This window comes from Bos indicus x Bos taurus, chromosome 15, assembly GCF_003369695.1.
Source record: "Bos indicus x Bos taurus breed Angus x Brahman F1 hybrid chromosome 15, Bos_hybrid_MaternalHap_v2.0, whole genome shotgun sequence".
NCBI classification, from domain to species: domain Eukaryota; kingdom Metazoa; phylum Chordata; class Mammalia; order Artiodactyla; family Bovidae; genus Bos; species Bos indicus x Bos taurus.
In genome coordinates, this window is record NC_040090.1 from 1,951,621 (window position 1) to 2,095,799 (window position 144,179).

At 43.6% G+C, this 144,179-nt stretch overlaps 4 protein-coding genes and 1 pseudogene across 6 annotated transcripts; 3 read left to right on the forward strand and 2 right to left on the reverse strand.

Annotated features, from left to right (window-relative positions):
* Positions 1–4,635: 4,635 nt before the first annotated feature.
* Positions 4,636–8,252, reverse strand: CNTF (ciliary neurotrophic factor). The gene is made up of 2 exons (XM_027562251.1): positions 6,809–8,252; positions 4,636–5,585 (listed from the first exon to the last, which is right to left on the reverse strand). Exons 1-2 carry the CDS (start codon positions 6,920–6,922, stop codon positions 5,100–5,102), a joined length of 600 nt encoding a protein of 199 aa, XP_027418052.1. The 5' UTR covers positions 6,923–8,252; the 3' UTR covers positions 4,636–5,099.
* A 373-nt stretch (positions 8,253–8,625) lies between these two features.
* Positions 8,626–48,175, reverse strand: ZFP91 (ZFP91 zinc finger protein). 2 transcript variants are annotated; one of them, XM_027562250.1, is made up of 11 exons: positions 47,829–48,175; positions 42,415–42,443; positions 18,753–18,962; positions 18,464–18,500; positions 17,971–18,072; positions 17,309–17,443; positions 16,610–16,660; positions 16,098–16,176; positions 15,102–15,216; positions 12,601–12,700; positions 8,626–12,395 (listed from the first exon to the last, which is right to left on the reverse strand). In XM_027562250.1, exons 1-11 carry the CDS (start codon positions 48,158–48,160, stop codon positions 11,885–11,887), a joined length of 1,701 nt encoding a protein of 566 aa, XP_027418051.1. In that variant the 5' UTR covers positions 48,161–48,175; the 3' UTR covers positions 8,626–11,884. The 2 variants fall into 2 exon arrangements, with proteins under 2 accessions (XP_027418051.1, XP_027418050.1); XM_027562249.1 differs by having other exon boundaries at positions 17,971–18,075.
* A 3,354-nt stretch (positions 48,176–51,529) lies between these two features.
* LPXN (leupaxin) lies at positions 51,530–93,220 on the forward strand. Of its 2 annotated transcripts, XM_027562253.1 has the most exons (9): positions 51,571–51,669; positions 58,766–58,923; positions 66,928–66,974; positions 73,588–73,687; positions 78,373–78,540; positions 79,729–79,902; positions 79,986–80,067; positions 91,339–91,487; positions 92,300–93,220. In XM_027562253.1, the coding sequence occupies exons 1-9, from the start codon at positions 51,657–51,659 to the stop codon at positions 92,567–92,569; spliced, it is 1,161 nt and encodes a 386-aa protein (XP_027418054.1). In that variant the 5' UTR covers positions 51,571–51,656; the 3' UTR covers positions 92,570–93,220. The 2 variants fall into 2 exon arrangements, with proteins under 2 accessions (XP_027418053.1, XP_027418054.1); XM_027562252.1 differs by lacking the exon at positions 66,928–66,974 and having other exon boundaries at positions 51,530–51,669.
* Positions 93,221–110,668: 17,448 nt separating this feature from the next.
* LOC113905985 lies at positions 110,669–122,515 on the forward strand (annotated as a pseudogene).
* Positions 122,516–139,936: 17,421 nt separating this feature from the next.
* LOC113905986 (olfactory receptor 5B12-like) lies at positions 139,937–140,890 on the forward strand. The gene has a single exon (XM_027564019.1). It carries the CDS (start codon positions 139,937–139,939, stop codon positions 140,888–140,890), a length of 954 nt encoding a protein of 317 aa, XP_027419820.1.
* Positions 140,891–144,179: the final 3,289 nt, after the last annotated feature.

Consider the following 144,179-nt stretch of genomic DNA (forward strand, 5'->3'; position numbering starts at 1 on the left):
TCAATGACATAAAACGGCGTAGAGGCGTCTAACGTCAGTCAGTGCAGTACCTCCTTTCATATGACTTTGAACATGTGGAGAAAAATGCAGAATCTCATAGGCATGTTTTAATATTTTCCAGCGTGGATTTTCCTCAACTTGGTTTCTGCCTAAGGTTTCTTCTGTTGCATGTAAAGCTGGATAAAAGAAAATCTCCGTCAGCTGCAGGCAAGCTGGTAAATGTAGGGGAAATCTACCTTTTTGAGGCTGCCTGGCCAGCCTTGGGAGCTGTGCCCAGTGGCCTGGCATCATAGAGCTTTACCCAGCACGCTCGAGTGAGCCTGGCCCTGGCCGGAGGGATTACGTTTCATCCCGTGTTGAAATCACTTGAAATTCCCCCTGTTCATCCAGATACAGAAATAAAAGCAGCAACTCGTGGTCTTGCTGAGGCAAAATCTTTATTGTTAGCCGTTACCGGGTCCCTTATTCTTTCACTTGGGCATCCATCTGCCAAAAATAGACTGTTGTCAAAATAGGGTATTTTGAGAACCACACGAGTGTGGATTTTCATACCTCACACCCCACACGTATTTCATCAAAAGATCAAATTATATTTTTATCATTTTTATCTGTAGATCTTAAGAGTTCAATAGAAGCTTCTGAATGAAATGATTACTTTCATTTTTATCATCTTCATTTAAAAAAAAATATTTATTTGGCTGTGCCAGGTGTTAGGTGAGGCACTCGGGGTCTTTGGTCTTCACTGTGGCATGCAGACTCTTTAGTCGCGGCACGCGGGATCTAATTCCAGGACCAGGGGTCAAAGCCAGGCCCCCTGCGTTTGGAGCTTGGACGCTCAGCCACTGGGCCATCAGGGAAGTCCCTTGTTTTCACTTTTTAAATGTACTGTCATTTGGGTGGCCATTTCTTGGGTCTGAGGCTTGAAGCTGAGGCAGGATGAGAGGCAGGAGGCCAAAGCATCCTTTTTTAAATGCCCTGCCTGAACACTCACACAGACACACACACAGATGCATCAATTGGAGTGACATCCACATCTTTCTTTTTCCCCCTTTTTCTCATCACCAATCCCTTTCTCATCCCCCTGCTTCCTGCATTTCTATTTTACCCAAAAGAAAGAGAAGGCGACCCGCTACGTCATGAGCTGAGGGTTCACAGAGAGAAATCCTTCTAAACGACTTTTCAGCTGTTTACCTAAAGGTCCTGTCCCTCTGACCGGCGGTCACAACGATGAGTCACCCGTCGGGCTTGAGTCCACAGCCGCCTGAATCAACTGCAACTCCCGGGCTGTGACCTCACACTTTCCATTTGTATTAAAACTCTCACTTCCCTCGAACCTGACTGTCTTAATGTCAATTTTCTTCCAGGCGTGGACTTTCAGTTTGTGCTAATTTTCGAGTCTTTTTCCAAATTACCTTTGGAAATCAATGCATGAAGAATTTGCCAACTCTCATACATGCAGTTCCTGGACAGGTTCAGGAGTGTGTCCCCACAGAGAGGCCTTCTCCGGCGGTAGTGTTTGTTTCTTTACTTCTGCTGTGCCGGGTCTTCATTGCTGCAAGCAGGCTCTTCGTTTCGGGGAGAAGGCTTCTCTGGCTGTGGAACACGGGCTTAGGTGTCTGGCAGCACGTGGGATCCTAATTCCCTGACCAGGAATTGAACCCATGTCCCCTGCATTGGAAGGTAGATTCTTTACCACCTGACCATCAAGGGAGTCCCAGTTCTCTTTACAAAATAGGAGTTAGGGGCTGTGAACTAAAATTTTACCTTTTCAGACCTTATTAAGCCTGGTGCTCTGTGACAACCTAAAGCAGTGGGCTGGGGGTGGCGGGTGGGAGGGAGGTTCAAGAGGGAGGGGTCGTCTGCACGCCTATGGCTGATTCATGTTGACATATGGCAGAAACCAACTCAACATTGTAGAGCAATTACCCTCCAATTAAAAATAAATTTAAAAGAGGCCTTATTATATGTAGCATTATATATATGTACTGGAGAAGGCAATGGCACCCCACTCCAGTACTCTTGCCGGGAAACTCCCATGGACGGAGGAGCCTGGTAGGCTGCAGTCCATGGGGTCGCTAAGAATCGGCACGACTGAGCAGCTTCACTTTCACTTTTCACTTTCCTGCATTGGAGAAGAAAAAGGCAACCTACTCCAGTGTTCTTGCCTGGAGAATCCCAGGGACGGGGGAGCCTGGTGGGCTGCCGTCTATGGGGTCGCACAGAGTCGGACACGACTGAAGCGACTTAGCAGCAGCAGCAGCATATATGTGTACGAAAGATTGTCAGTCCTTAGTCCGTTGCATCCATTTCAGATAAGCAGGATGCAGCGTCTGCACATTCAGATCCACGCGTTTACGTCTTTGTTATTATGGACAAGTGCCTGTTTCCCCTTTATCCTTTTCTAAGAAGTCTGTCCACGTTTCCTGCAGGAGAAAGCGACACCCAGCTCCTAGCATGCTGCCGGGGAATGCCCTCAGAAGACACACTACTTCTGTGACCTGATCTTTCTACCTCCTCTCATCCAGTAGTCAGTACTTACACCTTTCCTGGACCCGCTGCCACTTCAAATGTGCATCTAGTAGATAAAAAGTCCTTCAGGTGCGACTCGGCAGAGCTGAAGCCACACTCCACGGCGTCTGAAACTCCTGCAGATATGTGCCCTGCCACGTCCACTCAATGTGAACACACAGCAGGGACGTCCCTGGGGGTCCGGTGGCTAAGACGCCAAGCTCCCCATGCAGGGGCCCAGGTTCGATCCCTGGTCGGGGAATGAGATTCTGTAGGCCCCACCTAAAGATCCCGCATGCCACCACGAAGACCGAAGACCCTGGGCACTGCACAAGACCCGAAGAAGCCAGAAAAATAAATACATTTTAAAAATTGCACAGGGACTTCCCTGGCAGTCCGGTCGTTAAAACTTCGCCTTTCAGCGCAGGGAGTGTGGGTTCCATCCCTGGCTGGGGAGCTAAGTAAGAGCCTGCATGCCTCCTGGCCAAAAAACCAAAACTTAAAACAGAAGCAATATTGTAACAAATTCAATTAAGGCTTTAAAAACGCCCTCCCCCTCCACCCTCAACACAAAATCTTTTTCAAAAAATTGTACCCATTGGGGGACTTAAAGGTGTAATCAGTACTTCTCACTAAGAAATGTCAGTCACATCATTCTTCATTAAACCAAAAGAGCCTAATGTACTGTGCAGATAAATCTAAGCATTTCATATCAGTAAGCAAGTGTTTTATCAAAATACTGCTCTTAAGCAGAAGAAACCATTGAAACAAGGAAAAGCTTGAATGAAATGCGCCTTTATGCATTCACTGCAAAGTGACACATTCCACAACCAGCGTTGCAGACACAGCAATGAATTTCTCGTGCTGACTGGACCCAGCTGTGCCTTATTGCCTCATTTGCTTCTGGTAAGGACACTCTTCCCTGGCTCTTCTCATGGTTTCTCTGTTCCTCCCCCTGCCTCTGAGACACACTGGACCCCTGCCTCCTCGGGAAGCGCTTTCTGCGCCCCCGCCGGCCTTCAGCCGCGTGCCCCTTACCCGCCTCTCAGACTCCAGTCCAGTCGGGCACCCCGCCTTCCCTGCGTGCCAGAGCCCTTCCCGAGCGCTGTGCACCCAGAGGTCACAGGGTGCGGGGCACAGACCCACAGGCAGCCAGCCCTCTCTGACTCGCAGTCTTTTAAGAAGAAAAGAAGGTGGTCCTTTAAAGAAGCAAAGAAGGCCCAAGTAAGTAAGCCAGATTGATCTGAGCCCAGCCCTGAGCGTGCAGCCACTGGCGTTGTGAAGGGAGCGACACCCGGGGACTTCTGATGCCCCGCCCCGCTGGCTGTAAGTGGCCTTTCCTGTAACACCCGCGTTCACGAGTCGGTGTCGGCGTTCCTCTCAGGAACAGTACGCGCAGAGCCGGGCCCTTTGCCGAGGCGTAGGCAGGCCGCGCTGCGTGGCCTCAGAAGCTCCGCTGGGAACACAGCGGGCCTCACGCCCTCCGCGTGACTAAGGCCAGAGCGCGGCCGGTGGAGGAGGATTTCCACTTTTTCAGCCGAGCAGCGTCCTACCCGCCGCTCAGGGAGCTCGGGGCTACAGGGCCTGTGTCACTCTGCGGTGCTGACTGCGGCGGCCTGAGGCAGCCTGGGCGACGCTGCGCCCAAGCGCACACCCAAGGGCATCCGCGGTACTCGAGAGCACGCCGCGGGCCTGCACACCGCCAGCCTCCAGAGGCGTGGCGGACCGACCTGAGGGTCTGCACTGCTCTCTTCCGGGCCAAGTGCCGGCAGCAAGTGCTAACGCTGCCTCTAACGCCCCCAGGACACAGCTGGGGGCTGTCTCCTCAGCCCCGGGGACAGAGTACACGGACGCCCTTCCCACCCCTCTGCGGCAAAGAGGAGCCGTGACAGAGGCCCGTAAGCAGGCCTCTGAAGTGAAGGGCACACGGGCTTTGGGACGCGGAACGCCTGGGTCTGCTAGGCGGGTAACCCTGAACAAGCTGTACCCACTCCTGCCAGCCTGTCTTCTCATCTGCCAAACGGAGATGCCACCGCCTCCCTCAGCGGGGTTGTGCGAGGTCGTGATTCCCGTAAAGCCCCTGGCAGGGCGCTTCAATACAGCAGATACTCAACACACGCTAATCACGATCTTTATTATCCGAGAGTCTGAGCTGGTGAGAGTCCATGATTTTTAATTCACTCTTTCAGTCTTCTCAGAAGAGTCATCCACAACTGGAGTTAAAAAATATATTTATCCTGTGAGGCTGTTACACGCCTGCAGAGGTTGTTGAGTGGGTAGGAAAGATGGGAACACTGCGGTGGGGGGATGCTGCCCTGTCCGCGTTCCTTTATGGCACGCGCGTGCACACACATGGACACACACACACGCACGCACCCCAGAATAAACCTGTGTGCCCATCATTCCTTTATGGCACACGCACACACACGTACACACACTCACCCCAGAATAAACCTGTGTGCCCATCTGTCCATGTCTCCAATCCTGTGAAAATGGCTGTGGTTTTAGAGGTTTTCAAAGCTAAGGCTGAGGCCTCAGAGAACACTGTCTATTTCGCCAGGAGAGAAAGCAAGTGAGAGGGAGCATAACCGCTACATTCTCTTGTCCTTGGTGGCACAACGGCTCCCACATGCGGGGACCCCACTTTGTCGAGAGATGGTCCTCAGGTCATGCACGGACCTCACCGTCCACCGAGAAAGCTCCTGCAGCACCTTCAGGCCCCACAGCTTCTTCTCAAAGAGACCAGCGTCCCCAGGGAGGAGGGGCGGCCCGCCGGCCTCCCTGGGGGGCACCCTGTGCTCCAGCAGCACCATCAACTCCTCCAGCTGGTACGTGAAGGCCGCCACCTGGAGGAGGACAGCGTGTATCGCCTGGTGGAAGTCTTCTTCGGCCGGGGTGAAGTGTGCCCGCTGGTCTTCCAACAGCCGGGCCAACATCCCGTGGAAGGCGCGGTAGGCCTGGAGGTTCTCTTGGAGCCGCTCCGCCTCAGTCAGCTCGCTCCACCTGCTGGAGCTGGCCGTCGGCACGCCTTCCAGAGTGTCCAGGTTCATGTTCCCGTTCAGACCCTGATGCTTCATCTGGCCAAGGATACAGAGAAACGTCACCCCTCCTGCACTCACTCCACCGTTCTCACGTCACCTCTAAGTCCCACACGCACGCTACTCACGTCCCTGGTCAAGGGTCCAGATTGTAAAGAAAATAGTCTACAAGAGGAATTCTTCCTTTGGGATCCGTGACTGGCATCCCAGAATTTATACACACCGCTTGGATACCTGTTCACTTTTCTTGGGGGAATCGTAGCTTTTGCTAGGTGCTAAAGGCTGAAAGCCACTGTCTGGTCTAGAATAGCTTTTCCTCCCCACTCGACACTCCCTGCTGGCACCTAGAATATTACCATCATACTGGAGTTTAAGTATTTTAAATATACCTAAAGACACTGGCCATACCTAAGCAGCTCTAAAATACAGCCTTGAAAGAATTGTTCTAACAGCTCTCTCCACTGCCCACTCTCACTGGTGAGGAGAGTCATTTATTAGAGAAGTCAATAGCTATATATATATTTAATCTGTATTTTAAAGTCTGATTTCTGAATGTTGGGGCTTTAGGAAGAGAAACCCACTCTCCGAGAACTTAAATTCAGAGCTCTCCACAGGAGTCTGCAGTTCCCACGGCAGGCCCTAGGTGAAGACTGACGGGAATCTTCCTCTACAGAAAATGTACCTAACCCCATGGTCAGCGCCTTAAGAACTGGACACCCTCCCCAGTTCCCCAGGGTTTCTTCCAGGAGACTTTTTTTTTAATAGGTGACCTTTCTATTTAGACACACAAACACTTCTGATTGTATAGGGCCCTAATACTGTAATAGGAAAAGCTGGTTGGTTTATACTGCTCTTCCCCCAGCTCTATGCACCTCCCTCAGCCTTATGTTTACATAGTTAAAAAGTCAGAACAACATATACATGAAGAACCCACACTTGGGAGGGCTCACGGTTCATCTACTCTGGAAGAATTCAGACAGGTATTCAAATTAGGAACAGCCTCCAAGACATACAGACAAACCTACCTAGAACCCCACGTATACTTCCTTATTTAAAGAGCATGTTTCCTAAATAGCATATAGAAAGAAACGTCTTAAAGGACTTCTCTCCAGGGAAAGGGCCGTGTCAAACGACAGGTGCCCAGTGTTTACAACAACTGCTTGGTTAGGGCTTCTGTAATGGATAACGGGGCGGAAATACGATGCAGGGCGGGGTCAGAAGAGAAGAAGTGAAAACAGCCAACAGCAAAGTCGGCAACTTACGTAAGAGTCCACCAGAGCAGTCAGGTCTGAACGGATCTTCCGTGCTAGCCAGATGGAGCGGCTACACAGGTCCCGGCGGTGAGGGGGGAGCAGCGAATGCTCCGCGAAAGCCATCCCCTAGCTCAACGGCCAGGCCCAGCAAACGAGGGAGCTGGGTCTGTCTACACTGGCCCCAATCAGAAATGTGCCTCGCGGGCCAAATGCACTGGGCATCTCTCTCCTAACGGGACTGTGCACCCCCACCCCCAGCCTGGCTGAGGCGGCAGCGAATTCCTGGCTGTGGACTTTTGCGCCCGTGGAATCAGAGGCCCCTTCTCAATCGGCTTTTTGTCCTGCAGCGTCTGCCTCCATCCCTCTCCTCCTCAGCGCCTCGTGTACTTGTCCTCACGGCACTGTTTTGCTTTCGCACTTAGCAACAAGGTCGCTGTCACACTACCTCTCAGGATGCCCTGCCTGATGTGACCTATTTCATACACACGTTCAATCAGTCCATCTTTTTACCACCCGCCCTGTGCCCCCCAGGTCCCTCTCTCTCTTCTTTGGCCTAGTATACAATAATATTGTTACTATTACTGATACAGCTGCCATTCATTAAGCATCTACCCTGGGCCAAACATGGTTACCTGCTTTAAAGCCTTTATTTGATCTTTAGAATAGTTCTACAAGATAAAGTTTTCTTATTTTACATATGAAATGCAGGCTTAAAGAAGTTAATTCATGTGCACAAAATCCAGTACCTAGGTTCAAAATTTAAATATAGGTCTTTGATTCTACAGCTGTTTCTCCCACTGACTTTCCAATTTCATTCTTTGGGTGGTTCATATTTTTCGAGACACAAAGTTTACATGAAATAGACCCTGTAAAAACACAGCACTTTCCCCACTCCCACCCTTTTGCTCTGTTTAAAACTGAATTTTCACTTGATTACAAGTCAGCTAAGGGAGCATCACTATCATCTCAATCATGGTGCCTCCCTTTCCAGGATGAGGCAGGCACTGTTTAGGCCTGTTCTCTTCCAAAAGACAGGAAACACCCAACCCTGACTTGGTAACATTTCTGAGGCAGTCTCACTCAAGTGACAACACGCTTTTCTTCTTCTTCCTTATCCCAGTCATACCACATTGCTTCTTAATAAAATGAAAATTCTTAACAAAATTCATAACAGAATAAACGGGACTGAGAAGCGAAGGCAGAGTTTAAGTGCTCACAGCATCACTTTATCCCATGTAGCTGTAGGTTCCAGGGTGATGCCAACTGGGTTGAGTCACATGTTTCATCCCCAAATGAATCAAGCAGTTCTATTTTATCACAGACACTACCTGTGAATCGAAACAAATGCCTTCTCAGGGGAAAAGTCCCACAAACAACGATCGAGGGACACAGAGGGAAAGAAATGGGCCGGGGGACTGTCACAACAGGCCTTTAAGGAAGGCAGCAGGAGTCTTTTTAACTCTGTACTTTTATGGACATTGAGTTTTGTGAAGGAGCACTGATATTAAATGCTATCAGAGTATTGTCATCATCAGAGTGAAATTAACCCCACAGCTTCCTTTACTACATTAAAATGGCCACCTTTTCCAGATTGTCAAAACACGGAAAGGATTTTCAATTTTGCCAAATGATCAGAATGGCATGTCAGTATTAGAAATCAAGAACTAAACAGAGTCAAAAGCTAACTACCTGATTCGCAAGAAGGGCAAACAACAGTGTCTGCCACATCAACCTGTTCTGAGGGCACTTGGTTTTCTCATTGAGCAGCATCAATTATTTCACCCCAGCGTAACTATAACTCAGTACAACCAAGGAAGACCAGTTGCTTCCATGAAGACAATTTTTATTTTTCTTCTTTACATTTTATTTTGGATATGCCTTAGCTAGATTAAGAGAAAACAAGGATTTGAAAAGCAGAGTATCCCTTTTATTATAGTTTCTTTTTACATAACCTTTTCGACCTAGATTCAGGTCTCTCTCCCATCAAAGGAGAAGGGTCCTGCACATTACAACAGGCAAAAAAGGCTTTTAGGAAATAAAATATTTTAAATTGATTCATTACAATTTTTCAATTTTCTTGAGTACATTGGAAGGTGGGAAAAAGGCAGGAGGGAAAGATGGTGCTTCAAACAGCCTGACCGTAATAACCTTAGTGAGGTTTAGTACACTCTATATTTTTCTCCAAACAGGTTCTAAGGAGGTTCAAGTGCTCTATGTGGGTGCTTTTCCATACCTTAATGTAGCTGTTTTTACTCCCAGTCATCCTGGCCAGTGTTTATCTAAATTCTCTGCAACATATTAAGTCTCAATTATGCAAAATAACCCCAGGCAACCACAAACAAGGGGGAAGCACACCCTGGAGAAACAACGCCTGTTTCAAGTACGTTTCCAGAATTCAGAACTGCCAATTAAAGATGGAGAATACGCTGCGGGGAGAAGGTATTAAAAATGTACCAGAATTTGATTAAGAGTAGGAAACGGAGAATTTTAAGACCGAGTTCCTTAGAAAGATGGTGACGTAAACATCTGAGGAGCAGAAAGTTAAAGGGAAGAGAAACTGGTGACAGTCACTTAAAGCAACTCTTTCCTTTGCTGGCATCCCTTTCTCAAAAGGAAAAAAAACAAACTAAACCCGTGAAAAATACCTGAAAATTCACCTCAATCTGCTACAATAATTTATTGAAGCAAATTACAGGCAAACGGTAGCTATGAAGAGTGAGAAGGGGAGTTTCAAATCATGAGAACTGATGAGCTGCTTTTGGTGGGGAGGAGTGTGATAAAGGGAAGAAAACATTTTCCCTCTGTCTCCAAGTTTTCTTTTAAAAATGCAGTTTGCTTTTGTGTAAGCGGCTAAAACATTCGATGGCTAACCGCTGCAAGTGTAATTCACGGAGACCAAGGATAAGACAAATGTGACCGTGACAAGTGTCGGCTACAGACGCCTGCTAGGACTTCTACGGGGAAAGAACTTCGTTGTAGACCCGTCCAATTAATCTTATAGTAGTTTTACATCTACTCCACACACCAAAGTCAACTCCAAGTCCTCACTGCAGCCAGGAAAGCACATTCCATATTCCTTCCATCCACTCCACTCTCTGCCCAGCCCTGGAGGCGATGGCAAAGCCTCCACAGGGAACACAAACAGCACATGTCTAAGACTCTCACTGCAGACGTGTCCCTCCCTACCCCCTGGCATCCAACACTCACACCCAGTGGGTGTAGAGCAAGCCTCTTTCAGAGATGGCGTTTCGTTACCCTTTTTTTTAGGAGGGGGAAAAATCAGAGAGAAAACTGACAAACTTTGTAGTTTTAGTGTTTGTGAAAAACAAGCTGTTCCTTATTCTGTTCTCAGCAAAGCTTCATTCTTTCCAACAGCCATTATACATTTCTAACAAACAATGAACAGGGCAAGCCTTTAATTCCAGTTTCTGAGGTATGTAGGATAGAAACTGCCCTTCTGGTTCTCTAAAAATGAGCCAAAATAGGTCTTTAGTCTTCTGGAAGTTATGAAGTTGTACAAAACTGCCTCTCTCCCATGGACAGTAGTAAGCGATACACCCATGAAAATCCCTACCTCAAGGGCAATGGTAATCCCTGGAATCTCAGGTGAAGGCCAAAGCATTGTGTGGACTATCCACTGTGCTGAAGACATCCTTTTTCTGAAGTGTCATTACAAGGGAAACACAACAGAACAAGTTCCCGTGACTTAAAACCGTCTGACTCGGACGATTCCTTCTCTGACAGCAGTGCCCTTCAACAACTGGGAGCTGAGACGAACCCATGATGAAACACAGCAAAGACAGAGGGGCCAGAGCTGGGCTGACGGGGGGTGTGTACAGAGGAATGACGGGCACAGAGAAGCAAATGAAGAACTCTCAGGAGAAAACCTTGCTCTGTAGTTCAGACCCTGAATAACCTTCATCCCCTCAAAATTCCTGAACCTCGATGCTCTGCAAGCTCAAAGAGCACAAGTTACCACACCCCCACTGTCCTTCCCTGAAGAGGCTTCCAGAAAAGCACTGTAGTGATTCTGTTGGTGCTGAGGACCAGCTTTCTGCAAAGGCCACTGGAGCGCTATGATTTCAGGGGCTGGCTGTGCTTCCTCAACCCTCTATCTTGCCTTCTACAAGTACCTCTTATGCAAAGGACCCCACGTCAGAATAATGTAATCTTGCCCAGCCCCACAAAATATAGCAACAAAGACAAAAAAAAAAAAAAAAAAATCAGACTTTCCATTAATAAATAAGGAATCTCAGGTTCCACAACACAAAAACACACATGTTCAAAGTGCAAATTTCTGTCATCAGTCTGGGACTTCTCACCGATAGAGCCCTGTCTATGGTCGGAGACCACGGGGCGGGCGGCCCCTCCTTGCCGGGAGCCTGCTTGCGAGCAAGTGAGCACCATTGAGAACCTTATGGAGGGACTGGGCGGCGGGGGGCAAGGAAGACGGAGAAGGCCAAGAGTAGGGAGGTGGTCCCCACGCAGCCTGCCTTCCTTCCTTCACCTGGAGAGAGTAGAGGGAGAGGGGGTGAGAGATGTGCGCTGTTTTAACAGCTCACCCTGCTCAGGGGCCCTAAAGTGCCAAGTCAAGCTGCCAGCCTCCGGAGATTAGAAGTATATGATACTTGGAAGATACATGTGCTGCAAGGGTAGAAGCCAGGACCACGGGGCAGCGGGAGAGGAGGAGGAGGGGAAGAGAGGGTATCAATATATTATTAAGAGTTAAAAGCTGATCCAGAGCACACTGAAGTTACAGGGTGAAAGGGGGCGTCTGCTGATGAGCAGAAGTCTGCCTGGTTGGAAAAGAGTTTAGAAAGAACCCTTCCTTTAAGAGCTGCTGCAGCGGCTTCTTTGTCGAGCTTTCTGAGAAAGGCAACGTCAATTTTATAAAGGGGACGACAGAGGGAGAAGAAGGGGTGTGTGTGTGTGTATGTGTGTGTGTGTGTGTGCGCTGTGACCCAATGGAAAGAGCAGGCCCTTCAGTTATTTCACTAGATTTTAAATGCTTTAAATTTTTTTTTTTGTCCTTTTTGTCTTTTAAATACAAAGTCTGAGCCGTCCCAGCGCCCGGTCCGCCCCTGGCTATGGCCCCGCCGAGTCCGAGTCTTCGATCAGGACCTCTGCGGTAGCACCGAGGATATCCGAGTTCATGACCAGCCCGTCTGCGCCCGTGCCGCCCCCGCCGCCCACAAAGAGCTTGCCGTCGGTCACCAGGCTCACCCGCTCGGCCCCACCACAGAAGGACTTGGACACACCCTCAGCTTCCAGCAGCAGGCACTCTCCGGGGGCGGGGTTTCCCAGCGGCTCGGGAAGCAGCGGCAGGCCCTGGCCGCCAGCGGGTGGGCTGAGGGCCTCGGGGCTTGTGCCCAGGATGTCTGTGCTGGTGATGAGCGCGCCGGCGTTGGCGGCCAGGGCCTCGGCGATCAGCACCTCGGGGTGGCTCTTCGCTTTGTGCGCCACCACGCTGTCCTTCTTCTCAAACTTTTTGCCGCAGATATTGCAAGAAAATTGGTAGAAGGAGTCTGCATCGTGTTTCTTCATGTGCCAGTTAAGGGATGCCTTTTGCCGACAAGTAAATCCACAGATCTCGCATCTGAGAGAGTGAGAAAGAAAACAGCTTATCAAAAAGAGGAAGGGCCCTCTCATCCAAGGTCAGGGTTGCATGTACAAACGATGAGTCATCGAAACAGGTCCGTAGGCATGACCCCCCAGTCAATGCCCGCTCTCACATGGGGAAAAGCCATGTGCCAGGAGAGGGGCTTCCTCCAGCAGGGCGCACCCCAGGAACGAGTACTCACTGGAGAGGCTTCTCGCCGGTGTGAATCATCCGGTGCACTGCCAGGTTGTGGGAACTCTTGAAGGCTCGAGCACAATACTCACAGATATAATCTCTTTGATCTGAGAAAAACAGTGTGATTAGTTAGTGTTCCATTTGGAATCCCTCTTAACTATTTTTTCCTAGCTTACAAAAAGTAAGCAGATAACCAGGCAGGTGAATTTAGAGTAAAAGCAATGTAGAGTGTAAGCACCCTGGATAAACAAAACGAAAATAAACAGCAGGAGGGAATTCCCTGGCAACCCAGTGGTTTAGCTTCTTGGCCAAGAACAGTTCCTGGTGGGGCAACTGAAATCCCACACAGACTGCACAGCACACTCAGAAAAGTAAAGTATCATTTTCATCTTTTTTTTTTTTTCCAGTCTAGCCATTCATTAACATAAGACTGTGTTTACAGTAACAAAAATAAAAAACACAGCTAGAGAGAAATATGAGAACGTGAATCCTAATCTCAGTTTTACCAGTAAGTCAGATGCAGGATAAATTGCTTAACAAGTAAACAATTTTATTTCTCATAGCTTTTTTCTTAAAACAGCTTTTTCACAGATTGTGAAAGCTGAATGGTTACATACAAAGAAGCTGGCGTTCAACGAACAGCAGCATTAAAAAAAAGAATCTGACATTACCTAAAGAAAACCGATCCATACACAAAGTGGTACTCATAGCTTCTGTTTCAGGTTTAAAAAAAAAAAAAGTTACCCAAGATAAACAATTTAAACTTCTCTCAAAAATCCTATGGGGCAAAGGAGCACTGGACTTCTTTTCTTCTTTATCAACTGGTTGGGGAGAAAGTGGACCAACACATGCTCAATGTCTACTTGTTGAACAAATGGCCACTACACTCTTCGTATGCCTTTCACTTAAAATGACCAGAAACAGTCACAGTGAAAACAAGAGGCAAACAACACCCAATGTAATCCTACCCTCCATCCCCAACAGTTCTAAAAGCAAGTGTAGGAGAAGAGCCACGTCTCTCCCACCTGAACGCACGGAGGCGGCACCTGGGGCTCTAGGAGACACAGAGGCGGACTCAGCAGGTCGAGGCGGGGCCTGAGACACGCCGCCTCTAGCAGGGAGCTCACAACGCCAGGCCCATCCGTCTGCATTCCTCACCAACAGTAGGGTCTGAAACGCACACTCCTACCCCAGGGACAAAGCTTACCGTCTCTCAGGTCTGGGCCACATTCCCAGCTCCACGGGAGCATGACGAACCCATGTGGAGCATTTCACATACTTAAGGAAATTACATTTTCAAAAGAAGCCAATTCACACTCATTTGGAAAAGTAAAACTCTCTTAACACTGACATCATAAAATTGTATCAACTACATACAAATATTTGGAAAGGACTTAATTTCTAAACCAGTGTTTGTCATAGTCGGCTTATAAAATCCAGCTAAAGTAGTCTAAACTGGCTGTCAGAAATTATTTTCTATGGAATGAAACAGTGTAACAGGGAGAAGGGGCAGAGGAATGGCAGCTCCTTTAGAGAAACAGTGGGGGCAGCGTCCTCACTGAAGAGACGCAGCGGGAGGCAAGGACTGCAGCCTGTGGAGCCATGAAGACCTCAGGTACACCCCAGTGCCGGGCCCATCAGGTGCCCGGCTCCGTGCAGCACACAGCACCTTACACGTCGCCCCATTCCATCCTTATAATAACGCAGCGTTACTGGAATCATCACTAACCTTACCCAGCCCAATCTGTTCCTATTTAGCTGCACTTGACCACAACTGTCCAGTGGCTGAAAATGAACGCTGTCTGAACTCCTTCGACAACATGTGTCACACAGGTGTTCAGCTTCTCTTCTCCAGCCACCAGTTCCTGTAGGGGGCTACATGCGCGCACAGTTGCTCAGCAGTGTCCAAGTCTTCAGGCCCACACAGACTGTAGTCTGCCAGGCTCCTCTGTCCATGAGATTTTCCAGCAAGAACACTGGAACGGGTTGCCAATGCCTCCTCCAGGGGATCTTCCTGACCCAGACGTTGAACCCGTGCCTCCTGTGGCTCCTGCACTGGCAGGTGGATTCTGTACCACTGAGCCACTTGGGAAGCCCCACAGGAGGTTACATGTGGATTCAATAGCTAGCCTTTGTGATTCCAATAGTAGCAGAAGTCTTGGGAGATTTTTAGTAGGTAATATAAACTATAAGCAAGCCTCCTCACCATTAAGGCTTTCTCTACATACTCCTCATTTTCAGTCCAGGTAGTTACTACAAGTATCTATCTAACTGAAGCAGAATTAGAAACCACCCCCAAAATTATTATTATTATTTTTTTGCTAAAAACTAGCTGTGTAACCACTGGTTACCTAATGCTGCTCAGCCTCTGGTTTATTAGCTGTAAAACAAAGAGTAGTATAAACAAACTTGGTGATGGATGGATGGATAGGTTAGAAAAAAATATTGTTACCAATCTACACACTTAACAGGGCATTTAGCTACTTGATAAACATTCTAAGAAAGTACCTGTATGATGTTTGGCATGTCGGAGAAGTTGCTTCTGGAGCCTAAAGAGTCGTCCACAGGAGGGATGGGGACATACATATTTCTTCTTCAGCAAATGCTGGTATTTAATGTGGTGCTGAAAAAGTAAAACAAAGTGAAGAGAGAGAAAAATTAGGGCTTCCAGAAAGCTTAGCTCATTCCTTTGCAAAGTCAAAAGTACTGAAAGAAAACCAAGCCCTCTGTACGTGAACAGGGACCACTGCCATGGAGTGCTTCAGCACGTGGCTCTGTTGCTCGCGCGCTCGTGACCCCGGAAGACACACCGCGAGCTCCAGTCCCCATGTGTAGCAGGGAGGTGACGACAACTGCGTCAGCATTGTGGGAACAGACATCGTGTACTGCACAGTGCTTAGTGCAGCGAATGGCACGTGGCCAAGGAGTCATAGCCATCATTATCAGAACAGAACCAGAATCAGGGGGTAAGGCCTTAGTCGTATGTTATACTTGCTGCTAAAGACCAAACACTTCTTAAGCTTTAGTAATTAATATTTCATGTCTTCTGCCAGACCTAAATACAAGCTGTATCCTTACTCATTAAAAAAACTCACTTAAAATAAAAACCTCAAACTAAAAATTTATTCAAAATAGTAATCAAGAAATCTTACGTTTTAGTTTAACCTTATTCTTTAATAATAGACACTAAAAACAAAACCTGTTTAACTGTGTCTTGGTGTGTTATCACACAATCATCTATTATATCAGGCGCATTTGCACCATGAGAAATACTGGAATATCCCAAGATTCCAAGGAACCATTTACATTCAGGTTCTTAACCACTTAAAACAACAACAAAAGCCCAACTCAAGTCATTTGATGTTTAATAAATGACTGTTGTTGACATTACACAGTAATGATGAAGCCTGCACCAGTTCACAAACTAGAAAGTCTCAGTGAGCTCGGGAACTAGTAACGGGAAGCACTCTGCGAGTCCGCCTCCTCTGGAACAGCCCCACTGACCTGCAGGTAGCGCGGGTGAGCAAGGACGGTCCCGCAGCCTTCCATCTCACAGCGGACGTACTGGATGGGGGGCTTCTTTCTAGTAACAACATGGAAGGGAAAAGTCAGCAACAGCAGGGAGGCAATATGCACACTGGCCTTTCACTCCGACTGCACTATAGGGGATAGCTATTCTATAGTATGAAGAATTAAAATCTCTTTTACTAGCTTATAGCTTGCACAGAATTTATGTTAGAAATAATCAGACTGCCAAATGTTTAGTTTTTTAAAAAAAAGCACAAAATAAACCAGTAACTCTCCCAAAGGCAAAGAAGTGTTAAATTTTTCAGAAACTTTAAGATCCTGCAATGGAAGGTAAAACATAGTAGCTGTGCATCAAGGACACCAATGAAGCTGCTTCTGTGAGATTCTTAGCTAGTCGTTCCCACAGGGTAATCCCAAGGCTTAACACACGAGTGAAGGGCCCACAGCCAGCAAGAAGGCACAGCCCTGCAGGACCGTAAATTACTCACCTCCTTTTGGGTAATCGTGGGCTTTTGTCATCTTTTCGCCTTCTTCCTCTCCTGTAATTAAAGAACAGAGTAACTGTCCACATAGTCCAGACTGAAGCTTATACAGTAAAAGATTAACTGAGGACATACACTCAAGACTGAACAGCTGGTGGCAGAAACAACGGATAACCCACAACACATAAACCCAAAAACAAATCCTGCAAAACCAAAGATTTCACTCTGAAGCAACTTTACCTATAAATAAAACCACACCACAAGTTAACTGAAAAAGTAGAAGAAATTAGTCTATTATCTAAAAGCCCTAAGAATATAAAGGATACTCTCCTTGTGAGAGAGAGAAAAGCCTACACGCTTAAAAGCGGCTCTCTCTGCAACAGGAACTAACTGCCAGGCACGCGCTTTCACCTGATCAAAGCCATTACATCACATGCCTTATTTGCCATACTTGTTTTTACTCTCTTTACTCCCTTCTCTGCGTCCCTGCAGCCACTGACCTACTGTACTCAATGGAACATCGTTAAGTACTGCTGTGAATGAAACTTTTCAAGCTTTTGAGAGAAGTCTTTCCAATCAAACTGTCAGCTGCTTGAGACAGCAATATGTACAGGTCAACATCTTTCCTCCCACTCCTACCCTTTTTTCCAACAGTGACCTGAAAATCTGCTAAGCCTCCATTTTCAGGAGTAACTGCCTACTCACTTCCTAGGAGGCTCCTCGTCTTCCCTGATTTCATTCTCTTCTTCTTTCACCTCTACCTCGACTTCCACTTTTATTTCCTTCTTCTCTTTCTCTTCTTTCACCTTCCCTGATTTTCTCCGTGGCTTTGGGGTTTCCCTGAAAATACAAACATATTTCAACATTGGCATCGAGCAAAGGATCCTTTCAAGAACATCTGTGATAGAAGGATAAAGCCTGGAGTTATCGCTGATTTATTATAAAATTATGCTCCTTGGGATACAAAATGTGGTTTCCAGCCACTATTTGTCATATGGACAGTAACCATACATATATTTAAAGCCAATGAGATGACTCCCACCCCCAAGCTAACAAAGCCTTAGAATCAAATCCCACTATAGATGTAAAGAAAAACAAAAGCAAAAAAAATTCTAAGTATTCAGGAAACTCATGACATCTTAAAACAGGCAGATGTCATAATAATTTGAATACGAGCAAAACAAAGTTCTACAGATGCGAGAGTGTGCTGTAGCAGGGAGTAACAGGATAATGCTAGGTTTGTAAAACAGGTGCAAAATTACTCCTTTAAAAATTAAGTCCATATCCATTAGTTTGGCAACAAGGTGAAATAAAAGCATGCAAAAATGCTTTCCTAACTTATTTTTCACCAACAAACCGAGACATGCCTTTCTAAGTGGGGTTTGTAAGTCTCATCTCTTGGATCATCTTTGAACGGTATTTCTTCTTCACTGATCAACATCTCTTCTTCCTCCTCCTCTTCCTCATCACTGCTAAAAAGAAGCCAACAGAGATTAGAAATCCCAGCTGTTGTAAGTCTATCTGACTGATTTTATTCAGCAATTTACTTAGACGCAGCCACAGATTCACAGCATCATCTAGGATTTTCATTCTAATGATCTAGCTGGACTGCCACCTAGCTCTTTCTCCCACAGAATAATAAGTGGAACTAAAAAGACAAAAATCCCAGACATTTCTCATTTCAAAGGCAAGCCAAAGATGGCTCAGTGACACTAACAGTTAAAACACAACTATTATTTAACAGTTAGAAAACATCAATTATTTCAAGTAGAAAACCTCTGAGCCATGTGATCTGACTGACCAGCCTTCATCCCCTTTACGTCCCCAAGGGCTTAAATATGAAATATTGCAGCTTCTTACCTAATGCCACCTGGAGACTGATGCTCTTCTGCAGCATCTAAAAAAGGTACAAACAGAACTTGTGGTATGAAGGTATAGATATTTTCTCTCTGCAGCCAAGAGACTCAAACCAAATTACAGTTTAGGGTTATTACACAAATGGAGAATTCTTTGTAAGCTATCAAAAAAGACCCTTTCTATAACACCACACGTGACCCTAAAAGTCAGGCTGTTCTGATAAATGTTCAACATGACATAAAAATCAACAGGCAACTGGTGATTAAACAATCACACTCTCCTGGCACTGTACCATAATCGAGCTGATCTGTGTTTGGCTCTGACTTGCAGATGAGCTGCAGGGAACCAGTCTTGGACCGAGAGCTGCGGGTGTTCTCTGCGTCGCGATGCCGAGAGACGGATGTGCGGCTGCTGCCACGCCAGCCCCGGCTAGGCCGAGCTGTTGCCGAGGGAGCTTCCTGAGCGAGGGCAGATTCTTCCTCCTCTTTCTCTTCCTTGGGATCTAGAGGAAAACATACACCATTCTTTTAGAGTTTACACTTGGCCAATAATCATCTCTGTGTATCTCTGAAGATAACACTCACCCCCCACCACCTGTGGACAGAATTTTACTGATATAATAGAAGCAAGATGAGGGGGAAATGTGATAAAAACTTATCCTTACTGTCATCAGTCTAAAGAAACTGCTTTGTAGGTTGCAAAGCAGCAATTTTTATTTATAGTTTATATATATACTAAAAAATAAAATGCTAAGAGAAATATACCTAAGATCTAACCTTTTGTTCTATATTTTAATCATTAGATCTAAGACAGAAGAGAGTGGTCCCCAAAAGATGACCAGATCTACAGACACATGAGCAAGAAAGAAGCACAGTTCTAGATGGTTTAACAATCAAACAATGTTGCAAGTAAGTGCAAAAGAGCAGTTCCATCAAAAGGAATTCCTTTGCATCTATTCAATTTTACTCAGTATATTAAAAGTGAGCCTATTTTGACCATGGAAGATCCTTTCAATAATCTCAGAAAGGAAAAGTCCTTTGTAAGAACAGCATAGGATTTTAGGTCTTAAGACTGATACATCCAACTTTATAAACATAAAAAGTTTTCAGCATGTCAAATTCCACTATAATCAAAGTCTAACGGCCCAACAGAAAGATAGCAACTCAGTAAAAATGGTTTTCAAACGTGTGAACAAACCAAAACAATGACCACAAAGCTCAACCCACTCATAACAGGAGACACTCCGATGAAGCCAACAGTGCCATGGCAGTGTTCCCTTAGAATACTGGCAACGATCGAAACGTCTGCCAACACACTGTATCAGCAAGGTTGTAGGAAAATAGGAAGTCTTGACAGAGATCAACATGTAGATATCAGTAAAACCTTTCTATAATGGACAATTTGGCAATATCTATCAAAATTTTAAGTACATATACCTTTCCCATCAAGTTCAACTACTAGGAATTTATCCTACAAAACTAAGATCACACTTATAAAACCCACATCCATAAAATGTCTAAATATTATATATGTATATATATAGATAGTATAAATCTACCTATCTACATATCAATCTATATATATCACAATACTTCTGTACAGATTATAAGAAACATAAATACTCGCCACCTTCCAGGGAAGATCTAAAAACACTTCCAGTAATTCCGCCTCACAGTATCTACCCTATGAAGAGAAACTGGCACATGGAGGCTCACTATAGCATGTTTAAAATAAAAAACGGAAACAATGTAACTTTCCGTATTTAGGGGAAAGTGCTTATTAAAAAAGATACAAAAAATTAGCTTCCTTTACTGCAGAGCAAGGTGGTGACTGGGAGTTGTCTCAGTTTTAACTACACTGGTTTGAAAGCTTTATGAGACCATATTAAAGTAATGAAATAGAATTCACTTGAAATGCAGAGATGAATAGCAGTGGGAACTTCAACTTGTTCAAGATCACAAAATTATCTAAGTAGACCTAAAATTAAAAATCCCGTCTTGGGCTAGTAATCAAGGACTTTTACATGTAGGTCACCACTGCTTTTAAGAAAATTTCTTCAAAGGGAGAAACTCAAAACCCTTTATAAAGTACTGCAACATTAAATAATAAAGAGAAAATTAAAAGTATTTCTTTTACTCAACCTAGCTACACTAATGTGGGCTTGAAACCTATTCCATAACCTCCTATACTCGATAAAGCTCTTCTCTACTTCATGATGAAAGGATATGCCCACATCTTCTCAAACTGTGGGTATTATCCACAGGACAAATGATGGTCATCTGATGAGAACTGCTGATGATGCTGATGAGAACTGATGATAAAGCACAGCAGCCTGTTTTATTGAATAACCCACACATCACCTAAAACTCTATAGTTTTTTAAAAAAACACTGTCAAAGTGACAACAGCAGAACTGTCCCTCATCAGAAATGCACACACATACCACCTGCCACAATCAAGTCTGAGGACTCTGCGATACAGTCAAAGGTTGACAACAACCAAGTAAACACGGAAGCAAGAAACAAGCTACACAAGCCATGTAAGGAAACCTCTGTAGGTCATGAGCTGAGCAAAAGCAAGCAGCCTTCAGACAGACCACATAAGACAAAGAACATGGTTTTTCAAAATATGCTCAAACAGCTAAAGGAAATCTTACGAAACTAAAGGATATCAGAAGAATGATGGCTCAACAAACAGAAAAAATGCCAACAAAAAGATAGCAATTATAAAAAGCAATCAAATTCTGGGGCTAAAAAGTATAATATCTGAAATGAAAAATTCATTAGACGATTTCATTAAACAGCAGATTGAGAAAGGAGACACATTAGCAAACTTAGGTCAACTGAGAGCATCCACTCTGAAGAACAGAAAGAAACAGAGACTAAGAGATCAGTGGGGGACCATTAAAACAAACCAATATACACAGTCCCAGAAGGAGAGTACAGAATGGAGCAGAAGGAATCTCTTCAGTTCAGTCGCTCAACTGTGTCCTACTACTTGCGAGCCCATGGAGCACAACACGCCAGGCCTCCCCGTCCATCACCAACGCCCAGGGTTTACCCAAACCCATGTCCATCAAGTCAGTGACGCCATCCAACCATGTCATCCTCTGCCATCCCCTTCTCCTTCTGCCTTCAATCTTTCCCAGCATCAGAGTCTTTTCAAATGCGTCAGCTCTTCGCATCAGGTGGCCAAAGTATTTAGAGTTTCAGCTTCAACATTAGTCCTTCCAATGAACACCCAGGACTGATCTCCTTGAGGATGGACTGGTTGGATCTCCTTGCAGTCCAAGGGCCTCTCAAGAGTCTTCTCCAACACCACAGTTCAGAAGCATCAATTCTTCAGCATTCAGCTTTCTTTATGGTCCAACTATCACATCCTACATGACTACTGGGAAAACCATAGCTTTTACTGGAAAAACCATAGCTTTGACTAGATGAACCTTTGCTGGAAAAATAATGTTTCTACTTTTTAATATGCTGTCTAGGTTGGTCATAACTTTTCTTCCAAGAAGTAAACATCAAAATTTTAATTTCATGGCTGCAATCACCATCTACAGTGATTTTGGAACCCAAGAAAATAAAGTTGTCACTGTTTCCATTGCTTCCCCATCTATTAACCATGAAGTGATGGGACCTGATGTCATGGTCTTCGATTTTTAAACACTGAGTTTTAAGCCAGCCTTTTCACTCTCCTCTTTCACCAAGAGGCTCTTTAGTTCCTCTTCCCTTTCTACTTTAAGGGCAGTGTCATCTGCGTATCTGAGGTTACTGATATTTCCTGATTATCTTGATTTCCTACAATCTTGACTCCATCTTGTGCTTCCTCCAGCCCTGCATTTCACATGATGCACTCTACATAGAAGTTAAATAAGCAGGGTGACAATATACAGCCTTGAAGTACTCCTTTCCCAATTTGGAACCAGTCTGTTGTTCCACGTCTAGTTCTAACTGTTGCTTCTTGACCTGCATACAGATTTCTCAGGAGGCAGGTAAGGTGGGTTGGGATTCCCATCTCTTTAAGAATTTTCCACAGTTTGTTGTGATCCACATAGTCAGAGGCTTTGGCGTAGTCAATAAAGCAGATTTTTTTCTGGAAGTCTCTTGCTTTTTCTATAATCCAGCAGATGCTGGCAATCTGATCTGTTTCCTCTGTCTTTTCTAAATCCAGCTTGAGCATTTGGAAGTTCTTGGTTCACATACTGCTGAAGCCTCGATGGGAGAATTTTGAGCATTACTTTACTAGCGTGTGAGATGAGTGCAAATGGGCAGTGGTTTGAACATTCTCTGGCACTGCATTGGAATGAAAACTGACCTTTTCCAGTCCTGTGGGCACTGCTGAGTTTTTCCAAATTTTCTGGCATATTGAGTGCAACACTTTAACAGCATCATCTTTTAGGATTTTAAATAACTTAGCTGGGATACCATCACCTCCACTAGCTTTGATGCCCACTTGACTTTGCATTCCAGGATGTCTGGCTCTAGGTGTGTGATCACACTAGGTGTGTTGTCTGGGTCATTAAGATCTTTTTTTGGTATGGTTTTTCTGTGTATTCTTGCCACCTCTTCTTAATATCTTCTGCTTCTGTTAGGTCCATACTGTTTCTGTCCTTTATTGTGCCCAGATTTGCATGAAATGTTCCCTTGGTAACTCCAATTTTATTGAAGAGATCTCTGCTGCTGCTAAGTTGCTTTAGTCGTGTCCGACTCTGTGCAACCCCATAGATAGCAGCCCACCAGGCTCCCCCATCCCTGGGATTCTCCAGGCAAGAGCACTGGAGTGGGGTGCCATCGCCTTCTCCAGAAGAGATCTCTAGTCTTTCCCATTCTGTTGTTTTCCTCAATTCTTTGCATTGGTCACTGAGGAAGGCTTTCTTATCTCTCCTTGCTATTCTCCGGAACTCTGCATTCAGATGGGTACATCTTTCCTTCTCTCCTATGCCTTTTGTTTCTCTTTTTTTCTCAGCTATCTGTAAGGTCTCCTCAGACAACCATTTTGCCTTTTTTGGATTTCTTTTCCTTGGGGATGGTCTTAATCACCGCCTCTTGTAACTTCACAAACCTCCATGCATAGTTGTTCCTCAGGCACTCTATCAGATCTAATCCCTTGAATCTATTTCTCACTTCCACTGTATAATCATGAGGGATTTGATTGAGATCATACCTGAATAGTCTTGTGGTTTTCCCCACTTTCTGCAATTTAAGTCTGAATTTGGCAATAAGGAGTTCATGATCTGAGCCATAGTCAACTCCCAGTCTTGTTTTTGCTGACTATATGGAGGTTCTCCATCTTTAGCTGCAAAGAATATAATCAATCTGATTTCGGTGTTGACCATCTGGTGATGTCCATGTGTAGTCTTCTCTTGTGTTATTGGAAGAGGGTGTTTGCTATGACCAGGGCATTTTCTTGGCAAAACTGTTAGCCTTTGCCCTGCTTCATTTTATAGTCTAAGGCCAAACTTGCCTGTTACTCCAGGGATCTCTTGACTTCCTACTTTTGCATTCCAGTCCCCTATGATGAAAAGGACATCTTTTTTGGTTGTTAGTTCTAGAAGGTCTTGTAGGTCATCACAGAACCATTCAACCTCAGCTTCTTCTGCGTTACTGGTCAGGGCATAGACTTGGATTACTGTGATACTGAATCATTTGCCTTGGAAACAAACAGAGATCATTCTGTGGTTTCTGAGATTGCACCTAAGTACTGCATTTCGGACTCTTTCGTTGTCTATGCTGGCTACTCTATTTCTTCAAAGGTATTCTTGCTCACAGTAGTAGATATAATGGTCATCTGAGTTACACTCACCCATTCCAGTCCACTTTAGTTCACTGATTCCTAAATGTCGATGTTTACTCTTGCCATTTCCTGTTGACCACTTCCAATCTATCTTGATTCATGGACTTCACATTCCAGGCTCCTATGCAATATCATTCTTCACAGCATCAGACTTGACTTCCATCACCAGTCAAATCTGCAGCTGGGTTTTGTTTTCCCTTTGGCTCCGTCTCTTCATTCTTTCTGGAGTTATTTCTCCACTCTTCTCCAGTAGTATATTTGGCACCTACCAACCAGGGGAGTTCATTTTTCAGTGTCATATTTTTTCCCTTTTCATACTGTTCATGGGGTTCTCAAGGTAGGAATGCTGAAGTGATCTGCCATTCCCTTCACCAGTGGACCATGTTTTGTCAGAACTCTCTACCATGACCCGTGCATCTTAGGTGGCCCCACATGGCATGGCTCATAGTTTCATTGACTTAGACTGATCCATGTGATCAGTTTGGTTAGTTTTCAGTAACTGTAGCAGAAACAACACTCAGAGAAATAAAGGACAAAACACCCCCACCAAGTCTAAGACACAAACCCATGCAAACAAGAAGCTCCATGATCCTATCCAAACAATCTTACATTCACAGGTTCTCAACATCTTTTGAGAGCAAACAATCCAATCAACAGAAAATGGCTCTACAAGTATCAAACAAAACAGACTTCAAGTCAAAAACTGCTGTAAGGACACAAAGTTAGACACTGTATATTAAAAGTCAATCAAAACAATGTAAATTATAAATCTATACATATGTAATACATGAAGTAAAAACAACAGATTTGAAGGGGAAAACAGGTGTTACTAAAATAAGTTAGAAACTTCAATATCTTACTTTCAGTAATGGATAAAATGACTACTCAGAAATTCAACTAGGAAATAGAGGACCTGCACAACAGTATTTAAAATAATTAAAACAGGGAAAAAAAAAAAAAACTAACAGATACAAAAACAACAGAATATACAATTTTCTCAAGTACACACAGAAGATTATCCAGAAAAGACCATATATTAGGCCACTTACGATATTTAAAAAGATTGAGTGAATTCCCTGGTGTTCTGGGTTTGCACCTACAGAGGCAACAGCACTCACCCAACAAAGGCCACAACGTATCACAAAACATGGACTGCAGCAAAAGCAGCAGAGTGGCATTAGCGGCTACATTAAAACACAAACAAACAAACAACACATGTCTAATCAATACCTAACTTTATACCAGGTCAGGAAGCAACAGTTAGAACTGGACATGGAACAACAGACTGGTTCCAAATAGGAAAAGGAGCACGTCAAGGCTGTATATTGTCAACCTGCTTACTTAACTTATATGCAGAGTACATCATGAGAAATGCTGGGCTGGAGGAAACACAAGCTGGAATCAAGATTGCTGGGAGAAATATCAATCACCTCAGATATGCAGATGACACCACCCTTATGGCAGAAAGTGAAGAAGAACTAAAGAGCCTCTTGATCAAAGTGGAAGAGGAGAGTGAAAAAGTTGGCTTAAAGCTCAACATTCAGAAAACAAAGATCATGGCATCCGGTCCCATCACGTCATGGGAAATAGATGGGGAAACAGTGGAGACAGTGTCAGACTTTATTTTTGGGGGCTCCAAAATCACTGCAGATGGTGACTGCAGCCATGAAATTAAAAGACACTTACTCCTTGGAAGGAAAGTTATGACCAACCTAGATAGCATATTCAAAAGCAGAGACATTACTTTGCCAACAAAGGTCCGTCTAGTCAAGGCTATGGTTTTTCCTGTGGTCATGTATGGATGTGAGAGTTGGACTGTGAAGAAGGCTGAGCACTGAAGAATTGATGCCTTTGAACTGTGGTGTTGGAGAAGACTCTTGAGAGTCCCTTGGACTGCAAGGAGATCCAACCAGTCCATTCTGAAGGAGATGAGCCCTGGGATTTCTTTGGAAGGAATGATGCTAAAGCTGAAACTCCAGTACTTTGGCCACCTCATGGGAAGAGCTGACTCATTGGAAAAGACTCTGATGCTGGGAGGGATTGGGGGCAAGAGGAGAAGGGGACGCCAGAGGATGAGATGGCTGGATGGCATCACTGACTCGATGGACGTGAGTCTGGGTGAGCTCCAGGAGTTGGTGATGGACTGGGAGGCCTGGCGTGCTGCTATTCATGGGGTTGCAAAGAGTCGGACACGACTGAGCGACTGATCTGATCTGATCTTGACAGTTTGTTGATTTTGTCAAATGCCTTTAAACTACATCAACTGGGATTGATTTTTGTGTGTTGAACCACGCACCTGATCCTGGGATCACTTGGTCATAGTTTTAATGTGCTGCACTGTCTCGATATGCCAAAATAGATTGGGAAACAGTGGCTGACTTTATTTTTGGGGGCTCCAGAATCACAGCAGATGGTGATTGCAGCCATGAAATTAAAAGACGCTTACTCCTTGGAAGCAGTTATGACCAACCTAGACAGCATATTAAAAAGCAGAGACATAACTTTGCCAACAACAGTCTGTTTAGTCAAGGCTATGGTTTTTCCAGTGGTCATGTATGGATGTGAGAGTTGGACTATAAAGAAAGCTGAGCCCGAGAATTGATGCTTTTGAACTGTGGTGTTGGAGAAGACTCTTGAGAGTCTCTTTGGACTGCAAGGAGACCCAACCAGTCTATCCTAAAGGAGATCAGTCCTGAGTGTTCATTGGAAGGCCTGATGCTGAAGCTGAAACTCCAATACTTTGGCCACCTGATTCGAAGAGCTGACTCATTTGAAAAGACCCTGATGCTGGGAACGATTGAAGCCGGGAGGAGAAGGGGCCGACAGAGGATGAGATGGCTGGATGGCATCACCAACTCGATGGACATGGGTTTGTGTAAACTCTAGGAATTGGTGATGGACAGGGAGGCCTGGTATGCTGCAGTCCATGGGGTAGCAAAGAATGGGACATGACTGAGCAACTGAACTGAACTTTACACCTTAAAGAAAAAAGGGGCGGGGAACGCAAACAAAACCCAAAACTAGCAAAACAAAGGAATAAAAAGTAGAGATAAATAAGAAAACAGTAGGACAACAGAGAAAAAGATGAAAGCAAGTTAGTTCTTTGAAAAAATCAACAAAATCAACAAGCCTCTAGTTAGACTGAGGGGAAAAAAAGGAGGCTCGAACTACCAAAAATCTGAACACACTTAATAACAAGTGAAGACACTGAGTTGGTAATCAGAAACCTCCCAGTGATAAAGAAAAAAGCCTAGAAGGAACCTCCCAACTCCCCAACTCATTCCAGAAGGACAGCATAACTGATATCAAAGCCAGACAAAGATACAAGAAAACTACAGATCAATATTCCTGCAAATCAAATTCAGCAGCATATCGAGACAGTGCAGCACATTAAAACTATGACCAGGTGATCCTAGGATCAGGAGGGTGGTTCAACACACAAAAATCAATCCCAATTGATGTAGTTTAAAAGCATCTGACAAAATCAACAAACTTTCAATATAAGAACACACAATAGAAACTTCCTCTGCCTGGTAAAGGACATTTATCAAAACCCCAGAGCTAAGATACTTACTGGCAAAAGCTCCTTTCCTAAAATCAGAAACAAAGTATCGATGCCCTTTTCCTCCTCATGGATTTAACTCTTTACTAGAAGTTCTAGCCAGAGCCTTAGGCCAGAGAAGAAAGGCACACAAACAGGAGAGAGTAAAGCTAAATCTATCTGCAAATAAAATGACCTTATTTCTAAAGAATCTGCAAAGAAGAACTACTAAAGGTAACAAAAATTTAGCAGAGTTTCAGAATATAAGATCAACAGGCAAAAATTAATTTTTTAAACTATACCAGCAATGAGCAATCCAAAAAGGAGAATTAAGAAAATGATTCCACTTACAATTCAATCAAAAAGAAAAACATACTTAAATACTGCTAAAATGGCAATACTCCCCCCAAAGATCTACAGATTAAATAGAATCCCTATCAAAAATTTCAGCTTCCTTTTTTGTAGAAATTGACAATGTGATCCTAAAATTCATATGAAAATGCAAGCAGCCTAGTTTAGTCAAAACAATCTTGAAAGTGAATTTGGAGAATTTGGAGTACTCTGTCCAATCTCAAAACTTACTACAAAGCTATAGTACAGTGTGGGCCTGGAACAGGGTGGAGAGTCACAGCCAGGGAGCCACGCGAACGTCCAGATGTGCGCCCGTGCTCTCTGTGCGCGCCGTCGTGTCTCTCTGTGACCACGTGGACTATCGCCCACCAGGCTCCTCTGTCCACGGGATTGTCCCAGCAAGAACACCCGACTGGGATGCTTTACTTCCTCCAGGGGATCTTCCCAAACAGGGATGGAACTCGCATCTAATGTGGCTCCCACATTGCGGGGGATACTTTACCATCCAACCACTGGGAAAGCCCCCAAAACCCAAACACTTAACGGTCAAATAATTTGACAAGGTTGCCGAGACCGTTTGTGGGGAAAGAATAGCTTCTTCAACAAATGGAGATACATACAGTGAATGAAGCCGGACCCTTACTTTATACCATACACAAAGATTAACTCAAAATGGATCAGAGACCTAAATGTGAAGAGCTAGCACTAAATAAATTAGAAGTGAAGTCTGTAGAATGGAAGAAAATATTTGCAAGTCACATATCTTACAGGAGTCTAATATCCAGAATATTAAAAAACTCAATTTAACAGCAAAAGACAAACCATCCAGTTAAAAAATGGGCAAAGGGAAGGGCTTGAACAGATATTTATCCAAAGACAGACAAATGCTCAAAAATCACACAAAAAGACGCTCACTATAAGTCATCAGTGACATGTAAATCACAACCACAATGAGACGACTACTTCATACACACCACAATGCCTACAACCACAGCAATTTTAAAAATGGAAATAACAAGTATCAGAATGTAGGGAAACTGGAACTCTTTGTACACTGCTAGTGGGAATGTAAAATGATGCAGCCACTGTGGAATATTTCGCAGTTCCTCAAAAAAACAAAAACAAAATTACCATTGGTTGTTGTTCAGCTGCTAAGTCATGCCCGACTTTTTGCGACCCCCAAAACTGCAGCACGCCAGGCTTTCCCGTCCTTCATTATCTCCCTAAGATTGCTCAAATTCATGATCATTGATTGAGTCGATGATGCCATCCAACCATCTCGTCCTCTGTCGCTCCCTTCTCCTCTTGCCCTCAGTCTTTCCCAGCACCAGGGTCTTTTCTAATGAGTCAGCTCTTTGCATCAGGTGGCCAAAGTACCTGTCAACTCCACTCCTACATATATGCCCTCAAAGCTGAAAACAGGTATTCAAATACCTGTGCATGGATGTCTGTAAAGTACAATCCACAAATGTGCAAACAACCAAGACAGCTGTCCAACACCGAATGGACAAACAAAACGCAGTATTTCTCATGAGGAGGAATCAAGCACCTTTGGGACTGACAGATACACACCATTATGTTTAAAATAGATAACGAACAAGGACCTACTGTACAGTACAGGGAACTCTGGTCAGTATTCTGTAACAACCTAAATGCGAATGAGAAGGATACATGTATAACTGAATCCCTTTGCTGTACACCTGAAATGAACATAGTATTGTTAAACAGTACTCCTATATAACAAATAAAACTAAGTTAGTGTTCGTCAGAGGCTGGAAAGGGGCTGGGTGGGAAATGACTCCCTTTAACGGGTACAGGGCCTCTGCAGATCGAGGTGTTGGGAGCACAGCACTGTCAATGGACTAAATGGCACTGAATTCTATGTTTCATGATGGTTCACTCTGTCCCATGAGTACGATACCACCAGCCACTGTGAGTGCCGTGAATACCACACGGTGGGATGAGGAAGAGCGGACAAACCGAGAGCGGGGGATGCTGTGAACTGAGACAAAAAGACACTGGTGCTGCTGGCAGGCATGCGTCTCCCAATTCTTCTAGGTACCAAGATGAAACATAAAGTGAATTTTCTCAATCTGAGAGTAGCTGACAATCCTTTTAAAACAATCTAACATCAAATCCAAAAGGCGACAGCCATTTCATCACGATAAAACACTTCAAGTTCTAAGTTTTACCCTAATATGATCTGGTCCTCCTTCAGACTGGCTCCTCACTTTTCTAATTGAGGCTGAGAGAAATTAAACAACTTATCCAAGATTACACAGTTAACAGGGAATGGCTGGTTAACAGGCTGGAACAAATTAGAGTGTAAGTCTTATCTCTAATTAAATATTTACATTTTTGGAGGAAAACTAACAAACCTTAAATACTTGTTAAGTGCCTAATATTTTCTCCTTTTTTCTAAACTTAGTCCTCATAATCTTGCCAAATAATATTTTTGTTTAATAGTTGAGGAAAACAAGTAACTGACTTTCGCAAGCTCACATATTAAATGGTGGAGCTAAGATTGGAACCCAGGTATATCTAAGTCCAAAGTCCACATTCATTCCACTACACCACACCTATCATATAAAAAAGAAATGGGAAAGTGCCAGTCCAAGAGCTTAATTCAGATTTGAGAGCTGGTTCATTTCCACCAAGTCTCAGGTTCAAGTGCCAAAAAAGCGGCTCATTTATGTAAGATACTAAAAGACCACAAGAAGAAGTATTTCAACAAAGTGAATTCTTAATCTAAAACTGCAGCGAACATTCACACCATCATTATTCACAGTAGCTATTTAAAAAGCAGATCAAGTGATGAACAATCTGTTTAGATCAAATGGAGTATTTTCACACAAAGGAATGAAAATATTTATACATGCTACAACATGGAGTAACCTAAAAAATTTTGTGCTAAGTGAAAGAAGTCAGACTCAAAACAGAAAACCTCACATATTTTAAGTACAAGTCTGTATACAACATGTCAGAAAAGACGTATCTACACAGACAGAATTACACACTTAAAAACATGTGTATTTTAAACTATCGATATGTAAACTGTGCCTCAATAAAACTGTGTTAATAAAATAGGTATTGCAGCACGGAGTCATAAAGGCCAGTAACTCAAACTACCCAAACGCCCGTCAGTAGTAAAAATAGATAAACTGTGATATATTCCCACAATGGAACAGTACATAGCAATGAAAATAAACAGTCCATAACAAATCCAACACAGAAGAACGTCACATAATGGGGAGCAAAAGAGGCCCTACACAGGAGTATAAAACGAATTACTCCACTTACATAAAACTCAAAAATTGGCAAAACTACTTTGTGCTGTTCAAAGTAACAACAGTGGTTACACTCAGGGATGGCTGACTGTGTTGTGTCGAGCTGGGTAATGTTTACGTGACTGGACTTGCTTTGTGGATACACGATGCTGTACACGTCCCTAAGTGTGCTTTTATACATGTATGGTGTATCTTAATAATTTCTTAAAAAAAAAAAACCAATCACCTGTAATCTACCCTCCCTCTCCAGGGGTTGGGGGAGAACCTGAGAAATACCAAATGTCCTTCAATCAAGTAACAGTTAAATAAACACGGAACACCTACGTGTGGCAGTCATAGCTGGAAGCCCATGAAGTCACCCATCTCTTTCTCTTTCTCTTAGAGAATCAATCCCACTGCTAAAAACATGTTGGGATTTGAGTGGAAACTAAGGTTTTCACAGTGTAGTTTGCAAACTCCTATGGGTCCCCAATACTCTTTCAAGAAGTTTTCAAAGTCAAAACTGGTCACCAAAAAACCTGTTGGGATTTTGATTATACTGCACTTACAGATCAATATGGGGAGAAATAAAACCTTAAAAATGAGTCTTCAAACTCATGAACAAGGCACACTGCTCTTTTCACTTCCGTCGCTCAGCCGTGTCTGACTCTTTGCGACCCCATGAATCACAGCACGCCAGGCCTCCCTGTCCATCACCAACTCCTGGAGTTCACCCAGACTCATGTGCATCGAGTCGGTGATGCCACCCGGCCATCTCATCCTCTGTTGTCCCCTTCTCCTCCTGCCTCCAGTCCCTCCCAGCAACTTAGGTTTTATTAATAACTTCCCTCAGCAGTGTTTCGTACTTTTCAGTGTATACTTGACATCTTGTGTCACATTTCTCCCTAGATAATTCATACTTGTGGCACTATCGTAAGCAATGTTTTTACACACAAATACAACTGATTTTGCACGCTGATCTGGTTTCCGTGGGATGACTTCAAGAGGCCCTGCAGCTTCTGGACCGCTGTCCTGAGACCACACGACATGAGGATGTCTGACTGGAAGACCACGAGGAGAATGGCCCAAATGAAAAAGAACAAACTACTGTCTTTTAAACCACCAAGCTTTTGGATGGTTTGTTATACAATATATAACTGACACAGAAGTTTATAGAGAGAGTCACAGTAAAGAAAATGGGGTTTAGAAATTCTCAGAGTTAAAGTTACAAACAGAATCAGTCAATAAGAAGGTAGGATACTGGGAGTCTAGGATTAAACAAGCCAGTCACATTTAAGGAGATATGTAAGCAAAAGACAGACCCTCAGGAATTCTCAGTAGGGAATTAACTGTACTAAAGCAAAAGGGACTACTTGCCTGGGTGTATTAACAGTGAGATCAACCTGGCTAGTTTTAATTCCGAGGAGCTTGATCCTTCTTGGGACTGAAAAGATCAGGGGTCATTAACTCAGAGCTAATTTCTTTGTGTCACAGGATCTTGCCCACCCACAATCTCGGTGTAAGGATAAGATTACGTCCACAGGTCCAGACGAGTATCTCTTAGGGGTTTCCCATTCTTATCTACTGAGTGGAGGTCTGCCCACTCAGGACCCTGGGCCTCTTCTGCCAGTTGCAACTCTCAACTGGTAGTGGAGGAAAAAGGATCTCAATATAACTATTATATATAACTATTATATCTACTACCGTGGGCAGGAATCCCTTAGAAGAAATGGATTAGCCATCATGGTCAACAAAAGAGTCCGAAATGCAGTACTTGGATACAATCTCAAAAATGACAGAATGATCTCTGTTTGTTTCCAAGGCAAACCATTCAGTATCACAGTAATCCAAGTCTATGCCCCAATCAGTAATGCTGAAGAAGCTGATGTTGAACGGTTCTATGAAGACCTACAAGACCTTTTAGAACTAACACCCAAAACAGATGTCTTTTTCATTATAGGGGACTGAAATGCAAAAGTACGAAGTCAAGAAACACCTGGAGTAACAGTCAAATTTGGCCTTGGAATACGGAAGGAAACGGGGCAAAGACTAATAGAGTTTTGCCAAGAAAATACACTGGTCATAACAAACACCCTCTTCCAACAACACAAGAGAAGACTCTATACATGGACATCACCAGATGGTCAACATCGAAATCAGACTGATTATGTTCTTTGCAGCCAAAGATGGAGAAGCTCTATACAGTCAACAAAAACAAGACCAGGAGCTGACTGTGGCTCAGACCATGAACTCCTTATTGCCAAATTCAGACTTAAATTGAAGAAAGTAGGGAAAACCACTAGACCATTCAGGTATGAACAAAATCAAATCCCTTATGATTATACAGTGGAAGTGAGAAATAGATTTAAGGGCCTAAATCTGATAGATAGAGTGCCTGATGAACTATGGAATGAGGTTCGTGACACTGTACAGGAGACAGGGATCAAGACCATCTCCATGGAAAAGAAATGCAAAAAAGCAAAATGGCTGTCTGGGGAGGCCTTACAAATAGCTGTGAAAAGAAGAGAAGCGAAAAGCAAAGGAGAAAAGGAAAGATATAAGCATCTGAATGCAGAGTTCCAAAGAATAGCAAGAAGAGATAAGAAAGCCTTCTTCAGCGATCAATGCAAAGAAATAGAGGAAAACAACAGAACTGGAAAGACTAGAGATCTCTTCAAGAAAATCAGAGATATCAAAGGAACATTTCATGCAAAGATGGGCTCGATAAAGGACAGAAATGGTATGGACCTAACAGAAGCAGAAGATATTAAGAAGAGATGGCAAGAATACACAGAAGAACTGTACAAAAAAGATCTTCACGACCCAGATAATCACGATGATGTGATCACTGACCTAGAGCCAGACATCCCGGAATGTGAAGTCAAGTGGGCCTTAGAAAGCATCACTACAAACAAATCTAGTGGAGGTGATGGAATACCAGTTGAGCTATTTCAAATCCTGAAAGATGATGCTGTGAAAGTGCTGCACTCAATATGCCAGCAAATTTGGAAAACTCAGCAGTGGCCACAGGACTGGAAAAGGTCAGTTTTCATTCCAATCCCAAAGAAAGGCCATGCCAAAGAATGCTCAAACTACCGCACAATTGCACTCATCTCACATACTAGTAAAGTAATGCTCAAAATTCTCCAAGACAGGCTTCAGCAATATGTGAACCGTGAACTTCCTAATGTTCAAGCTGGTTTTAGAAAAGGCAGAGGAACCAGAGATCAAATTGCCAACATATGCTGGATCATCAAAAAAGCAAGAGAGTTCCAGAAAAACATCTATTTCTGCTTTATTGACTATGCCAAAGCCTTTGACTGTGTGGATCACAATAAACTGTGGAAAATTCTGAAAGAGATGGGAATACCAGACCACCTGATCTGCCTCTTGAGAAATCTGTATGCAGGTCAGGAAGCAACAGTTAGAACTGGACATGGAACAACAGACTGGTTCCAAATAGGAAAAGGAGTACGTTAAGGCTGTATATTGTCACCCTGCTTCTTTAATTTATATGCAGAGTATATCATGAGAAACGCTGGACTGGAAGAAACACAAGCTGGAATCAAGATTGCCGGGAGAAATATCAATAACCTCAGATATGCAGATGACACCACCCTTATAACAGGAAGTGAAGAGGAACTAAAAAGCCTCTTGATGAAAGTGAAAGAGGAGAATGAAAAGGTTGGCTTAAAGCTCAACATTCAGAAAACGAAGATCATGGCATCTGGTTCCATCACTTCATGGGAAATAGATGGGCAAACAGTGGAAACAGTGTCAGACTTTATTTTTCTGGGCTCCAAAATCACTGCAGATGGTGACTGCAGCCATGAAATTAAAAGACACTTACTCCTTGGAAGGAAAGTTATGACCAACCTAGATAGCAATTTCAAAAGTAGCGACATTACTTTGCCAACAAAGGTTCATCTAGTCAAGGCTATGGTTTTTCCTGTGGTCATGTATGGATGTGAGAGTTGGACTGTGAAGAAGGCTGAGTGCCGAAGAATTGATGCTTTTGAACTGTGGTGTTGGAGAAGACTCTTGAGAGTCCCTTGGACTGCAAGGAGATCCAACCAGTCCATTCTGAAGGAGATCAGCCCTGGGATTTCTTTGGAAGGAATGATGCTAAAGCTGAAACTCCAGTACTTTGGCCACCTCATGGGAAGAGTTGACTCATTGGAAAAGACTCTGATGCTGGGAGGGATTGGAGGCAAGAGGAGAAGGGGACGACAGAGGATGAGATGGCTGGATGGCATCACTGACTCGATGGACGTGAGTCTGGGTGAACTCTGGGAGTTGGTGATGGATAGGGAGGCCTGGTGTGCTGCGATTCATGGGGTTGCAAAGAGTCGGACACGACTGAGTGAATGATCTGATCTTATTATATATAACAAGATAAACTTATAACTGTGTTAAGATGGTTCTGATATGTTGAATCATAATAGGCAAATTATTATACACCTATCTTCTGTATATGTAAGGGACAGAAAGACTCATTGACCTGATTGAGAAAACATCCTATAACCGAAAGGAACTGATAATCAAGGCTTTCTAAGCCCATGTCACAATCCACACTAATCATGAGGTATGTCTGCACGTCTAGGAAACTAGAACAGAAAGGAAGAACCATCGGAGGCCTGGGTATTTGAAGTAGAAAAAAGTCTGAAGGCTACGGGGCATTCCTAACAAGGAACAAGTTGTTGAGCACATCTTTCTCACCGTGAGAGGAATAATGTGGTTCCTGTCACCTTAAGATAAAGGGCCAGGAAGGAAATAGGATAGATAAAATGTCTATCTAGTGTACTGTCAGCCTCTTGAGACATAAGCATTACAATAGTCAGAACTTGAGTCTCAGAAACCTGATCGTGTGACTCTGTGTATTTCTATAATTAGCTCTACTTTGTTTTCCATAAATAATTAGTAAAGTCCATTTTGAAATATTAATATTAGTCGATTTCAACATATTTGAAGAAGTCAGGGAAAGCAAGTCCTTTGCTTTTTTTAAAAACTGAAAGCAAAACTAGTTATTTAAGCCAACTTTGGAAGAGTATCATTGTGAAGACAATGTTTTTTGTACATCCTTCGTGCAGAAACTCAAATGGTAAAAATTAAGTATTTATATACCACCACAGGAAAAGAGAAATACTCTGATGAAAACAATCTAAATAAATCCCTAGATCTGATTAACTCATTTGGTGATTCTGTCTAGGCAATCTTTTCCAAACATCACTACAACAGGAAGAGTAACTAAAAACAGCAAAATGATATTAAATAAAGGATGAAGCCCACACTTTAATACAATCAAAATTTTAAACAACCAGGATTCCAAACTGTTTCCTCCAAGCTCTAATTTCATTCGATATTCTTTAAGGGAAAAAAAGGAGGGGCTGTCTTACATGCAACTACTGTGTGTCGTGGTATATACACTGCACACCACCCAGAAACAAAGTCTGTGAGATCAGAATTAGCAGGTAAAGCAACACTGGGATTATCAGTAACTACACTGGAGCAAACCATTCCTTAACCTTCACTGTGTCACACTGTTAGAATGTCTTCACCCCACACTTATTTACCGCACAGCCTAGTATCTAGGATGGTGCTGGACACACAGCGAATGCTCAACCATCACCTGCTGAATGAACTATTCGTGAGGCAATTTTCTACTGCATTCTAGACACATCCACCAGGGTTAAATAAACACAGTAGGCACAGGGACCTAATGCACTTCTTTACTACTATTTCAGCTTGAAAAATGACCATGGCACTTTGCAATTCAATAATTTTAAAACAACAGCCAGTTCCTTTTTTGAGTGTACATTATCATTTATTCAAACATGTCCAGAGTTCTCACCTTTAATCAAAGGAGAGCACTTAATTTCCAAGTTGTTTGGAGTAAGAGTAAAAATAATCCTGAAAACATCTTTTTAATACTAATGAAACAAAGAGATATCTTTAGAAAATCGTCTCCATTTCTATATTCCGTGATCTAGTTGTAGAACTATGAGACACTTACATACCTACATATGCAGCTCAGAGTTGAATGACTACTGTAGTAACTGAACTTACACAGAGACTGAGATGGGAGTTGGAGAGGATTTCTTTGAAATTTTATAAGCTAACAACAGTTACTTTTTATTGAGTCTTTACTGGATTCAGTTTACTAGATTATTTGCAATAAAAGGCAGAATTTATCCCATCGAAGTACTAACCAGGCAATAAAAGGCAGAACTTGAATTCAACCCAAGCTGTAACTGCAGATCCAGAGCATTTATCTAGGGGATTAAAGTGGGACTTAAAAACTGACTCACCCATAATGCAGGTGTTTCTCTTTGTTTTCAACTTTAGCGCAGATGACTTACGTCGTCGAGTTAGTGCCAGGTGTGCAAGAAAGGGACTCGTTTTACACACACCTACCCCCACCGTACTTTCTCAGGTTCTCTTCCATCATAACTAGACACTGACTATACTTCCCTGTGCTATACAATAGGTCCTTGCCGGTTATCTATTTTATATATAGTAGTGTGTATCTGTTAATCCCAAAGTCCTGATTCCACCCTCCTTTCCCTTTTGGTAACCATAAATTTAAGTTCATTTGTATCTTTTTTTTTTTTTTCCAGATTCCACACATAAGCGATTATCTGTTATTTATATTTGTCTGACTGACTTTACTTAGTATGATAATTCTAGGTCTATTCATGTTGCTGCGAAAGTCATTATTTCATATGTTTTTATGGCTGAGTAATATTTCAGTGTGTGTGTGTGTGCACCCATGTGTGCACACACTGGAAAATATACATATATATACACACACACACACAATCACAATACACATCTTCTGTATCCATTCATCTGTGGAGGGACACTTGGGTTGCTTTCATCTCTTGGCAACTGTAAACAGTGCTGCGTGACACTGGGCATGTTTATCTTTTTGAATTAGAGTTTTCATCTTTTTCTGATAATACACCCAGGAGAGGGAGTGCTGGATCATGATAGCTCTATTTTTAGCTTTTAAACAAGCATCCATACTACACTCCACAGTGGCTGCACTAAGTCACACTCCCACCAATGGTGTGGAAGGGCCCCCCTTTCTCCACACTCTTCCCAGCATTTACTATTATAGACTTTCAGATGATGGTGATTCTGACCAGTATGAGGCAGTACCTCATTACAGCTTTATTTCCATTTCCCGAATAATTAACACTGATGAGCATCTTTTCATGTGCTCGGTAAGTCATCTGTATGTCTTTTTCAGATAAATGTCTGTTTAGGTCTTCTGCCCATTTTTTGATTGTTTTTTTGATATTGAGCTGCATGAGCTGTCTGTATTTTTTTGGAAATTAAACCCTTGTCAGTTGCAGTGTTTGCAAATATTTTCTCTTAGTCCACACTACTATCATTTACATAGAAGGATGTTTTTTGCCTACCTTCTCTGAGTTTTATGGTGTCATATCTGATATTTACATTTTAAGCCAATTTGAATTTAAGTATAGTGTGAAGCAGAAGATATTAAGAAGAGATGGCAAGAATACACAGAAGAACTGTACAAAAAGATCTTCACGACCCAGATAATCACAATGCTGTAATCACTGACCTAGAGCCAGACATCCTGGAATGTGAAGTCAAGTGGGCCTTAGAAAGCATCACTACGAACAAAGCTAGTGGAGGTGATGGAATTCCAGTTGAGCTTTTCCAAATCCTGAAAGATGATGCTGTGAAAGTGCTGCACTCTATATGCCAGCAAATTTGGAAAACTCAGCAGTGGCCACAGGACTGGAAAAGGTCAGTTTTCATTCCAATCCCAAAGAAAGGCAACGCCAAAGAATGCTCAAACTACTGCACAATTGCACTCATCTCACACACTAGTAAAGTAATGCTCAAAATTCTCCAAGACAGGCTTCAGCAATATGTGAACCGTGAACTTCCTGATGTTCAAGTTGGTTTTAGAAAAGGCAGAGGAACCAGAGATCAAATTGCCAACATCCACTGGATCATCGAAAAAGCAAGAGAGTTCCAGAAAAGTATCTATTTCTGCTTTATTGACTATGCCAAAGCCTTTGACTGTGTGGATCACATAAACTGTGGAAAATTCTGAAAGAGATGGGAATACCAGACCACCTGATCTGCCTCTTGAGAAATCTGTATGCAGGTCAGGAAGCAACAGTTAGAACTGGACATGGAACAACAGACCGGTCCCAAATAGGAAAAGGAGTACGTCAAGGCTGTATATTGTCACCCAGTTTGTTTAACTTATATGCAGAGTACATCATGAGAAACGCTGGACTGGAAGAAACACAAGCTGGAATCAAGATTGCTGGGAGAAATATCAATCACCTCAGATATGCAAATGTCACCACCTTTATGGCAGAAAGTGAAGAGGAACTAAAAAGCCTCTTGATGAAAGTGAAAGTGGAGAGTGAAAAAGTTGGCTTAAAGCTCAGCATTCAGAAAACAAAGATCATGGCATCCGGTCCCATCACTTCATGGGAAATAGATGGGGAAACAGTGGAAACAGTGTCAGACTTTATTTTTCTGGGCTCTAAAATCACTGCAGATGGTGACTGCAGCCATGAAATTAAAAGACACTTACTCCTTGGAAGGAAAGTCGTGACCAACCTAGATAGCATATTGAAAAGTAGAGACATTACTTTGCCAACAAAGGTTCGTCTAATCAAGGCTATGGTTTTTCCTGTGGTCATGTATGGATGTGAGAGTTGGACTGTGAAGAAGGCTGAGCACTGAAGAATTGATGCTTTTGAACTGTGGTGTTGGAGAAGACTCTTGAGAGTCCCTTGGACTGCATGGAGATCCAACCAGTCCATTCTGAAGGAGATGAGCCATGGGATTTCTTTGGAAGGAATGATGCTAAAGCTGAAACTCCAGTACTTTGGCCACCTCATGCGAAGAGCTGACTCATTGGAAAAGACTCTGATGCTGGGTGAGATTGGAGGCAGGAGGAGAAGGGGACGCCAGAGGATGAGATGGCTGGATGGCATCACTGACTCGATGGACGTGAGTCTGAGTGAACTCCGGGTGTTAGCGATGGACAGGGAGGCCTGGCGTGCTGCGATTCATAGGGTCGTAAAGAGTCGGACACGACTGAGCGACTGATCTGATCTGATAGTGTGAAGAAGTGCTCTAACTTCACTGATATACATGCAGCTTCCCAGCTTTCCCAACCCCACTTGCTGCAGAGACTGTCTTTTCCCCACTGGATATTCTTGCCTCTTTGGTGAAGATTAACTGACCACAGGTGTATGTGTTTATTCTGGGCTCTCTATTCTACTCTATTGGTTCACGTCTGTTTTTGTGCCAATACCACTGTTTTGACTGTAGCTTTGTAGTACAGTCTAAAGTATGGGAGGGTTATGCTTCCAGCTTTGTTCTTTTCTCTCAGAATTGATCTGGTAATTCTTAATCTTTTGTGGTTCCATATTTATTTCTTTGAATCACCTTCAATTTCCTTTATCAACGTTTTACAGTTCTCCACATTTAAGTCTTTTACCTCTTTGGTCAGGGTTTTTCCTGGATATTTTATCTTTTTGAGGCAATTTTAAGAGGGATTTTTTTTTTTTTTTACTTTCTCTGATATTTCAATGTTAACATAAAGAAATCTGTTAGTACAACAGGTTTCTGTATGTTACTCTTGTATCCCACTACCTTGCTCAATTTATCAACTCTAATAGTTGCTGTGCAGAGTTTATTTGCAATAAAAGACAGAAATTGAATTCAAACTCTGAGTTCTAACTCTAAATCCAGGGCATTTAACAAGCTGATTAAATCTCTCCTCAATGCAAAACTTTACGTAACATGCCAACTTCTGGTTTAAGAAATTGACACAAAAGATCAATTAAAAAGTTATCTACAACAGAGTTCTTAATTTCTACCACATTCTGTGAGTTCACTGCAAGGCAACCCAAAATAATGTCTTTAGACCCAGGAGATAATTCTAGCTGACAGATGCAGGTTGTGGCTTTTGTCTTAATAGAAGTTGCTGTTACTTGTCACCTGTCACAACATTCTGCCTGGTATACTATGAAATAAAATACTAGCAGATTCTAAAATTCAGAGGAAAAAAAAAACCTGGTCACTGATACCTAATTACTCACAGAGTAATTAAGTTACTGGTTCCTAACCATACTACCATTCTTCTAAATGGCATAAATTCAGGTTCTACACTTGACCTGTACATGCATATTGCAAAGCATTCTTTAAAAGAGAAAAGTCCACACTGAGAATAATATGTATTCGTATTACATATATACATAATAAATTAACTGATTAATACTTTAGGACTGGACCAAGATTAGACAAAGTAAATGAAATATGCTTAAACGTATCTTTGTTTTAGTTTTAAGAAGGATGCGATGCATTTGAACACAGTATCAAGGAACAAAGTCAATAACTAGGAAAAAAATTTAATAAATGAGCAACTGGCTCAACATGGTATGGGCAATTTTAATAATCCAATCTGCAAAGCCAGAACAGTCTTTTTAAAAAAGCGTTAAAAAAAAAAACAAAACTGACATTAGCTTCCCTTCATAATCCAGATAAGAATACTTTTAATACATATATCTGGTTTGCTATTTGAAATAACCTAATGAGCCCATTTAATTATTCACCAGGCTGCAATCTTAGAACACTTTTCTTTCTGCATTCTTCAAAATGCATTTATGACTCTCCACAAGAATCTATACTGTACTGTGTATACCGTGTATCATTTCGCTCTGCTATTTTACTGAAAAACCAAGTAACTTTAAAAATTACAATAAAGTGACATCAAATAATCTGATTTCCCATTATTAGGTTTTTAAATACTACTAAAATGTTCCACTTGCCCAAACCTGCCACTACTTAAATATGGCCTATCTATTCCAACAGTTCATTACTAAATAAGTCACTTTTAAATTGGAGCAATTTGAATAATCAGGTTGAAGCTCATTCTATTGTCTATCAGATTATAAAGTTGTCACGTAAGGTTTGAGTGCTAAGAAGGACCCATCTTACCTTTCTCAGTTGATACTTTTTCTATGCATCTGAAAGAAAAGAGAATCAAATGGTAAATGAATAATCTTGCACATTTTCTTAAAATACAAACATTTATCCTTTTCAGGTTCATCTCCAGAGTGATACATCTAGAGCAGCACTGTCCAGCTAAACTTTCTGCAATGATAAAAAATATTCTACATCTGTACTGTCCAATATGGTAGTCTCCTGAGCGACTGAAATAGCTATGTAGTTGAGGAACTGAATTTTCAGTTTTGATTAATATCATTTAAATAGCCACAAGTAGCTATCATATTTGACAGCACATAACTAGAGTATCATTCAAAATAGTTGTTTTTAACTGTAAAAAAATATCGATACAAAGAAACTAGGGCTAATTTTGTTGTATTAAATGGTGATAGAAGAAAAATGTCTTTATTTTACACAAATGCAGTAACTAGTGGTGCAATGAAATATTTGAGATATCCTCTAAAATACTTCTGCCAAAAGAAAAACAGGGAAGAAGGATAAAGGTAGTAAGAATGGCAAAACCTCGGTAACTGTTAAATCCAGGTGATAAATACTGAGGGTTCATTATTATCTCTACTTTGGATATATTTTGACAATTCTCATATTAAAAATTTAACGAACCTAAGAGAAAATCCTAAAATTATTCATTTGTTAAACTAAAGTCAAAATCTATTTCTAAAATGGCAGCAGACTGGACCTAGAAATAAATGTAACTTGAACTTTACAAATTAGATGGGAAGAGTAAAGAGTCTCGTGTGTAATAAACTGGCGGTTAAAAAAAATGTCATTCACATGTTTTTAATTCGGGGAAATTTCTATCAAATGTTAACTGCTGAGTACAGGATGATGACTCTCTTCTACAGCCCTTACCCAAATTCAAAGTTGATCTGTCTCAGATCTTTCCCAAGATGCCAAACAGCATCTCTGAGCAGTATAAAGTTTTTTCCTTTTTTTTCTTTTTTGAAAATAAACCTAATACAAACGAAGACTCTTACAAAGAATATCCAAGCACATACTAAAGCCACAGCATAATACAAATTCTGTTCTCTTCAGAGAGACTAGATATCATTTTTCTCATCTCATTTTTTTTAAAGCTTGATATTATAATTTATTATATTTTTAATGTCCCAATTAACAACTAACACAGGAATATTGCTCATCATCTTAGCTCTAAATGAAAAGTTACATAAATCATTGTTAGATGTTTAAATACTATGCAATAAACTTTCTGAAAGCCTATGGGAATGGTTCAGTGTTTCCGTTACCAAGATCACTGCAAAAGGAAAACTCAGGATTTCGGGCTTATACAATTGAAGCCTTCTCTAAAGAGCCACAGAATCCAGAATTTTTTCCAATTCAGAGTATTACTGCCTCTTCATTCTCACTATCATGACCATCACCTTCTCCTTACAAAAAGAAAGTGTGAAGCAAAGGCTTACTACCATTTTACTTTCCGCAAGAATACAAACCGCAAATGGAATTCCATATACTGGAAAACAGTGCAGTATTTGTTTCATTTCTAACCCATCTGAACCTGTAGGTTTACCACTAGGAATACTGTTCTAGCCTATATTCCTATATTCCTTATGGTGAGGAAAGAACAGCTTTTCTCAACAGCTAAGTGAGAAATTTAAAAAAAAAAGTATTTAAGTATTAAATTCTGAAATGCATCAGATAATCAAAGGACTTATTATCACACAGCAGGAAGAAAATAAGTGTTCTGCATTTAAAGTAATCTTATTTTAACAATTACAGTGTTTCCCTATTAGAAGAGAATGGATGTTTTAACTTCTAAATCAGAAATAAGCTGGAGTGTGTGTATGTATACACAGATACCTGTATATACGCATACATAGATACCTATAAACATCTGCATTTGAAGCATAACAATCTTAACTCTGGAATTTATTGGCTAAAATACAGCAAATAAAGAGCCTCTTAGTACTAATATATAACCTTTCTTCAAATTTGGTTTATCTTTCCTTACTATTAGCCTTTAAGCTTTTAATTTAAAATAATTGTAGATTTAACTTAATGCCTTTTGCTTCAGCACAATTACTGAAAAATTCTTTTTATTCCCCTTCACAAAGAGTTCCTATTCTTTTCATTAATTCCTGAGTATGTCAATGCAAATAGAAAAATTGTTAGAAGATTAGCCAAGTTTATAAAAACAGTAATTGCCATCTAACTGTAAAGCTCATTCCACAAATCATAAATTATCAGCTAAAGATGAAGAAGCATATTCAAGGAGATTAAGTGACTTGCCCAAGGTCACTTAGTAAGCAGTAAAAAGCAATGCTTTTTTCCTATTTTGCCTTGTAAGAGGAAGTGATTACAGTCAATCCAAGTCTATTTACTGACACTTGAAGTTACTGTACAAGTCACTTTGCTGTTTCCTTGATCAAGAAAAACAAAGGTAGGTTAAACAGTTGATTACTGGGAATTTATTGGGAGAAATGTTATTTGGAAAACAGAGCTGAAATCAAGGTCAGAAGGCACTTGACCAGGGTTCAGTGATCACACATTTCAAAACTTGAAATGTCTTAAAGGATAAAGTTTCTCAATTACTTTTTAAAATGTATCACTCTGAAAATCTGTAAACCGTGCATACATCTGACAAACCTCCACTAATTCATGCATTATCCCCCTTTACTGAAATCCATGTCTCATTTTTCTTTATAAATCCTGGCTCAGCACACTACCAGACCCAATTATTTGCTAAATCAAGGTTTACAGAGCTGAAATGCTGTAGGAGTCCTTCGATTTCCAGGGTATGTAGTAAATTGAAAACATGTAACAAAAAAATTATTAAAGTGAAAATTTACCAAACAATCCAATCAAAACTGCATAATTTAAAATATACAGTTAAGAAATAGTTCTGAGGCTTAAAGAACACTATGATCTTTTATGATACTGGATGAGAGAGAAATGGACTTTTAAGAATTAAGACTTTTCTTTCCTCCCCACAAAGAATACTGTGGAGAAAAAAACTGAAGGGATTTAATTAAGTCATCCTTATCCAACTTCAACTGTTGTAACGTTTACATTGTGGAAATAAAAGTACTCTGTACTTTTTTGACAGAAGTTAGGGAACATTAATAAATCATGAGAGCTGGTAAAACTAACACAAGATTTTCTCTAAGTAAAAGTGATGAATCAGTGGGAGGGAAAGGTGCTAAGGAGATATAGCCATATATAACTTTCAAATGGGTAGGTGAAAATGGAAGGAAATTTTAAAAGATTAAGTTATTAACCTTCCGGTGTATGGTTATAGAAAAAATTAAAAGTCCAATTTGGCAGAATTTACACGAAAAACTCCACTACACAGTAGTTCTACCTCTACTATAGAACAGGCTCCTCTGTCCCTGGGATTCTCCAGGCAAGAACACTGGAGTGGGGTGCCATTTCCTTCAACTACGTAACTCCAGTAGAGGTTTAACTACTCCGTAACTACACACAGTAGAGGTATATAATAGGCAGCATATCACTGCTCAAAACAAACACTTTCAGTATTTCCTACGTACCATGCTTTGAATTAAGTGCTGCACTTAAGTCTCACAAACTCATCTCATTGAGCTTAACATTATCTCCTACAGATAATGAAACTGAGGCACAAGCAGTTTAACCTGTCCAAGGAATTTATATCCAAATAAGGCCAATGACATCTTTTCAAATCTATGATAGTAAAAACTGTTTAAATTTTTTGTGTCTATGAAATTTATTTATAGCAATTATTAATAGAATTCTAACTGCAGCTCAATCATTTATAATTACAAATTTTTGTTGTCCACAGAAATTTAATTTACACAATTCTCTAAATTATGTTAATTGGTGAAAGTCGCTCAACTGTCCGACTCTTTGTGACGCCATGGACTATACAATCCACGGAATCCTCCAGGCCAGAATACAGGAGTGGGTAGCCTTTCCCTTCTCTAGGGGATCTTCCCAACCCAGGGACAGAACCAGGTCTCCCGCAATGCGGGCGGATTCTTTACCAGCTGAAAGAAAGTGAAGTCGCTCAGTCGTGTCCGACTTTTTGCAACCCCATGGACTGTAGCCCACCAGGCTCCTCTGTCCATGGGATTTTCAGGCAAGAATACGGGAGTGGGTTGCTATCTCCTCCACTTTACCAGCTGAGCCACATGTTAATCAAGTAACATCCAATAATTTGAAAGCACATCTAAAACACAATATACCTTTGAATGTTACTTCTTTCTGAGAGTCTTCCAAGACAAGTACGCCACGATCAGAGACTTCACTTTTAATTGTGGAGTAGGTGTGTTTCAAATTTTAAATTGACCGGGCCTGTGTAAGCCAAATATTGTCAGGATCTCTACTGGGGAGGTAGGGTGGCGGCGGCGGCAGGGGCATTTAACATTGATTTCTCCCCTCACCTTCAATTTTTCCTGCTTTCACTTAAAATTTTTCACTTGAAACTCAAAAAGCCACAAAAGTCTTCAGCAACTAATTCCACGCCTAATGTTCTTCATTTGTACAATTTACAAACACGTGTGCTTCACTACTTTAGGCACAGAAACATTTTAATGAACCACTTAAAAAATATGTAGATTCCTGGTCATCTTGGTTCTTCTACGACCTCTCGGGAAGAATTCCTTTCATATTATTCAAAATTTTAAGGACGAAATCCCTATATTAAAACACATCCAAAAACACACACTAGTGTGTGCCTCAGTTTTATCTATAGGAGATAATGTTAATTAAGCTCAATGAGATGAGTTTGTGAGACTTAAAGTGCAGCACTTAATACAAAGCATGAGACGTAGGAAATATTCAAAGTTTTTGTTTTTGACAGTCGTCAAAAAAATAAACACGCATTTCAGAGTCTACACTTTAAATTGGCAAGCCACGTTTTTATCCCACTAATGGTTTTTTTTTTTTTTTTTTTTTTTTAAGAAAACCAGTGAAAAGTAATGTGAAAATTTAGTACGTTAACAAACAAACAAACAAACTGCATAACGATCCCAGTACAACTGAGACTGATCAGGAGGGAAGGGTGGGGGAACGACCTCATCCTGCGCGCTGAGAGCGAAAACCCCGCCGCCGGTTTCCCAGCCCGGACGCCCCGTAACAGCGCAGGCCGCCGCGCAGGGGAAGGGGCCGGCGGTCAGAGGGCGCGCGGACAGCCCGGGCCGGCGGGGCCGAGCGGCAGAGGCGCGCCCCGCGGGGGCCGCTGAGACGGGAGCGGGCGGCGGGGCGCGGGCGAGCGGGCGGCGGGGCGCGGGCGGGCGGGCGGCGGGGCGCGGGCGGGCCGGCGGCGGGGCGCCGAGCCGGCCGGCAGGGGGCAGAGCGGCGGCGCGTCACGTGGGGCGGCCGCTACGGGAGCCGCGAGGGCTGCGCGGGCGGAGGGGGGTCGCTCCCACCGCCGCGGAGACGGCGTTACTCACAGCAGGCGCGGGCTCCTCTTGCCCTGGGCCGGGGACGGCGGCTTCGCGGCCTGGGCCGGCTGCCCCGGGGCGTCGGCGGGCCTGGCGCTGGGGCTGCTCCTCCGCCGGCGCGGGTATTCGGCCTTCCTCCGACGGGACACGGCGGCGGCGGCGGCGGCGGCCGCGGCGGCGCGGCCCCGGTCCCGGCCTCCCCTCAGCACGCGGCTGCTGGGGGGCCCCGCGGGCGGCGCCGCCGCCGCCTCGGGGGGCTGTGGCTGGGGCTCGGCCGCCGCCGGCCCCCCTCCCTGGTCCTGCCGCTCCGGGGGTCGCGGCTCTTCCGTCTCCCCCGGCATCGGGACGTGTCCGCCCCCCCACCCCCTGGTCCCGGCGGCGGAGGCGGCGGCGGCGGCGGCCGCGGCGCTGCTCCCCCCGCCCCCCGGAGCGGCCGGCTCACTCACTCTGCGCGCCTCTCTCCCCCCTCCCCTCCGCCCGGCTCCGAGGGCGCCCCCCCCGCCCCCTGCCACTCAAGGGCCGGTAGCGCTGGCGGCGCGCGCGCGCGCCCGCCACAGGCGCACAGCGGGCCAATCAGGAGGAAGGAGCGGCTCCTTGGCCCCGCCCCTCGCGGGTTTTCACGTCGCGGTGTCCCGGGCTTCCGCCCACCCCCACCCCGGCCTTCCACCAATCAGGAAACGGCTCCAAGGGAGCGCGCGAGGTTTCCTTCCCCGCGCACCCGTTCTCACCGTTAAACGGCTGCGTCTCGCGACAATCCCAAAGTGACCTTTTCCGCCCCCCCCCAACCTCCGGAGCTCAACGCGCGCCCGGGACAGTGGAGGGGCAGGCCTCGCGAGGGGGCGGGTGGGAAACGCACCTCCTTCCCCGCCTCGCGCGCACCCTGGGCTGGCTGCGCGCGCACCTGCCGCCCTAAGGAGCCTCTAACGCCACAAGGGCTTTCTATCCTTCTCCCTTAAACCGCGGAGGGAGCCTCGGCGTCCTTCCGCCTCCACCCCGGCCCCACTTTCCTGTCTGTGGCCTTTCTGTCCCCAGCGCCGCGAGGTCTTGCGGGGAAGAAGGGGGGGAATTTTTTTTTTTTTGAGCTGTTGCTTCTCCTTTAAGAAAAAAAGCCCCGTCGGCCGCCGGATGAAAGTCTCTGAAAAAATGGCGGCGGTGGAACAGAGGCGGGGTCGTGAGGGCAAGGAGGACCCGCCTTCTGGCGCATGCGCCTGGTCAGCTCGCTCCGAGGCATCCTGGGAAGTGAAGTTCCGCTTCCCCCTGAGCCTTCGGAAGACAGATGGCAACCCCGAGGCGGAGAGGATGCTGGGAGGCTTTGACCGTTGCGCGCTGGGAGAGGTAGTCGACTGTCCCGTTAGTTCGAATTCGCTCTTCCGGGAGGCGGCGTTTCCGGGTTGGGCCTGAGCGACCGCCCGCATCCGGGTACGACTACCGAGCCAGTCGCTGGTTGGAGTCGCCTGGCAGAGTTTTCCGTAACTTTTCGCTCGGTGTTGGCGAACCATGTCAGGGTGGCCACGCAGTAACCCTCACCTCTGGTCAGACGGCGCCGCCGCGGGGACCGGCCAGCGTTCACATGCATCTGCACTATCCCAACTTCTGTGCGCGTCTGGAGGTCAGGAGTTGACTGGTCCCGTCGGCTCTTGGTGGGTCTGGCACAATTCCTGCCCCTCATCCGATCCTTAATAAAAGTTTGTGGAATGACTTGTGGAATTGCTTTTTTCCCCTGGATATCAGGGCTGAGGACTGGCACCCGCTGCTTAGGCTTGCCTGTGCCCCCGGGTTGGAAGGAAGAGTGGTGAAGCATTGTTAGCGTGACTCTTGTGACCTCCCCAGACATCTGAAGGCTTCCCACCACCACCTCCCTCCACTCCCCACCCCGAAACCATCTGCTGCTGCGGTTTTTAAATGTCGCTGCTACACAGGAAGCACGGTCAGAACTGCAGCTTTGTAAGAATTTCTTTTTCCACCAGCGTGTGCAACTCAATGACTAGTGCATCAAACGGGAGTTTCCATTTGCTCATCTACCGAGTTGCCTTCGGTGATGGCTCTGAACTTCTTGCATTGCTTCCCTTTTTTTTCCCTTTCCTCCATTATAATGAAGGAGCGATCTGCAGGAATACTTCTCAGTTCCGGAAACGAAAGCACCCAGGGTTAAAAATCTCCAAAGTGAGTGGCTGGAAACAAGCTCTCAGAATCCAATTCTACATTTCACATGAATCATTTAGTTGAACTGCAGATGGAGTCCAATATTTTGCAAGCCAAGTGCTGAAGAGCCTTTTTCCTTCCAGTGCTTTGGCTCAGTTACCACTTCAGATTGGGCAAACGTTCATCTTCTCTGTGGAGTGTTTTGCACTTTGATGGGGCTGAAGGCATTTCAGTTGTAAAAACTGGCATAGTGTGGGTAGGAGTTTTTCAAAGCTGTGTTTGCAGTGAGCAGACTTTTGGAATGACGCTGACATCCAATGGCTGCGAAAAGTAATGCAGAGGTGGGATCTCCTTTACGTTAAAAAATAAAAAAGTTTTTAAGAGTCACAAAGGAAGGGAGAATGAGTTATTCCTTTCAGTTAACCGTAAAAAAAGACCACTGGGTTGTAGAGGAAAGAACACAGGCTTTGACATTAAATCTATTATATGTATTATAGTAAGTAGCAAAGCTACTTACTAATTGTGTTAACTTTAGCAAATTTTTATTTCACTACTGGTAAGAATGGGGCTAATATCTATTTAACAAGACCATAGTTTTACTTCTTTATGTACGGCCACCTTATAGCAGACCTTTTGAAATTGCTTTATTTTATTCAAGGTGAATAAAATGCCAGTAGCCAAAAAACAGGGAAAGCTGACCCCAGTGTCACTTTTGAGAGAAATTAAGGCCATATAACTAGACGGCAAGTGTGCATGACTGAAACATCTGCCCCTAAGAACCTGGTGTCAAATCTGCCAGTTTCATTCTTCATGACACTGCTAGATGATTGCATTTTAAACCACTGAAATAAACCTGGCCGGAGAATCCAACAGTAAGCCTGGTCCAGAGAATCCTGTTCTGCCTTTAATGGGTTGATGATCTATTTAGAAAAGCAAATAAGTATAATTTCTGGATAATTGGGTAAATAAAGACAGCAAAATGAATTGAATGCTAGTTAACTCTGATGGAAATTTTATGAAGGAGATTATGCTTCCATGGTCTTTCAGCATCATAGAAAAAAAAAAAATCAGGATCTTTCACAGCAGTCTACCCTACCCACTCTGGGAAAGAAACACAAATACAAATCTGCCATTCCCATGAATTCAAGATAAATCCAGGCACATAGTAGGTTCTCAAATTTTTCAAAATTAATTTTGCTTCTTTATCACCTTGGCCAATGCACAACCAGAACTCAAATCCAACAACCAATCTTTCTATGTCTCAGTTTTTAAAACTCTGACTTAGAAAAAAGAAAAAAAAAACTCATCAAAAGAGAGGAAAGTGAAGTCGTTCAGTCGTGTCCAACTCTTTGTGACCCCGTGGACTGTAGCCCATCAGGCTCCTCTGTCCATGGGATTCTCCAGGCAAGAATACTGGAATGGGTTGCCATTTCCTTCTCCAGGGGATCTTCCCAGCCCAGGGATCAAACCCAGGTCTCCTGCATTGCAGGCAGATGCTTTAACCTCTGAACTACCAGGGAAGAAGCTCAGAGGTTAAAGAGAGGAAGTGCTAAGCAAATACAGGAACCAAAAAAGGGTTGTAGAGGCTGCTTCACGCTGGCTCATTCAGTCCCTTTGTGGTCCTCTTCTCCAGCACATGCCAACACAGCGCTCTACAACCTGTGTGCGGGACCAGGGCATCTCGGCTGTGAGGCAATGGAGGAACTGGGTGAGTGAGGAGCTTCTTGGAGGAGCAACTCGAAGGGATTGAAGACTTGGCTGCCATCTCCATGTGTGGTGGGGTGTACTTCTAGCCAGATGGAGGATAGTGTTGGAAGATTTTCTTTTCACTGCTTTCCTGACCTCAGACCAACCAAGAGTGAAGCATGAGGAACTATGTTATTTTGGGGAACTATGGGTTTGCTGTTTTTAGAGGCACAATAGGCAAAGAATTTGGTACTAACCACAGAGTCAACTCTGCACAAATATTTTCGAACTGAATTGTGCTTGAAATCGTGATTTTGTTAGGAGCATTTTAGCTCCTTGGGGGGCTGCGAGGAGATCATAGCGGGGCTACAGAGTCGGTAAGTTCAGAAATGTGATTTGGGGGGGGTGGAGAAATAGGGGGCACTGGGTAAAGGGTGTCACAAGGAGAATAAACGGACTAGAAGTGTGAGAATGAGGGATCCGCAAAGGGTGGAGAAAGGCCAGAGTTTTTCATCTGTTCCATCGTTGAGCATTAAATCAAGAAGACACAGCACTGTTACTCCAGCGCCTTCATTGCTAAGCTTTTTACTGAGAGCAGCTCTGAAGGAACAGATGACCACGGCCTGCAAATACAATACCTCCTTCCACGCCAAAGCAACTGAAACCAGCACTGAAACCGTGGGCCGCATTGCTCAGAGAGACCCCTGATTTCAGACCTTGGGCGTGCCGTCAGGCTTGTCATTCTCGGGACTCATGCCATATCCTTTGCCAATTTTTGTTGCCATCATGCTTACAAACACTGAGTCACTAAACTTTACCCAGTGTCCAAGCTGTATAATTCCATGGTGTCTTGGGTGGTAGTATGTCAAAAGTGCAAATGACAGCAACAAAAAAAATCTTGCATATTGTCTTTTTTTTAAAAATGTGTTTTGAGAGCTAGAGGAGTAGAGGAAAGAAGAAAGGCAAATTACAGAAGGGAAGAGATGTTAATGAAAAGGAAAAGGGTATTTAATATTAAAATGTGAACTGTTTTGGAAGGAAAGTCTATTTTAATACGTGGAGTAGAATATATTTTGAACTTGGGGTAGAATCCCAATTCTTATCCTGTGTGAGGGTTGGAGAGATTCATGTTTTTGGCTGAGTTCCACCCGAATCCAGCTCTGCTTTTTTAGGGATATGTCATGGCTTTCAAGGAGAAGGCAATGGCAACCCACTCCAGCACTCTTGCCTGGAAAATCCCATGAATGGAGGAGCCTGGTGGGCTGCAGTCCATGGGGTCGCTAAGAGTCGGACACGACTGAGCGACTTCCCTTTCACTTTTCACTTTCATGCATTGGAGAAGGAAATGGCAAACCACTCCAGTGTTCTTGCCTAGAGAATCCCAGGGACAGGAGAGCCTCATGGGCTGCTGTCTATGGGGTCGCACAGAGTCGGACACGACTGAAGCGACTTAGCAGCATGGCTTTCATGGAGAAGAAAATGGGAACCCACTCCAGTATTCTTCCTGGAGAATCCCATGGACAGAGGAGCCTGGTGGGCTACAGTCCGAGGGGTGGCAAGAGTCAGACACGACTGAGCAACTAAAGAGAAAGATGGCTTTCATGTCGTAATTGGAAAGGGAACTAATCCTTATTCAGTGACTTAAGCTGAAACTCTACATTTTTATATATGTTAATCACGTTAGTGTTCCAAACAATGCTCTGAAATACGTAGTATCCACGTCTTTTTCTTTCAAATAAGGAATCAAAAAAACAAAATAACTTGTTCAGCGTCACCTGTAGGAACACCTGACTAAATGACTAAACCAAAGCCTGATTAAGTGACAAGGTGTTCCTTTAGAAGTCTGTTGGCCCTGGTGTTCCAGCCAATATGACAACCCAGATAATTAAAAGATTAAAAAAAGATAGATTGGTGCAGTTTCACATTTCCTCAGCAGGATGAATGGCAGACGAATTTGGTCCCGAAATACAGAAAGTACCAGGTGGCCTGGAGGCAGCGCTCACGCGTGCCAGCCAGGCGGCCGGACCTCACCAAGCCATTAACAACCGCACCTCAGCCACTCCTTCAGACGATCGGCAGCTCAACGTCCACCAGAAAGACTTGGGTGGGTCTGTCTTCTCCCACGTGGGGAAGCAGTGGGGAGGACGAGTCAGCCCAGCGGGCCACTATTTCCTCTTGGCAGCGTTGCCCCCATTGTGGGTAGTCTATGTCCACTAGGGAGATCTCACCCAAATCTGAACCAGGAGCAAACTGTAGCTCTGAACAAAGTCATTACAATCCACTGAGACACTCAAGAGACCTCCCTTAATTCTTTTCCTGTGAATGTTGACATTGCTGGATTTCCTCAGACAAAGGGCTATAAAAATGAATGGTAGAGTTTTCAGTCTGATACCCCCAACCCTGCAGCAGTAATCTCTTATTTGTCATACATTTGAAATTCAGTTCAGTTCAGTTCAGTCACTCAGTCGTGTCCAACTCGTTGCGACCTCAGGGACTGCAGCACGCCAGGCCTCCCTGTCCATCACTAACTCCCGGAGTTTGCTCAAACTCATGTCCGTCGAGTCAGTGATGCCATCCAACCATCTCATCCTCTGAAATTAGTCATCTTCAAATTACAGAATCTGGCCAAAAGGCAAGATAATCTCAGAGTGTTGGTGATATGTATACGCATAGGAAACAGGAAGAGAAAGGGCTGTTAACTCATGACTGAAAGGAGTTTTAGTAACTCTGGTTAGCTGGTGCTTGTAAGGGTAACCTACTTTTAGGGAGATGGCTTGCTTCTCTTGTAGAGGGTCTTCACTCTCCTCTCATCTTTTTTTAAAATTTATTTAATTGGAGGCTAATTACTTTACAATATTGTAGTGGTTTCTGCCATACATTGACATGAATCACCCATGGGTGTACATGTGTTCCCCATCCTGAACCCCTCTCTCTCTCCCCTCATCTTTATTGTAAATGCTTTGTTATTTTGAATCCGAGAGGAACCATGACTTCTGTTTTCAGTAAAGCTTAGGAAATAGAAAAGAAAGAAGCTGTATCTTAATAGAGGGCTACAGAATAAAAATATGGAACTCAGAAATTTGGCATTCAGTCTGAGAGAAAAAGTTTTGTTTTCTATTTCTATCTTAGTTTTCTTTAAAAAATTAAGAAAAAACCTTTTATTATAGAGAATTTTAAAATTTACAAGAGGAAAAAAAATACTTAAATCTGATGTACTCCTAAGTCACCTTAAACAGTTAACAACTCTTGGTCAATCTTACTTCATTTATACATCCACCCATCTTCTACTCCTAGATTATTTTAAAGTAATTTCAGGCATTGTATGATTTCATCTATAAACATATATATATAGTTATGCAAGTAACCCTAATATCATATCCATAAAATTCTTAATAGTAATTCCGGATGGACAGGGAGGCCTGGCCTGCTGAAATTCATGGGGTCGAAAAGAGTCAGACTGAGCGACTGAACTGAACTGAATGTCATGAGTTACCATTATCACACCTAAAATATTAACAGAAACTACAATATTATCAAATATCCTTGTCACACCTGAAATACATTAACAGTGCTTACTACTTATTGAATTTTCAGTCACTGAAATTAGTCACTATTTCTAATTCTTTCTTCTTTGGTTCTTGCTTGTTTATTTAAGATTGATCTACTACTGCTACTGCTAAGTCACTTCAGTCGTGTCCAACTCTGTGCGACCCCATAGACGGCAGCCCACCAGGTTCGCCTGTCCCTGGGATTCTCCAGGCAAGAACACTGGAGTGGGTTGCCATTTCCTTCTCCAATGCATGAAAGTGAAAAGTGAAAGGGACGTCACTCAGTCGTGTCCGACTCTTAGAGACCCCATGGACTGCAGCGTACCAGGCTCCTCTGTCCATGGGATTTTCCAGGCAGTAGTACTTAGTTATAAACTTCTTGAATCTTTTTTAACCTATTGGTCCCCCTCTGTCTCTTCTTTTCCACTAAAGTTTATTTGTTGAAGGATCATTAGCCCTGAAGAGTTTAGCTCAATTTGTTTATGTCCAAAATGGTGCATACAATTCAATATATTTGTGAGACAGATGCTTGAGAAAGATCTGTAGAAGATTTCATCTGTAAAAACAATGATCAGATCTTTTCTTATGCCATTAAGAAATACCCATCCCCCAACATCGGAAATGAAATCATTTTTTAATGACCTGTAAAGTTCATTTTCCCCATCTGAAGACTTTAGAGCTAGGTAGAGCTTCAGTCATGTCTGACTCTGTGCGACCCCATAGACGGCAGCCCACCAGGCTCCACTGTCCCTGGGATTCTCCAGGCAAGAACACTGGAATGGGTTGCCATTTTCTTCTCCAATAGGTAGATCCTTTAGGAATAATATAATCCAGTGTTTTGTAAAGTTTAAAACGCTACGGTCTCTGATAAGAAATTCACTGGAGGTTCACTCCTGGGTGTGGATCTGCAATTTAAAATCTACTATTGTGATACAATTGCTTCATTATGTGGATGAGAAAACAGCCTCAGAGAAGCACATGTCATGGAAAGATGACCCAGAGAATCCACATGGAAAAGAGGTCTGGCATTTCTGACTTGGAGACGTCAAGGATCAGATAGTTCAGGATCAGCCAGGTTCTGCATTCAGTAGACTGTGTTTAGTCGCTCATATCTGACCCTTTGCAACCCTGTGGACTGTAGCCCACCAGGCTCCTGTGTCCATGAGATTCTCCAGGCAAGAATACTGGACTGGGTTGCCATTTCCTCCTCCAGGGGATTTTCCCGATCCAGGGATTGAAGCTGCATCTCCTTGCATCTCCTGCATTGGCAGGAGGACTCTTTGCCCTCTGAGCCATCAGCTGGCACTCAGGAGCAGTGTGACCTTACACAAGATATTTTTCTCTTTCTTAATCTACAAAATAAGGACAATACTATCACTTGACTCAAAGTATTAGGATGACTAATACATAAATATATAACTATTATATATATCATACAATATATTAATATTATATTCAATTTATATTTATATGAATAATGTAAATAAATATGTCCTGTGTTGATTTTATTAATTATTACTATTAATTTCCTGAAAACAGAAAGTTGATAGTGTAATACTCATACAAGAAAGTCCGTTGGTTTCTCCTAAGAAAACTACAAGAGAAACAAATTTCAACTGTTTGGACTGAAGCATCTTGTTCGATCTTGCAGTATGTTTCCAATTAATCCATTTTTCTCCCCACACTTTAAAAGACAGAGTACCAATACCTTGAGAATTTTGTTACATGCTGGGGATATTAAGGAAAAAAAAAAAAACTTCAGGATTAAGAATCAGTTTTACTGTACTGGTATGTTTGGGAAAACTGTAAAATAATTGCTTATATTTTTCTGATAGGAAAACAGGTAGCATTTACACCTAGAGTCTATTATACAGAGCGAAGTAAGTCAGAAAGAGAAAGATAAACATTAAATATTAACGCATATATACGGAATCTAGAAAGACGGCACCGATGAACCTGTTTGCAGGGCCGCAGGAGATGCAGACGTAGAGAACATGCTTGTAGACACAGCGGGGGCTGGAGATGATGGGAAAAACTGAGAGTGGCGTGGAAGCATATACATTAGCGTATGTGAAATTAGACGGCCAGCGGAAATTCGCTGTATGATGCAGGGAGCTCAAATCCATTGCCCTGAGACAGCCTAGCAGGGTGGGGTGGGGAGGGAGGTGGGAAGGAGGTTCCAGAGGGGGGCCATGTGTATACGTATGGCTGATTCATGTTGCTATATGGCAGAAACCAACACGATATTGTAAAGCAATTATCCTCCAATCAAAAATAAGTAATTTAAAAATGTATTTTAAATTTACACATTTCCTTGGCTGTGCCAAGTCTTAGTTGCGCACATGGAATCTTTGATCTTCAGTGCGGCATGTGGGATTTAGTTCCCCGACCAGGGGTTGAAACCAGGCCCCCCGCATTGGGAGTGCGGGGTCTTAGCCACTGGACCCCCAGGGACGCCCCTGTTTACATTTCTCTAATTGGAGATCTTCGTGGGTGATCGACTCTCAATGATAAAAATGAATATGGGGCAATATAGAAAGTCAAAGTGAAGAGGAACTCAAAAGCCTCTTGATGAAAGTGAAAGTGGAGAGTGAAAAAGTTGGCTTAAAGCTCAACATTCAGAAAACGAAGATCATGGCATCTGGTCCCATCACTTCATGGGAAATAGATGGGGAAACAGGGGAAACAGTGTCAGACTTTATTTTTCTGGGCTCCAAAATCACTGCAGATGGTGACTGCAGCCATGAAATTAAAAGACTCTTACTCCTTGGAAGGAAAGTTATGACCAACCTAGATAGCATATTCAAAAGCAGAGGCATTACTTTGCCAACAAAGGTTCATCTAGTCAAGGCTATGGTTTTTCCTGTGGTCATGTATGGATGTGAGAGTTGGACTGTGAAGAAGGCTGAGTGCCGAAGAATTGATGCTTTTGAACTGTGGTGTTGGAGAAGACTCTTGAGAGTCCCTTGGACTGCAAGGAGACCCAACCAGTCCATTCTGAAGGAGATGAGCCCTGGGATTTCTTTGGAAGGAATGATGCTGAGGCTGAAACTCCAGTACTTTGGCCACCTCATGGGATGAGTTGACTCATTGGAAAAGACTCTGATGCTGGGAGGGATTGGGGGCAAGAGGAGAAGGGGACGCCAGAGGATGAGATGGCTGGATGGCATCACTGACTTGATGGACGTGAGTCTGAGTGAACTCCGGGAGTTGGTGATGGACAGGGAGGCCTGGCGTGCTGTGGTCCATAGGGTCGCAAAGAGTCGGACACAACTGAGCGACTGATCTGATAGAAAGTCAAACTGTAGAGTGAGACTATGTGATTGAACGCAGCTGTCGGAAATAAGAGATAGGCTACAGTATGCAGAGGGCATTAAACACCTCCTGGTAAAACAGACCATATTCTTGAAGTCAAATAAGGAGTAAGGGAGGATGTTTGAGTTTAGATTTAACTCTTAACCTAGGAGAAGAGGGAGATAAATGGCGGCATAGTGGGGATACTCAAGAGGATAATTATTCTAGAAGATGTGCATAGTCCATATCATGATTCCCTTGTATCTTTTGATATAGATGCCTTGTTGGAGGAACTGGAATACTCTACATTCCAGGAAAGTGATGAATACTCCAAGGCAGCTTCTCCTCCCCTGGATCAGCATTCGAGAAAGGAGAGTAACCTTGATGAGACTTCAAAGGTCCCTTCCGTTCCTGATGACACGAATCCCTTTCCAGTAAGTTTTCATTTATTGAAGTATCTTGAATATACCTATTTGAGTGCATTTCTGAAAATTAATTGTATCTCAAATAAAATTATGCAAAAAGGAGAATCACATATCCAAGAGACAGAAAAAACCTTCTCCTTAAAAATTAAAAAAAAATTTTTTTTAAATGATAAAGGTGGTTGTTTTTGGAAAGAGGAGGAGCACTGAGAAAAGTATCATAGAAGAATAAGTCTTTGGAAACTTTTTTTTTCTTATTAGAGCCTGGAGCTGGCAGAGTATTGTGTAATTCACTTGGGATATTCTGATATCACCATTTGGGTATCAGACATGCATGTTGCAGTTTGATTGGAATGTCGCTCAGTAAGGCCAGAGATCACCTGGGCAAGGCCAGGTGACAGTTTAGCTAAATCTTGTCAGGATGGCTTTTTTAGGGTATTCACTTTCTGGCTCTTCTTTTCTGCTGAATATATTAGGAAATTCAATTATTTGTATATGCAGAGGTGAGGAAGCTCTAAGGAACCAACACAAAAAAACTACACTCAGGAAAGATTATGAATTAACCTCCCCGGAAATCCAATTTATTAACTTCTGGTTAGAATTTAAAGGATCAAGTAGAGCAGATATGAATAACATTTGTTGATACATGTTGATATATATCCTTCCCTATGGATAAGTCTACATGCATCTACTTTATAATTGGAAGCTTACTTGGTGAGAATGGGTTACTATAGGAGGAATCAAGAAGATGCTTTTCATATCTGGTGTTTCTGAACGATGATTTTTTTTCTTTTTGGCCACACTGTTCTGCATGTGGGATCTTAGTTTCCCGGCCAGGGTTTGAACCTGTGCATCCTGCACTGGAAGAGTGGACTCTTAAGCACTGTAGCACAGGGAAGTCCCTGAACTACGGTATTCTGACCCATCCTTGCACACCATATGAAGTCACCAGTAGCACAGACTTGAAATCCGGGCCTGTGGGAAGGCTTCCTCTTTAACCGCTCTTCCTTCCAGCTATGCTGGTACAGTTTTCAGGACACACATTTCTCTCTTTTCTAGGGAGCCATTGTCTCTGTTCTCACTGTGAGGTATACCCATAGACTCCTAACTGGCCCCCTCACCTGACCCCCTGCAATTTCTTCTCCAAATTGCAGTCAGGATAATCCTGTAACACTTAAATCAGATCACCTCATTCTCCTACTCAGAACCCCGCGATGAATTCTCGTCTCATTTGCAGTAAAAAGCCAGTCTTCACACCGACCTGATTCATGGGTGACCATATGTCTTGGTTCACTTGGAAGAACCTGGGTTTTTGCTTATTTTCTTGACATCCTCTTATTGACTTTACCTTTTACCCCAGATTTTCCATATTTTTGTGACATTTTAAAAATTAGTATTAGCTTTAAAGTAAGCCAGCATGGATTATAAACCCCCATTTGGTTCTTCTGGCTTCTCTCACAGTCTCCTGTGGGAGTATATAAAACACATGTGCCGTGAGCGGAGTCCTTATTTTATTATTGCTGTTGTTCAGTCGCTGAGTTCTGTCTGACCCTTTGCAGCCCCATGAACTGCAGCACGCCTGGCTTCCCTGTTCACGCTCTCCTGGAGCTTGCTCATACTCGTGTCCATCGAGTTGGTGATGCCATCCAGCCATCTCATCCTCTTTCAGCCCCTTCTCCTGCCCTCAATCTTTCCCCGAATCAGGGTCTTTTCAAATGAGTCAGCTCTTCGCATCAGGTGGCCAAAGTATTGAAGTTTCAGCTTCAGCATCAGTCCTTCCAATGAATATTCAGGACTGATTTCCTTTAGGATGGACTGGTCGGATCTCCTTGCAGTCCAAGGGACTCTCAAGAGTCTTCTCCAACACCACAGTTCAAAAGCCTCATTTCTTTGTGCTCAGCCTTCTTTATGGTCCACCTCTCACATCCGTACATGACTACGGGAAAAACCATAACTTTGACTCTATGGACCTTTATCAGCAAAATGATGTCTCTTTGTAGGTTTGTCATAGCTTTTCTTCCAAGGAGCAAGGATCTCTTAATTTCATGGCTGCAGTCACTGTCCACAGTGATTTTGGAGCCCAAGAAAACAAAATCTGTCACTGTTTCCATTTTTTCCCCATCTATTTGCCATGAAATGATGGAACCAGATGTCATGATCTTTGTTTTTTGAATGTTCAGTTTTAATTATAGCTGGATCTAATAGATGTGGTTTAGTCGCTAAGTCATGATCGACTCTTGGTGACCCCACGGACTGTAATCCACCAGGCTCCTCTGTCCATGGGATTCTCCAGGCAAGAACACTGGAGTGGGTTGCCATTTCCTCCTCCAGGGGATCTTCGCCACACAGGGATCGAGCCTGGCTCTTCTGCATTGTAGGTGAATTCTTTGCCAACTGAGCTATAAGCGAGGTCTAGGATCTAAGAGATGACTAATGACAATGACTAGTCTCTCATTTCCTGATCCTGTTAAGACAAAATCTAACTGGCAGCACCCTTTGGAGGGTGATACTCATGGTGCTGGCTGTTATAGCTAGAGCTCAAGCACAGCAGTCAGTGGCAGCTGACTCCTCTGGGTTTACGTGGTGGCAAGAAAAATGAGGAGATATTTTTTCCCCTGCTGGCCACCTGTCATAGCACTGCTTGTGCCCTGCTGTGGTCTGTGAGATCATCTGTGAGATGCAGAGAGTCTCCTCAGGGTCAGAGAGAAATACAGGAAACCATGGCTTAACGTCACACACATCTTGCTGAAGAAACGGAGGCTGAGCACTCTTGCCATAGGGTACAGATCAGAGCACATCAGTCGCTCAGTCGTGTCCGAGTCTTTGCGACCCCATGAATCGCAGCACGCCAGGCCTCCCTGTCCATCACCAACTCCCGGACTTCACTCAGACTCACGTCCATCGAGTCGGTGATGCCATCCAGCCATCTCATCCTCTGTCGTCCCCTTCTCCTCCTGCCCCCAATCCCTCCCAGCATCAGAGTCTTTTCCAATGAGTCAACTCTTCGCATGAGGTGGCCAAAGTACTGGAGTTTCAGCTTTAGCATCATTCCTTCCAAAGAAATCCCAGGGCTGATCTCCTTCAGAATGGACTGGTTGGATCTCCTTGCAGTCCACAGTTCAAAAGCACCAATTCTTCACTGCTCAGCTTTCTTCACCGTCCAACTCTCACATCCATACATGACCACTGGAAAAACCATACCTTTGACTAGATGAACCTTTGTTGGCAAAGTAATGTCTCTGCTTTTCAATATCTAGGTTGGTCATAACTTTCCTTCCAAGGAGTAAGCGTCTTTTAATTTCATGGCTGCAGTCACCATCTGCAGTGATTTTGGAGCCCAGAAAAATAAAGTCTGACACTGTTTCCACTGTTTCCCCATCTATTTCCCATGAAGTGATGGGACCAGATGCCATGATCTTCGTTTTCTGAATGTTGAGCTTTAAGCCAACTTTTTCACTCTCCTCTTTCACTTTCATCAAGAAGCTTTTGAGTTCCTCTTCACTTTCTTCCATAAGGGTGGTGTCATCTGCATATCTGAGGTTATTGATATTTCTCCTGGCAATCTTGATTCCAGCTTGTGTTTCTTCCAGTCCAGCGTTTCTCATGATGTACTCTGCATATGTTAAATAAGCAGGGTGACAATATACAGCCTTGACGTGCTCCTTTTCCTATTTGGAACCAGTCTGTTGTTCCATGTCCTGTTCTAACTGTTGCTTCCTGACCTGCATACAAATTTCTCAAGAGGCAGATCAGGTGGTCTGGTATTCCCATCTCTTTCAGAATTTTCCACAGTTTATTGTGATCCACACAGTCAAAGGCTTTGGTATAGTCAATAAAGCAGAGATAGATGTTTTTCTGGAACTCTCTTGCTTTTTCCATGATCCAGTGTTCTTGTTAAAGCAGTTTTATCACTGAGTGTATACTAAAGATGTTAGTTTTATTATTTGGTAATGTTTTTAAATTCTGTAATGAACACTTCCAGCAGCATTTGGCCCAAATCCAAACCAAAACCAAAACTACACGTTTAACTGTCTCAATAAAGTTGATGTTTGGGACTCCTCTGGTGGTCCAGTGCTTAAGCATCTGCCCCCTAAGTGGGATCTATTTATGCTTAACTTTTGAAGTAGATCTTGATGCTTCTTCATAATATTTGTGTCTTCTAGTTTTTGAACCAACAATGATATTTCTACTCCCCGCTGCCCCATGTTGGATGATAAATATTAACAAAGTTGAACAAATACTTTGTGCAGAATACACCCTCATCATCATCTCTTCTTTTTAAAAAAGCTTTATGATTTATTTATTGGTTGTGCTGGGTCTTCATTGCTGCGTGTTGGTTTTTCTCTAGTTTCAGTGGGCTTTCTCTTGTCAAGGAACATGGGCTATAGGGAGTGCAGGCTTCAAGATTGGGGCACCTGGGCTCAGTATTTGTCCGAGGATTGAACCCGTGTTCCCTGCTTGGCAGGCAGATTCTTAACCACTGGATCACCAGAGGAGTCTGATCATCAACTTTCTTGAGACAATTAAATGTGTAGTTTTGGTTTTGAGAAGTTAATACTTAAGAAGAACGTGCCAGGTGATGATTCAGTATGTGAAGCTGCAGGAGGTGTGTTTACACGCCATTGTGATACACACCTTCCATACGGACCAAATGACTCTCCTCAATTAATTTTGCTCATTTTCAATTCTAAGTTTTCTTGTGCTTGTAACTAAAGTGAACTAGTGATAATTAATTGACTCCTTTTGCAAGCCACCAGATAATGTCAGATTAAATCAGTTAGAGGCCTCAATTAGAAACTTTAGTTCCAAATTGGTTTAATTGTTACAGCTCATTCAAAGGACCACAGAAAAGTACTTAGAAGTTTATTCTTCTGTCTAAAATGAAACATCTGATATTGCTAATGCCATTGTAAATTTAGTTGAAAGGTTCAACAATGGAGATCAATGTTGTTTTGAGGGGGTGATAATGCTGATACAAATTTTGATGGAGCACAGCCTAATGGTAAAATCAATGTTTTTTTCATACTTGAAAGCCTGTGGAGCAGATAGGTAGTTGGAACTGGTCGTGATGTGCACAAAATTCATGACTGCATCCAAATAAGCTTCTGTATTCTACCAATAAGAATAGAAACTGTGGTTCTTAAAATTTACAAAGTCTCTCTCTATAAATATTTACACACAATCAGTGGAGAAGGAAATGGCAACCCACTTCAGTATTCTCGCCTGAGAAATCCCAAGGACAGAGGAGCCTGGTGAGCTACAGTCCGTGGGGTCACAAAGAGTTAGACATGCCTGAGCAACTTATCACATGTGCACACACACACACAATCAGGGTGTGTGTGTGTGTGTGTGTATCTCATCTACAAAACTTTTGTGACAGAAGCTGTTGTTGAATCTAAAAATATATATTAGCATGGCTGTATATATTTTCTCTATTCATTGCCTGCCATCAACTGGGTTTTAGAAATGTCTGAGCCTTTGAAAAGCAACTTTGTAAAGCAACCTCAATGGAGGCCATGTTATGGGCAAAATCAGTTGGAAATATTTAATCAGATTATTTAATGCATGTAGCATGAAAATTCAGCTTTTGAAGTTTTTAAACAAGTTGCAATTATGTGCAACAAAGTTTGCAAAAAGGAAGTAGCTCAGATTTCTCCTTACAAAAGCCTGGGAGGAAATGAACCAATCAAAAGATGAGCCCTCAAACATTTTCATGACCTAACTTGAAAATCATGTTTTGGAAACATCTCAACTTTGATGGACCTCCTGATTTTAGTTGAATAAATTTATATTCCCATCAGAATGGGTTGAAATTGTGAAGGCCTATGATTTTGCAGTATCTACATTTGATGAAACGTTAGAAGGCATCATTTAAGACCTCTGTCTTGTAAAAATATCGAAGAAAGTTGTGCTGAATGGAGGCAGAAATACTGCACATGTGAAAATATTGGAGCTGAAATATTTACACATTTTAATACAAAAAATAGGATTGAGAATATCTTCCACTCAGCAGAATCTGCTCCAAACTTAAAGGTTCATCACCATCTAGACAGGGAGTATCTTCTCAATTAAAATTATTATGGGCTATGGAGAAACAGTGTCAACAATTTCAGATATATTAACGGTAAGACACAGCTTCAAAGAAGACTGCAATTTAATAAAAAGTGTAAAAATAAATAAGATCATGTTGAAAAAAGGCATTTTTTCAGAAAAATTTTAGCATCATGATGTTAAAGACAATGGCTAAGTAGCCAATTAAGATATGCATACATATATCTCAAAAATATTTACTTGTGCCATTTTAAAATGCTCAAGTAATCAATATAAAAAGTCTAAAAATTTTTTTGCTTTCATGTTCATAGCTATGTGTCATTTTAAAATGTTCTAGAAAATTTTATTTTGAGTAGAATTAGTTGATTGGTCTACCAATATGATAAAATAAAAATATTGGTCCATAAATACACATTTTAAAAATTAATGTAATATTAGTTATTTTTAGTACTCTCATTTGCAAGGACTTCCTTGGTGGCTCAGCTGGTAAAGAATCCGCCTGTAATGCCGGAGTCCTGGGTTGGATCCCTGGGTGGGAAGATCCCCTGGAGAAGGGAATAGCTACCCACTCCAGTGTTCTGGCCTGGAGAATTCCATGGACTGTATAGTCCATGGGGTCACCAAGAGCCGGACAGGACTGAGCGACTTCCACCTCACGTCACTCTCAAACGTGTCGCAGCCTGAATAATAAAGTATGTGTTCGCCGACCTGCATGAACTGGGCCCTGACTTCTTGTCTCACTGGTGTGCTCTACTCAGGCCACGTAGGTGCTCGACCGCGGTGCCCGTGACATCTGCACAGAGTCCTCATTCCCTTAAGTCCTTGCCCAAGCACTCCTTCCCAACCAATATATCGGTGGACGCCATCCGTCCCGCTTTCCTCGTCTCCCTTGTTGTTGTTTGGTCTCTAAGGAGCGTCTGACTCTTTGTGACCCTAGACGATAGCCCCCACCAGGCTCCTCCATCCATGGGATCTCCAGGCAAGAATACTGGCGTGGGTGGCCGTTTCCTTCTCCAGGGGAACTTCCTGACCCGGGGATCAAACCTGCATGTCCTGCGTTGGCAGGTGATTCTTTAGCAGTGAACCACCAGGGAAGCCCCTTTCTTATCTCCTACCCATCATCAATGTTTATTATTTTTTTACATATTAATCATATGTCTCTCACCACCGTAATGTAAGGCTCAGGAACAATTTCTATTCTTTTGTTTTGTTTTTTGACTCCTGCATCCCCTAGCCCTCACACCTGACAGGCACTTAATAAATATTTGCTCATGAAATAAACTACGGGTCAGCTACCCTTTAGAGTCACTCCTTATTTTTTCCCGTGTGTTAAATTGAACCGCGTTGTACTCTTCCCCGACTCCGTCCTGTATAGTTCCAGGGGCTTCGCCCTGACTCATGTTGTTTTGTGGTTCTTTTCTGAGAGGGGTGGCGTCCCTGTTTCAGTGCTTTGAGGGCGGGGTGGGTTGGGTGGTCCCTGTATTTGATCACAAGCCAGCTACTGTGCTGAGCATTTGGCCTTTCTCTATGGGACGGCTGCTACTCCTCTGCCTTGTGAAAGATTTGACATATGCTAGTCGTCAGTCCCCTTTAGAAGCTCCAAACATCTTCTAACTCTGGCTGTGGGTAAGTACTAGGATTCTTTTTAAATTTATCTTTTATTAAAAAATTTTATTGAAGCATAGTTGATCTACAATGTTGTGTTACTTCCTGATGTGCAGCAACGGGATTCAGTTATCATCTACACACATGTATGTATGGGGTTGCACAGAGTCGGACACGACTGAAGTTACTTAGCAGCATGTATGTATTATCTATTTCTTTTTCATAGTCTTTGCCATGATGGTTTATCACAGGATACTGAATATAGCTCCCTGTGCTTTACCGCGGGACTTTGTTGTGTATCCAACATGCAAATAATGAGAAATTCATTCTTTCTTCTTCTCTGTCACTTGCGTGTCTTAGGTGCAGCTTGTGTATACTACCGAAATCCAGGGACCCAATGTCTACAGGTATTTTTCTTTTTCATTAAATATTTTAAAATGAAGGATACTAGAGAATTGTTGTCAACCTATGTCTGGGCCATCATTTGCTTTCTCAAGTGTTTGTTACTAGCATTCCTATTTCCCGCCCCTCATTCCACGGTCTGTGAGCAGTGGTGGAATTCTGCCCGCTGACACGTGGCGGTTTCTCAGGGAGCCTGGCTTCCAGACGGGTCATCTTCTCATCCGCGCGGGTGGGCGCTGTTGTTTCCTAACCTCCTGACAAAATGTAAACAGCCCGAGTCATCACAGGTGCTATGACCCAGCTATTCCAGACACCGTGCTTCCGTTCACTAAAGAGAAAACAGCCAAAGAAATGTCAGCAAGACACTGACAAAATCAGAGCCAGGATCAGGGCGGAACTAAGACAGTGGTTTCCATGGCAGATTGATGAATACATGTGGTTTTTGTTCTGTTGCTAAGTCGTGTCTGACTCTGCAACGCCATGGACTGCAACACGCCAGGCTCCTCTGTCCTTTACTGTCTCCCGGAGTTTGCTCAAATTCATGTCCATTGAGTCAGTGATGTCATCCAACCATCTCATCTTCTGTCGCCCCCTTCTCCTTTGCCTTCAATCTTTCCCAGCATCAGAGTCTTTTCCAATGAGCCGGCTCCTTGCATCAGGTGGCCAAAGTATTGGCGCTTCAGCTTCAGTAGCAATCCTTCCAATGAATTTTCAGGGTTACTCAACATTTATTTAGCGGTGGAGGGATTTCCTTTTAATAAAAGTTACATATTGCTGCAGATTCTATTTACTAAATGATTTTTTCTGGGCAAGGCAGAGTTTGACGATCTAAAAAATTAAAGGGCCACTGTTTCTGTTCATCAGACAGCATTCTGGGAAAGAAATCAAAGGGTTTAAAATGTAAATGCTAAAGCTTCACACTTGGTGAAGAGAACTACACCACATTAGCGTGGTTTCACAATTGCAACCAGTAACTCACACGTGGCACAAAGATACAAGGAGGGCCTGTGCCCTATTCTGAAGCCTTGGCACGACTTCCCATCTTAGGGGGCTTTCTGTTCATGTGAGAGTGAAGCCAACTTACTAATACCTATCGCCAGCTTATTCCAGTGCTAGGAAGCTGCCTGCTGGGTGTGCCCCTTAGGCCTTCCCGTCTCTTTCCTTTGTCAAAAGAAAAAAAAAAAAAGCAAAACATTAAGTACGTGGTACACTGTAGCTTCTCGCTTAATATTTTTTTATATTGAAGAAACCAAGACTTGAATGGAAACGCTAGTAGACACAGGGATATCTAGTATGAAACCCAGCCCGACCGGTGGCCACTTTGCCGTGTATCTGGCCTCGTGACCCGCTGATGGAGCGGCGTCCTAACTTCCGGGCGCCTTTCCTCTGAGTACAGATCTTTGGGGAGAAGGAAATGGCAGCCCACTCCAGTGTTCTTGCCTGGAGAATTCCAGGGGCAGAGGAGCCTGAAGGGGTCACAAAGAGTCGGACACGACTGAGTGACTCACACACACACACAGATCTTTGGGCCAGGAGAGCTGACCCCTGCGGGTGGGGTTTTACCAGCTCCAGGGCCGTAGGCTCCCACCGGCTGCAAACAGTGGAAGGCGCTGGGCGAGACTGGGCGGGGCGGGTGGGGTGCTGGGGGGAGAGGGGTGCAAGGCAAGGCCGTTTAGGGCGCGTGCTCGCCCAGGCTCTCTCTCCTCAGTGTCTCTCCTTTTACGGCTTCTGATTCCCTCCTCTGCCTGGGAACCTGGGCTCCCGGGGCTTGGTAACTTTGCCTCTGCGTTTTGTGCCTTTGACTAACGGCTTCTTGCTGAACCTGATCTCTGAGCTCCCTCGGTGTTTCCTGTCTGCTTCTGAGCTCTCCATCACCCGTGTAATTAAATTGCTGAATTAAATTCCTTCTGCTTACTCTCAGTCTTTGAATTTTCCTGAGCAGATCTCAATCGATGCAAATACCACTACTGAAGGATACTCACCATGTCGATCTGTGTAGGAGAGTGATATGAAATGCAGGTGACCTAGTCAATATGTAGCGGGCTGATCCAAACCCGGGGCTCATAAAATTCGGAGCCCACAAGGCTTCCGTGTGCAGATTCAGCATGAGACACAGAAGCAAGATTCCTGCTTGCTGTTTCCACCATTCCCTCTGACTTGCTTAAATTAACCAAACATTACTTTCAACCTTGAAAGTATGTTCAATACCAGGTGTGGATATAACAATACGATGATTTTTAGAAATACATCTTTTATATGACCCGAAATAATTTTAGTTAAGAGTAGGGAGGGACACTTCATAAACATATTGCAGAGGAATAAACAGGGGAAAAAATAAAGCCCTTCACTTGGTAAGTCTTGAACTCAACTTTTATATTTGTATTTTTTTATGGTTTATCATAGGATTTTTTTCTTAATTGGGGGATACTTGCTTTACAAAGTTGTGTTTGTTTCTGCTGAACAACAACGTGAGTTGGCTCTAAGTATACATATGTCTCCTCCCTCTGGATCCTTCCCCACTCCAGCCCACCGCTCTCGGTCATCACAGAGCACTGAGCTGAGATACCTGTACTATACAGCAAATCTGGTACCTTAGACCCCTCGGCCATCCTGACACCCCTGTTGGTATTATTAAGACCTCTGCATAATGAAATTGTTACTAATGGCATACTTACGTGCTTTATCACGTGGCATCCACGTAAAGAACCCGTCTGCCAGTGCAGGAGACTAAGAGACACAGGTTCAATCCCTGGGTTGGGAAGATCCCCTAGAGAAGGAGAAGAGTACCCACTCCAGTACTCTTGCCTGGAGAATCCCATGAACAGAGAAGCCTGGGTGCGGGGTGTGGCGCTACAGTCCAGGGGATCACAGAGAGTCAGACACAACAGAATCGACTTAGCAAGCACGCATCATCTTAGAGATGGAGGGAGAAATCAAAGGAGCTCTGAGTCTTTTCAGGAGCGTTTCCTATAGTGAAGTCATCATTGACACTTCAAGAGGTCTTTCCTTTCTTATTTAGAAGTTGATACTGTCGACTCAGTTACTCCTAGGGTATTATGACAACGATCTTTCTTTCTACGCTGCACTAGGCGTCTGGTTAGCAGCTAGAGAGAGGGACTCCCCTGGCAGGCAGCAGTTGAGGGCTTGCACTCCCAGTGCAGGGGGCGCAGGGCTGATCCCTGGCTGGGGGACTAGGACTCTGCATGCCACATAGCACAGCCAAAAAAAAAAAAATGGGGGGAACTAACCAGTGAGAGTCCTTTCACTAAGAACAAGGATGCCCATCTGCAGGATGAACAGGTTTTTGGATTATACAGGGCGGCGTGAGAAGCTGCATTTGTTCTACACTGGGACACAGGAAAGAGGTGTTCAGTCCTGCCACCTATTGTACTCCTAAGACACGTGCCTGTGGCAGCAGTTCCTGAGGGATTAAGACTGAAAAGAGTTGTGGGAGAGAGAGAGAGCTCCTTTGCACTGTGTCCTTGGAAACCTCCAAAGACTAAATCCGTCACTTGCATACCTGACCATTTTTGTTCTTCGAAAAAAATAAAAAAAAAAACCCAAACTTGTGTCTGGCCGGAAGCCACATTGTACCTAAAGGACAAAGTCCTTTAAGAGGGGAAAAGATCCACTTCCTCCGACATTGCCCTTGCTGTTAGATGTTCAAATGTACGTGAGCCAGTAGCACATGTTGCACCCAAGAGACGGTCTTTTTTTGTTAAGAGAGGAAGATGTCCATCTTTCTTCTACTTTTTCCCTAGTTGATAAATATATAAAATAAGTAAAATAGTAAGATTTTTGTTGTCATGTATGAAAACACATTTAGTGAATGCTTTAGAATATTTGACTTTATTTATGGCTTTATGTGTGTGTGTGTGTGTGTGTGTGTGTGTCTCTCTCATATACACACACATAGTTTGGTGGGTTGTTAGCTAAGCTTCCTGATTAACTTGATGACAAACACTACTCCAGATTCCGTTACTTGTATAACGCAGTGATTCCACTTCTCAGGATGTACTCTGCGGAAGTGAAGATATCAAACATTTATTTAGCAGTGTTGACTACAACAGTGAAAATCAGAAACAATCTAGGTATCTAACAATAAATGATCAGTTCAATAGATTATAGCACACACTGTATAGCCCTTATACATCTTTCAGAAGATAATTTAGTGATAGAGAACACCAGCTGAGCAGTCTGCAGGCCCAGACTCTGATGTTTGCCTTTTGTATAGGGTACAGCAAAGGCTTTAACGTCCCTACGCCCCAGTTTCTTCATCTGGGGGTAGTGCTGCTGCTGCTGCTGCTAAGTCGCTTCAGTCGCGTCCGACTCTGTGCGACCCCACAGACGGCAGCCCACCAGGCCCCCCTGCCCCTGGGATTCTCCAGGCAAAGACACTGGAGTGGGGTGCCATCGCCTTCTCCGGGGGTAGTACTACTTACCTCTTATTGTTTTTATGAGGATTTAAAGAGAACCCATGTAAAACTCTTTACAGAGGGCCTAGTGTTATATACTGGAGAAGGCAATGGCACCCCACTGCAGTACTCATGCCTGGAAAATCCATGGACGGAGGAGCCTGGTGGGCTGCAGTCCATGGGGTCGGTAAGAGTCAGACACGACTGAGCGACTTCACTTTTCACTTTCATGCATTGGAGAAGGAAATGGCAACCCACTCCAGTGTTCTTGCCTGGAGAATCCCAGGTTACAGGGGAGCCTGGTGGGCTGCCATCTATGGGGTCGCACAGAGTCGTACACAACTGAAGTGACTTAGCAGCAGCAGCAGCAGCAATGTTATATACACACTCAATAATTGTTAACTATTATGGTTGCAAAGGATAGATAAGGATGTGAATTAGGGGATGGGAAAAATGTTAACTCGAAAACATGAAGAAAACCAGTAATATTCAAATTTCCTAAAATCATACACAATCATAGAAGAGTGTAAAAACATAAGGCATCGTGTCTAGGGTGTTCAGTGCCTCTCAAAAGGAGGAGAATATGTGCTTTTATTTTTTTCTTTGTATTCCTCTGCAGTTTTAAATGGCAATCCACTCCAGTTCTCTTGCCTGGAAAATCCCATGGACAGAGGAGCCTGGTGGGCTGCAGTCCATGGGGTCGCTAAGAGTCCGACACGACTGAGCGACTTCACTTTCACTTTTCACTTTCATGCATTGGAGAAGGAAATGGCAACCCACTCCAGTGTTCTTGCCTGGAGAATCCCAGGGACGGGGGAGCCTGGTGGGCTGCCGTCTATGGGGTTGCACAGAGTCGGACACGACTGAAGCGACTTAGCAGCAGCAGCAGTTTAAAAATGTTCTACATTTAACATTACTCATTTTATATTGAACATAATTTTTCATAGGACTCGCAACATTGTGACTATATTAATGTAGTATACCGTAAGTTACTTAATGGAATCGTAGTTGATGAATGCGCGTGTGCGTGAGAATCGCGCTGCTGACGCCCAGCCTGCCGCTCCTGCCGTCTCACCGGCTTCTCTCAGTGTCTCTTTCCTAGGATAGCTGACCTTTGTTTTGAAAATATAACTTCACACACACAATTAGTTTATGAACTCACATATATAAAAAGTCAAAGAGGTATCTTCTGCTTACTATTGTGTATAAACCTAAACCTCTCTGAAAAATAGTCTTAAAAAAAAAAAAAAAAAACCAAAGCAGAGAATTCCCTGGCTGTCCACCTGGCTGTCCAGTGCTTAGGACTCGCGCTTTCACTGCCGGGCTCAGCTTCAGTCCCTGGTCAGAGAACTAAGATTCCGCAAGGCTCGAAGCGCAGCCAAACGCAAACCAAAAAACGTGAGACAAACCGGAAATATCCAGGGTGAGCTGCGAGACCACCTCCAGCAGCGTCTCTCCTCCCACCACCTAATTACCAGCTCGATAGGTAACTGCTGTCGGGCCTGTCTTCTTACAGATCTGTGTGTGCAGCTCCAGACTTATGGATCCGTGTTTCTGAAATGATGTCGATGGAAGGAGAGTTTTCATATTGTTCTGGGCCTTGGTTTTTAAGTTAGCAGTTTAAATTAGAAGTCTTCCTTAGTTCATATAAATCTGTTGACATTTTTTTTTTTAGCCACAGGGTATTTTATAGTGTGGGTGGACCATAATTTATGTGACTGTATCTCCATTTAGTTTTAATTTGCTCATAAAACTATACTGCTTCTGTGTTTCAAGGAATGTCTTTGTGTATGTATCTTTATAGATATGTCCAATTTTTCTGTAGGATAGGGTCTCAGAAGTAAAATTGCTGAATTGGTCTAGTTTTAGTCCTATCTAAGGGGTTAGTGGGTCTAACCAGGTGGCACAGTGGGAAAGAACCCACCTGCCAATGCAGGAGACGTAAGAGATGCAGGTTCAATCCCTGGGTCAGGAAGATCCCTTGGAAAAGGAAATGGCAACCCACTCCAGTGTTCTTGCCTGGACAGAAGAGCCTGGCGGGCTACAGTCCACGGGGTCGCAAAGAGTCAGAGATGACTGAAGTGACTTAGCATGCATGCAAAGGGCTAATAGTTAAAACTGCATTTTCTGGTATTTTAGGCACTGTCTAACGCTTATTTGAGTTTTGGTGTGTTAGTTTGATTTTTTTCTTTCCTCCTTACAGTGAGATTCAAGAGCCAAAGGAATCACCACCAGCTTCTAAAACCTCAGCAGCCGCACAGTTGGATGAGCTGATGGCGCATCTGTGTGAGCTGCAGCATCAGGTGAGCTGGGATGCAGCCCGCAGGGCTTCTCTCTGTGGACCTCCGCCCTGCCCTCCTGCTTCAGAAACTCCCCCATGTCCTTACCGATTCTGCCGGACTCAGTTTAACTCAGTGGATGAGCTCACTGAAGTGTCGCTGATTTACAGTGTGTTGAATTTGTTTCCGGTGTTCAGCAGAACGATTCAGTTCTGTATCTCCACCTATATCTCTATCTGACTTTTTCCTGTTAGAGGTTATTACAAAATATTGAGCATGGTTCCCTGTGCTGTACAGTGGTAGGTCCTTGTTGGTTATCTGTTTTATATATAGGAATGTGTCCATGGTAATCCCAAACTCCTAATTTATCCCTCCCACCCTTTACCCCCAAATGTGCTAAGCAGCTTCAGTCATGTCCGACTCTCTGTGACCCCATGGACCGTAGCCCACCAGGCTCCTCTGTCCATGGGATTCTCCAGGCCAGAAGACTGGAGTGGTTGTCATTTCCTCCTCCAGGGATCTTCCCGACCCAGGGATCGAACCCTCGTCTCTTACATTTCCTGCATTGGCAGGCAGTTCTTTGTCATTAGCACCACCTGGGAAGCCTTTTACCCGCTTGGTAACCGTAATTTTTTTTTTAGTCTATGGGTTTATTTCTGTTTTGTATATAAGTTTATTTGTGCTGAGTTTTTTTTAGATGTCTTATCTGGATATAAAAGACTCTGTGATACAGGTTCTGATTTCAAGGGGCTTGGAGTGTGCTTAATAAAATGAGATATAAAATGAGGTGACATTTATTAGACTAAAAGACAGACTGTTTGCCACTAAAGCTGGATAAAGTGTGGAAGGGCTGTTAAAGAGACCTCCCTGAGTAAGATAGAGGAGACCCATGGCAAGCTGGAGCATAGCAAGGGAGCGCAAGCATGGCTTTGAAATGAAGGATGCATCCTAAACTCTTACTGAGAGAAAACCCACCTCTCTTGGTCTAGTCTCTGGGCTTCCCTGGTGGCTCAGTTGGTAAAGATATGCCTGCAATGCGGGAGACCCGGGTTTGATCCCTGGGTCAGGAAGATCTTCTGGAGAAGGAAATGACAACCCACTCCAGTACTCTTGCCTGCAGAATCCCATGGACAGAGGAACCTGGAGGCTACAGTCCACAGGGTCGCAAGAGCTGGACACGACTGAGCCACTTAACCACCACCACCACCATAGCTGATCAGCAGTGTGCTAATTTCAGGTGCCCAGCAAAGTGATTCAGTTATATACACACGGACCCTTTTCAAATGCTTTTCCCATTTAGGTTATTGAACTAGAATTCTTAAGGTAGAGAATCCAACCATTCTGAATTGGTTGGGGTATTTGATACGCACACTTGAAGTGACTATGAAGTAATTTCAAGGCAGTGTATAAAAATGTGTGTGACTTGAAGGGCAGGAATCTTATCTCTGTGGCTCACCTTTGGCTTTCCAGTGCTGTTTCTGATGCATTATGAGTAATGCATATTATTAGAGAGACAATGAATAAATATTAGAAACAAGTTTTTTTTAATATTTACAATAAAGCTGAGTGCATTCCTCATCGCATTGTATATCTGAAAATTGTTGTTTAGTTGCTAAATCATGCCAACTGTTTTAAAACCCCATAGACTATAGCCCACCAGGAGCCTTTGTCCTTGGGATTTCCCAGGCAAGAATACTGGCGTGGGTTGCTATTTCCTTCTCCAGGGGATCATTCAGACTCCAGAATGGAACCTGCATCTCCTGAAGTGGCAGGCAGATTCTTTACCACTGAGCCACCAGGGAACCCCATATCTGAAAATACTAGAAAAAAAAAATCTACATTAACAGTTTTTATTGTGTGATGTTTTAAAATTGATTTAACGTGTGTCTTAGTTTGTTTACATTTAAAAATTTATGTTTATTTTTTGAATTAGCCATATCTTTCAGTTCAGTTCAGTCGCACAGTTGTGTCCGATTCTTTGCAACCCCATGAATTGTAGCACACCAGGCCTCCCTGTCCATCACCAACTCCCGGAGTTCACTCAGACTCACATCCATCGAGTCAGTGATGCCATCCAACCATCTCATCCTCTGGCATCCCCTTCTCCTCCTGCCCCCAATCCCTCCCAGCATCAGAGTCTTTTTCAATGAGTCAACTCTTCCCATGAGGTGGCCAAAGTATTGGAGTTTCAGTTTTAGCATCATTCCTTCCAAAGAACACCCAGGACTGGTCTCCTTCAGAATGGACTGGCTGGATCTCCTTGCAGTCCAAGGGACTCTCAAGAGTCTTCTCCAACACCACAGTTCAAAAGCATCAATTTTTCAGTGCTCAGCTTTCTTCACAGTCCAACTCTTACATCCATACATGACCACTGGAAAAACCATAGCCTTGACTTTGTTGGCAAAGTAATGTCTCTGCTTTTCAATATGCTATTTAGGTTGGTCATAACTTTCCTTCCAAGGACTAAGCATCTTTTAATTTCATGGCTGCAATCACCATCTGCAGTGATTCTGGAGCCCAGAAAAATAAAGTCTGACACTGTTTCCACTGTTTCCCCATCTATTTCCCATGAAGTGATGGGACCAGATGCCATGATCTTCATTTTCTGAATGTTGAGCTTTAAGCCAACTTTTTCACTCTCCTCTTTCACTCTCATCAAGAGGCTTTTTAGTTCCTCTTCACTTTCCACATATCTGAGGTTATTGATATTTCTTCCGGCAATCTTGATTCCAGCTCGTGCTTCTTCCAGCCCAGCGTTTCTCATGATGTACTCTGCATAGAAGTTAAATAAGCAGGGTGACAATATACAGCCTTGACGTACTCCTTTTCCTATTTGGAACCAGTCTGTTGTTCCGTGTCCAGTTCTAACTGTTGCTTCCTGACCTGCATAGAGGTTTCTCAAGAGGCGGGTCAGGTGGTCTGGTATTCCCATCTCTTTCAGAATTTTGCACAGTTTATTGTGATCCACACAGTCAAAGGCTTTGGCATAGCCATACCTTTACACTGTACAAAAATCCAGAGTACAACAGTGTTCAGTGAAGTGTTCCCAGCCATCCAGTTCTGCCCCCTGGAGGTATTCAGTATTTTCTATTTTTCACATAATCCTTTCAGAAGCACTCTGAAATATACCAGCAAATAGATGTAATTGTATATATAGACACAGACACATTGCTGTGTTTTTACTTAGTTATTTTCAGGCCTTTTCGATGTTAACCTTTAGAACACGAATTTCTTGAGCATGAACTAACATTATATAATAGGAGAGGGAGGAAGTGTGTCAAATGATAAGTTTCTCGAAGGAAAATGAGCATTTTGCTTAGTGAGATGGTGGGAGGTTGTCCCAGGCAGAGGCCTGAAGCAAAGGGAGCACTTTCTGGAGACTGCGGGGAGCCTGGCTGGCTGTACACAGTGGGGGCTTTTCCTGAGTAATCCAAGATGAAACGGGAAAGGTGAAGTGGGGCAGTGGGCGGAGACGCTGCGACTTCAGCGCCGCAGGCCGTGGAGAAGCACCACAGCCCCCTGGTCCGGAAGGCGCGGTCCTCTGGAAACTGGGAGTTGAGAGAGACGAGCTGGGCAACGGTTCTGTCACTCAAAGTCTCCCTGTTGAATGTTTTATCGCAGCTGCATTGGAGTTTCCCTTTAATAAATCCAACCGGCCACCAAGTTTTATCTGACCACCTCTCACCACCTTCTCCACCGTCACTGGCCCAAGTCATCTCCGATCCCAGCTGTGTTGAAAGTCTCCTGCCTAACGAGCGCCTCTGATGCCTCTTGCTTTGTCCATACCTAATTCCTCACTCAGCTAGCGCAGGGATCTTGTGAATCAGATTCTTTCCCTCTCACGCTTGAAGCGCCCTAATGGTTCCATCACCCTTGGAATAAAACCTGAGCTTTATTAAGTAATAACAATTATTTATTTTTATTAATAAAACCGAAGCTTTGTCCTGCGGGCTCTGTGTGATCATTGCCTCTTTTTCCATTGTTTTCTCCTGCCTCACTCATCTGCACTCCCTCTGTTCTAGCCCTCCTGACCTCTTTTTACTTTTTATGTGTCAGACTATCTCATCCCTCTGGGCCTTCCTTCCCCCTAGAATGCTGTTCTCACAATTATCAATATTTCTGTGTCTCAGTAAATCACTCAAATATCTGCTCAGGTATCAGCTCCTTAACCTTCTCGGATTCCCCTCATCTGAATCCATTCTTCCTCACCATCCCACTCTCTTTTGTCTCAATATATAATTCATATCTCTAACCTGACATCATATCGTCTGTTATTTCTTTAATTGCTTACTGTCTGTTACTCAGAGAAAATAAATTCCATGAGGGCAGACACTTGGTTAGTCTTGAGAACTGCTCTGCACCACGAGCCTAGAACAGTGAGTGGCAGAAATTAGCTGCCCAATAAACACTGCAACATAAATACATAAAAAGATGAATTGTTGACCTGCAGTCATCACAAGAGATAAGGTATCCTCTTCCTATGTTCAATTTCCTACTGCCAGAAGAGATTGGCAAACAGGAAGACTAGTCAGAGTTCATTCAGCCTGAGGAACTTAGAGTGAAAGGGAGATGAAAGCTTTTTTTTTTTTTTTTGGTGTTGCAATGTTAGATTCTTCCAGCGCCTTGGAGGAAGTTCAGGGAAAGACTAAGACATAGTGCAGAAGATGCCAGTGAGGCTGACTCTCTTTGTGGTTCTCTTCTTGGTACAGGTTACAGCGAAAGCAGATGCCAGCAAGAAACCCGTATCCGACAGTCAGGATCACAAGGCCTCCCTGGACTCCATGCTGGGGGGCTTGGAGCAGGACTTGCAGAACCTGGGAATTGCCACAGTACCCAAGGGGCACTGTGCCTCCTGCCAGAAACCGATTGCTGGAAAGGTGGGGCGGGCCAACACACTGATGCTACGGCCATCCATGTCTGTGTGTGTTCGTCTCCACCCTCCAAGGACTGCTCTTTCTTCTTATGACCTAAGACGATGTAGTGATACTTACCAATCCTTCACAGTGCTCCGGGTGTGGGACTAAGCACCGTACAAGTCTTCTTTTATCTAATGGTTGCATTATCCCTTCAATCCTGAATTGGGAAGAGCCCCTGGAGGAGGGCATGGCAGCCCACTCCAGTGTTCTTGCCTGGAGAATCCCATGGACAGAGGAGGCTGGTGGGCTACAGTCCATGGGGTCACAGAGAGTCAGACACGACTGAATGACTGAGCACGCATGCACGCATACACACAGCCCTTCAATGGTTGCAAGCTCTTTGTAAAGAAGAGGAAACTGAGGGCCCAGGGTCATTAACTGACATATCCAAGGTCTAGTAAGAGGTCGATGTAAGATCCAAATCCAGGAGACTCTGGCTTGAGAGTTCAAGCTCATAACCATTTTCCTCTACTGCCTTATGGAGAATAATTTTCCCTCTGCTCCCTTGGTTCAAATCTTCCCAGTGCAAAGTGACTAATTATGACTTTCAGCTGCTCCCAGAATCATAGCATGACCACAAATTCCTGCTTGGGCACCATCCTTCATCCAAAGCATTATAAAGGGCGTCGAGACCTGACTTTCCACAGGGTGTGAGATGAGGTGTCCAGATCAGAGGAATAAAAACTGTCATTGGTCTCCTGTTCCCGGGATCCCTTCCAGGCCAAGCATGTCGTCTGTCACCACTGTGCTCTATTTCGTGTCTGTAATTTTCTGGGGCAGTATAGCAGAGTGAGCGTTTATTAAGTTGGGAAAGCGGACACCATGCCATTATCCGTGAAGTGTGGGCCACAGGTGGAGAAGGGAATAGCAGCCCACTCCAGTACTCTTGCCTGGAGAATCCCAGGGACACAGGAGCCTGGCCGGCTGCAGTCCACGGGGTCACAGACGGTCGGACACGACTGAGCGACTCACACATACACACATACCCACAGGCCGCGTGAGTGCACCCGAGGTCTTGGCCTCCGTGTGGCGTAACTGCAGGGGGTGTCGTTTCCATGGATGCTGTTGAAAGAGCACGCCCCAGAGTCGTGCACACTGCGGACCCCCGAGTGCCCGGGCCCCCACGCCAAGCTTTGCTTCACCCTCCAGGTGATCCACGCACTGGGGCAGGCGTGGCATCCCGAGCACTTCGTGTGCGCCCACTGCAAAGCGGAGATCGGCTCCAGCCCCTTCTTCGAGCGGAGCGGCCTGGCCTACTGCGCTGAGGACTACCACCATCTCTTCTCTCCGCGCTGTGCGTACTGCGCCGCTCCCATCCTGGACGTGAGTGAGCCCGCTGCCCCCGCCTTCGCGCAGTTTTTGTTAGAGCCCTGCAGCCTCCTAATCGCTCTCCGTTGCTTTTCCAGAAAGTGCTGACGGCCATGAACCAAACCTGGCACCCCGAGCACTTCTTCTGCGCTCACTGTGGAGAGGTGTTCGGTGAAGAAGGTACGGCCCGGCTGGTTAGCAGGGCTTTTCCCTGATCTTCTCTGCTGGTCCTGGTTCCTGCCTCGACCACCCAGGTGCCCATTTCGGTACCAAACGCCATCCCTTCCAACCTGATCTGACATAGATACCTTTTGCTTAAATGAAAATTTTAAATCAAAATCATACAAATGCATAGTTTAAAATGCAAATACTACGCCAAGAGTAATATTAAAAAACACTCCTTTGCTTTTCCTTTTTCCACCCCCAAGTCCAGTTCTCCTCTCTAAATATTTTAACTTCTTCTGTTACTTACTTGTGGGGCTTTCCAGGCGGCGCTAGTGGTAAAGAACCTGCCTGGCGATGCAGGAGACGCAGGTTCCATCCCTGGTTCGGGAAGATCCCCTGGAGGAGGGCGTGGCACCCCATTCTTGCCTGGAGAATCCCATGGACAGAGGAGCCTGGCAGGCTGTAGTCCGTGGGGTTGCAGAGTCGGACATGACTGAGTGACTAAGCACAGCACAGCACATTATTTACTTGTATATTTTAGACAGTATATTCCTCTGTATTGATTTTTTGTCCAATTTTAGCCATTACATGTTAACTTTCTACCAAGACAGATAAGGATTTAGAAATGTTATTACTCCTCCACCCACCCCCAACATAATTCCCCTCCCCTATTCTCTCAGTTATAATTAGGTCATAGTTATAAGTCAGATCAGTATTCAGTGTGTACATGTGGACATTCGCATAAATATTGCTCACCACTGAGTCATGTAACACATGGTGATACAGTACAGGGAGGATTTGGGGTTCGTCTGCCTGGTTCAGATCTGGGCTGTGGCATTTATAGCCATACAGTGTTAAAGGGATCTTTGGAGCTTACTTTGCTCATGAGTAAAATGGACCTAATAATAATGCTTACTTTAGGACTTCCCTCGTGGTCCAGTGGTTAAGACTCTGCGCTTCCTATGCAGGAATGTGGGTTTGATTCCTGGTTGGGAATCGAAGCTCTCACATGCCATGTGGCATGACCAAAAAGATTTTTTTTTAAGTAAGGAAAAATGATAATGCTTACTGTATAGGGTCATTATGAGGATTTTAAGAGACAATATCAATGTAGTGTTTGCAACAGTGCCTGGCACGTGAAGATGACGAAGATGACGAAGATGACGATCAATATCATGATGTCCTTTTCATACACATGTGTTATTTCCTGAAATTAACATCTGGATCCCTTTTTCATTAGCTTAATTCTCATTGTAATTACCACTAATTTATCTGACACAGCTGTGGAATCCTTCTCAAAATGGTCATCCACTTCTGGTAATACGTCAGTTCCATTCGTTTCTTTTTTTTTTTCTTGGAGATATCTGTCCAGGAGACTTTCATCCTTCTGCTCCAGCCTGCCTGCTGAGAAGCAATACTTTATCTCGGGAATCCCTTGTACTAAATCCTTTCCTCCATCTTTGAATATGTATTATTGCTTTTATTTTGGTGGAGCACACCCTCCAGTACCTCCTGGTAGAAACTTTGAAACCTTGAGCATCTGAAAATATCTTGTCTGCCTTAAGTGTCCTGGACATAGAATTCTAGGTAGAAGCAATTTCCCTCATCATTCTGAAGACAGTGCTTCACTGTCTTCCTGCCTCCATGGCTGAAAGTTTTTTATTAAGATTTTGTTCTTGTTCCTGACCCTTTCTGTGTGACAAGTTTTGCCCCTGTTGCAGGCTTTTTACTCCCTTCTGTTTTCTGCATTGTCTTGATTTTTCTTTCCTGACTTCTTCTTTTTATGTTTGTTTTGAACCAATATGACTCGTGTATGAAATCAGAAAGCTTCTTTTTTCTTTTCCTGTAATTTTAGAATTAATTCACAGGGAAAGTTTTCTTCTAAATAAAAATTTGAGGCAGTCTTATGTCTTTTTTGATTATTTTTAATAAACTACTCTAAATAGAAAAGTAAATTTAAGACACAAAACACAAGTCTAAATCCTTAGGTAATTCATTCTGTATAATGACTAAAGCCTCCAACTTATCTAAAGTGACAGCTACTCTCTCCCCTGGTGGGGTCTTTAAGCTGCAGGAGGCCAGGGAAGAGGGGTGTGGCCGGTCACGGGTCCTTTCTTGCTTTTATTCTCACACCCACTGCTAATCTCCATAGCTGACCCCTCCAGGGTTGAAACAGGGGTGGAAGGGTTTAGCCTGGAGGGCAGAAAGGTTCTAAGTTGTCTAATTTGCTTTGACCTCTCTGGGCTTGGTGTATATTTCACTCTGACTTTCTTTTTGTTGTTGTTTAGTTGCCAAGTCATGTCTGACTCTTTTGTGATCCCGTGGACTGTAGCCTGCCAGGCTCCTCTGACGGTGAGATTCTCCAAGCAAGCGTACTGGAGTGGGTTGCATTTCCTTCTCCAGGGGATCTTCCCGACCCAGGGACTGAACCTGGGTCTCCCGCGTTGCAGGCAGACGCTTTATCGTCTGAGCCACCAGGGAAGCTGGCTAGAATGACCACACTTAATTTCAGGTGCCTCTCTCTATTCAGCGGCCGTAGGCCCTTTAACCAGACTCTCACCTGTGGATCTTTTCCGGGGATGAGTCAAATACCTTCACCTGTACCCCACGCCTGGCAGGGCACCCATACCCAGCTCTCAGAGTGGTCCTGCTGCAGTCCCTCTCTTGACTTGAGGTTCCCGGGACCATACCTCATGCCTCCTGGCGATGGTGGTGGAGCACACTTGGCACAGCTTTCTCAAAGAAATCCCTGTCTCAGCTTCTGTTTCTCTTTGTTGTTGTTCAGTGGCTCAGTCATGTCCCACTCCTCGCGACCCCATGGTCTGCAGCATGCCAGGCTTCCCTGTCCTTTACCATCTCCTGGAATTTGCTCAGACTCATGGACATTGAGTTGGTGATGCCATCCAACCATCTCATCCTTCGTCTCCCTTTCTCTTCTTACCTTCAATCTTTCCCAGCATCAGGGAAAAGATCCTTTCTCTACACCTGTTTGATATCCTAGGTGTAAGGGAAGAGTCCAAGATTTGTGCAGATAGTCCATAACTATCTACTCTGAGGGACGTCTTGCCGCCCACTTTGAACTTTGACATCTATCACATCTTGATGCCCTCTATCCCGTTGCATTGGTCTTTGCCAAGTGCTGCTGAGCTTTGCTTGCCCATTCTTTATTTAAGAATGAATGAGACACTTTAATGCTGACCAGAAGCTCTGTGGGTGAGGCAGAATGCACTGACTGGTGGGCTGGTACTCAGGTAGGGCAATGCACTATTAATATGCAGACCCTTGCATATTAATATTTTAGGTCTTCTGTCTTGAATAAATTTTACCAAAGAGTTGTGCTCTCTGTCAGCTTTACAAAAATTAGTAAAAGGGATTAGGGGATGGGGTTTTTAACCATTCAGTATGCCAACTTTTATTTAATTCCCATTTTTTACTAAAACACGTAGAACTTTAATTCTGTCAGGCCTCCCTGGTGGCTCAGACGATAATGGCTCTGAGCTGCTTGTGGCTCTGCCTGCAATGCAGGAGACCCAGGTTCGATCCCTGGGTCAGGAAGATCCCCTGGAGAAGGGACCGGCAACCCACTCCAGTGTTCTTGCCAAGAGAATCCATGGACAGAGGAGCCTGACGGGCTATCGTCCGTAGAGTTGCAGAGTTGGACACGGCTGAGTGAATAACACTTCTAGTAGAAAGCTTGACTTCTTTTCTTATAACAAATGTCCAGCATCCCTGAACATTGAGACCCTCTGACTTGAAATTTACAGAAATAATCATTGCATCTATGGTTCGGATGGGGAATCTGATTTTCTGACAGTTCTTCAGACTTTCGACCAATCCTGCTTCCAGCCTTGAAGACTATTTCATGAATTTAAAACAATCCGAGCCTAAGCCCCTTTGATGTTTTAGAGCTCAGGGTGGTTGAGGGTTTTTTGGCCATGTTACTCAGCATGAGGAACGTGGGATCTTCGTTCCCTGACTAGGGCCCAGACCTGTGCCCCCTGCAGTGGAAGCACAGAGCGTTAACCACCGGACCACCAGGAAGCCCGGGATGGCTTCAGTTTTACCAGCATCTCCCTCTTTAATTATCAGGTTTCAGGGTTTTTGTTGTTGCTGTTCGTTTTGTTTCTGCCAAGCTAGGTGCCACTCTAACACCTACTTTAAATTTTAGACGATTTTGATATTTCACCTGTGGCATGGTCTTCCCTCTTCTCCTTTTTCCCATGAATCTTTCTGTTTTAAATAAAGGGTATGAAGATAAGCCCCATGTTATGCTAGTTCTCCTGGAGGTCAGGTCTTAAATATCAGGCAGGTTAACATGTGTGTGTGCTAAGTTGCTTCAGTCGGGTCCAGCTCTTTGTGATGCCGTGGACTCCAGCCCTCCAGGCTCCTCTGCTCATGGAATTCTCCAGGCGAGAATACTGAAGTGGGTTGCTATGCCCTCTTCTAGGGATGGAACCAGACCCAGGGATCAAACCCACATGTCTTTTGCCTCTTGCATTGGCAGGCAGCTTCTTTACCACTAGTGCCACCTGGGAAACCCTATGTGTATTCCTGACTGTTATTCACTTAATCCCCAGCACAACTTTGGGAGAATAATTTTACCAAGTATTAGATGGAAGCACTGAGCATCAGGGAGGTAAAGTCACTTTTTTTTTTTTTTAAGTCATGCAGCTAGAAAATCACAGAACTGGAATTTAGACTCAGGTTTCATTTCTGCATGTTCCGTGTTTTTCTGCACCATCGTAACTGCCCCTTGATGGAGACTGAATCCCTCTTCTGCTGTTGGGTCTCTTTGCTTTCTTGGCATAGACACGGGACAGTTTATTTGAAGACAGACCTGGGTAGAGTAGGACTGATAAAATCCACTAGTGAAGTGCTTTGTAGTAATCTGCTTGCTCACTCAAGCTTGTTCAGTGCTTTTCACAAATCATTAGGTCTTTCATGTTTAGATTGCACTGTAGTTAAACAGCATTTTTCATCGAGATTTAATCTAAGTCATGGTCAATTTATATTACACTGGTTGCCATAGAAGTCTGAGGGTGTGTTGGGTAAAAGAGTCAGCAAGTGAATACTGCCCATGGATAATTATGATGTGGAAGGTGCCTGAGAGCAGACACCAGTGCATACATATTTTAAGAAGAGACATAAGTTAAATACAAAAGAAAAGTACCCCAATCCATAGGATAACCAGGAAATGCCTTGAAGGTAGCTAGTTCGTATTGTTTTTGGCTTGGGCCCCTTCTAACTAGACAAGGCTGAACTGGTCATTTATGACTTTATATAATCGATATGAAGCCACGCTCAAAGCATATTTATTGAGACAAGTGACAAAAAAAGGCCCTTTACTAAGCAGAAGCTCCTCTTGGGTTGTATGGTTGCTTTCATCCATTGTTTTCTGTAAACGTGCCTCCTGCCATGTGGTTAGTCCATTAATTAGGTGGCATCCTGCCTGGCCCAGGTCACATAGTCACACACGAAGTTTCTGTAATGACAGCACAACCGCTGAGCCTCCTGGGAAATTAAATTCATCTGCATTTTTGTTTCAGTTCAGAGGATTCCTGTCTAAGGCTCACGTTGCTAAGCACACCAGCCCTTAGCATCCTCCCATAGGGACCGGGTCCCCAGTGCTCGTGTCTTTCTCTTTAATTGTTCATTATCCAGGCCACACCAGTGCCCCCTAATTTCCCCCGTGGCTGTGAGCCTCACCAGAGTACAAATGCCCTTCTTCTCTCGAAGGTACTTTTGCAAATTGTTAGTGTTTCTTATCTGTCCTCCAGAGTAATTGGCCCCGGAGAGAGCCTCCAAAAAGTTAAGTGCTGAAACTTTCTCAATTTGTTGGATTAGTCACTGCAGGGGTATCATAGTGAGTTGGGCTGATTGCTTTTGAGTCCTCTCCTGGGGCTCACCTGAGCTGAAACAGAGGCTGTTACTTCCCTACTGCCTCACGCTTGAGACCAGCTACCCTGTAAATGCCTAGACAAGGGTCATTCCTAGGGCGGTCGGCCTGTCTCACAATTTTCTCAAGTAACACCTACTTCTAGGCAAGCTCAGTTCTACCCCATTTGTTTTATGAAACATCAGCATCAGCTTGGGGGCTTGTCAAGGATGCATACTTTCGAGCGCCAGCCCAGACCTACTGAATCAGAAGCGCTGGGTGGGGTGGGGCCACGCAGTCAGCGCACTGACCGATTCTCCAGGTGACGGATGTGTGCTGTAGTCTGTGTGCCGCAGAAGCAAGAAGGATGGCTGTGGGTGCTGGTTTGCTTGGCTTCCCCTGATGGCTCAGCAGGTAAAGAATCGGTCTGCAGTGCAGGTGACAAGGAAACACGGGTTCAATCCCTGGGTCGGGAGGATCCCCTGGAGGAGGAAATGGCACCCCACTGCAGAATTCTTGCCTGCAAAATCCCACGGACAGAGGAGCCTGGTGGGATACAGTCCAAAGGGTCGCAAAGAGTCGGGCACGACTGAAGTGACTTCGATGCCCGCTTTCAGCTGTCCTTGATCAGACTCTAGACATTCTTTGACAAAGAGACCAACTGAGCTCTTCTTTATCTCGGAGGCAGAAAAGAAGGACACAGGACAGCCTAAAAAAATTATTGGTTTACATTCTTAGATCTAGAGGCCTCAGAAATCTATTAAATCGTCTGCTTTTCAAAGAAAGCATAGTTGAACAAGGCAAGGCATATCACAAAATGACCTGAGGTTATGGATCACTGCGGCTGCGCGATTTGGGCTTGAACCCCTGGCTTCTCCTGTTGCCTTTTTTGGATCCGGTTGCTACTGTCAAAGTGCAGAAATAATATTCTAGAAATAATGTTTCTTGTGTTTTGCTTACATGCTGTTTGAGTGGGGCACATTCAGAGCACTCTTCTACTTACCAAATTATTGGGTTATGATATTTAAGCTCAGCTGATACTCACAGTTCCCGTGGAGAGATCAAGGTGACAATGCCTTTAAGGTCAGGGATGTGACATCCAAGTTAGACTTTGAAGCTAGGCCTGGATTTGAATCAGTTCCTCCACTGCCTAGCTGGTTATTTGTAATTTTGCTGAGCTTCCCTTTTCTCCCTTGTAAAATGGGAGGGTTGCTATGAAGAATCTAATTTCGATTTAGTCCTGCAGGGAGAGCCCTCAGTCGGAACCAGTAAAACAGTAGGTGTTGCCAAAACGGGGTTCTGCTGGTCCTCTTTGTTTTAGGTGGAATCTCTAAGGAGAGTTTCTTCTAGAAAAGTTCACCTGTGTATACATGTTCCCGTTAATCTTGGCGCGGGGCGACCCTCTTCTGAAGCCGATGGTCCCAACCTTGCTTTTGCAGTACTGTTCACAGGTCTGCTAATTCGGTGCATGTTTTTTGAGCAGCTTCTATATATGTATCAGGTCCTATTCTAGGAACTAGGGAGACAGTGACAAAAAACAAAGTCCCTGAATTCGTGGGGCGTGTGTCCTAGTGAGAAAGACAGACGGAAATCAAACTAGCCAACTAACCGATTAACTAACTTGCTCTGTACCTTAGGAGAGGGGATGAGGGACAGTAACAGGGTTCTACTTGAAACAAAGCGGTCTAGCTGTTGTTCCCGTAAGCAGACCCCTGAGTTAAGTGAAGAACCAAACCATCTGGGTGTCTTAGGAAATGATTTTTGAAGCAGAGGGAATATATTACATGAACAAGTGCTTGGGGATGAATCAGTTTATTATATTTTTCTTTTTTGTGATGTGAAGACAATAAAACCTTGCATAAAATTTTATTTGTAATCTATTAACTTCTTAACCTAGTGCAACAAAAAATTTGTCCTACCAATATTTTTCTCCATTTATTAATATTTGTGTATGTATAAAAGTTACAGTATACCTGAAATTCCTTTTTTTCCACTTAAGCATTTTCCCATGTTGTTTAATAGTTTTATAATAATTTTAATAATATCGGTTGCTCCATCAGGGCTTCATGTAGACAAATTTTAAAAGACTCTATGCCTGAAGATGTTTACTAAAGCATTATTTATAGTTCCGAATACTGAAAACAACTAAATGTATTTGTTGTCTTAGGAGAGCTGTAATGACCATCTTTAAACATAGAATTTTCTTCTATTGAATTATTTATGTAGATTAATTTCTAGGATCGAGATATTTATATATTTTAAAAATATTGATACACATTATCAAATGACTTCCTAAAAGAATAATGGAATAGTAACATTTATCTTTGTCACTAGGAATATAAAAATATACGAATCCCTCCATATGTTTTGCAGCATTGCGTATATATTTATTTAACACTGTTTCTACTACTTAGCAAATTAGAAATTAGACTACTAATCAGTAAAACTTGGAACTTCAATACTTTCTTCTGTGTTTCATTCTTAATCATGATGTTGAACACAGTACCCCTAAAAGTATTTCTTCTTGGGCTAGTTGTCTATTTGTGAAGCAGACTTATTTCAAAGATTTTTAAAAGCAGTCGCCATGGGCTTCTTATCTTGCATCACCTGGACACAGGATCTTTAAGAGCCAGGGGTTTTCTAATCCGCACCTAGCAGTGAGCATTTCAAGTACTAAAACGAAAGCACTTACACCTCAACATGTTTATTTTTAAGCTTTTTGTTATGGAAATTTCAATAAATACCAACATTTAGCCAAACAAATTTCTTCTAACCACTACTAAACCACCTAGCCTTTTCTTTTGAGGGAATAATTTAAAAGCAAATCCTAAAAATCGTATCATCTCACCATTAAATACTTCAGCACACGTCATCTCCAACTGATAAACACCCTTCGTACTTCACAAAACTAACAGTTCCTTATTTTCATCTAAAACCCGCACCCCAATTTCTCAAGCTTCTAAATGCCGTTATTCAGTTGCTTTGTTTGAATCAGGATCCAAGCAAGATCCTTTATGTACTGCCTTTGACTGCTTTATCCCTCAAAATTTTTGAATTCTGTAACAATCCTCTCTTCCTCACTTTTTTGTAGCATTGATTCATTAAGAAACTGGAACCTATGTTCTATAAAATGTCCCTTAGTCTTGATTTGACTGGCTGCTGCCTCATAATGAAGTTTACCTCATTTGCTCTATCTTCATCTTACCCCGACTTCTGTATTTTCTGTAAATTGTTAATTTAGATCTAGAGACTTGATTCAGTTTAGGTTTAGTATTTAGGGGAGAATAGGTCATAGATACTGGCTGCTATGTACTTCTTGTTGAGTCATATCTAGAGGTATGCAATGACTGGTTGACCTACTTTTGAAAAATGAAAGTGTTACTTGCTCAGTCATGTCTGACTCTTTACTACCCCATGGCCTGTAGCCTGCTAAGCTCCTCTGAGCATGGAATTCTCCAGGCAAGAATACTGGAGTGGGTTGTCATTCCCTTCTCCAGGGGATCTTCCCGACCCAGGGATCAAACCCAGGTCTCCTTTATTGCAGGCGGAGTCTTTACCGTCTGAGCCACCAGGGAAGCCTGACCTACTTTTACTGATGCTAAGATTGACCCTGGTGGCAGCAGTGTTAGCCTCACCCTCCATTTGCAAGTTCCCTGTTGGTGATCATTGCCTATCACCAGTGATCTCAGCTGTAAAATGGTGACTTTTCCATCACTCTTTCAGCGTTTATTAGATGGGATTATATAAACAGTACCATTTCATCATTAACTATTTAGTTATCTTGAAATACATCTCATACAGGAAAACTGAAAAAATGCTTTACTATGAATAAATGGTTTTACCATGAATAAATGCTTTTGTAACCTTATTGAAAATAGTTTAAAAGATTTTTGTAGCTCTTTTTAGAATACAGCCTATGTATAAATAAATTATACAGTCAAAATACTGTGTTTTAGAGCCATTGAATAAATTGTTGCCTTCTTTAGTCATGTTATCAATTTGATATATGGTTAATTGGCTAAAACTTGATTAAAATTTTAGAGATTGGTTTTTCTTTTTTTTTTTTTACATTTTATAAAACAATCATTGAAATCGTATATCCAGTTTGAAGCTCCTTGATTTAGTTATATTTTTCTGATATACAGGTAGCAAATATTTTCCTCAGTTTCTCGTTTGTCTTTGCTAATGATCTTTTTTGGCCATATATAAGTCATTCCTATTCATTTTTAATGTAGCTAAATTTATTCGTCTTTAACTTCCTTTTGAAATTTGAGCCAATTTTATCACAGTTTTCTATTCCCCAGTTAAAGAGGAACCCGTGCATTTAAAAAAAACACAGTATTTGTTTATTTAGGGCTGTGCTGGGTCTTCCTCACTGCGAGGGCGTCTCTCCAGCTTTGGCAGGCGGGACTCCTCTCTAACTGTGGGGCGCGGGCTTCTCCCTGCAGTGGCTTCTCTTGTCGTGGAAGACGGGCTCGAGGGCGCTGAGGCTTCAGGAGCTGCAGCCCCGGGCTCTAGAGCGCAGGCTCAGTAGTTGTGGTGCCCGGGCTTGGTTGCTCTGTGACACGTGGGATCTTCCCAGATCAGGGGTCTAACTGTGTCTCCCGAATTGGCAGGTGCAGTCTTTACCGCTGAGCCACCAAGGAAGCCCCCATCCATTTCTAATTCACGTGTTTGTATGGTTTGAATGATTACATTTGGATTTGTGCATCAATTTGGAAATTATTATTTAATATTGCTTTCTTTTTAAATATTAGGCACTTTTCTCCCCCCAGATACTGTTTTAGATACTGGGGATTATAAAGTGACCAGACCAAAATACTTAGTTTCCTTCAGGGCAAACATTCCAGTGAAAGAGAAAAGGCAATGGAAAAGAGATGAAGAGATAGATACAGGCTGCAGAGATTCTCTCTGATTAGAGGATATTTGAGTTGATTTCTGAAACACGAGGCGGGGCTCGCCATATCAAGGCCTGGGAATGCAGAGGCCGAGGAATACTTAGTGCAGCGGCGTTGAGGAGGAATAGACCTTAACGCTTATTAAATACTTGCGCAAATCAGACAGGCTTCCCTGGTGGCTGAGAGGTAAAGAGGAGACATGGGTTTGATCCCTGGGTTGGGAAGATCCCCTGGAGAAGGAAATGGCAGCCCATTCCAGTATTCTCGCCTGGAAAATCCCATGGACAGAGGAGCCTGGTGGGCTACAGCTCATGGAATTGCAAAGACTCAGGCCCGATTCAGAAACACTGTGGATGCACTGCCTCGTGCGTTTCTTCTAACAGCCCCTCGACGTAGGTGTCTGTTAGCGCATTTTCAATGTGGGAGAGTTTACATCATTGCCCTCTTCTCCGTCTCTAACTTGGATTAAGGTCTCAGACCGCAAGAGCAAACCCTTGCTTTCCCTCTCTCCAGGCTTTCACGAGAAGGACAAGAAGCCGTATTGCCGGAAGGACTTCCTGGGCATGTTCGCACCCAGGTGTGGGGGCTGCAACCGGCCAGTGCTGGAAAACTACCTTTCGGCCATGGGCACCGTCTGGCACCCAGAGTGCTTTGTGTGCGGGGTGGGTATCCCCGCTTATCTTTTGGGTTTCAGGAAAGGCAGGGTTCTTCTTTCTGGGGCACGGCTGGTAAGCGGGTTCACAGCTCGGGAAGAGAATTTGACATGGGCTTCGTAAAAGAAATACAAGTTTTTCTCGGCCACTAGAAGGAATGAAATAATGGCATTTGCAGCCACGTGGGTGGACCTAGAGATTGTCTTACTGAGTGAAGTCAGAGAAGGAGAAATACAGTATGACATCCTTCTATGTGGAATCTAAAAAGAAAGAGGCTGTGTCCATGGGTCACAAAGAGTCGGACACAACTCAGCAACTGAACACCAACAGAAGAAATGAATTTATTTACAAAGCAGAAGCAAACTCACAGACGTCGAGAGTGAATTTATGCTTGCCGAGGAGGTGGGGAGGCTGAGGAGGAGGGAAAGTTAGGGAGTCTGGGATGGAGATGTACAGCCTACTATACTGAAAATGGATAACCAGCAAGGACCTACCGAATAGCACAGGGAAGTCTGCTCAGTGTTATGTGGCAGCCTGGATGGGAGGGGAGTTTGGGAGGAAACGGATACATGTTTATGTATGGCTGACCATCTTGTTCATCCACTATACTCCAATACAAAATTTAAAGTTTCTTTAAAAAAAGAAACACGAGACACATCATCCATGTGGGCATTTGCTCGTCTGGTTTGCAGAGGGGCGATATCCTAACCTCTGTGTGTCCACTGGTGGGAAACCAGCAGGGATTTCCAGGCTGAAATTTTGCTGATACTTTACTTCTTGACATCTGCACCCCTTGTCTTTCTCTTCCCCCCACCTCCCAGGAGTGCTTCAGCGGTTTTTCTACCGGCTCCTTCTTTGAGCTGGACGGGCGTCCCTTCTGTGAGCTCCACTACCATCAGCGCCGAGGAACCCTCTGCCACGGGTGCGGACAGCCCATCACGGGCCGCTGCATCAGCGCCATGGGCTACAAGTTCCACCCCGAGCACTTCGTGTGCGCTTTCTGCCTGACGCAGCTGTCCAAGGGGGTCTTCAAGGAGCAGAACGACAAGACGTACTGCCATCCCTGCTTCAACAAGCTCTTCCCGGTGTAACCTCAGCTGAGCCCACACGCGCCCTCTTCCGATCTGCTGGAAAATTTAAGCCAAGAGGGGGAGGAGTACACTTCTAGTTCCTGACCTTCTGCTCAGGAGGCTTAGAGGGAAAGCAAAGGGGATGGACACGGAAGGGAGCGCCTAGAGGTGGCGTGGCTGGCTTCCGGCTTTAAGTTTTGGTCTCAAGCCTTTTTTTTTAATAATGCAGTTGAATTTTGATCTGGGACCTGCTGTCTCGTGCCTCTGCACGTGTATTTTCACACGCACACATTCGCTCCACTCCAGCCTTCCTCGGCTTTCTCCACTCTCACCTCTGTTGATGGTCCTACGGGTAGGTCTTGTGTGCTTAGCCTTAGAACTGGGTCTTTCAGGCTACCCCATTTCCCTGAGACTGCCTTTCCCACAGTCCCTCTGTGGGCTTTGTTCCTGTTTTTTTTTTTTTTTTTTTTAACAGGAGGATGATTGCTTTACAGTGTTGAGGTGGTCACTGCTGCAGGGCTTTATTCTTGCTGTTAGGAATCACGGTGTCACTCTGAAGTTCCTTGTATTTCCCTTCAGTGTATTTCTCCTTTTCAAGAGAAAGTAGATTTTAACTGGAAAACTTCGACTCCTGACATCACTGATAAATAAAGGAACTTGTGGTTTTAATGACTCAGTGTCATATTAATTTGGTAAATAAATTTTCTGCTTCCCATGTTGTATGCCAGGCACAATATGCAATCAAGTTTGTATCATACCTCTTGTTTACTTCCGTACAACGGGCCTTTTGTTTACATCAGAAGAAATGAAAAGGAGGGACTCCTAGTCATTGACTTTTAATTGGGGCCCGTAGCTTCCACTTTATTTTGTTGCACTTAAGTGATTGATTAAAAGATGGCAAAGCTTCTTAAAAGTTTTTTCATTGCTTCGTTTACCTTCAGAGGAAAATAATTTCCACTAGGCAGTTGCAAATTCATATTTGCATATGGATGCATATCTCCAAACTCATAAAGTTGTATGCATTTGTCCAGTTTTCTTGTATATCAACTATATCTCAATAAGGCTATTTTAAAAAGTGGAATGTGCCTTTTCCTTCAACTTCACAGTGGTCGCATGAAAGCACGCAGGATGGCTGTTCTTAGAGCATCTCTGAAGAAGGGTGCTTTAAACCTCACCTCACCATTTTCCAGTTTGGATTACGAAATCCAACCCTCACTCCCCTAAAAAAAGCTCCACCTAAGTATTTGTTCCTCTGAAAAATATTATGAGTAAACCTGTAGAAAAGCTTGTCAGACTATTCAAGAGTCTGACTTGCTCAAGTTCTATCTCAAATCAGTTTTAAAGGGCGTCATGCTTCCTCAAAAGAGATCTTGATATGCTCTGTAACGTGTCTCTCTTACCATGATATTAAAATTAACCGTACGATTATTTGTTATGAAAAATTTTTAAATCACCGAGGAAATCCCCTTCCCTGGAGGTATTTTTTAAAATAGGGCTGAATTTTTAAAATAGACTGATGTCTTTAGATTATTAGTGTGGGGACAGAACTTCCAGGAGGGCAGGAATGGATGAAATGATTCTCGCCAAGCTTTATCCTGTTGGCCCCCTTTACTGGAGTGAATGGTAAGGGGGATTTGAGGGTTAAAAGGAAGTGGTAACAGTGACATTCGACAAAATAGGAACTCCAAATGCACCCGAGCTGTGAGGGAGGCTGATGAGACAGGGAGCCAGTTGGCCTTTCATCCCGCTGGCCGAGTACCAGACTAAGCAAAATACATATTCCGTTTCTAAACATCCTCTTGACTGCATGTGACTCTGTGATGGTGTTTGCAGGTGTTCATGGTTGGTTTGGCATTTAACAAAAGAAACTTGGGGTTTTAACCAGAAAGAACGTTCAGGTGGTGAATTTTTTTTTTTTTTTTTTTAAGGATTGGCTATTTTGAGATTTCAGTAGAACCTATGTATTCAAAAATGTCAAAGAAAAACCGCAGTTTACTAAGGTAAAATTAAGAAGTGAAAAATTTTATTTTCATAATGCAAGTGGTTTTATATTTGTCCAGAAGGGGATTCTGTCTTCTGGACTAGTGTTTCAGCAACAAGGAAACCACTGAAAAGTTAAAAGTTTTCCTTTTTTAAAAAATAATACTTTTCTCATACTGATAATATACTCTTTACTTGGTTCTGAATAACTTATAGGTTTTATTAATTAATTTTATTAATTTTTTTTGGCTGTGCCACATGGCTTGCAGGACCTTCGTTCCCCAACCACAGATTAGAACCCAAGCCCCCTGCAGTGAAAGTGCAGAGTCTTAACCACCAGACTGCCAGGGAAGTCTCCAAAATTTTGTTTTTATTTTTTGGCCGTGCCATGCAGCATGCAGGATCTTCGTTTTCTGACCAAGGATTGAACCTGTGACTCCTGAAGTGGAAGCATGGAGTCTTAGCCACTGAACTGCCAGGGAAGTCCCCTTATAGCTTTTAAAAAATAAAACCTACTCTCAAAAGACAGAGTTCTTCCTGCCCATGAGGATATATATTTTTATAGAAGAATGTGCCATTGATTGAGAACTCTACTCTCAAGGAGGAATCACTCAGTTTGGCCAATGGTCCTTCGGAATAGAGTCCTCCAAGGTGATACTTAGACAAAGACGACAGTCATTTTCCCATACGAGTTCCAGCACGTAACCTTGTAGGATGGCTACTGGGCATAAGCTCCCTGTTTGTGAGCAGTAGAGGGAGACAGAGTGCTTTTCTCTAGCTTTGCAAGTGAAAGTCCTGAGATTCATCCTAACTGCACTAGCTTAGATCACATTAAAAAAGAAAAAAAATCACTCACTCATGTCCAACTCTGCAACTTCAAGGACTGTAGCCCGCCAGGCTCCTCTGTCCATGAGATTTCCTAGGCAAGAATACTCAAGTGGGTAGCCTTTCCCTTTTCCGGGGTTTGGGGGTAGGTCGGGGGTGGGGGGGGTCTTCCCAACCCAGGGATTGCACCCATGTCTCCTACGTTACCCTCAGATTCTTTATTGTCTGAGCCACCAGGGAAGTCTGCATACCCACCAGTGACTTTTGCAGGGGGAATTGTACTATGCAGCCCGCCTTAAACCAAACTAGATCATTTCCAGAGTTAGGGTCAGAACTAAGTTTTTAAAAACACAAGGGCCCTGTGCAGGAGATGTGGATACTTAAAAACTCTGGGAACTGACCAAAAGAGGTCGCTGAATCTTGACTCTGTGTGAGTATGTATGTTGAAGAGCAAAAGAATTTCAAGATAATACAGAAGGTAACCAAGCAGATCTTTCCAGTGCCCTGGGGGAACGTGCCCGAGAACGTCACAGAGTGTAAAAGCGGAGGGGAGCCCGGAGTGCGGATGTGATGGAAACACGTGGCAGATTCTGACCTTCCTTGGGACCTGGGTGGGGGGTGGGGTGTGGGGGCGGGCACAGCATTAAGACACATCCAAAGCAGTTTCAGTTTGAGAATCTGAGAAAGGAGATCTTCTAGCTGAAATAAAAGTGAGCAGTGACGACTGTGTTTAAGGGCAAGCGTCACAGCTGTGTACGAGTGTGTGTTCAGTCACTCAGTCGTGTCCGACTCTCTGCGACCCTGTGGACTGTAACTCACCAGTCTCCTCTGTCCCGGGAGTTTTTCAGGCAAGAATACTGAGTCTGTTAGTCACTCAGATGTGTCTGACTCTTTGTGACCCCATGGACTGTAGCCTGCCAGGCTCTTCTGTCCATGGGATTCTCCAGGCAAGAACACTTGGAAAGGGTTGCCATGCCCTTTTCAACTGGATCCTCCCAACCTAGGGATTGAACCCGGGTCTCCTACATGGCAAGCAGATTTGTTACCCTCTGAGCTACAAGGGAAGCCCGTTAGGTGTCAGCAGGTCCTTAATAAGAACAGAGGTGGCAGTCATTAAAATATGAGACTGAGAAAGTGACTACTTGCCCTCAAAATGCTGTGAGGTTAGTGTTATTAGATAAAACTCTCCATCAGAGCAGCATGTACGTGCTGAGAACCTAGAGGTGAAAGGGGAAATGGAAATCTGCTGAGAGATCCTGGATCAGGAGGAAAGAATCCTCAGACCAGTGCTGGAGCTTGAGCTGTGCTTGTTACAGATGTACAACTTAGCCAGAAGGCAGCAGTGTCTCGAATCTATTCCCAAATCTATACAGAGTGAGGTAAGTCAGAAGAGAAAAACAAATATCATGTATTAACACATACAGGTGGACTCTAGAAAAACAGTGCTGATGGACCTATCTGCAGGGCAGGAGTAGAGACCCAGACACGTGTGGACACAGCGGGAGAAGGGCTGGGTGGGATGTGCTGGGAGAGTGGGGCTGACGCATACACAGCGCCACGTGTGAAATAGAGACAGCCTCTGTATAGCACAGGGGGCTCAGCTCCGCGCTCTGTGACGGCCTCGGGAGGTGCGAGGAAGATCGGAGAGGGAGGCCAAACATGTACGCACACCACGGTGTCATCGTACAACAGAGAGTCGCACCACATACTGGAGCAGTCACACTCCAATAACGCCCGAGGTGAAATTCCCGCTACACGTGCTGCTTTGTCTGGTGCCCCTCCGGTAGAAGATGGCTCGATCTTGAATGTCACTGTAGTGCTGTGTATTTGTAGTGAGAAAATGTTCTAAAAACTTGATGTCTTACTTGCAGAAAAAAAGAAAGACAATTTGGAAGATTGTAAGAGAATTGTTGTATTTACCTTTATTCTGAAAACTGGTACTTGAAGAAAATTGGGTTAGAAAGAGTTGAGGAAGAGAAAGAAGATATTTATAGTAATTCTGAGAGGAGCTTGTAGGGACGCTTTTTAACGTTTTGGAGGTTGAGGGGGAAGGTTTTCATTATGTCCAGTGACACTTAGAAAATATGACTTTCCCTGTCTGGTTGCTCTTCCACTTGCAGACACGAGTTCAGAGATATTGGAAGCTCAGAAGTAAGGTGTGCTTGAGGTGTGCCTCTAAGGGGTGCTTCGAGGGAGAGAGATTTTCCTAAAATAATCTGAGATTTTTGAAAGAGAAGGGGAAAAAAGAAGGGAAGGGAGTTATGGGCTCTATAAGTGAATGTGTGAGTTGGACAAGTTGGAAATTCCGGGGCTTCCAGGAAACATGGGGAAAGAAGAAGGCTGGCACACAGCACTCTGTGGGCGAAAGAGACAGCGGTGGGGCTGGGCCCTGGCACCCAGCTAATCCCCTTACACAGGCTCGGCCTGCAGGGCCTCTTAGTTTCGGTTCTCCTGGAAGTGGGCCCGAGCCTAGGATTTGTGTGCAGTAGTTTATTTAGAAGCCTTGTGGGTGTACAGGCAGGAGAGTAGGGAAGTGAGGCAGGGACTAACGCACACTAACAAACAGCTTACTGGGGTGGAAAGTCGGAGCTCAAAACTCTCGACGACTTCTGGGGTTTATTAGACCACATGAGACGACAACCAATCCCCCACCCGACCTCTGCTGCCTCTGGCCTGCCCTCTACACAAGCTGGATATGCTTCTGACCAAAGAAAGCCCTTAATCTGAGTGCCAGGTGCTTTCAGCAGGAAGCATCATTTGCCCCAGGTAGTGAGGGCCAGCAGACACAGGAACTCAGAGCATCGGTGGGGGAGTTATGAGGAGGTAAGCCCGTTAGAAGAAATTCACTGGAAACGTCTTCAAACCACATTTGGAGTGCGGGCTCGGACTCAGTCGCTCGGTCGTGTCCGACTCTTTGTGACCTCATAGACTGTAGCCCGCCAGGCTCCTCCGTCCACGGGATTTTCCTGGGAAGAATCCTGCAGTGGGCTGCCATGGCCTCCTCCAGTTGGGATGTATAGTAAGTGTTTGTTTTCAGAACTTTAATAGGGTTCATGTATGCAGTAGAATATTACTCAGCCATAAAAATGGACACAACTGAGTCATTTATGGTGAGGTGGATGGACCTGGCTAGAGTCTGTCATACAGAGTGAAGTAAGTCAGAAAGAGAAAAACAGATATTGTATATTAATGCACACCTGTGAAATCTAGAAAAGTGCCACAGATGAGCCTATTTACAGGGCGGGATGGAAACGGGGTGTAGAGAACAGATGTGTGGCGTGGGAGTGCTGAAGGGCGGGGATGGAAACGGGGGTGTAGAGAACAGATGTGTGGCGTGGGAGTGCTGAAGGGGGCTAGGGTGAGTTGGGAAATTGGGATTGACATATGCACACGACTGTGTGTGCAACAGACAGCTGGGGGCATTGCACAGGTCGCTCGGCCTGGGGCTCTGTGTTGAGCTAGAAGGGTGAGAGGCAGGTGGGAGGAGGAGGTCCCAGAGGGAGGGGCATGTGTTTACATAAGCCGATTCACTGTTGTACAGCAGAAACTAACCCAACATTGTAAAGCAACAATACTCCAATTAAAATAAAATAAAATGTCCCCAGTTCTAGAAAGCTTAATGCATTTCATCAACTGTAGCGATGGTTGAGGGGCTTTAGGGAGGAAAAGAGTGGGCATTTCCATTTTACCCATGAAAAACGACAATTACACAACTTGGCCAAGATTACTCAATTTTAGTGGTAGCACTAGAATGGGCTGATGCTTGCTTATACAATCCCTTGCCTGGGACACTTTCTCTTAGGCTTTACTTCAACAGTGTGAAATACATCTCAGAAATAAGGCCCAGTTTTCAAGGATGGCTGAGGGCTCTGGGGCAAGAAAGGTGATCCAGTGGTGTGACCTATGTTGTTTGGGATACAGTGGCCAGAACTGTAGCCTTGACATCAGACAAACCCAAGTTCAGAGGCTGAGTGTACCATTTACAGACGGTGTCAGCCTTAGTTAAGTTATTTATCTTCTCCAAACTTCAGTTTCACAATATGCTAAATGTGGGTAATAATCTGATGTGGGTTTGCTCTGAGGATTAACCAAGATAATAAGTGCAAAAGAGCTTTGTAAACCTCCAAGAACCACACATAAAAGGCGTTAACAAAATAGTCCAAGAGGTACGTGAGGAAGTCAGTACAGCTTCCATCTCTAGCATTTCCATGGAAACTATGAAAATATGGCAGGTTTTAGTTGTATTTATATGATTTTATAAATCTTTTCCGGGGCTCAGGAGGAAAGCTGGTGGAATTGAAAATGCTGGGAGATTAGGAGAAGAACTCGAGTGTGAGCTGATAATCTCCCTTTGCAGCAACATATTGACAAAGTAGTGCTCAAGACGAAATGATTTCCATGGTACAGGAAATCTATTCTGTTAGCTGTTTCCTGTAGATAGAGAAGTGAGCCCAGGTTAAGGAAGCAGAGCCAAGGGGCGAGAGTTCAGGGGCCTTCCAAGGCGCTGGTAGGCACCGCCTGTCAATGGCCTGACCACAATTCAAACAAAATTCCAGGGAAGTCCTTGCCATCATCATCACTTGTATTGCCAGGGGTGCTATACCAAAATACCACAGCCTGGGTGGCAGAAAGAATGGATATTTATTTTCTTACAGTTCTAGAGGCCGGAAGTCCGCGATCCAGGCGTCCACGGGTTTGGTGTCTCCTAAGGCCTCTCTCTGTCTTGCTGGCCGCCTCCTCCCCGTTGTCCCCGAGTGTCCTTTGCTCTGTGCGTGTGTCTCCCTGGTGTTTCCTCCTCTTCTTATAAGAACAATAGTCCTGTTGTTTAGGGTCCCACCCTCATGGCCTCATTTAACCTACATTAGCTCTATCTCCAGGGCTTCTCAGGCGACGCTAGTGGTACAGAACCCTCCTGCCGGTGCAGGAGGCGTAAAAGACACGGGTTTGATCCCTGGGTTGGGACGATCCCCCAGAGGAGGGCAACCCAGTCCTTTATTCTTACCTGCGGAATCCCATGGACAGAAGAGCCTGGCGGGCTACAGTCCATGGGGTTGCAGAGAGCCGGACACGACTGAAGCATCTTAGCATGCATGCATCTTAAGATGAAGAAGATGATACTAAAGGGAACAGCTGAGATGGAGGCTGAGATGACACGTTTTAGGAAGGGTCCAGCTTCTGTGCGTTTACACACGCCAATGTTCTGGGACACAGCTGACGCAGCTGGTTTCTCTCTTAAAGGCGAGGGGGAGAGATATTTCAAAGCACCAGTTGAAGCTGCTTTTTTTTTATTTTTTACAGACAAAAAAGCCCTCAGGGTTTGCAAATCTACAAATAGATACTTTTCCATTTTCATTCCTAATGAGAAGCATACAGTGCTTTTTTAAGATTACCATGTCTGATGATCTGAATGCTAGTTTGGTGAGTTAGAGACAAATACATTTCTTTTAAATTGAGCTCCTCAAATGACATCTCTGTTCCTAGTCCACTTTATTAAACCGAGAATCAGGTAGAAGGTGCAAAACTCGGTAGGCTCATTCTGTTTTCAGACACGGTTCTAGGCTCCTGAGGAAAATCTAAGGTGAGTAAGCCTTAGTCTTATCCTCGAGGACCTTACGGCCTAGGAAAGTCACATATCCAGGCCTGAGATGAGCTTGTCTGTACAGAAGGACTTCTTGCCTGGCAGCAGAGGTCAGGGCAGTGCGAGACAGAGGAACTAGGAAGGAAAACGAGAGGAGGCAGACGATGCACAGAGCTAAACAGATGGTTGGATAACGTCACTGACTCAGGGGACGTGAATTTGAACAAACTCTGGGAGATAGTGGAGGATAGAGGAGTCTGGAGTGCTGTAGTCCACGGGGTTGCGAAGAATCGGACACGACTTAGTGACTGAACAACAACAACAAAATATTACAAGGCAATTTGGAAAAGTGTTATAAATAGAAGGACACACATATGTTTTTCATAATCTCAGCAAAAAGCTTCATGGTGGAGATGGCTTTAATTTGAATCTTCAAGTGAAAATGAGAAAGGAAAACTGTAGCATTCCAACCCCAAGGGGAAAGGCAAGAAGTAAGCAAAGGGGAAAAGTGCTTGGTGTGTAGGTGGAGAGGAGTTCCTTTACTGAGGACCCACTGTGCGCCTTTTCGGGAGTGTACGATGAAGTAGGGTACTTGGTAGTAATAAAAGAGAATTAGCATATACATACTACTATATGGGCTTTCCAGGAGGTGCTAGAGGTAAAGAACCCACCTGTCAATGCAGGAGACATAAGAAATGTGGGTTTGATCCCTGGGCTGGGAAGATCCCCTGGAGGAAGGCATAGGAACCCACTCCAGTGTTCTTGCCTGGAGAATCCCATGGACAGAGGAGCTTGATGGGCTATGGTCCAAGGGTTGCAAAGAGTCAGACACGACTGAAACAATTAGCACACAGCACTCACTGAGTATATGGAAAACAGATAATCAACAAGGACCTACTGTATAGCACAGGAACTCTATTCAACATTCTGTAATCACCTATATGTGATGAAAAATGTGACAAAGAATGCGTGTATGTGTATGCATGACCGAATCACTTTGCAGGAGACCCGAAACTAACACAACATTGCAAATCAACTGTATCCCGATATAAAATAAAAAGTAAAATTAAAAAAAGAGAGAGAAATACAGCAAAAAAGGTGTGTTGGGCTAGTTGGGTTTGACTGTCAGGCTGGAGAAGTTGCATGTTATCCTGTAGGCAACAAGCGAGTCGTTGCAGTTCTGAACACGGTGGATTGAAGAGAGAAGGGGAAGCAGAGGTGGGTATGAGTGGAGGTCCCAAGCCTCCTGGGCATGTTCAGAGATTTTACCTGCAAAACACACATTTTTAGATAAAATTACTGATAACTTGAAAAGAGCAACTGCAGAGCATTAAACCCCAAGGACGGAGCCCTCCTACGCACAGGTCCCTGTATGATGGCAATGCCTGTGTGTCTGTGAGGCAGGCTCTGGAGTGGCCTTTCAGAAGACTGTTTCAATAGAACAGACGTGGAAACAGTTGAGGCTGTGGTGCAGTGGCTTGAGGGTGCGGCGGGAGACAATGCAGATGACAATCTTAATGGTAGAAGGAGGGATACTGGGAGAGCACAGGGTCTGTTAGGGTGGGAGAAAGCCTTCTGAGAGTTGGGGAAAGGGTGGTAACTTAGCATGCTTGAGGACACACAGGGTAAGAGGAAGTGAGAGAAGGTATGAAGGATGGGCCAGTAGCTACAGTAACGCTCTCACAGGAGTGAGCAGAGGCTGGATCAACAGCACACTTCAAGGAGGAGGAGGAGAAGAGGGCAAGGCAAGGTCCGAGCTAGGAAGGCAGAAGGGGGCAGTGTGAAAGTAGATGGGGTGACTGAAGTGACATTAAAATCAGGTGGCCCCAATCTTAGTAAAGCATATGGCGTCACGCGTGGAAAGGGCAGAGACCTCAGTGGGGCTGAGGACTCGAGAGAAGCTTGGGAGATTCTGGGTAAACTGGTGGATGGAAATGAGTCAGGGGTCTCAGAGCCTTTTGTCGTTCAGTCGCTCAGTCGTGTTCGATTCTTTGCGACCCCATGAACTACAGCATGCCAGGCTTCCCTGTCCTTCACTATCTCCTACACTCAACCATGTCCATTGAATTTCAAATATATTGCTAACCAGTTTTGTGGCTTTGGGTGGACCACTTCATCTCTATAAATCTGTTTAATCCTCAATCAAATTAGATATTTACAAAATAACACATATTTATAGTGTTCAGTGTTCTAGGTACTTTATGTCTGCTAACTTGATTCTTACAACAACCTCATAAGAAGAAAAAGAGGTATGGAGAGGCTAAGTGACTTGACCAAGACTTCCAGGCACAGGGGGCTTGGGGACGGGGAGAGCTAGGGTTTGAACCTGTTCATCGGGCTCTAGGGATGGTCCTTGTCTCCACTGGGCCACTGCTGTTTTGGGTACCTTAACCCCTCATGATCTCTTGAGTCTTAAAAGGCACTGACATCCATGAGTCCACAAAACTAGCATTTTAAGAAGACTAGTAGCTTCTTCACTCTTTGTAAGTCCAAAGCGTCTTTCCTCAGTGAACTCACTGGTCAGGGTGCCGGGGAACGTAGGCTCTGGTCCCCCAGCCGGCACCCCAGTAAGCTCATCGCAGGAAAGCCTTGCAGTGGCCGCGAGGTGGCAGCATTCAATCAAAGATATGTGGCCTTGCGCTAACTGAAAAGTCAGGATTGGCCCCTTCCTTCTCCTTCACTTTTCTAAAACCCCAGAGTACACCCGTTTGATGGTGAAGTCTGGGCTTGATCTTCTGAGGTTCCCAACAGTGAAGGAGCCACAGGAGTCCAAATGCAAGTGTCCCTCCCGGGAACTCAGAGCCTTTGGGAGAGAAAAGAAGGGAGGTAAATTCAGGACCACAGGGAACTGATGAGCAGCGGGTTCTCTCTCACCAACACCCAAGACTATTCCATTTTACCTTGTTAACAGTCTCCATTTTAAGCTGTTTAATTTGGTCTACAATATTAAACACGGATAAAGGGGAGAACTAAATTATTTTATGGAAACAGACGTCCTGACTAGATTGTCTCAGTTAGGATGTTAGACGTACAAGGTGAAGTTTTCTCTTTCCCTTCTTTCCACTCCCTTTGCCTCTTCTCTTCCCTTTTCCTTCTTGTTCTCTTTCCTTCCCTCCCCCTCCTCCCCCTCCTCCCTCCCCCTCCTTCCCTCTCCCTTCTCCCACTCCTCCCTCCCCCTCCTCCCCTCCCCCTCCTCCCTCCCTTCCCTTCTCTAACCTCCTTCTCCCTCCTCCTTCTTCTCCTTTCTCTTCTCCTTCCTCCCATTCTCCTCCCCTGTCTGCCTCTCTTTTTAAATCTCCCTCCCTCTTTCTCTCTCCATTCCCCCCGACTGCATAGTGATCAAATGGAAGAGTGATGAGGAAGGTCTAGTCTTCAGAGTAGGATGTGCAAGAAGCTGAGATCCGCAAAATTCCAAGACTGGTGCAAAAACATCTTTGCCCTTTCAGCACCTAGCTTGCCACTTACTTTAGTCACTTATTATTATTCTTTTTTAATAAAAGCTTAAATTTATTCTAACACAAATTTTTTTGTAAAGCAGAATATTTTCATATAAGAAACAGGTTAATAAGCTTCACTTTTTTAGCCGACTCTATTGGAGAATGCATCTGTGAGTCCCTGTGGAAAAGAGGACGGTCTCTAGATTCTGAGACCATCCCTGCTCTTGTGCGTGGACCCCCAGAAGGAGTAGTAGAGCACGGTGCTGCAGTGTAGACGGAGCGAGCCAGGCTTGAGCATCTCCTTACTTCCGGAGTGACGAGATGCTCCAGGTTTGACTGGTGTAGTCCTTGCTCTAGTCTTGGAAGCAATCATCTCTCCAAGGAGCCCTGGTTCCTTTTATTAGAGATTATTATTAGAAACAAAGATTGGGGTGCTAGATATAAACTGAAGTTTTTACAACTGTAAGACTGGAGACATAATAGAGTTCTCATAGAGTTGAGTGAACATTAAGTGAAATAACAATTAAAATTTCTCCCCATTTAGTCTTAGAAGGAAGTGAAGTCACTCAGTCGTGTCTGACTTTTTGCGACCCCATCGACTATAGCCCACCAGACTCCTCTGTCTATGGAGTTTTCCAGGCAAGGATACTGGAGTGAGTTGCCATTTCCTTCCCCAGGCAGTCTTCCCGACCCAGGGATCGAACCTGGGTCTCCAGCACTCCAGGCAGCCTCCTTGCCCTCTGAGCCACCAGGGAAGACCAGGAATGTTCATTACTTGGCTGTGCTGGGTCTTAGTTGTGGCATGCACACTCGTATCTGTGGCATGTGGGATCTAGTTCCCTGACCAGGAATCGACCCAGGTCCCCTGCCTGCAGCACGGAACCTTAGCCACTGGACCACCAGGGAGGTCCCCAAAGTGAAACCCTCCAGGTGTGGCAGCGGCGGGGTTCGAAGCCACACCATCAAAATGACTGGAGCCTAAATCCGGGGCCTTAGACCACTGAACCACACTACCTCTCTCCAAGTTTTAGAGCCAAATCCTGATACTCACAGGAAGTCTTCCACGGGCAGAGTGGGGATGGTTGGACCCAGCAGTTCCTTTGAAGGCATTTTGACGGAACTTGGTCATCAATCATTTTAGCCTTTGCTCGAAGGCCGGGCCGTCCCCCGGGCCTCTCAGCCTCTTTCATATCACAGTCATGTCTTGTTCCCTCGGGAAAGCAGTGCTTTGATTCCTTGTTTGTGCAGTTCTGAGCCCTGGGTTGGGGTTGAGAACTTAGGCAACATCCTCCCAGAGGATTCCACGTCTACACAAGAGGTCCCAAGCCTCTCCTGTAGTTTGATGCCACTCACTTAAGCTCTGAAACTAACTGTAACAGGGGCTGAACTGCCTTTGCGCTCACTCCGTAGCCTCAGGAAATCTTTTACTTTTTGAAATCTGAGGCCTTCAGAGACTGAACAGCGCTTCTTTTCTTTTGCAGCCTTCAAAAACCCTGTAGTTGAAGGCAGCTCTGAATTAAGACCTCACAATTCCCAAGGAACTGGGTTTGATTTCTCTGATTTTTTCCCCCAGCATTCTTCGTACTGTTGGTAAAAATAATGGGTTTGTCTCAGAGAAAGGGGCTCAGAAGCAGGTGTAAAAAAGGACTCAATTCCATTTTCCCACTTTACTCTGTCGTTGAAAACCTGAGATGAGACAAAATCACCTAGGCAATTTTTTGGTCACCTTTTCTTAAACAGAAAATGACGCAGTCGTTTCTATGTAGATCGCTGCTACCAGCTGGTGTTAATAAAATCCAGGAACCGAGGTTATATGATTGACCAGTTGGTTTTTAAATTCTTTTATTCTTTTAATTGAAGTGTAGTTGACTTACAGTGTTGCACTAGCTTCTGGTACACAGCAAAGTGATCCAATTATGTGTACGTGTATACGCATATATGTTCTTTCTTATATGCATATGTATTCTTCTTTATGGTTATCACAAGAGGCTGAATATCGCTCCCTGTGCTGTACGGTAGGGCCTTGTTTATCTACTTTATATACAGTAGTGTGTATCTGTTAATCCCAGACTTCTAATGGATCCCTCCCCAACCTCCTTCCCCATTTGGTAACCATAAGTTTGCTTTCTCTTGATTGACCAACAGTTTAATAAAAAGGTAAATTCAGTTGTATTGAGGACCCACCATAGACCACATAGTGGCTAGATTTTCTCATATTTCATCTTACTTAATTCTCTGTTATTAGAGGAAATTGGCTTGCCTACAGGCCCACACTCGTAAGCATTAAAGCTGTGGTTCTCACTCAGCTGTTGAGTTTCTAGTCCATCCGTTCATTTAACAAATATTTAAGAATCTACTCTGCTCCTGGCACCAGCCTAGGCAGTGGAAATTGATGCACAGAACAGGTACACGCTTTATCTCTTTTTCATGAATTTAGTCTAATAGTTTTCCACTGAGATTCTTCTTTGGAAGATTCCCCCATGGAATGTGATAGCTGAGGGCGATTCTTCAAAGCCCTTTAGAAGCAATTTTGATAACACTTTTATTTGCAGATTATCTGTCTTGCTGATTTCAACTTTATAATCCCTTCATCCTTAAAGTTTTAATGTTTTTCAGTTTTCAACACACTTTCTCATTTGTTTTTTATTTATTCGGCCACATTGCATGGCTTGTAGGATCTTAGTTCCCTGACCAGTGATTGAACCTGGGCCCTTGGCAGTGAAATTGCAGCCTCTTAACCACTGGACCACCCGAGGATTCCCTCTTGTTTGTTACTTATTAAATAAAGCAGTATCTTTAATATTTGTTAAAATCTCTTTGCTTTTTCAAGGCTCCTTCTGGTATTTATTTCAGGGCTATGCAGAAAAGCTTGTCCTCTGGAGGGCTTTGGTGGGAAGGGCACAACACTCAGCAATGGGTTGTGGATTCAGGCCGTGAGGGAGGGTGCTGGGGACAAGTAGGGCCTTTCTGTCTCTGCCCTGACTCTGGATTCTCTCTGCTGCTCTGGGTCCGGACACATTTATGAACAGTGATGGCAATGCATAACGGAAAGGATTGTCCATCAGGAGAACAGAAACACTTTGAAGGCTAATAATGTACCAAGATGCCATTCTGAAGCAATTCAATAGGGGGAGTGGGTAATAAAGGTTAGAGATCAGACCTACAGCTTCAATTCACTTCAGTTCAGTTCAGTCGCTCAGTCGTGTCTGACTCTTTGCGACCCCATGAATCGCAGCATGCCAGGCCTCCCTATCCATCACCAACTCCCGGAGTTCACTCAGACTCACGTCCATTGAGTTGGTGAGGCCATCCAACCATCTCATCCTCTGTTGTCCCCTTCTCCTCCTGCCCCAAATCCCTCCCAGCATCAGAGTCTTTTCCAATGAGTCAACTCTTCGCATGAAGTGGCCAAAGTATTGGAGTTTTAGCTTCAGCATCATTCCTTCCAAAGAACACCAGGACTGATCTCCTTTAGAATGGACTGATTGGATCTCCTTGCAGTCCAAGGGACTCTCAAGAGTCTTCTCCAACACCACAGTTCAAAAGCACCAATTCTTCAGTGCTCAGCTTTCTTCACCGTCCAACTCTCACATCCATACATGACCACTGGAAAAACCATAGCTTTGACTAGATGGACCTTTGTTGGCAAAGTAATGTCTCTGCTTTTCAATATCTAGGTTGGTCATAACTTTCCTTCCAAGGAGTAAGTGTCTTTTAATTTCATGGCTGCAATCACCATCTGCAGTGATTTTGGAGCCCCCAAAAATAAAGTCTGACCTACAGCTTAGGTACATATAATTGGGTGGTCAGCATTAACCAAGAAAATTGACTAAGCATTTGAGAAGATGTTTTGGAATAGAATTCAGAGACCACGCTAAGTCAGCTGCCTTTCATTCCTGGAGTTTTTCCATCTTGTTTATCATAGCTCTTTTTGGGGAAGACATTTGGTTTATGAAATAGGAGGGTGGGTATCTCTTTAGTTGAGGGACCAAGGTACTTGGCCAGCAGTTTTCCCTTCTTGGGCTCACTCACCAGTGAGCAGCGATGTTTGCTGGAGCTCTGGATCTTGAACTAGTCAGTTTACCTCACCAGGTCTCAGTTTCTTCATACATACGCGGAGAATCCCATGGACAGAGGGGCCTGGCGAGCTACAGGCCATGGGCTTGCAAGAGTCGGACACAACCTGGTGACTGAGTACACACACCACACATACCTGAATATGGTCTGTAATATATATGTACGCCGTGAAATACATAATACACATAACTCATGACATTGTGGTCACATGAACTGTGAACACAGGTAGAGTTTTATAATCTCTTGAACAGTGGTTCTCAACCAGGGGTGACGCCATGGGCCTTTGGGACTTCTGGCAGGGTCTGGAGACATTGCTGGTTGTCGCAACTGAGGAAGGGGGTGTGTTCCTGGCATCTAGTGGGCAGAGGCCAGGGACACTGTAAACCTCCTACAAAGCATAGGACAAGCTTTCCCCCGCCGCCACTGCCACCTAGAACCAAACGACTGTTCAGCTCATAATATTCACGGTGCAGTGGTTGATAAATCCCGCTCTGGGACTTTGTACAGATACTGCAATTAAGAGGCCCCAGTGTTCTCATGTGTGCTATCAGGGAACTGCCTCCTGTAGATGGTGAGACATTGCGTCTGCTCACTTAGAGAGCCAAATGTCAAAAGGGAAAAAATAAAATAAAAAGGACTGGCTAAACGTAACAGTCCTGTGGCTGGTGACTGCAGCCATGAAATTAAAAGACGCTTGCTCCTTGGAAGGAAAGTTATGACCAACCTGGACAGCATATTCAAAAGCAGAGACATTACTTTGCCAACAAAGGTCCATCTAGTCAAGGCTATGGTTTTTCCAGTGGTCACGTATGGATGTGAGAGTTGGACTGTGAAGAAAGCTGAGCGCCGAAGAATTGATGCTTTTGAACTGTGGTGTTGGAGAAGACTCTTGAGAGTCCCTTGGACTGCAAGGAGATCAAACCAGTCCATCCTAAAGGAAATCAGTCCTGAATATTCATTGGAAGGACTGATGCTGAAGCTGAAACTCTAATTCTTTGGCCACCTGATGTGAAGAGCTGACTCATTTGAAAAGACCCTGATGTTGGGAAAGATTGAGGGTGGGAGGAGAAGGGGACAACAGAGGATGAGATGGTTGGATGGCATCACCAACTCAATGGACATGAGTTTGGGTAAACTCTGGGAGTTGGTGATAGGCAGGGAGTTCTGGTATGCTGCGGTTCATGGGGTTGCAAAGAGTCGGACACAACTGAGCGACTGAATTGAACTGAACTGAAACGTGATAGAAAGTGGTCCAGGTTGGGAAGTTAATTGGTACATTACTGAATGGAAATCTGTTAATAAGCAAGGGAAAGATAAAAATAGAAAATTCTAGGAATTTATCTTAATGGAAAAGAAAGAGGTGTGAGAAACATCTACGAGGGTATTCCTTGGAGCACTGTTTACGATGGTGGAAAGTGGACGCTAGGACTGGAGTATTACCATGGTTCCTGAGTGATAGCATTTCTCAGGCTAGCTGAGCCCATCTTCTGATGCCAGCTGCCACACTCCTGTGTGTAATTATCATCTGAACTCAAGAGGCTGGACTGTCTCCTTTCGTGTAATAAGAAAGGCCTCTTATCAGTCTGATTGCTGCAGTTGCAGATAAACCAAGGTCACGCAGAGCTGAAGCATTTTCTCCCTTGAATTCCTTCTTTCTCCCTTTCTCTCCTTCCTCCACATCTTAAAACCGAATAAATAAAATCTCAAAAACTAGTCTATCAGACATATCGTGGTTTTCCCAAGGATGTAAACAGGTAATAATTCAAATTTTGAGTGTACAGACTTTGGGTTCAGAAGTATAAAGATGGGAATTTAGTTCTGACCTCTACTAATTAGGTTGTTCTGGTCACTCTTAAGCACCCAGGCCTTAACTTCCTCATCTGTAAAGTGGGCATAATCAGTTCAGTTCAGTTCAGTCGATCAGTCGTGTCCGACTCTTTGTGACCCCATGGACTGCTGCACACCAAGCCTCCCTGTCCATCGCCAACTCCCAGAGTTTACTGAAATTTGTGTCCATTGAGTCAGTGATGCCATCCAGCCATCTCATCCTCTATAGTACCTGCCTTACAGGATTAACTGTTGCAATGTAATAGAAGGGTCTAGCATGCGCCTCACACACAGGACTTTCTCAACAGATGTTCTTTTTCTATTTTTATATCATTCCTCTATACTTTCATCTGAGTTTATGGCTCCTTTTCTTAGGCTGAGTTGAAGTAAACCTCAATGGAGAACAGCACAGAAGCAACAGAGTTCCGCCTCTTGGGATTAACAGAGGACCCCAACCTCCAGGTTCCCCTCTTTCTGGTATTTCTGTCCATCTACCTCATCACTTTGGGTGGGGATGGGGGGATTATGGTGGTCGTCTACTCGGACCCCCACCTCTATGCTGCATGCACCTCTTGCTTAGCAACCTCTCCTTTTCAGATCTGGGTTACTGATAAGCTGTAGCTCCTAAGATGGCGGCACTGCCCTCAGGGAACAAAGTCACCTCCTAAACGGATGTGCTGCTTGGTCCTCCTTCTTCGGGGGATCTGCCACCGTTGAGTGCTTCCTCCTGGCCTCCATGGCCTATGACCGCCACGTGTAGGCCCCTTCACCACACCAACACCGTGACCACAGGCGTGTGTGCCCTCCTGACAGTGGGCTCTTACGCAGACACCTTCAGACTCTCCTTCTGTGGTTCAAATGAAATCAATCACTTTTTCTGCAGTACCCCTCCACCCCTGGCTCTCTCGCACTCTGACGCACGCCGTCAGCCAGCTGGCAGTCTTCTTCCTCTTGAGCTTTAATGGCTTTTTCAACTTCCCAGTCATCTTCATCTCCCCTCTTCACGTGCATCACCATGGCACACACACGTTCTGCAGAAGGAAGGAAGAAGGCCATCTCCATCTGTGCGTCCCACCTCCCGGCCGTGTCCATCTTCTCCGGGACAATCATCGTCATGTACTTACAGCCCAGCTCCACCCGTTGGTGGACATGGACAAGGCAGCATCTGTGTTTTATGGGGTGGGTGATTCCCATGCTGAACCCCTTGATCTACAGTCTCAGGAACAAAGAAGTGAAAAGTGCTCTCTGGAAAATACTCAACAAACCTAATCCCCAGTCTTTCAGTGTGAGTAGGAGGTAGGCCAATACACAGGCCACCTGATGCGAAGAGCTGACTCATCAGAAAAGACCCTGATGCTGGAAAAGATTGAAGGCGGGAGGAGAAGGGGACGACAGAGGATGAGATGGCTGGATGGCATCACCGACTCAATGGTCATGAGTTTGAGCAAACTCTGGGAGTTGGTGATGGACAGGGAGGCCTGGCGTGCTGCAGTCCATGGGGTCGCAAAGAGTCGGACACGACTGAGCGACTGAAAAACAGCAACGACAAGGCAGTAGGATGGTACTAATGGATGAAGTTTCCCTCAGATTTAGATGCCATCTCATCTTTGAGGTTTGGCAGATTTCAGTTCTTTCTTCTCCAAGAAGAGTGCTTACTTCTGCGCTTAGGTGAAGTGGTAAAAAGCAGCCCTTTGAAATGTCTCACTCAGAAGAAATAACCTTATATTTAGTGAACAACACCCTGGGATGTTTAAATCTTTCTTGCGTTCATTTCCTGACATGCTTTAAAGCAGAAGATCAAAGCATAGACCGAGTGCGCTGAATTGCCCTCTCCTTATTTTAATTGGAGGAAATTTCCATTTGTTACAAAAATTGGGTAGAAGGACGACATCTTCATTGAATAATATTTATCATGGAATTATGCTTTTCATTTCTTTGATCCACGGATTTGGAAGTTAAAAGTTTCTAATGCTGACAAAGGAGGTTTCAGTATGTTAAATAGGGTCTCAGAGAAGGTTGTAGTTGAAAGGATAGGGCGCTGGTCCAAGTATGAAGTCCTTCCCCCCAGCACCCTTCTCGCCTGCTCGCATTCCCAACCTCACTCACAGGTTGAACACCTTTGTATTCTCCATCTCCTTCAGCTAAAGTGTCCCCCACATGGTATTTATTTACTGACTGCAGCACGCAGCCTGTGGGATCTTAGGTCCACACAAGGACTGACGCTCTGCCTGAAGCTCAGAATCTTAACTCCTGGACGACCAAGGAAGTCCCTCCCGTTAAAGTGTTAGCAGAGCCTTGGTAGGAAACAGTAAGCCACCTTGCTTCAGTCGTTAAATTGTTTAAAATTTAACTCGCATAGCTATAGCTCCTTTTCGAGTGCCTGCACTCTGTTCTATGCTTTTGGCCTTGATCTAACATATCTACCAAAGGTTGCAGAAGGTTTAAAGAAAAAAAAAAAAAAGTTTGCCCAAGGGCTATGATAAAGGATATTTGTCTTTGAGTGAAATGCTCGTGTCTCTCACCCCTAAGTTTGGTGAATCTCATGAATACACATGGAAGTTTTTTGTGCCCTCATTGCTTCTGCTTTTTCAATAATTCAGTTCACCTCCGAAAATCCTGTTCCTTTCAGATGTTCTGTAATTAGATGAGCAAAAGTTGAAAAGCCTGCGGAAATGTACTTCTTAAGATCGGAATGACCATGACTCACAGCCAAAGTTCACCTTCACGTCTGCTTTGGTGGCCTAGGCGGTGTGAACGGATGTGAGTAGGTGGGAAGGGAGTGGTGATTAATCTTACTTCTCATCAACTGCTTGATGTTTATAGTTACCAGGAATCTAAGTTGTCACATACTTCATGTTTTCAAGATCTCAATATTTTTTTTTTACCTTAAATGTGAAAACCAGAGGTCTTTTTTAAAAAAGGTTTTATTAATTTGTTTACTCCTGGCTATGGTGGCTCTTTGTGGCCACGCCCAGGCTTTTCACCAGTTGCGCTGAGCGGGGTCTCCTCTCTTGTTGCGTCTGCAGGCTTCTCCTTGCTGTGGCTCCTCTTGTTTGCGAGCACCGTCTCTAGGGCCCACGAGCTTCAATAGCTTCGGCACAGGGGCTCAGGAATTGCGATGCGTGGGCTTAGTTGCCCCACCAAGTGTGGAATCTTCACGGGCCAGGGATCAAACCTGTGTCCTCTGCATTGGCAGGGGACTCCTAGCCCCCGGACCACCAGGGAACTCCAAAACCAGAAATCTCAGTGGGCTAACTCAGGGAGCTTAGAAGGTCAAGTTGATTTTGAGATGATCAAACTCTACCACGCACAGGGCAGCCTCCGTCTGAGGAGGGTTGAGCATGGGTCTTATGGAGAGAGAAGCAGAAACGGACATGAGTCCAAGCTGGAGGAGAGACCTTCCCTAGCACCTGGGCGCCATCACCTGAATGCACTGGGGGCTTCTTGTGGATGCAAAGCCTTGACAGCCTGGACCTGCCTCACCACCCTCCTGCCCCCCTGCCTGGGCAGTGAGGACTTTTCAGCCACACACACCAGAGAACAGGCTTTAATGGCCAGGATCCACTTCACCGAGGGGTCCTTCTCAGCATCTCATAGGAGTTACAGAGCTCACCACGCCTGCTTTGGAGGTGAGTGTTGGAAGCAGCTATGCGAGCATCAAGTCTACTCCACTCATAGCTCAGTTTATTTTCCTACCTTGATAGATATCATTAAATTTTTCCTCTTCTTCCCCTTTAAAAAAAAAAATTTATTTATTTTGGCTGTGCTGGGTCTTAGTTGCAGCCCATGGACTCATAGTTGGAGCAGGCATGTGGGCCCTAGTTCCCCAGCCAGGGATCAGACCTGGGCTCCCTGCACTGGGAGCAGTCTTACCCCCTGGATCACAAGGAAAGTCCCTTTCCTCTTCTTCCTGCTCCTCTTTTTCTACTTCCTTTTTTCCCTTCTCCTCTTCCTGTTTCATGTTCCTTTTTTCTTTTCATCCTCTTTTCAACCTCAGCCTGGGCAAGAACTTCTCTCACCACTAAGCAATTAGGTCCTGTGAAAAATTAAAGTTTTTTTGTATTAAAACTATGACAGTACCAAGTAACGTGTGTTTCTGGGCATGTTTCTTTCTGCCTCTATCTCCCAGTTTAGGCCAAAAAGTACGTGGCTCTTCTAAGAGTTAAAAGCCTAACGCCTGCACGTTGCCTCTCTTCTAATTGGAGTCACCTCACACTAGCAGTACAGTTGATGGCAAATCAGGGTAAAGGTCCTCGTTCTAGTGTCAAGGGCTGGATGAAAATTCTTACTATTCTCAGTGCTATGACTTCTAGAAAGTCATTTGATTGCTTTGAACCTAACATTTGGGATAAACTGTAAAGATGTGTGTGTGCTTAGTCACTTAGCCATGTCCAGCTCCTTGCAACCCTGTGGACTGTAGCCCGCTAGGCTCCTCTGCCCATGCGATTCTCCAGGCTAGAATACTGGAGTGGGCTGCCATTTCCTCCTTCAGAGGATCTTCCTGACCCAGGGACTGAACCCATGTCTCCTGCATCTCCTGTATTGGCAGATGGATTCTTTACCACCAAGCCACCGGGAAGCCCTAAACGGTAAAGATAACATAAAATAAAGTATGTCAACAGGCCCATCATAATGAGTGCATGTTTGATACAGTTGAGATTCCTGTAATAGCTCTCACTTAACCGTTCTTGTACGTTCCGCTTTTGGCTCCTGAGCTGCTCCACTCTGTCCACGCTATTTGGGTCCAAGCCTTTATGCCCATCCATTACTTACCTTCCTGTCCCTCAAGCAGACCCATTTCAAGCTGATATTACGTGAGCGTTAATTTACACAAGCTACTCAGAAGGAGACGTCTTGTTTCCAGTTACTGTGGGGACACAGAAATTTTCGTGTCCACATGGGAAATCTGTCAAACAGAGACTATATGCTCATCTGGTTATTAGCAACCCCCACCTTCTCCCTGCAGGAGTGGTCCGAGGCAGGACAGACACTGGGTAAGGCCTGCAACTCAAGTTAGCACAATAAAGGCCGAGGAGGAATTCCGTCCTGAAATGTCCAAAAGCAGAATGCAAAACACACATAAATTGGACAACTGTTTACATCAGGGTAGATTATCCTTTTGAATAAAGATTCATGATTGAATTATTTTAAATAAGAGTCTCCCTTTGTGGATGAGATAATTTGTTTAGGTTTTATGTATATGGAAAGAAAAATTAAAATATGTGGAGTCCTGGACAATTGAAGTGAACATTACAGACTCATAGACTCTTTAGCCAAGATAGACTTTAAAAATAATCTACACCAATTCTCTCATTTTACAATTGAAAACTCTGATCCCTGCAGTTTAACTTGCTTCACCTCACAAGAAACAAATCTTACTTGATTCTTATTCATCCTTTACCTTCTGTAAAACTCTTGATGTATCAAAAGAAAGTTTTACTTTCATTGGTTCACTTGGAGATGGATTTTCGTGCTTCCATTTGACAGTTGAGGAAATCAACCCTTTGAGAAGTTGACTTACTTGCTGAGTGGTAACAAAAGGAGCCCAGATTTGAACATAAATCTTGACGTCCCTGCTCAATCTTCTGAGAAAAGAAAAGTAGCCTTATATTGTAGTAAATTTCAATAGATGACTTACTTGATGTATAAATCATTTAAAGACAGCTTTTCATGATAAGTTCCTGCTGTGTGGCAAGGCAGTCTGGAGAATACAAACAGATTTAAGGATATCAGATATAATTCCTACTTCAACAAAGCAAATCCTCCTGCATATATGATGACTGATGTGATGCACTTTGGGATTCGTGACAGTGTTCAATGGCTTGGTTGGCAGGAAGTGTTCCTCTGTCTTACGGAAGCTGCATGGACCAGGGCATGTCATTCTTGTCATTCTAGGCTCTTTGAATGCTCCATCCTGCGGAGACAGCCAAACCCCGGCCAGGATTTACTGGGTACAAGCAGCGGGAAAGGCATGGTGTGAGGTCCGTGAAGGAACCAGGAATAGACGGCATTGTTCCTGATTCAGAAGGAGCTTGCAAATAGTGCGGTGGAACAAGACACATACTTTGAGATGGATGACCACTGAAGGCTTTTGTGGTTATATTTATTCTTAACGATGTTTATTTACTTTTGCTGCACTGGGTCTCTGCTGCTGTCCTTGGACTTTCTCTAGTTGCGGGGAGCAGGGGCTGCTCTTGCCTGCCGTGGCCGGGCTTCTCATTGCGGTGGCTTCTCTCGTGGAGCACAGCCTCTAGGCACCTGGGCTCAGGAGTTGTGGCGCACGGGCTTAGTTGCTCCGTGGCATATGGGATCTTCCCGGACCTGGGATCGAACCTGTGTCCCCTGCAGTGACAGGTGGATCTTATCCACTGTGCCAACAGGGAAGTCCTGCGATTATTGTTAAGGGAGTAGTATAGAAAAAACATTTAGGAAGCTATGATGGATGGAGGAGGGCCCCTCTAAAGCGATGACATTTTAAGCAAGGCTTGAAAAGAAACAAACCGAAAGATCCGGGCAGTGACATGGTTGGAAGGGAAAGACCTGGGAATTCATTTCTCGTCTTTTTTAAAAAATGAGTTTTTACTGGAGTGTAGTTGCTTTGCAGTGTTGTCTTAGTTTCTGCCGTACAGCAAAGTGAACAGCGATGTGTATAGCTGATACAGAGCTCACACGATGCATCTCCTCTTTTTTGGATTTCCCTCCCATTCAGGTCACCACGGAGCACTGAGTGGGTCTCCTGTGCTCTGCGTAGAGCCTCGCTAGTTATCTGCTTCACACATAGTGTCACTGGTGTGTGCATCTTCCCAAACTCTGTGGTCTCAGCTTGTGTTACTGAGTTGGAAAGCATCTGATAAATTATCTATTTAAAAAAAGAAAATAATATTTAGAACACTTCAGAGGTGACAAAGAATCCCGAAGGTGGGGAAAGCTCCCTGGAAGAGGTTAGAACTTGAGCCAGGCTCTGAAGGGATGATGAGAACGTCCAGAATTCCAAGACAGAAGAATTAGCCTCCAGTCAAAACTCTACTGCTTACTGGTGGTACCATCTCTCTAGACTCCACACATGTGTGTCAATGTAGGATATTTGTTTTTCTCCCTCTGACTTACTTTACTCTGCGTAACAGACACGAGGCCCATCCACATCACTGCAGCTGACCCAGTTTCATTCCTTTTTATGGCTGAGTAATGAACGTATACACACACCACATCTTTATCCATTCAACTGTTGATGCTGCAATAAAGACAATTGAGACTTGCTCCTATCAAACTGTGTGAAGAACCTGGACTTACAAGAACAGCTGTTTCCCCCCAGAGAAGTTCCACTTTATGGGGAAACTTCTGTAGGATATCACCACTCACCTGTCCAGATCCAAGCCCAGGAGTCCTATCGCCCATTCGTAACATGGGATTTCTCAGTCGCTGGTCTGTGATTGACTCACAAGCAAGGTGTGTGTGTGGGGGGGAATTGGATAATATTTTTGTAGTGTACTTAACCAACTAAAAAGTTAGTGTGTGTCTGCACTTGTGTTTGTATAAAATGTTTGTTTTAAACTTCTTACAAATCAGTGAGAAAAAGTCAGACAACCCAATAGAAAAATACAAAATTTAGTTGCTCAATCTATTGTTCATGTTGATTTGGTTTATCTCTAGGGTAAACCAAATAGCTCATCTTTACCCTATCTCTAGGGTAAAGATGAGCTATGTTGATGCGACCATTTTTGTCAAGTACTTCAGTGCACATATGCAGTCAGTTCTCTAGGGTGTATCTATTTTAAAGTGTAATTGCTGAATCATAGGCTATATCCAGTTTCAACTTTACTAAATAATATGTGTTATTTTCCAAAGTGGTTGTGCCAACTTATCTTCCCATCAACAGTGTGTGAATTCCCACTGCCAACGCTTGGTATAACTGGGTTTTTAAATTATGCCAATTTGGAGAGAAGTCAGTGTTTTTCTTATTGTTGTCCTAATTTGCATTTATTTGATTACTGATGAAATTAAACACACATGTACTTTTTTCCCCCAGACCTTTCAGCCATTTTCCTCTTATTGTGTAAAAAGACAGCAAACCACAAATGGATACAAACAGATGTATGGGAGTGGATGTACAAAGGCTGCTGTTCTATTTTTGACTTGGATGGTAGATATAGTGGGGTTTTCCACTATTAAACTAAACCTACATGTTTTATGCAGTTAAAATATATATATGTCTCGCAGTAAAAATGGTAACAAGGTAAATCAAATATACCTCCTATATTAAAGGAGTTTGTGTAAATTTCGGTTATGCTTTCTGTATAGGGTGTATTTCACAACAGAAATGTTTTTTAAAAAGTATATCAACCAGCTCCTGTATTAAAGAAGTTTATGGTATAAAGTAAAGTGAGGACAATATCTAGGTATAAGTAGCTTCAGTTCTATGTGGAAAATTATAAACAACTACAAGACAGGCACATAAAATGCTGTGGCAGAAGAGAGGAAGGCTCGATCCCATGGTGGAGACTGGAAGAACACGGCATTTGCTCTGGACAAGAAAGAGACATGCAGGGAAATGACAAGGACAGTATGCAGATGTACTCAGCAAATAGTCTTGTTTGTCTGAAATGTAATAGTCTTGAAGAAAAATAATCGAAAATAAATTTGGAAGCCTGTGAGTTGGTGCCCAACTGTGGAGACCATTCTCTTTCAGATTAAGACTTTCAAGTTTACACTATAGATTTTCGCACCATTAAAGAAAGCTTAGATATTGTGCAGCTGCCAGAGCTCAAGGCAGAATCCCAGCTACTGCAGGAGAACACTTAAAACGGCTTTGCCTCTGCATCTATTTTAAAACGAAGCATTTGTTCGCTTTCGGCAAACTGTCCAGCATTTTATGTGTGAGCACATAGCCACCTAAAAAGTTGTTTCAGCACCTGTTGGAGCAGCCATTGATCGTTTTTTTTTTTTTTTTGATGTTTACCTACATACTGATTCATTTTTTATATACTTTCTTTTAAAATTTATTTTTAATTGGAGTAGACTCACTTTACAGTGTTGTGTCTGCTGTACTGTACAGCATCGTGAACCAGCTACAAGCATGCTACGTCCCCGCCCTCTCGACCTCCTTCCCACCCCCACCCCAGCCCTCTCGGTGATCGCAGCGCACGGGCGGAGCTCCCTGTGCTCTGCAGCAGCGCCCGTCAGCTGTCTGCTCTGCGCACGGCTGTGTACATAGGTCACAGCTTCTCTCAGTTCGCCCCGTGTGTTTGTTCTCTACGTCTGCCTCTCTATTCCCGCCCTGCTGATGGATTCATCCATACCATTTCTCTAGATTCCATATATATATGTTAATATACAATGCTCATTTTTCTCTGACTTACTTCACTCGGTATAACAGAGCCTACAGTCTGTCATACCGAGTCACCATTTCTTGATGTGTCCAGAATCCATATTCCTTCTTGAAAGTGTTCTGATTTCCTTGGAGAGTGGTCTCAGTTACTGGATGGATGAGAGGATCCCTGTGCCCACCCAAGTCTGTGGACACCGAGGCAACGAGCATCTTTCCTCACCTGCCTTCTGTCGAGAGATCTTCGAGCAGTGCCGTGTGGGGGGCAGAGGGGCCTCACAGGACTCCTCAGTTCAGCCAATAACAGGTTCTCATTTCCTCCAACTTAAATCTGCAGCAAATGAAGCAGGGAAGCATGTGGGCTCAGAGTCGCTTGCCCCGTTGGTAGGATTCAGGTCGGGCCGTTGCAGTCACACCATGGTTTCTGTGCTGCTGATTGTTCCTTGACTTCCAAAACGACTTTAGTTCCTCTGATGCTGAAGCTCCGACACTTTGGCCACATGACGAGAAGAGCTGACTCATTAGAAAAGACCCTGATGCTGGGAAAGATTGAAGGCAGGAGGAGAAGGGAAGACAGAGGGTGAGATGGCTGGATGGCATCACTGACTCAATGGACACGAGTCTGAGCAAACTCTGGGAGATGGTGAAGGACAGGGAAGCCTGGTGTGCTGCAGTCCATGGGGTCGCACAGAGTCAGACAGGACTTAGCGACTGAACAACAGTAATAACCTGCTGCTTTGGTCCAGTTTCCCTTTGAGCCTCTTGATGTCCTTTCAGTTACCGCCATCTTCCCCCTTTATGTTCGCCTGAGCAGATCTCTGTAACACACATAACATATATCTATTGCGTGAGTGAAAATTATCCAGGGAGTGTACAGTGAACAGGAGACAAGAAATTGAAAAATAGAGTAGAAATGTAAAACGGCAAAAGAATAGGAAAAAAGTACTCAGTAATACAGAAGTCCATAAACATTTCAACGGGCATGACAGAAGGCAAATGAATGATACAGAGAAAGCCTTGCTACAAAATTAAACTTCCTGCAGAAAGCTAAGCAATTGCCAAGTCATCCATTTTTTTAACCGCATTTTCTTGCTGACAAGGTCGATTCAGATCTGGAGTTATTTGTACACAGGAATAAAAGAGACCTGAGGGTTAATGCCATCCAGTGTTGCGTGTTTAAGATGAGGAAGTCGAGGCCCAGGGAGGAGAAGTGGTCTCCCGTCCAGAAAGTGGCCAAGGCAGACCCTGGGACATACCCCACCGCTGCTGACACCTCATACACTGCAGCACTCCGGCTGGGGCCTCCACCCAGGCTGTGCTCGAGAACACCCACTTTTGCCTCTCCTTGGGTTTTCTGACAGCATCATCCTTTGTCTTATAAACACGTTCCTTGCTGCCTTCTCGGAAAACGTCACTTCATACCTGCATGACATGTGGGCCTGGCGAGGGCTGGAGAAAGTCATATCCAAGAGCCAACTTGCTGTGCTTCAAGTTAATTGCAGCGTCTTCTTCTCTTTGATTCCCTAGTTGGCTACTCTTAACGTTTCCCCTTTCAGCTCCAAACGTCTTCTATGTCAATGATAGTGTCTTCCAGAGCGGATGCCGTGGTGAGCTGCTTGGACCCTATATAAATATATGGAGCTTCCCAGGGGGCTCAGATGATAAAGAATCTGCCTGCAATGCAGGAGACCTGGGTTTGATCCCTGGGTAGGGAAGATTCCCTGGAGAAGGAAATGGCAACACATTCCAGTCTCCTTGCCTGGAAAATTCCATGGACAGAGGAGCCTGGCAGGCTATAGTCCATGGAGTCACAGAGTCGGACACAACTGAGAGACTGACACAACAACCACATATACACACACACACACACACACACACACACACACCCATTCTTTTCTGTATCATTTCCCATGATGATTTACTCCAGAAGACTGGGTATAGTTCCCTGTGCTATACAGTAGGACCTTGTTGTCTCCCCATTCTAGATCTAATAGTTTGCAGCTACTGACCCCAAACTCCCAGTCTATCCCTCTCCCTGCAGCCCTCCCCCCACTCCTCTTTGGCAACCGCAAGTCTGATCTCTAAGTCTGTGAATCTTTCTGTTTCACAGATACGTTCATTTGTGCCAGACTTTAGATCCCACATATAAATGATATCCCACGGTACTTGTCTTTCTTTTTCAGACTTGCTTCATTTGGTATGATAATCTCTAGCTGCATCCGTGTTGCTGCAGATGGCATTATCTCATTCATTTTTGTGGCTGAGTAGTATTCCTTTGAATATATGTACCACATCTTCTTCATCATATGTTGATGGACATTTAGGTTATTTCCATGTCTTGGCCATTGTCAATAGGGCCACTGTGCATGTAGGGGTGGATGTATCTTTTGGAATTTTAGTTTTGTCTGGATCTATGCCCAGGAGTGGGATTGCTGGATCATATGGTGGTGGTGGTGGTGGTGGTTTAGTTACTAAGTTGTGCCCAACACTTGCGATGCTATGGACTGTAGCCCGCCAGGCTCCTCTGTCCATGGGCTTCTCCACGCAAGGATACTGGAGTGGGTTGCCATTCCCTTCTCCAGGGGATCTTCCCAACCCAGGGATCGAACCCTGGTCTCCTGCATTGCGGGCAGACTCTTTACCGACTGAGCTACAAGGGAAGACGGATCATCAGGTAGCTCTATTTTTAGTTTCTGAGGAGCTTCCATACAGGTCTCCACAGTGGCTGCACCGGCTCGAATCCCACCAATGTTGTAGGAGGGCTCCCTTTTCTCCACATCCTCTGCAGCATCTGTTACTTGTAGATTTTTAAAACCTGCCCATTCTGACCAGTGTGGGATGGTACCCCTCTGTGATTTTGATTTGCATTTCTCTGATTCAACCTCATATTTGAATTCCCTTCAGGAATTATGTTCGCCTGAAGAGAGCCATCTCCTTTAGGGTAACTCTCACCCAAGACTGGTCAGTGAGGGACACAGCAGCCTGGCCCCTTTTCTTCTTGTGACAGCTGACAGTTCCCCAGGTCTGTCTCCACTGCAGAGCTCATGCAGGGACTAGCTGAGGCCCTTGGACAGAGCTGCAGTCCCTATGGTCATACAGAGTCAGATACCACTGACTGAAAACGCATCATAGCCCTGGTCTGGCTGCCACGTCTCCCTCATAGGCGCTGACCCTAAGACACCCCCATTGAGCCACATGCACATGAATCTTAGCCTCAGAGCCCATTTCTCAGTGAATATGATAAAAGAAGTCTCCTTGCTCACTCTTAATTCTATGATAGTTTCTGATTGCTTTACCTCCCTCAGGATCATGATTTCTATTGCTAACTATCAGAGCTAGACTCTTAAACCTCCAGACTTGTTTTCTGAAGAAAGAAGACAGTAATAGTCCTGAGGGTAGTACCACAGCATTCATATTCCCTATAGAGGTAAAGAGCCTAGGAGACCACCCCCGCCCTTCCTTAAATGTTTCCGAGGGTTTTCTGTGTTCCAGGAGCTGCTGAGCACGTTTGTTTCTCCCAATTACTCTATTAGCATTCGCCCTGGTATCCTAGTTTTATTATTTATTTATTTATTTATTTTTGACTGGAGTGTAGTTGACTTACAAAGTTGTGTTGGTTTCTGCTGTACAACAAAGTGATTCCGTTGTCCATATACGCACATTCTTTTTCACTTTCAATATAGGATATTGAATATAGCTCCCTGTGTCCTACAGGAGGATCCTGTTGTTCGTCCATTCTCCCTGTGATAGTTTGCATCTGATTAACTCCAAGTTCCCACGCCATCGCTCATTTTATGCTTGATAAAAGCCAAGGATTAAGGATGTGGAGTGACTTCCTAAAGGATGAAAAGCTGGAGGCGAGTCACCGTATCCTCCTAAGCAATGAGTGAGTTGAGAACAGCCGCTCTGTCATCTCTGCCTACGAGTCCCCGGCACCCAACTTAGCACCTGGCACGCAGCAGGTGTTCAGCACGTCTTCCTGAGTGGATGGATGGCTGAACATTCAGGGCGAGGCATTTATGATTTTATCGGGCACTTTTACCATGCCAGTTGTTTTCCATATTTTAATGTACATCATCTCTTCAAAATTCATACTAAATCTGTGAGAGGTGAATTAATTTTTTTTTTTCATTTTCCAGATGGTGAAACTGAAGTTCAGATGCACAGGAACTGAGGGACAGAAGCAGGATTCTAGCCCACACTGTTGGCTCTCCACGCCTCCTACTGTATCTTGATCTTCCTGCCGTCTCCTTTTTCTCAGATGAGGAAACTGAGGTACCGAAGCTTTAAGTGGCTCCACGCGAGACATGTTGCCTGAGAGTGGGCCCAGATTTCCCGTCTCCTGCCCCTCAACATCAAGTAGACTCCTGCCCAGCACACTCAGAATTCGTAGGACTCCAGCTGCCTTGGCCAAACATGTCCCTTTGGCCAATGGTTGGCAAAATGTCACTTTCATTTAGGTGACGAAGCTCCTCACCAGATACAATGCTGAAAATGTAGGCCACTTCCCCATGTGACTGCGTTTCATAACTCAGAGCTAAAGATGTCTCTCGGCTCACTTGGCCTGTTTATCACATATTAAAAACTCATATTCAAATTTACTCGCCTCTTGGATTAATGTCGAGATGATAGCTTTCCAGGTCTTTCTTTCTCCCTCTCTATCTCCCCCAGCAGGAAGTGGATTAGCCTTGTCCACATTATTTCCCACATGAATTACTGAGTGCTTATTTTCAAAGATGAATTTCATGACCTTATCTCTTTGCTGTACCTGCAGAATCCAGTTTGGAAGGCAGGACAGAAGTAGCTCCAGGGCCAGAGGTATTCTTTTTTAAATTTTTTTAAATTTAATTTTTATTTTATACTGAAGTATAATTGATTCTTTTTCATATTCTTTCTCATTATGGTTTTTCATAGGATATTGACCTTAGTCCCCATGCTATACAGTAGGACCTTATTGTTTATTCATTCTGCATGTGATCTTTTGCATCTGGTAACTGCAAGCTCCTGGTTCTATGCCCTCCAGGGAAGATCCCCTGGAGGAGGGCATGGCAACCCACTACGGTATTCTTGCCTGGAGAATCCCATGGACAAAGAGGAGTCCAGTGGGTTACCAGACTCCATAGGGTAAGACATACTAGTCCATAGGGTTGCCGAGAGTAGGACACGACTGGAGCGACTTTGCATGCATAATTGATTATGCATGCAAATTAACACAATTTTTGTGTTAGTTTCAGATGTACAGCTAACTGATTCAGTTATACACATACATATATCCGTTCCTTTTCAGATTCTCTTCCCATATTGGTTATTACTGAATATTGAGTATAGTTCCCTGAGCTATACAGTAGGTCCTTGTTGATTATATATTTTATAGTAATATATAGTAGTGTGTGCCTGTTAGTCCTAACCCACCTCTTAATTTATCCTTTCCCCAGACATTTCCCCTTTGGTAACTGTGAGTTTATCTTCAAAGTCTGGGAGTATGTTTCTGTTTTCTAAATAATTTCATTTGTATCATTTTTTAAGCTTTTACATATCATTTTAATATTTTACATATTCATTCTTTGTAATGACTGAGTAATATTCCATTGTGTGTCAGGTACCACATAACGTCTTCATCCATTCATCTGTCAATAGACATTGTCTGCTTCCATGTCTTGGCTAATGTCAATAGAACTGCAATGAGCACTGGGGTGCATGTATCTTTTCAAATATGGTTTTCTTTGGAGGAAGGCTATACATTCTTGAGCCAGGTATGAAACCGCTGTCTTAATTTCCTTGTCACTGAAATAGAGACAAGAGAATACCTCATTTCCTGGGATGATTGTGAGGATTAAACGACAAGAAAAAATTCATGACCTATGTTTAACTCAATTGCCAACACACACACACACACATATACACACAGAGTGAACAAATAGAACTGCTGAAAATAAAAATTACAAAACAAAAAGTTACCACCACTGAGCATGACCTACTGGGCTTCCCTGGTGGCTCAGACAATACAGAGTCCACCTGCAATACAGGAGACCTGTGTTCAACTTGTCTCAATTTGCCTGGAATTTTCCAGATTTAGTAGAAAGACTCCAGTCCTGGGAAACCTCTGTTGGAACAGTTGGTTGGTTACTTGCTTCCCCATCAATAAAACAAACAAAAGGTTCTAAGTCATTCATTTATGCATGAAGCCTTTATTGAAAACTAAAACATTCAGGCATTTTGATGGCATTTGAAAGGTAAACATGTCAAAAAATGAGTCCTCACAAAACGCTCAGCATAATGAGAGAGAACCATGAATTATATATGGCAAATTATATACGGTTCTTCTGAAAGTTGGCATGAAATGTTCAAAGAATACAACTCTGAAATAAATTGCTCCCAGGGGATACTTTGTACGAATTTCATGGACTGCACACTTCTGTCTAATAGAGATTTTCCCCTCCAAACACTAATGCTATGCGGAAGTTAATAGGTTTACACAGGAAAAAGCTTTTTCATGAGGAGACGCATCAAACAGCTTTGACTGCAATACTTCTCAGCATCTTTATTAGGCTGATGAGCATTTGAAATCTAGGATGGGGATGTTTGAAATATCATTTCCAAACTTTAAAAATTTTGATGACACTGGATTATTTTTAGGATTTATGGAATGATACCAGCATTCCACAGGGCTCTGACAAAAAAGCCCATCTAGGGCTTTTATCTGGCACTGAACATACAGAACCCAGACTGGGGAGAAAAGTGCCAAATCCAGCTCCTCATGAACAGAGCAGCTACGCTTCAGTCATAACAGTTCTAGCTGTGGTCCTTAGCCTTTTTTGTTTCATGAACCGCCTTTCAGAATTTGATGAATACTTAAATGCACAGAAGATAAATGACTCAAATTAGCACCTTGAATTTTGCAGGGCATACTGGAGAGATGCTGTGTCTCCTGAGGAATTAAAAATTCTTATTCTCTAAGAGAATTTTGGGCCTTCATATCCTCAGAAATGGAAAAACTCTGCAAAGGCTGAAATAAATTCTGACCCAAGACAGAAATCCTGGTGTAGATAAGCATGACATATAGTATGCAGTGCTCAAAAGCAGTGCTTAGACAAATGAGTAATTATTTATATATGTATATAGAATGCTTGCTATGACATGCGTCATCGTATTTAATAAGAAGTAGCTTATCATGATAGTTTAGATTGCGGCTTCTAAAATTAAATATATTGTAAGATATTATACATCGCTCTCTACATTATATATGCACTCCACATGCTTTTTTTATTCCCCCTCTTTCCTCCAACCCACAGAAACCTTTGGAGTCACTTGTAATATCAATGTTTTTAATGTAAGGAGTCTTGGTCTTTACCACTTAGAAATAAATCACTTCCAAAACCACTCAACTCGTATCTAATTGTAAGAAAGCCAAGAAATGAAATTTCATCTGAAGGTTCATAAAACGAAACCAAGATTAGTGTTGGATGAGAATAAAGTTGGAGTAGCTGTCATTTGCTACTCATATGATTTTACTCATAGTCAGGTCTGACTTCAGAATACAAGGGGCACAGTAGACACAGAAGCATATTTGCAATACTTCTTTTTCTCATTCTGATTAACTTCATTCTAGGTTCATCCATATCTCTACAAGTGACCCTATTTCATTCCTTTTTAATGGCTGAGTAGTATTCCTTGATATCTGTGCCACATCTTCTTTATTCATTCATCTGTTGATGGACATTTAGATTGCTTCCATGTCCTGGCTACTGTAAATAGGGGTGGATTGGGAGATTAGGATTTACATATACACACTGCTGCTGCTGCTGCTAAGTCGCTTCAGTCGTGTCCGACTCTGTGCGACCCCATAGACGGCAGCCCACCAGGCTCCCCCGTCCCTGGGATTCTCCAGTCAAGAACACTGGAGTGGGCTGCCATTTCCTTCTCCAATGCATGAAAGTGTAAAGTGAAAGTGAAGTTGCTCAGTCCTGTCTGACTCCCAGCGACCTCATGGACTGCAGCCTACCAGGCTCCTCTGTCCATAGGATTCTCCAGGCAAGAGTACTGGAGCAGGTGCCATTGCCTTCTCCGATATATACACTACCATGTGTTAAATAGACCACCAGTGGGAACCTGCGGTATAGTGCAGGGAACTCAGCTTGGCGCTCTGTGGTGACCTACAGGGGTGGGGTGGCAGATTGAGAGGGAGGTCTAAGGGGATATATGTGTACATATGACTGATTCCCGTTGTTGCACAGCAGAAACTAACATAACATTGTAAAGCAACTGTACCTTAATTTTTAAAAAAAGGATATTTATTGATATAGCCAAAGAGAAAAAAAGAAGGAAAAAAAAAACCCCACAGGACTGATGGAAATAATGTTGTCTGAGGCCTTTGTGATTCTATGCCCCACCCCGTGTTCCTTTTCCTGCTCTCTGATGTCCGCATCAGCTGCTTCCAAGAATGTTAATAGCCTCATTTTCTTGATTTTTGAGAACAGATGGGTATACTGGAGAAGAAATAACAACTCATACAGCCATGAATTTCCTTAGTAAGTTCCCTAAGGACTTGGTCCCCACAGGCAAGATTTTAATTAAAATATTCAGTACATGAGGCGTGGAGCTGTGGATGAATCCCAGAGAACTGGTTCCTGAGAGCTTCATGTCCAAATAATCCCCTTCAAGACATCAGTCACCAGACTCTTAAATCCCAGTCTGGCTTCATTCAAACTCACTAGAGTGAGAAACCCTGGTGCCCAGGGCAACCTTGTTCACTTGATTTTATTTTCTCACAAGGTGGTCTTCAGGGTCTCAGAGCTGGAGGCCTTTACCGTCACAGGGACGTTGCCGTGGCGCATCAGTCAGGATGACCTTGGGCAGCACCGCCTGATAACTAGAGGAATCTTTTAGAGAGACTGAGTGATTTACTAAGCATTTCACATCTTTTGTTTTATTTCATCCTCAAAGCACTCTGTAAAAACATCAAGAGTGGTTATTAGTAATTCCATTAAAAAGTTTTAGAAAGTGAGGCTAAGTGATGTTAGGGAGTTTATTCTGTTCCCATCTGAAGCAAGAAATCTAGAACTGAAGACTTTTGAGGTTTGACATGCAGTGCCAAGGAATCCAATTACGGTCCCAAAAGGTGTAATCAAGAAGATGAAATAATTCAGAAGGTGCAAATTTACGGCTATACAATAAATGTCCTGGAGGTGAAATCTACAGCATGGTGACTATAGTCAATAGTCTTGTATGGCATATTTGAAAGCTACTAACAGAGTAGATTTTAAAAGTCCTCATCACAAGAAAAAAAATGTAACTGTATGGGAATGGATGTTAACTAGACTTATTGTGGTGATCATTTTGCAATACACACAAATATCAAGTCATTGAAACTAACCTACTGTTATATGCCACTTATACTTCAAGAAAGAGAAATTAGACCTCAGCACAAAGAGGAAGCCATAACCTGCTTCTCCTATTATCATTTGATTTCATCTTGTAAGGATGTTGGTGGTTATGTGTTCTGACCAGAGAAGGAAAAACTATTAATAATAGAAAAGGCATTTGGATTACATCTTCGGGTAGCTTTAGGAAATGTTGATGTTACTTAGTGTAACTTAGGGCTTCCCTGGGGTTCAGATGGTAAAGAATCTGCCTGCAATGTGTGAGACCTGAGTTGGATCCCTGGGTTGGGAATATCCCTTGGAGGAGGGCATGGCAACCCACTCCAGTATTCTTGCCTGGAGAATCCCCGTGGACAGAGGAGCCCGGCGGGCTGCAGTCCACGGGTCGCAGAGTCAGACATGACCGAGTGACTGAGCACAGCACAGCATAACTTAAGTGGCAGCAGAAGCCATCTAGTTTCTTTCTTTTTTTAACAATTAGAAAACAAATGTTTTATATTATCACATTTTGAAACCCAAATATATGTTTTCAGTTCAATATATTTCAGCTCCAAACCTTTTATCTTTGCCTAAACTTGTTGAACTTTAACACTCAATCAATCACTGATTCAGCTGGGTTTCAGTCAGCCACTTCTTTTCTATTTGCCTCACTTGTTCTTTGTTTCATTTTTTCCTTCCTTTTGGAATAAGGTTATCTCACAGGAAGGAATTGACTACTTTTGCTTTTTTGTCCCCTATTATTGCACCTTTCATCCTTCACTTATTAAATTGTGCATCAATATTTTTATTTTTCTTCATCAAGAAAACATTTTGACAGTGTAACATTTTGATTCTGATTGCTTCCCATTCCTTTATGCTTTAATGGTCATATATTTTAACTTTAAATATAATTAAAACTTTAGAATATTTTTCAACATTATTTTAAAAATCAATATATTTATTTTTATTATTCACACATTAGTCCCTCCAGAGGACTAATTCCACAGCCTATTCTAATCTCCTGTATTTTCATTTTGGAGCTTTTTTTTTTGACTTGGAAGAACCTCCTTTAGTGTATCTTTCAGTATAGATCTGCCAGCAACTGAACCTCCTAATCTGTTGTCTGAAAGGTTTCGATTTTGTTTCATTTTTGAAAGATACAATATTTGATTACAAAATTCTAGATTGTGACTTATCCTTTTTACTTTTAAAGGCATCACTCCATGTATAACTGAGTCACTTTGCTGTGCAGTAGAAATTAACACAACTTTGTAAACCAACTATACTTCAATAAAATAAATAAAAAATAAAGACAATGCTCCACTCATTTCTGCCCTCCAAGAGTCTCTGTGTCCCCCAGTTCTATGGAAACTGTAATCAAAGCCCGCTGGCCTTCAAAGTCAGGTTCCCTGGGGACTCCCAGTCCCTTGGCTGGATTCCCAGGTTGGGGAGCCTGACGTGGGGCCTAGGAACTTCGCAGCAGTGCGAGAGCTTCTTTGGTATCATTGTTCTCCAGCTTGTGACTTGCCCACCCGGCGGGTATAGGACTTGGTTTTATAGTAATTGTTCCCCTCATACCGGTTCACTGTGGCTCCTGTTTGCCCTCGGATGAGCGGTATCTTCTCTTGGCGGGTCCCAGGATCTCACTGTCGACAGTTGTTCAGCAACTAGCTGCAATTTGGTGCTCTGGCAGGAGATGAGCGCTCATCCTTCTACTCCGTCGTCTTAATCTTGTGTAAACGTCATTCCACTCAATTCTGAACTTGCTATTTATTTTGATAAATTAGCAATCAGGCACACTATAAATTATACTATAGTGCGTGCTTTGCTCAGTAGCTCAATTGTGTCCAACTTGCGACCTCGTGGACTGTAGCCTGACAGGCTCCTCTGTTCAAGAAATTTTCTAGGCAATAACACCGGAGTAGGTTGCCATTCCCTACTCCAGGGGATCTTCCCAACCCAGGGATCTAACTCACATCTCTTGAGTCTCCTGCAATGTCTGGTGGGTTCTTTACCACTTGAGCCACCTGGGAAGCCCCTTTACTATACACACACACGTGCACGCACGCACACACACACACACACACAGTATACTATTAGTGAAATTAACATCACAATTTTTGTAAATTTTAATAGTAACTACTTATACTTCACTGACCATAATCATCATTTGTAGCATAATAATTCCATGAGTGTTTTATATTCCAATTTTAACTGTAAGCTTCTGTAGTTCTTGGGGAAAAAAAGAGTTTAATACATGTGTTCTCCAGGGATATTTGTGAGTTAATGAAAGAATAAGAACAATCATAATAAAATTTTTGAGTGATTATCACTTTAGGCATTATGGTTATACTATATATATATACACACACATATCTATCTATCTATATATCTATATAAAATCTACTTCCAACTATATTATGATATGGTGATATCTATAGTACCATCATGCCAATCTTATTTCAAGGGTTTATTAAAGTTTTCCTAAGTACAAAATAGTATTTAAATCCAGACACATCTGTCTGCACATTATATGTTCGTATCTTCCACACTACATAGACACTGGTAAAAACACGAACTTAGAGGAAAGAAAGATTTCAAAGCGTTTCCAGTAATAAGAGCAGCCGCTGTTTCTCTCAGGAGAAGTAGGAAGAACAGAAGCATTAACAGTGTAAGATGATGGTTAATGATATTTGCAGAATCTGAAGCCTTGGTGCATGAGCATTCCATCCAGCCTTGCTTCAGTCCAGTAGATGTGTGCTGCGCTAAGTCACTTCAGTCATGTCCGGCTCTTTGTGGTCCTTTGCACTGTAGTCCACCAGACCCCTCTGCCCATGGGAATCTCCAGGCAGGAACACTGGAATGGGTTGCTGTTTCCTGCTCCAGGGGATCTTCCCGCCCCAGGGACTGAACTGTGGCTCTTACACCTCCCGCACCAGGGACTGAACTGCAGCTCTTACACCTCCTGCACTGGCAGGCGGCTCCTTAGCACTAGTGCCAGCTGGGGATTTATAGGAGATTTTAACCACTAAAAATAACAAACTGTGTGTATCTTCTAGGAATTACTCTTCTGCGGCTTTTAAACTTGTAAGCTGTAAGGAATAATTTTTAGATACGATGGATGCTTCTCAAGAAAGAGGTTGTTACTTGACTTATAATAATGCAGGTGCTCAAACTGATTGGAATAAAAGGTACTCCAGTCTGACACGAATAACAAATCCCAATGGTTTGCTTTATGCTGGACAAGATTTGAGCTATTTGTGCTTCCAGTTGTCTATACTGGCCCTGTGACCCAGTCATTCCTCTGGACATGCGTTTGGGAGGAGGTGTTTATTTGGACTCATTCAAGGTTTTGTTCTAGAAAGAACACAATACAAAGAGCCAAGGAAAAGGTCTGCTTGCTACACTGCAGTTCCTCGGTTGCTTAGGTTCTGCCAACTTGGACAATTTGAGGCCTTACCGTAACTCTTCCTGTTGTTTGAGCCAACCGTTGTTACCACCTCTATTCATCCTTTTTTTAAAAAATATTTTCTTGAAAAGTGAAAGTGAGTCCCTCAGTCACATCTCACTGTTTGCAACCCCATGGACTGGGGCTTGCCAGGCTCCTCTCCATGGGATTCTCCAGGGAAGAACACTGGAGTGGGTTGCCATTTCCTTCTTCAGGGGATCTTCCTGACCCAGGAATTGAACCCGTGTCTCCTGCATTGCAGGCAGATTCTTTACCATCTGAGCCACCAGGGAAACCATTCATTCTTTTTTAAAAAAAATTCTATTGAAAGATAGTTGATTTTATGGGCTTCCTAGGTGGTGCATTCCAGTCCCCTATTATGAAAAGGACATCTTTTTTTTTTTTTTGGTTTTAGCTCCAGAAGGTCTTGTACATCATCATGGAACCATTCAACTTCAGCTTCTTCAGCATGCCCTGGTCAGGGCATAGACTTGGATTACTGTGATATTGAGTGGTTTGCCTTGGAAATGAACAAAGATGACTCTGTCATTTTTGAGATTGCACCCAAGTACTGCATTTCAGATTCTTTTGTTAACTATGATGGCTACTCCATTTCTTCTAAGGGATTCTTTTTCACAGTAGTAGATAGAATGGTCATCTGAGTTAAATTCACCCATTCAGTCCATTTAAGTTCACTGATTCCTAAAATGTTGACGTTCACTCTTGCCGTCTCTTGTTGGACCACTTCCAATTTACCTTGATTTATAGACCTAACATTCCATGTTCCTACGTAATATTGTTTTCTACAGTATTGGACTTTACTAGGAAGTCAAGTGATACCTGGAGTAACAGGCAAGTCTGGCCTTGGAGTACAGAATGAAGCAGGACAAAGGCTAACAGTTTTGTCAAGAGAACACACTGATCATAGCAAACACCCTTTTCCAACAACACAAGAGACAACTCTACACATGGACATCACCAGATGGTCAACACCAAAATCAGATTGATTATATTCTTTGCAGCCAAAGATGGAGAAACTCTATACAGTCAGCAAAAACAAGACTGGGAGCTGACTGTGGGTCAGATCATGAACTCCTTATTGCCAAATTCAGACTTAAATTGAAGAAAGTAGGGAAAACCACTAGACCACTCAGGTACAACCTAAATCAAGTCCCTTCTGATTATACAGTGAAAGTGACAAATATTCAAGGGATTAGATTTAATACACAGAGTGCCTGAAGAACTATGGATGGATGTTCATGCCACTGTACAGGAGGCAGAGATCAAGATCATGCCCAAGAAAAAAATGCAATAAGGCAAAATGGTTGTCTGAGGAGGCATTACAAATAGCTGAGAAAAGATGAGAAGCTAAAGGCAAAGGAGAAAAGGGAAGATATACCCATCCGAATGCAGAGTTCCAAAGAATAGCAAAGAGAGATAAGAAAACCTTCCTTAGTAATCAGTGTAAAGAAATAGAGGAAAACAATAGAATGCAAAATACTAGAGATCTCTTCAAGAAAATTAGAGATACCAAGGGAACATTTCATGCAAGGTGGGCTCAATAAAGTACAGAAATGGTATGGACCCAACAGAAGCAGAAGATATTAAGAAGAGGTGGCAAGAATTCACAAAAGAACTGTACAAAAAAGATCTTCATGACCCAGATAATCACGATGGTGTGATCACTCACCCAGAGCCAGACATCCTGGAATGTGAGGTCAAGTGGGCCTTAGGAAGCAACACTATGAGCAAAGCTAGTGGAGGTGATGGAATTCCAGTTGAGCTCTTTCAAATCCTGAAAGATGATGCTGTGAAAATGCTGCACTCAGTATGCCAGCAAATCTGGAAAACTCAGCAGTGCCTACAGGACTGGAAAAGGTCAGTTTTAGTCCCAAAGAAAGGCAATGCCAAGGAATGCTCAAAGAAAGTGGAGTTGCTCATTCATGTCTGACTCTTTGTGACCCCATGGACTGTCACCTACCAGTCTCTTCCATCCATGCAATTTTCCTGGCAAGACTACTGGAGTGGGCTGTCATTTCCTTCTCCAGGGGATCGTCCCAATCCAGGGATTGAACCCAGGTCTCCTGCATTGCAGACAGGTGCTTTACCATCTGAGCCACCAGGGAAGCCTCAAGAAGGCTCAAACGACTGCACAATTGCACATATCTCACATTCTAGCAAAGTAATGCTCAACATTCTCCAAGCCAGGATTCAACAGTATGTGAACTGTGAACTTCCAGATGTTCAAACTGGATTTAGAAAAGACAGAGGAACCAGAGATCAAATTACCAACATCCATCAGATCATCGAAAAAGCAAGAGAGTTCCAGAAAAACATCTACCTCTGTTTTATTGACTATTTCAAAACCTTTGACTGTGTGGATCAAAAAAAACTGTGGAAAATTCTTAAAAGATGGAAATACCAGACCACCTTATCTGTTTCCTGAGAAACCTCTATGCAGGTCAAGAAGCAACAGTTAGGACCGGACATGGAACAACGGACTGGTTCCAAATTGGGGAAGGAGTACTTCAAGGCTGTATATACTGTCACCCTGCTTATTTAACTTACTTGCAGAGCACATCACGAGAAATGCTGGACTGGATGAAACACAAGCTGGAATAAAGATTGCTGGGAGAAATATCAATAACCTCAGATATGCAGATGACACCACTGTTATAGCAGAAAGTGAAGAAGAACTAAAGAGTCTCTTGATGAAAGTGAAAGAGGAAAGTTAAAAAGTTGGCTTAAAGCTCAACATTCAGAAAACTAAGATCATGGCATCTGGTCCCATTACTTCATGGCAAATAGATGGGGAAACAATGGAAACAGTGACAGACGTCGTTTTCTTGGGCTCCAAAATCACTGCAGATGGTGACTGTAGCCATGAAATTTAAAGGCACTTACTCCTTGGAAGGAAAGTTATGACCAACCTAGACAGCATATTCAAAAGCAGAGACATTACTTTGCCAACAGAGGTCCATCTTGTCAAGGCTCTGGTTTTTCCAGTAGTCATGTATGGATGTGAGAGTTGGACTATAAATTATTATAGTTAAACTCAAGTTTATCCCTACCCCTCGTCTTTCTCCTTTGGTAACCATGAGTTTGTTTTCTATTTCTGTGAGTCTGTCTCTGCTTTGTAAGTAAGTCCATTTGTATAATTTATTTTAGATCCACATATAAGTGGTATCATAGGATAAGTGTCTTTATCAAACTTACTTTACTTATTCTGATAATACCTAGGTCTACCCACATTGCTATGCTCATCCTTTCGGTATTGAGTGAGGTGTTAATTCATTAGTTGTCCTGAGAAAAATTCTCCTGAGAAAAAAAATGTCCCCCTCAAAATTGATTCTGACCAGTCAATTAAAAGTAGATCTTTTTTATTGCTCACTCTCATATGAGCACCTGTTCTTTAATAATTTTATATCCTTATTAGTGAGTTCATTTAATTTTTGTCTTCTCCAGTAAACTTAAGCACATGAGCCTAAGAACAAGTTTGCTTTACATGGATATGTACATCCAGAGCCAGGAGTGTGGCTAAACTCCTTTGAGAAAAATCAGTAGTTGAATGAATGAATAATTCTTATCAACGGTACAAATGTTTCAAGTGAACTAAGGAGTGCAATAGTTTCTATAATCCATTTGGCTTAGAGGCAACCCTCTGCTTCTATCCCATCACACTTAGATGTAAAGATGTAACAATGTTAGCATTATCTAAGGGAATTAATGCAAGTTATGGTAACACAGTCATGGTCTCCCAGAAACAAGCAGAACTGGATTCCTATAGACACATTCATCACTTGTTCTCCAGTACTGTGAGAAAGGGACCTGTTTTTGGTCTCGTGGGGACTTTGTCCCCTGGGAGCTCCGTGGCTGTGCGACTCTTTCACTCTTCACGTTCTCTTATGACTCCTTTTGGCCTTATGTTACAGGTAACAGGCCTTATATTATAGATAGCCCCTTACACTGTAGGTAACAGACCAAGGGCTAGAGCCCCTTGAGCCTTCATTCATTCTACTGATTGTCAACGTCCTTGGCAGTTGTAGGCGTCTATTGCCTTCTATGGTCTTCTCTCAAAATGAGATTTACTGGGAGCCTGCAGTAATGAATAGGGCAGATAGCTGCAAATAATGAGGACTTGGAGTATGATTATGATGAGTGCTCCTTTTCAGGACATTACAGGAGTCTCTCAGTCTTTCCGGAAGGATGTTGTTTGAGGGCTGCCTTTCTAATATCTCCATTATATAGATGAATATATAGTGACTTAAAGCAAGTAAGTGACTAATCTGAGATGACTGATCAGCAGCTCTTACCATACAATTCATGTTAGCTGCTTTCCTGGCATTAAATTTTTTATCTCAATATCTCTTTGTTCTGGAGAACTTTTCCCTTTTGATTAAACACTAAAGAACATTGCAGTAAAATGTTTCTTATCTTTTATGGATTGAGTTTTTGATTTGAAACTCACATGTGAAAGTGCTGAATTTGCCTGTTCGTTGTTCAGGGAGCCAGGTAAGCCTCTGATCACATCTATGATCTGTATGAATTTTCAGGGGCAGCGGTAACCAGGAGAATACAGCAAGACACCTGTTTCCCTCTCGATTTATTCACAACTGAATACTGAATGTTTTGAATGTCATTATGTGTCTGTGATTTTTCAAAGGAGACTGTGTCACACACTTCAAAGAAATTCTTAAGGAGAATATGTATTTACTTTTGTGAAAAAATAAAATGAACAAGAGGGTCTTGAGTAGTCCTCGCTTTGCTATGCATGAGCTTCTAGAATTTGAACAAGTTGTTAAAACTTAACCACTTTTTACTTCCTCTTTTGGAGTATCAAAATATTAGCTACACTGGCTAATTCTAAAGTCTTTGAGAGTATCAAATTGTGTCTCAATTGAAAATTTATTATAATCTGGAGAGCACATAATATCATTCATTAAAAAGAATAAGAACAGAGAGAAATAAATAAGGGGGACCCAGATTAAGAGAACAATTATAAAAGGAAAGAAAAGGTTAAACATCACACCGGAAGGAACAATTTACAGGAAATAGAGGACCTGGACTCCAGTTATAATTTTTTTAAATACTTATTTATTTTTATTTACTTGGCTGTGCCGGGTCTCGGTTGCGGCACATCGGGTCTTCCTCGCAGTGTGCGAACTGTTAGTTGTGGCATGTGGGATCTAGCTTCCTGATCAGGGTTCGAACCTGGGGTCCCCTGCCTTGGGAGTATGGAGTCTTAGCTGTTGGGCTACCAGGGAAGTCCCCCAGTTAGCTCAGTTATCATTCTGGAACTTTGCTGGCATTGGGCATCTGGAATGATTGACTAGTAGATATATTGGCTGGTGAAAGTGTTAGTCACTGAGTCATGTCCGACTCTTTGAGACTCCATGGACTGTAGCCTGTCAGGCTCCCCTGTCCATGGGATTCTCCAGGCGTGAATATTGAACTGGGTTGCCATTCCTGAACTAGAGTGTAAATGAGACCATGGTATGATCCCAGTGGCCTGAAGGGCAAAAGTAAAACTCTCTGCTTGGGAATAAAGAATAAGTTATCCCACAGTGATGATCATTTTGTGTATCTTTCTTGGTCTTCTATACTTCTTGATCAGGGAATACGTTTCTTATTTCATTGTAGACCTTACAATTAGCACACAACCTGATATACTATAAGCACTTACTTAGTACTGGAAGAGAAATAAATGTTGGGAGGATTACTGAACAAATTCCAGCCCTTTATGGAGCCTACTAATTGATGTTACACCCAACTTACGTTACTTTTAAATGTAGAAGTATTTTTTTTTTAATTTTTTTCTTTTGAAGAGGAGGAAGAGGAATTCAACTGTAAACCTGTATGGATATAGTTCTTGTCACTCAGTTAGGATTTAGAAATATAGTGTATTAGCCAAGTTCCCACTAGCAAGTTGCATTGATTCCAAAGACCATGCTTTTTATTTCCCCACACTGCTTATGAAGTATGGACTCAATAAAGCAGTCACTCATGAGTAGGTTGATATAATGAGTAACTTTTTTGTGCCTGGGGCTGTGGTAGAGAATTTGGATTATATATACAATATTAGGGGGATATTTCTTAGTGATTGAGAACTCAGGCTTTGATTCAAAATGATGTGTGTTCAAATACCAGCTCTGCAATTTACTAGTTTTAAGAACTTCAGTGTGTAACTCCTTGTGAGTAAGCTTCAGTTTCCCATATACTAAATGGAGATAATATCTCACATAGTGAGGTAATAAATCAATGGGGATATAGTGTGCATGTGGTGCCCTTAAAATAGAAAGTGCTCAGTAGTTTCCAACTATCATAGTTTAATTCATTACTTAGGTCTACTTACACAGGATTGATGATCTATATGGGATCAGATCAGATCAGATCAGTCGCTCAGTCATGTCCGACTCTTTGCGACCCCATGAATCGCAGCACGCCAGGCCTCCCTGTCCATCACCAACTCCTGGAGTTCACTCAGACTCACATCCATCGAGTCAGTGATGCCATCCAGCCATCTCCTCCTTTGTCCCCCTTCTCCTCCTGCCCCCAATCCCTCCCAGCATCAGAGTCTTTTCCAGTGAGTCAACTCTTCGCATGAGGTGGCCAAAGTACTGGAGTTTCAGCTTTAGCATCATTCCTTCCAAAGAAATCCCAGGGCTCATCTCCTTCAGAATGGACTGGTTGGATCTCCTTGCAGTCCAAGGGACTCTCAAGAGTCTTCTCCAACGCCACAGTTCAAAAGCATCAATTCTTCGGTGCTCAGCCTTCTTCACAGCTTAAATTAAGATAAAGAAATTATTAGGACTAACAAAATGATCAATGGTACTTCACAGGTTATAACCAAAAAACAGTGTCTAGCGAGGGTGCACGAGTGCTCAGTCACTCAGTCATGTCCAGCTCTTTGCAAACCCAGGGACTGCAGCATATTAGGCCTCTCTGTCCTTCACCGTCTCCTGGAGTCTGCTCAGATTCATGTCCATTGAGATGATGATGCCATCCAATCATCTCATCCTCTGTTTCCCCCTTCTCCTACCCTCAAGCTTTCCCAGTATCAGGGTCTTTTCCAATGAATTGGCTTTTTTCCCCCTTTGTCTTTATCAGCCATGCTGCTATGGCTGATATATGTGAAATATTAGCCATGGATGTGAAATATTAGTTCCCTGACTAAGGATCGAACTTGCCTCCCCCTGCATTGAAAGCACGGAGTCTTAACCACTGACCTGCCAGGGAAGTCCTATAACAAATCTCACATTTAACAGATTTTTCCGATGATTTTGCATGTCTCTTTCCATCTCTGAACTTCAGTTTCAATCATTTATGAGGACAGAAGATTGGGTTATAGTATCTTCAAAATCCTTAAAAGTAGAGCATTCCATGTTTCTACCAATATTTAAAAATTACCTTTTGTTATTATGCATAATACAGAAAATTCTGATATAAGGCGATCTTGGGCATCATGCTAGTTCTAAGTTCAGATACTAACCAGGCTTTCTTTTCTCATTGCTATAGGCCATTCACATACTGCACAAATGATCCCCAAGGAGAACAGTACAGTCGTGACTGAGTTCATTCTCGCCGGGATAACTGATGACCCACAACTGCAGATCCCACTCTTTCTAGTGTTCACGCTCATCTACCTCCTCACTCTGGTTGGGAACCTGGGGGTGATCACGCTGATCCTGCTGGACTCTCGTCTCCACACGCCCATGTACGTCTTCCTCAGCCACCTCTCCCTGATGGACTTTGGTTACTCCACAGCCGTCACTCCCAAAGTGATGGCTGGATTCCTCACGGGAGACAAGGTCATTTCCTACAAAGCTTGTGCTGCTCAGTTGTATTTTTTTGCTGTCTTTCTGATTGTAGAAACTTTTCTCTTGGCCTCAATGGCCTATGACCGTCATGCAGCAGTGTGTAAGCCACTCCATTACACCAACATCATGACACCAAGGGTGTGTGCTTGGATGGTCGTAGGATGCTATGTCTTTGGTTTTCTGGAGGCCTCTGTTCACACTTGGAATGCATTCAGTCTCTCTTTCTTCAGATCCAATGTGATCGATCACTTCTTCTGTGATGCTACTCCTCTCCTGGCTCTCTCATGCTCAGACAGCATCAGAAGTGAGATGGTGTTTTTTATTTTGGCAGGCTTCAATATCATCTTCACTATTATGGTCATCTTGATCTCTTACCTGTTTATCTTTGTCACCATTCTGAGGGTGCACTCATCTGAAGGACATCAGAAGGCCTTTTCCACCTGTGCATCCCACCTCACTTCCGTCTCCATCTTCTATGCGACAGGCGCCTTCATGTACCTACAGCCCGGCCCCCGCCATTCCATGAGCACAGACAAGATGGCGTCTGTGTCCTACGCCATAGTCATCCCCATGCTGAATCCGCTGATCTATAGTCTGCGGAACAAAGAGGTCAAGAGGGCGCTAAAAAAGGCTGTGGGGAAAGCAAAGTCTCCTCTAAGATACATATTTTAATTATACAGAAACAAATAAGATGGTTTGATATAGTTCAATCAAGCTAGGGAAAGTATTGACTTGCTAGGCCAACAATTATGTAAAATTTTGACATACCTTCTCAAGTTATTTTTAAATCTGTGAAGTAAATGTGTGGGCAAAGTGAGATCTCATGAAAAATAACTTTGGAAGAGTCAACCACGAACCTGTAATATATAAGATTTCTTTTGGATTACATTTTATTGTACATTTGCTTCCATGACCATCCACATTCACATGCACATTTATGCTCACATGCCTATTGAAGTACATGCCCACATGCGTTTTATTCATGCAAATCACATGCAACTCATACGATTCATGGTGGACAGAAAACTGAGTTCAAGAGACAAGCTAGACTTGTCTAGTTTTATAGCATAATTTGAAAAATGCTTTTGGTGTCTGGTACATTCTTAATACATTCTTAAATGTAAACCTATATATTTTAAAATAGAAGTTATTGTTTGCTATGTGATATTAATTTTATTTTTAAAAACTTTTTACCTGAAGATAAACTCATTTCAATATTTGAACCAAACCACCTCATTCTAGATTTATTACTGAGTGCTTTTGTTTGGTTTATTCTTTTTTCAATGATAATAAGCATCATTACATGAGCATCTTTTTAAAACAATTTTCTTTATGGCCGTTGTGTCTTCATTGCTTCATGCTGGCTTTCTGTAGTTGTGGTGAGTGGGGACTACTCTTCACTTCCATGCGCAGGCTTCTCATTGTGGTGGCTTCTCTTGTTTTGAAGCACAGACTCTAGGAATGCGGGCTTCAGTAGTTGCAGCTCTAGGACTCCAGGATACAGGCTCAGTAGTTGTGACTCATGGGCTTAGTTGCTCCCAAGCATGTGAGATCTTCCCAGACCAAGGATGGAAGCTGTGTCCCCTGCACTGGCAGGTGGACATTCAACCACTGGACCACCAGGGAGATCACCGTATGAGCACCTCTATTTAGCTCTGTATTCATCTTTACTGACTCATTACCCAGAGGAACAGCTTCATGTGATAACTTTGATGAAAAAAGAATAGCGCATATAAGACAAGGGAAACTAAAGAAAACATATTTTAATTCACTGAAATTAAAAAAAAAACAAAAAACAAAAAAACCCACCAGCATTTAGTTTTACAGTAAGCCTTGACTCTGTCTTCAGATGCTCAGCCCAGGATACGTTTTATGTTCCTTCCTTCCTGTATACAGTCAGGTCTTCAATGGATAGATCAGGCTCAAATTAGAGGTTAAGCTTACTGATACTTACCACACTCTAAGAATAACGTAGCATGACTTTTTTTTTTTAATTTATTTCTTTTAATTGGAGGCTACTTCACAATATTGTATTGGTTTTGCCATACATCAACATGCATCCACCGCAGGTATACACGTGTTCCCCATCCTGAACCCCCCTCCCTCCTACCTCCCTGTACCATCCCTCTGGGTCATCCCAGTGCACCAGCCCCAAGCATCCTGTATCCTGCATTGAACCTGGACTGGCGATTTGTTTCATATATGATATTATACATGTTTCAATGCCATTCTCCCAAATCATCCCACCCTCTCCCTCTCCCACAAAGTCCAAAAGATTGTTCTATACATCTGTGTCTCTTTTGCTGTCTCACATACCGGGTTATCATTACCATCTTTCTAAATTCCATATATATGCATTACTATACGGTATTGGTGTTTTTCTTTCTGGCTTACTTCACTCTGTATAATAGGCTCCAGTTTCATCCATTTCATTAGAACTGATTCAAATATATTCTTTATAATGGCTGAGTAATACTCGTGTAGCATGACTTTTAAATTTGGGTATATTAGAACACTAATTCAGAGATCTGATAACTATAAAGATATATTTTACAAAGAAAACAGTATCAAATTAATTGAGTCTAAAAAAGATTTCTTTGAATTATCAATTCACTATATACTGGTTTTTATGTGAATATTTATTTCCAGGTCAAATGATTTAGAACACATGTATAATAGAAAACATATGAAAATGTATGTTTATTTCAAACCATGGACTTATATATGGGAAGCGTGTAGTACATCATTTTTTCATGTGCTGTCTAAAATCTGGCATCGAGAGCTCCTGTGGTTTGACTTGAAGGGCCAGCACATCCCGTTATGGAACAGCATAGATAATTAAGTATGTATACCTCAGAACCAAGTGAAAAATGTAGCAACAGATTATCTCTCCTGATCAGATAAGATCAGATCAGTCGCTCAGTCGTGTCCGACTCTTTGCGACCCCATGAATCGCAGCACACCAGGCCTCGCTGTCCATCACCAACTCCCGGAGTTCACTCAGACTCACGTCCATCGAGTCAGTGATGCCATCCAGCCATCTCATCTTCTGTCGTCCCCTTCTCCTCCTACCCCCAATCCTTCCCAGCATCAGCGTCTTTTCCAATGAGTCAACTCTTCGCATGAGGTGGCCAAAGTACTGGAGTTTCAGCTTTAGCATCATTCCTTCCAAAGAAATCCCAGGGCTCATCTCCTTCAGAATGGACTGGTTGGATCTCCTTGCAGTCCAAGGGACTCTCAAGAGTCTTCTCCAACACCACAGTTCAAAAGCATCAATTCTTCAGCGCTCAACCTTCTTAACAGTCCAACTCTGACATCCATACATGACCACAGGAAAAACCATAGCCTTGACTAGACGAACCTTTGTTGGCCAAGTAATGTCTCTGCTTTTGAATATGCTATCTAGGTTGGTCACAACTTTCCTTCCAAGGAGTAAGCATCTTTTAATTTCATGGCTGCAGTCACCATCTGCAGTGATTTTGGAGCCCAGAAAAATAAAGTCTGACACTGTTTCCATTGTTTACCCATCTATTTCCCATGAAGTGGTGGGACCAGATGCCATGATCTTAGTTTTCTGAATGTGGAGCTTTAAGCCCACTTTTTCACTCTCCACTTTCACTTTCATCAAGAGGCTTTTGAGTTCCTCTTCACTTTCTGCCATAAGGGTGATGTCATCTGCATATCTGAGGTTATTGATATGTCTCCTGGCAATCTTGATTCCAGCTTGTGTTTCTTCCAGTCCAGCGTTTCTCATGATGTACTCTGCATAGAAGTTAAATAAACAGGGTGACAATATACAGCCTTGACGAACTCCTTTTCCTATTTGGAACCAGTCTGTTGTTCCATGTCCAGTTCTAACTGTTGCTTCCTGACCTGCATACAAATTTCTCAAGAGGCAGGTCAGGTAGTCTGGTATTCCCATCTCTTTCAGAATTGTCCACAGTTTATTGTGATCCAACAG

Bases quoted from the DNA above. Each gene is read 5' to 3' on its own strand.
- ZFP91 (XM_027562249.1), bottom strand. From the start codon at position 48,160: ATGCCGGGGGAGACGGAAGAGCCGCGACCCCCGGAGCGGCAGGACCAG. The intron at 15,217-16,097 runs GTCAGTGGGGCT...TTACTTTTTCAG, and splicing joins CTCACCCGCGCTACCTGCAG to CACCACATTAAATACCAGCA. The intron at 12,701-15,101 runs GTACTTTCTTAG...TGTTTTTCTCAG, and splicing joins ACATGCCAAACATCATACAG to ATCAAAGAGATTATATCTGT.
- CNTF (XM_027562251.1), bottom strand. From the start codon at position 6,922: ATGGCTTTCGCGGAGCATTCGCTGCTCCCCCCTCACCGCCGGGACCTG. The intron at 5,586-6,808 runs GTAAGTTGCCGA...ATCCTTGGCCAG, and splicing joins CTGCTCTGGTGGACTCTTAC to ATGAAGCATCAGGGTCTGAA.
- LOC113905986 (XM_027564019.1), top strand. From the start codon at position 139,937: ATGATCCCCAAGGAGAACAGTACAGTCGTGACTGAGTTCATTCTCGCC.
- LPXN (XM_027562252.1), top strand. From the start codon at position 51,598: ATGCCAACACAGCGCTCTACAACCTGTGTGCGGGACCAGGGCATCTCG. The intron at 80,068-91,338 runs GTACGGCCCGGC...CCCTCTCTCCAG, and splicing joins AGAGGTGTTCGGTGAAGAAG to GCTTTCACGAGAAGGACAAG. The intron at 91,488-92,299 runs GTGGGTATCCCC...CCCACCTCCCAG, and splicing joins CAGAGTGCTTTGTGTGCGGG to GAGTGCTTCAGCGGTTTTTC.